The following is a 110553-nucleotide window of genomic DNA, read 5'->3' as shown; positions in this document are numbered from 1 at the left end:
TGGGACTGGGACTGGGACCAGGACTGGGTTTAGGATCGGGATTAGCACTGGGGTGCTACCCCACGTGTCACCCCAGCATCCCCAATGCCCTCAGTGTCCCCAATGTCCCCATTGTCCCCAGTGTCCCCAGTAACCCCCATGTCCCTCCAGCATGCAGGTGACCCAAGTGACCCAGGTGGCCCTGGTGGCCCTGGTGGCCCTGGCGGGCTCCGAGCCACCGGACCCAGCCGGGGTGGCCCAGCTGGTGACAGATTTTGGGCTGCGGCTGTTCCGGGCGGCGCTGGTGGCCCGAGGTGACACCAACGTCATCCTGTCACCCTACGGGGCCACCTCGGTGCTGGTGGCCCTGCAGGTGGCCACGGCCGGGAGGGGACGGCGGCAGCTGGAGGAGGCCATCGGCTTCAGCATCGACGGTGAGGGGACACGGAGGGGACACTTGGGGACATTGCCACCGTGAGGGGGGGATTTGGGGTCGTTGTCACCATTGGGGACACCTTGGGGTCATTGTCAGCATGAGGGTGTGGCTTGAGGCCATTGTCCCCATGGCGGGGGGGTGGGGTTTGATGTCATTGTCACCGTAGGGGGAGGGGTTTGAGGTCATTGTCCCCACTGGGGAAACCTCGAGGTCATTGTCCCCATGGGGGTGGCATTGATGTGTCCCCAGCCCACTGGGGACACTCTGGTGTCCCCGTCCCCATTGGGGCAGGGGGTCACCCCCATCCGTGCCTCAGTTTCCCCATTCATATTCATTCCCCCACCCGTGCCTCAGTTTCCCCACCCGTGCCTCAGTTTCCCCCGTGCCGCGTGCCCCGTCCCGCAGTTTCCCCATTTTCCCCTGAGCTCAGTTTCCCCCCGGCCTAGTTCCCTGACTCATTTCCCCGTCCGTGCCTCACTTTCCCGCTCCGTGCCTCAGTTTCCCCTTTCCCTGACTCAGTTTCCCCATTCCCTGACTCATTTCCCCGTCCGTGCCTCACTTTCCCGCTCCGTGCCTCACTTTCCCCGCTCCCTGACTCAGTTTCCCCATTCCCTCACTCATTTCCCCGCTCCCTGACTCATTTCCCCGCTCCGTGCCTCAGTTTCCCCACTCCGTGCCTCAGTTTCCCCGCTCCGTGCCTCACTTTCCCCGCTCCCTGACTCAGTTTCCCCATTCCCTCACTCATTTCCCCGCTCCCTGACTCAGTTTCCCCGCTCCGTGCCTCACTTTCCCCGCTCCCTGACTCAGTTTCCCCGCTCCGTGCCTCAGTTTCCCCGCTCCCTGACTCAGTTTCCCCGCTCCCTGACCCATTTCCCCGCTCCCTCCGCAGCCCCGGGGGTCCCGGCCGCGCTGCGGGGGCTGCGCCGGGCGCTGCGGGGTCGCGCTCACGCCCTGGCGGTGGCCCAGGGGCTCTTTGTGGCCCGGGGGGTGCCCCTGAGGGGTCCCTTTGTCACCCGCCTCGGGCGGGCGCTGGGACCCCGCGGCCTCGCCCGCCTGGAGCTCCGCGATGGGGAGGGGGCTCGGAGGGTCCTCAACGCCTGGGCCCGGGACAGGACACGCGGTGAGACCCCCGGCATTGGGGATTTGGGGGCAGTGGGACCCCCGGGATTGGGGATTTGGGGATTTGGGGAGGGGACCCCCTTTTGGGGGGGATCAGTGGGTTTGGGACCCCGGGATTGGGGATTTGGGGGCAGTGAGACCCCCGGCATTGGGGATTTGGGGACGGGGAACCCCTGGGATCCCTTTTTGGGGAGGGGTTCGGAGGGCCCTCAACGCCTGGGCCCGGGACAGGACACGCGGTGAGACCCCCGGGATGGGGGATTTGGGGAGGGAGGACCCTGGGATTTGGGGATTTGGGGGCGGTGGGATCCCTTTTTGGGGGATCAATGGGATTTTTTGGGGATCAATGGGATTTTTAAGGATCAATGGGTTTTTTTTGAATCAATGAGATTTTTTCGGGATCAATGGGATTTTTTAGGATCAATGGGATTTTTAAGGATCAATGGGATTTTCAAGGATCAATGGGATTTTTTGGGAATCAATGGGGTTTTTTTGAATCAATGAGATTTTTTCGGGATCAATGGGATTTTTAAGGATCAATGGGATTTTTTCGGGATCAATGGGATTTTTTTAGGATCAATGGGATTTTTTGGGATCAATGGGATTTTTTAGGATCAATGGGATTTTTTAGGATCAATGGGATTTTTTTGGCATCAATGAGATTTTTTTGGGGATCAATGGGATTTTTTAGGATCAATGGGATTTTTAAGGATCAATGGGGTTTTTTTGAATCAATGAGATTTTTTTGGGATCAATGGGATTTTTTCGGGATCAATGGGATTTTTCGGGATCAATGGGATTTTTAAGGATCAATGGGTTTTTTGAATCAATGAGATTTTTTCGGGATCAATGGGATTTTTTGGATCAATGGGATTTTTCGGGATCAATGGGTTTTTTTTGAATCAATGAGATTTTTTTGGGATCAATGGGATTTTTGGGATCAATGGGATTTTTTTGGGGATCAATGGGATTTTTAAGGATCAATGGTATTTTTTTAGGATCAATGGGATTTTTTCGGGATCAATGGGATTTTTTAGGATCAATGGGATTTTTTGGATCAATGGGATTTTTTTGGGGATCAATGGGATTTTTTAGGATCAATGGGATTTTTAAGGATCAATGGGATTTTTTCGGGATCAATGGGATTTTTTTGGGGATCAATGGGATTTTTAAGGATCAATGGGATTTTTTCGGGATCAATGGGATTATTTTGGGGATCAATGGGATTTTTAAGGATCAATGGGATTTTTTAGGATCAATGGGATTTTTTTGGGCTCAATGGGATTTTTTTGGGGATCAATGGGATTTTTAAGGATAAATGGGATTTTTTAGGATCAATGGGATTTTTTTGGGATCAATGGGATTTTTTTGGGGATCAATGGGATTTTTTCGGGATCAATGGGATTTTTAAGGATCAATGGGATTTTTTTGGGATCAATGGGATTTTTTGGGGATCAATGGGATTTTTTAGGATCAATGGGATTTTTTCGGGATCAATGGGATTTTTTTAGATCAATGGGTTTTTTTTTAATCAATGAGATTTTTTCGGGATCAATGGGATTTTTTGGGATCAATGGGATTTTTTGGGGATCAATGGGATTTTTTAGGATCAATGGGATTTTTTGGGATCAATGGGATTTTTTAGGATCAATGGGATTTTTAAGGATCAATGGGTTTTTTTTGAATCAATGAGATTTTTCCGGGATCAATGGGATTTTTTTGAATCAATGGGATTTTTTGGCATCATGGTTTTTGAATCAATGGGATTTTTTGGCATCAATGGGATTTTTTTGGAATCAATGGGATTTTTTGGCATCAATGGGTTTTTTTTGGCATCAATGGGATTTTTTCGGGATCAATGGGATTTTTTTGGGATCAATGGGATTTTTTTGGGGATCAATGGGATTTTTTAGGATCAATGGGATTTTTTTAGGATCAATGAGATTTTTTCGGGATCAATGGGATTTTTTTATTTTTTGGGATCAATGGGATTTTTTAGGATCAATGGGATTTTTAAGGATCAATGGGTTTTTTTTGAATCAATGAGATTTTTCCGGGATCAATGGGATTTTTGAGGATCAATGAGATTTCTTTGGGATCACTGGGATTTTTTCGGGATCAATGGGATTTTTTTGGGATCAATGGGATTTTTTAGGATCAATGGGATTTTTTGGGGATCAATGGGATTTCTTTGGGATCAATTGGGATTTTTTAGGATCAATGGGGTTTTTTTGGCATCACTGACCCCGTGCTGTCCCCCCAGGGCTGGTGTCCGGCCTGGTGCCCCCCGGGGCGCTGTCCCCCCGTGTCCGGCTGTTGGCGGCCAGCGCTGAGTTCTTCGGGGGGTCCTGGGGGGTCCCGTTCCCGCCCGGAGCCACCCGGGCCCGGCCCTTCCTGCGCCCCGACGGCTCCGAGGGCAGCGCGGACGTGATGGAGGCGACGCTGAGGCTGAGATGTGGTGAGGGTGGCACCTGTGTCACCTGTGTGTCATCTCCTGTGTGTCACCTCCTGTGTCACCTGGGTGTCACCTGTGTCACCTGTGTCACCTGTGCTACTTGTATCACCTGTGTGTCATCTGTGTGTCACCTCCTGTGTGTCCTGTGTGTCACCTGTGTCACCTGTGTGATCTGTGTTACTGTGCCCATGATGGAGGCGACGCTGAGGCTGAGATGTGGTGAGGGCGGCACCTGTGTCACCTGTGTGTCACCTCCTGTGTGTCACCTCCTGTGTGTCACCTGTGTGTCATCTCCCATGTCATCTATGCCACCTGTGTGCCATCTGTGTCATCTGTGTCACCTCTTGTGTGACCTGCATGTTACCTGTATCACCTCCTGGGTCACCTCCTGTGTGTCACCTGTGTGTCACCTGTGTCACCTGGGGGGCACCCATGTCACCTGTGTCACCTCCTGTGTGTCACCTGTGTCGCCTGTGTCACCTGTGTGTCACCCGTGTGTCACCTGGGACACCTCATGTGGCACCTGGGGTACCTCCTGTGTCACCCAGTGTCACCCTGGATGCCACCCCCAATGTCCCCCTGTCTGTCCCCATGTCCCTTCTGACCCCTCCAATGTCCCCCTGTCCGTCCCCAATGTCCCCTGTCCGTCCCCAATGTCCCCCTGTCCACGTCCCCCGTCCCCTGTCCCCCCGTGTCCCCCCCCCTGTCCGCCCAATGTCCCCTGTCACCCTGTCCTGTCCCCTGTCGCTGTCACCCCATGTCCCCTGTGTCCCCCCATGTCCCCCTGTCTGTCCCCAATGTCCCCCTGTCACCCCCAATGTCCCCCCACCCCCAGTCCCCGTCCCCCTGTCCTGTCCGCCCCAATGTCCCCCTGTCCCCCCCCATGTCCCCGTCCCCCCAATGTCTGTCCCATGTCCCTTGCCCCTCCCAATGTCCCCTGTCCAATGTCCCCCAATGTCCGTCTGTCCCTGTCGTCCCCATGTCCCCTGTCCACCCCCAATGTCCCCGTCCCCCCCAATGTCCCCTGTCCAATGTCCCCTGTCCGTCCCTGTCCCCGTCCGCCTAATGTCCCCTGTCCCCCATGTCCCTTCTGACCCCTCCAATGTCCCCTGTCCGTCCCCAATGTCCCCCTGTCCACCCCCCAATGTCCCCTGTCAGGTCCCCCCCTGTCCACCCCCAATGTCCCCTGTCCGTCCCCCTGTCCCCCTGTCCGTCCCCAATGTCCCCCTGTCTGTCCCCAATGTCCCCGTCCACCCCAATGTCCCCTGTCCACCCCCAATGTCCCCCTGTCCGTCCCCTGTCCCCTGTCCGGCCCCAATGTCCCCTGTCCGCCCCCATGTCCCCTGTCCGCTCCCCCCCTGTCTGTCCCCATGTCCTTCTGACCCCTCCAATGTCCCCCTGTCCACCCCAATGTCCCCCTGTCCGTCCCCAATGTCCCCCTGTCCGTCCCCAATGTCCCCCTGTCCACCCCCAATGTCCCCCTGTCCGTCCCCAATGTCCCCCTGTCCGTCCCCCTGTCCCCTGTCCGTCCCCAATGTCCCCTGTCCACCCCCAATGTCCCCTGTCCACCCCACTGTCCCCTGTCCGTCCCCCCAATGTCCCCCTGTCCGCCCCCTGTCCCCTGTCCGTCCCTAATGTCCCCCTGTCTGTCCCCATGTCCCTTCTGACCCCTCCAATGTCCCCCTGTCCGTCCCCAATGTCCCCTGTCCACCCCCAATGTCCCCCTGTCCGCCCCTGTCCCCTGTCCACCCCCAATGTCCCCTGTCCATCCCCCTGTCCCCTGTCCGTTCCCAATGTCCCCTGTCCACCCCCAATGTCCCCTGTCCATCCCCTGTCCCCCTGTCCGTCCCCAATGTCCCCTGTCCGTCCCCAATGTCCCCCTGTCTGTCCCCAATGTCCCCCTGTCCACCCCCAATGTCCCCCTGTCTGTCCCCAATGTCCCCCTGTCCGTCCCCAATGTCCCCCTGTCCATCCCCGTGTCCCTTCTGACCCCTCCCCCCCCTCATTGTCACCCCCCCCAGGTGACTTCGAGTCCCCCGGGGGGGTCCCGTTCGTGGTGGCCGAGGTGCCGTACGCGGGGGGGGAGGTGGCCCTGCTGCTGCTGGCGCCCCTGGAGCGCCACGTCCCCGTTGTCACCCTGGTGCCGCTGCTGGACGCCCGCAGCGTCACCGCGTGGGTGGCGCAGCTGCGGCCCGCGCCCCGCGTGCTGGCGGTGCCACGGTGAGGGCGGGGACACTGGGGACATGGGGATGTTGGGGATGTTGGGGACATTGGAGACATTGGGGGGGATTGGGTACATTTGGGGACATTGGGGGGGATTGGGTACATTTGGGGACATTGGGGACATTGGGGGGGTTGGAGACATTGGGGGGGATTGGGTACATTCGGGGACATTGGGGACATTTGGGGACGTTGGGGACATTGCGGACATTGGGGACATTGGGGGGGTTGGAGACATTTGGGGACATTGGGGACACTGGGGATGTTGGGGACATTGGAGGAGTTGGGGACATTTGGGGGGATTGAGGGAAAAATGGAGAAATTTGGGGGGAAAATTGGGAAAAATGAGATTTGGGGACATTGGGGACATTGGGGACATTTGGGAGGGTTGGGGGGATTGGGGGAATTGGGGGCATTGGGGCGACATTGGGGACGTTGGGGACATTGGGGGGAAAATGGAGAAATTTGGGATTAAAATGGGGAGAAATTGGGAAAAATGGGATTTGGGGACATTGGGGACACTGGGGACATTGGGGGGATTGGGGACATTGGGGACATTGGGGGGGATTGGGTACATTTGGGGACACTGGGGACATCATTGGGGACATTGGGGACATTGGGGACATTGGGGACACTGGGGACATTGGGGACACGGGGACATTGGGGACATTGGGGGGGATTGGGTACATTTGGGGACACTGGGGACATCATTGGGGACATTGGGGGACATTGGGGACGTTGCCACCCTCGCCCAGCTTCTCCCTGGAGACCTCCTGGGACCTCCGGGGTCCCCTCAAGGCCTTGGGGATCCTCGACCTCTTCGACCCGGAGCGCGCCGACTTCTCCCCCGTGACAGGTGACGTCCCCAAATGTCCCCAAATGTCCCCAAATGTCCCCATCACTGAAATCTCATTTTTACCAATTTTCCCCAATTTTTTTTCCCAATTTTTCCCCCAATGTCCCCAATGTCCCCAAATCTCATTTTTTCCCATTTTCCCCCAAATTTTCCCATTTTTTTCCCCAAAGTCTTTGATGTCCTTGCTGTCCCCCAATGTCCCCAAATTTCATTTTCCCAATTTCCCCTGTTTTTTCCCCAATCCCTCCAACATTCCCAATGTCCCCAATGTCCCCAAATTTCCCCATTTTCCCCAATGTCTCCAAATCTAATTTTTCCCGATTTTCCCCCAAATTTCCCCATTTGTCCCCAAATGTCCCCAGTGTCCCCAAATATAATTTTTCCCAATTTTCCCCTATTTTTTCCCCAATCCGCCCAACATTCCCAATGTCCCCAATGTCCCCAAATTTCCCCATTTTCCCCCAATGTCCCTAAATGTCCCCAATGTCCCCAATGTCCCCAAATCTCAATTTTCCCCATTTTCCCCCAAATGTCCCCAATGTCCCCAATGTCCCCAAATATAATTTTTCCCAATTTTCCCCCATTTTTTTCCCCAGTCCCCCCAACGTTCCCAGTGTCCCCAAATCTCAATTTTCCCCAATTTTCACCCAAATTTCCCCATTTTTCCCCATTTCCCCCATTTGTCCCCAATGTCCCCCACGTCCCCAAATCTCAATTTTCCCAATTTTCCCCCAAATGTCCCCAATGTCCCCTCCAGGTGAGGAGCAGCTCGTTCTGGGCCCGGTGCTGCAGAAAGTTCGGATGGAGGTGACCGAAAACGGCACCGAGGCAGCCTCGGCCTCAGGTTCGGGGCATTTTGGGGCATTTTTGGGATTTCTGGAGATTTGGGGAGATTTTGGGATTTGGGGGGTTTGGAGGATTTGGGATTTTGGGGGATTTTGGGGGAATTTGGAGGTTTGAGGGGATTTTGAGGTTTTGGGATGTTTAGGGGGATTTGGGGATTTTAGGAAGTTTGGGGTTTTGGGGGATTTGGGGGGAATTTGGGAGATTTGGGGATTTTGGGGTTTGGGAGGTGTGGGGGATTTTGGAGGTTTGGAGGATTTGGGACTTTGGGGGATTTAGGGCATTTTTGGGGATTTTGGGAGATTTTGGGGGATTTTGGAAGGTTTGGGGGATTTGGGGGAATTTTGGGGGGATTTTGGGAGGAATTTTTGGGGGGAATTTTGGGGGGAATTTTGGGGGAATTTTGGGAGGAAATTTGGGGGAATTTTGGGGGGAATTTTGGGGGAATTTAGAGGGAATTTTGGGGGGATTTTGGGGGGAATTTTGGGAGGAATTTGGGGGGGATTTTTGGGGGAATTTTGGGAGGAATTTTGGGAGAATTTGGGGGGAATTTTGGGGGGAATTTGGGGAAGTTGGGGGGGATTTTTGGGGGAATTTTGGGAGGAATTTTGGGGGCAATTTTGGGGGAATTTAAGGGGAATTTTGGGGGGAATTTTGGGGGGAATTTAGGGGGAATTTTGGGGGGAGTTTTGGGGGAATTTTGGGGGGATTTGGGGGGAATTTGGAGGGTTTAGGGGTTTTGCGGGATTTCGGGGATTTTGGGGGTCTCACTGTCCCCCCCCCATCCCGCAGCTGCCGTGGTTTATTCCCGCATGGCCCCCCCCGAAATCGTCTTGGATCGACCCTTCCTCTTCCTCATCCGCCACCGCCCCACAGGTTTGGGGGGATTTGGGGCATTTTGGGGGATTTTGGGAATTTTGGGGGATTTGGGGGGATTTTGGGATTTTGAAGGATTTTAGGGCTTTTGAAGGTTTGGAGATTTTGTGGGGGGTTTGGGGGATTCGGGAGATTTGGGGGTTTTGGGGTTTTTGGGGGGTTTGAGGAATTTTGAGGATTTTGAGGATTTGCGAGGGTTTGTGGGATTTGGGGGATTTTTGGGAGATTTGGGGGAATGGGAGGATTTTGGGGGGATTTGGGGAGTTTTGAGGATTTCGGGTGGATTTGGGCAGTTGGGGGGATTGGGGGAATTTGGGGGGTTTGTGGAGATTTAGGGGTTTTGTGGGATTTGGGGGGATTTGAGGGTTTTTGGGGGGATTTTGCAGAATTTTGGGGGTTTGGGGGCATCTCGACCCCACAGATTTGGGGCTGGGGGTGCCCCTGACCCCCCTCTCTTCCCCCACAGGCGCCGTTCTCTTTGTGGGGCAGGTGACGGAGCCCTGAGCAGCCCCAAATTGGGACACCCCAAAATTGAGGAGACCCCAAAATTGGGGAACCCTAAAATTGGGGCCGTCCCAAAACTGGGACAACCCAAAATGGGGGCATCCCAAAATTGTCGTTTGTGGAAGCGGTAATTTATTGTGAAGAGTTTAATATATTAAGTATATTGAATATAATAAATTTATTAAGTATATCAAATATATTTAATGTATTAAATCGATAAAATTTATTACATCTATTAATTTTATTGGGGATCACCCCAAACCCCGGCCGTGTGGTCGCTCCTGTCCTGGGCTTGTTTCTGTCCAACCCCAGAACCCCAAATTCTCCTTTTTCCCCCAAAATCCCCCTCCGTTACCATAGCAACACCCCCATAGCAACCGTTACCCGCCAGCTCCGCGTTGCCATGGCAACAGCCCCGCCCCCTTCTCCTTAGACCACGCCCCTTGCTCGTTACCACGGCAACACCCGCCCGCCGGCGGGAAGCGCGCCCGGGTTACCTTGGCGACAAACCCCGCCCACTCCCTGTTGCTATGGAAACCCCCGCCCAATCAGCGGTAAACCACACCCTAGACCACGCCCCTTTGGCGGTCGCCATGGCGACACGCCGCGCCCCGGGCGCATGCGCGGTGACGTCACACCCGGAAGCGGCGGGCCCGGCGCGGCGCTGCCGGAGGCGCGGAACGGCCCCGTCCGACCCCCCCCGACCCCCGGGACCCCCCCGGGACCCCCCCCGGACCCCCCCGACCCCTCCCCGAGCCCCCGGTCCCGGCCTCGGCCGCGGGCCCTCCCCCCCCGGGACCCGGCGCTATGGTGAGCAAAGGGGGAGGGGGGTGGTCACGTGGTTGGGGAGGGGCGGTCACGTGGGAGGGGGGATTGGGGGGGTGACCTCGGTGGGGTGACCTTTGACCTTTGGGCACGTGACCCTCGGGGGTTCCCACGGCGGGGTCCGAGATTTTCCCGGGGTTCGGTCCCACGTGACCTCACCCCTCCCCCAGCCCCGAATCCCCCGAAATCCCCCCAAAATCCATCCCCGGACCCCAAAATCCTCTGAAATCTCCCCAGAATCCTTCCCCGGACCCCAAAATCCTCTGAAATCCCCCCAGAATCCTTCCCCGGACCCCAAAATCCTCTGAAATCCCCCCAGAATCCTTCCCCGGACCCCAAAATCCTCTGAAATCCCCCCAGAATCCTTCCCTGGACCCCAAAATCCTCTAAAATCCCCCAAAATCCTTCCCCGGACCAAATCCACCAAAATCCCCCAAAATGCCCCTAAAATCCTCCCCAACCCCCAAAAAACCCAAAAATCTCCCCAACCCAATCCCATCCCCGGACCCCAAATCCCCCAAAACCCCCAAACCCCAAAACCCCAAAACTCCCCCAAACCCCTAAACCCTCCCAGTCCCTCCCAGTCCCTCCCAGTTTGATCCCAGTTCCATCCCAGTCCCCTCCCAGTCCATCCCAGTTCCCTCCCAGTTCCCTCCCAGTCCATCCCAGTTCGATCCCAGTTCCCTCCCAGTCCATCCCAGTCCCTCCCAGTCCATCCCAGTTCCCTCCCAGTCCATCCCAGTGCCCCCAAATCCCCTTAAAACTCCTCCAAATCCCCCCAAAACTCCCCCAAACCCCTTCCCAGTCCCTCCCAGTCCCTCCCAGTCCCTCCCAGTTCCCCCAGTGACCCCCGCCCCACACCCCAGATGCGGTTCATGCTGCTGTTCAGCCGCCAAGGGAAACTGAGGCTGCAGAAGTGGTACCTGGCCACGGCCGACAAGGACAAGAAGAAGATGGTGCGGGAGCTGATGCAGGTGGTGCTGGCCAGGAAGCCCAAAATGTGCAGCTTCCTCGAGTGGAGGGACCTCAAGGTGGTCTACAAGAGGTACAGAAAAAAACCCCCAAAAAAATGGTGGGAAGCGAGGTTTGGTCGTCAAAAAAATGAAAAAGTTGAGGGGAAATCGAAAGGAACGGGGATTCGCGGGAAAAACAAGGGATTTTCTGAGCCAGAAATGGGTGGGTTGGCCGTGGTGGGGATGACCAGGGTGGGTTGATTATGGTTGGGTTGACCACGATTGAGTTGACCATGATGGGTTGACCATGGTGGGTTGACCATGGTGGGTTGATTATGGTTGGGTTGACCTTCATGAGTTGACTGTGATGGGTTGACCATGGTCAAGTTGACCATGATGGGGTGACCATGATGGGTTGATCATGGTTGGGTTGACCATGGTCAAGTTGACCATGATGGGTTGACCATGATTGAGTTGACCATGATGGGTTGACCATGGTTGGGTTGACCATGGTCAAGTTGACCATGTTGGGTTGATCATGATGGGTTGACCGTGGTTGGGTTGACCATGGTTGGGTTGATCATGGTTGGGTTGACCTTCATGAGTTGACTGTGATGGGTTGATCATGGTTGCGTTGACCATGATGGTTTGACCATGGTCAAGTTGACCATGATGGGTTGATCATAATGGGTTGACCATGGTTGGCTTGACCATGATTGAGTTGACCATGATGGGTTGACCATGGTTGGGTCAACCTTCATGAGCTGACCATGGCTGGCTTGACCATGGTTGAGTTGACCTTGATTGGGTTGACCTTCATGAGTTGATCATGATGGGTTGACCACAATGAGTTGACCATGCTTGGATTGACCATGGTTGGGTTAACCATGATGGGTTGACCATGATTGAGTTGACCATGGTTGGCTTGACCATGGTTGAGTTGACCTTGATTGGGTTGACCATGATGGGTTGATCATGGTTGGGTTGACCTTGATTGGGTTGACTATGGTTGGCTTGACCATGATGAGTTGACCATGGTCAATTGATCGTGGTTGGGTTGACCATGATGGGTTGACCTTGATGAGTTGACCACGATGAGTTGACCACGATTGGCTTGACCACAATGGCTTGACCACCCTTGACCTGACCCTGCTGACCCCTGGAGTCTCCTCGAGGCCACATCCCTGTGCCTTGGTGGGTCCTGGTGGCCATGGGGACATCCCCACGTCCACGTTGGGTCCTGGTGGCCATGGGGACATCCCCACGTCCACGTTGGGTCCTGGTGGCCATGGGGACGTCCCCACGTCCACGTTGGGTCCTGGTGGCCATGGGGACGTCCCCACGTCCACGTTGGGTCCGGTAGGGCTGGGGACGTCCCACGTCCACGTTGGGTTCTGGTGGCCATGGGGACGTCCCCACATCCACGTTGGGTCCTGGTGGCCATGGGGACGTCCCCACGTCCACGTTGGGTCCTGGTGGCCATGGGGACGTCCCCACATCCACGTTGGGTTCTGGTGGCCATGGGGACGTCCCCACATCCACGTTGGGTTCTGGTGGCCATGGGGACGTCCCCACCTCCTGATGTCCCCCAGGTACGCCAGCCTGTACTTCTGCTGCGCCATCGAGGGCCAGGACAACGAGCTGATCACGCTGGAGCTCATCCACCGCTACGTGGAGCTGCTCGACAAGTACTTCGGCAGCGTGAGTGGGGACGCGGCCCCGGGGGGACACCACGGGGATGTCCTGGGGCCACCAGAAACACCTCGGGGACGTCAGGGACACCTCAGGGTCACCAGAAACATCTCAAGAGCATCAAGGACATCCCAGGGTCGCCAGGGACACCCCGGGGTCACCAGAAACACCTCAGGGTCACCAGAAACATCTCAGGGACATCAGGGACACCTCAGGGACCTCAGAAACATCTCAGGGTCATCAGGGACATCCCAGGGACATCAGGGACACCTCAGGGACATCCTGGGGTCACCAGAAACATCTCAGGATCATCAGGGACACCTCAGGGACATCAGAAACATCTCAGGGACATCCTGGGGTCACTAGAAACATCTCAGGGACATCAGAAACATCTCAAGAGCATCAAGGACACCCCAGGGTCACCAGGGACATCTCAGGGACACGTCAGGCGTCATCAGGGACACCTCAGGGTCATCAGAAACATCTCAGGGACATCAGGGGGACACCAGGGACACACCAGAGACATGCCGGCGTCACCAGAGATGTCCTGGGGTCATCAGGGTCACCTCAGGGACAACAGGGTCATCTCAAGGACATCCTGTGGTCACCAGAAACATCTCAGGGACATCAGGGACACCTCAGGGACATCTCAGGGTCGTCAGAAACATCTCAGGGACATCCCAAGGTCATCAGGGACATCCTGTGGTCACCAGGGACACATCAGGGTCACCAGAAACATCTCAGGGACACCAGGATCACCTCAGGATCATCAGGGACACCTCAGGGACATCCTGGGGTCACCAGAAACATCTCAAGAACATCAGGGTCACCTCAGGGTCACCGGGGACACCTCAGAGACACCTCAGGGACATCCCGAGGTCATCAGGGACATCCTGTGGTCACCTGAACATCTCAAGGACATCTCAGGGGTCACCAGGGACATCTCAGGGACATCAGGGACACCTCAGGGACATCTTGTGGTCACCAGAAACATCTCAGGGACATCAGGGACACCTCAGGATCATCAGGGACCCCTCAGGGTCATCTCAGGGTCACCTGGGCCACCCCAAGGTTCTCCAGGAGCCCCTCAAGTGCCACCAAGAGCCCCCCAATGTCCCGGGCAGGTGTGTGAGCTGGACATCATCTTCAACTTCGAGAAGGCCTACTTCATCCTGGACGAGTTCGTGATGGGCGGCGAGATCCAGGACACCTCCAAGAAAAGCGTCCTCAAGGCCATCGAGCAGGCGGACCTGCTGCAGGAGGTGGGGACACCCCGAAAATCCCCCCGAAAAATCCCAAAAAAATCCCCAAAAATCCCAAAAACTCCACGGGGAGGGGTTGGAGAACCCAAAAATCCAAAAAATTCCCCCAAAAATCCACCAGGAGGGGATGGGGACACCCCAAAATCCATGGAGGTTCTTTTAGGGTCGTGGTGAGTCCAAAAATCCACTGGGAGGGGTTGGAGAACCCAAAAAGTCCCGAAAAAATCCCCAAAAAATCCCAAAAAATCCGGTGGGTGGGGTTGGGGACGCCCCAAAATCCAGGGGGGACCTGGTGGGGTCGTGGTGGGTCCAAAATCCATGGGGAGGGGGGCGTGGACCCCCCAAACTGGGACAGAGCCCCCCAAACTGGGACTGAGCCCCCCAAACTGGGACAGAGCCCCCAAACTGGGATTAAACCCCCCTCAAACTGGGACTGAGCCCCCCCAAACTGGGATGGACCCCCAAAGTGGGACAGAGCCCCCAAACTGGGACTGAGCCCCCCCAAACTGGGATGGACCCCCAAACTGGGACAGAGCCCCCCCAAACTGGGACTGAGCCCCCCCAAACTGGTTTGGAACTTCCCAAACTGGGATGGACCCCCCAAACTGGGACAGAGCCCCCAAACTGGGACAGAGCCCCCCCAAACTGGGATGGACCCCCCAAACTGGGATGGACCCTTCCAAACTGGTTTGACCCCCCAAACTGGGAATGACCCCCCCCAAACTGGGATGGACCCCCCAAACTGGTTTGAGCCCCCCCAAACTGGTTTGAGCCCCCCCAAACTGGTTTGAGCCCCCCCAAACTGGTTTGTCCCCCTCCCCGTTTTGCTGCAGAGCTCGGGGGGGCCCCTCGGGCGCTGCAGGGAAATGAGTCACAGCTGCAGCAGTGTCACCTCCGGTGTCACCTCCCCCCGTGTGCCACCTCCCCTGTGTCACCCCCGGTGTCCCCCCCAAACGTGTGACGTCACCAGTGTCACCCCCCCCCGTGTCCCCAAGGTCCCCCCCGTGTCCGGTGTCACCTCCAGTGTCACCTCCCCCTTGTCACTCCCACTTTGTGACACCCCCCCAGTGTCACGTCCCCCCTGTGTCACCCCCCCCGGACATGTGACACCCCCCCTGTGTCCCCAGATGTGCCCCCGGTGTCCCCCCCAAACGTGTGACGTCACCAGTGTCACCTCCCCTGTGCCACCTCCCCCTTGTCACCCACCTGTGTCACCCCCCCGGACACGTGACACCCCTCGGTGTCCCCCAATGTGTTCCCAGTGTCACCCCCTGTGTCACCCCTGTGTCACCCCCCTGTGTCACCCCCTGTGTCACCTCCCCGGTGTCCCCAAGGTCCCCCCCGTGTCACCCCCTCCGAACGTGTGACGTCACCGATGTCACCTCCAGTGTCACCTCCCCCTTGTCACCCCCGTGTCACCTCCAGTGTCACCCCCCCGCACACGTGACACCCCCCCAGTGTCCCCAAATGTGCCCCCGGTGTCCCCCAAAACGTGTGACGTCACCAGTGTCACCTGCAGTGTCACCTCCCGTGTGCCACGCCCCCCAGACCCGTGACACCCCCCAGTGTCACCCCCCCCGAACGTGTGACGTCACCAATGTCACCCCCTGTGTCACCTCCCCCTTGTCACCCCCAAATTTCCCTTTCATCCTCCCCAGAAACCCCAAATTTTGGGGGGTGTCCCCCCCTTTGTACCCCCAAATTTTGGGGTTCAGTTCCCTTTTAAAAACCCCAAAGCCTCCCAAACCCAAATTTTGGGGTTGGGTCCCTTTCAACACCCCCAGGGCCCCCCAAATTTTGGGGTTCTCTCCCCCTTTGCCCCCCAATTTTTGGGTCTTTCCCCCCCCCAGATTTTCGGGTTAGTTCTCTCCTTTCCCCCCCCCCAAAATTTTGGGGTTCAGTCCCCCCAAATCCTGGAGTTGCTTCCCCCTTTATTCCCCCCTTTTCCCCCCAGATTTTGGGATCCATCCCCCACAAATTTTGGGGTCTTTCCCCCAAAATTTTAGGGTCCAAACGCCCCAAATATTGAGGTCCAACCCCTCCAAATTTTGGGGTCCAACTCCCCAAATTTTAGGGTCCAACCCCAAAAATTTTAGGGTCCAAGCCCCCCAAATTTTGCGATCCAACCCCCCCAAATTTTGGGATCTTTTCCCCCAAATTTTGAGGTCCAAACCCCCAAATTTTGGGATCCACCCCCCCAAATTTTGGGATCTTTCCCCCAAAGTTTTGGGGTCCAACCCCCCAAATTTTAGAGTCCAATCCCCCCAAATTTTGGGATCTTCCCCACCAAATTTTAGGGTCCAAACACCCCAAATATTGATGTCCAACCCCCCAAATTTTGGGGTCTTTCCCCCAAATTTTGGGATCCAAACCCCCAAATTTTGAGGTCCATCCCCCCCAGATTTTGAGGTTTTCCTCCCAAATTTTGGGGTTCTCTCCCCCCTTTCCCCCCAAATTTAACCCCTTCTTTCCCCCCCCCCCCAGGAGGACGAATCTCCCCGCAGCGTCCTGGAGGAAATGGGGCTGGCGTAGCCCCCCCTGCAAACCCCCACAAATTTTTGGGGGACCCCCCCCTCAAATATTGAGGACCCCCCCCTCAAATTTTTGGGGACCCCATGGGACCAATCCCAGCCTGGAGAAAAACGGGGGGAGGAGAAGGGGACACCCCCCTATGGCCCCCCCAAATTGTAAATATATCTATAAGGGAGGGGCCCCGAATTTTTGGGGTCCCCAAATTTTTTTTGGGGGGTCCCAATTTGGGGGTTCCCCCCCAAAATTTCCCACAAATTCCCAGCTCCTTTTTTTTGGGGTGGGGGGATTCCTTTGAAGGTTCCCCCCACCCCGAATTTTTTTGGGGATCCTGCTCGAAATTTTTTGGGGATCCCCCCCAAATTTTTAGGGACACCCCCCCCCCCTCAATTATGGGACCACGGAGCCCCCACCCCCCCAAAAAAAAGGGAAAAAAAATTTGGAATAAAATCTGTGGAGACTCGGGCTGAGCTTGGTGATTCGGGGGGGTTCAAAATGGGATTTTTGGGGTTATTTGCTCCTTTTTTGGGTTTATTTTGGCGAATTTTGGGGTTTTTTACGTTTTTGGGGGATTATTTTTACAGATTTTGGGGTTATTTTGTCCTTTTTTGGGGTCATTTTATCCTTTATTTGATTTATATTTTACCTATTTCAGGGATTTTTACCCATTTTTGGGGTTATTTCGTCTCTTTTTGGGGTTATTTTAGCCTTTTTTGGGGTTATTTCTCCTGTATTTAGTTTGTTTTTTATCTCTTTGGAGTTTTTTACCCTATTTTGGGGTTAACTCCTTTTTGGAGTTATTTTACCTCTTTTGAGTTTACTTTATCCAATTTTGGGTTTATTTTATCCCACTTTGGATTTATTTTCATTTTTTTGGGGTTATTTTCCCCCTTTTGCATTTATTTCACCCCATTTTGGGGTCATTTATTCTCTTTTTAGGGGTATTTTTCCTTTATTGGGTTAATTTCACCCCATTTGGGGGATATTTTACCCCTTTTTTGGGGGGTAATTTATTCTCTTTTTGGGTTCATTTATTCCCTTTTTGGGATCATAAATTCTCTTTTTGGGATCATTTATTCTCATTTTTCCTTTATTGGGTTCATTTTACCTCTTTTGGGGGACATTTTGCCCCATTTTGGGGCAATTTATTCTCTTTTTGGGGTAATTAATTCTCTTTTTGGGGTCATTCCCTTTTTGGGGCAATTTATTCTCTTTTTGGGGTAATTAATTCTCTTTTTGGGGTAATTTATTCCCTTTTTGGCGTCATTTATTCCCTATTTGGGTTCATTTCTTCCCTTTTTGGTGTCATAAATTCTCTTTTTGGTGTCACTAATTCTCTTTTTGGGGTCATTTTTTCCCTTTTTGGGGTTACTTTGACCCTTTTTTAGGGCTCTTTTACCCCTGGGGGGTCCGAATTTGCCCCGGGGGGGGGCAGGAGGAGCCCCCACCTCCCCCCCCCCCCCCCCAAAAACCGGGAGGAACTCGTACTAAAATAGTCGCTTTTATTCGTTAGCAAAATTAGTGATTGGGGGGTTATTTACAGGCAACCCCCCCGCGGGGAACTGGGAGGGACTGGGATGGACTGGGATGGACTGGGGAGGAACTGGGGGGAAACTGGGAGAGATTAGAGGGAACTGGGAATGGACTGGGAGGGACTGGGAGGGATTGGGGGGAATTAGGAGGGAACTGGGATCAAACTGGGATGGACTGGGAGGGAACTGGGATAGACTGGGAGGGACTGGGGGGAAACTGGGAATGGACTGGGAGGGATTGGAGGGAACTGGGAGGGACTGGGATCAAACTGGGAGGGACTGGGATGGACTGGGAGGGATTGGGGGGAAACTGGGGGGAAACTGGGAGAGATTAGAGGGAACTGGGAATGGACTGGAAGGGAACTGGGAGGGACTGGGATGGACTGGGAGGGACTGGGATGGACTGGGATGGACTGGGAGGGAACTGGGAATGGACTGGGAGGGATTGGAGGGAACTGGGATGAACTGGGATGGACTGGGAGGGAACTGGGAATGGACTGGGAGGGAACTGGGAGGGACTGGGATGGACTGGGATGGACTGGGAGGGAACTGGGAGGGGACTGGGAGGGACTGGGATGGAACTGGGGGGGACTGGGAGGGACTGGGGCCGAACGGTGACAAACCGGAACCGGGAGTGGACAGAACTGGGATTGACTGGGAGGGGGGTTGGGACAACGGGAACCGTGAGACCGGGACAGGATGGCAGTGGGGGACTCTACAGTCAGAACTGGGACAAACTGGGACAAACTGGGACAACCTGGGAGGGGACAACACACCCGAGCATGGGGAGGGGGAGGGGGGGGTTGGGGTTTTTTTTTCTGGGGGGGGGAACCCCAAAACTCAGGGATACCCCCGGGGGGGGCTCCCCAAAACCCTCTCCAGGTATTTCTCCATCTGGCGATCCCTCAGCGGGGGCGGGGGGCCCCGGGGCAGGAAAGTCCTGGCCGGGATCTGCTCCGGTGGCCGGATCCTGGATTTGGGGACACGACCCGGCAGCTTCGGCGGCGGCGTCTCCTCGTCCATGGGCGGTGCCACCGCGCCCATGGCGGCCATGGCCATGCCCGTGGCCTCCTCCTCTTTGCGTTTCTGCTCCACGTCGTGGATGATGTCCACCACGTCGTCGGCCGGGAGGTGGAGCTTGCTGGACAGCTCGATCAGTTGGTCGATGGTGCCGGGGTCCAGCTCGTCCACCTCGGCCGGGTCTTGCGGCGACGCCTCCTCGGAATCGCCGGTGGTCACCTCCGAGGATGACGATGATGATGACGCCGCCACCGCGATCCGGTTGCCCCGGTGGCCCCGCGCCGGGAGGATCTCGTTGTCCTCCAAGCCGCCGTTGCCGTCGAGGTCGTCCAAGCCTCCCCTGATCTTGAAGTTGTCACCGAGGTCATCGTTGGCCTTCAAGGCGCCCAAGTCCTCGTTGGCGCCGCCTTTGAGCTTGAAGCGCCGGTTGACCTTGAAGACCTCGTTGGCGTCGTTGGCGTCGTAGGCGCCCTTGTAGGCGTCGAGGTCGTTGATGAGGTTGAACCTGTCCTTGGATTTGTAGACGTCAAAGTCGTCGTTGAGGTCATTGCCAAAACCAAACCTGTCCTTGGTCTTGTAGGTCTGGTGGTCATCGAGGTCATCGTTGAGGTCATTGCCAAGGTTGAACCTGTCCTTGGTCTTGTAGCCACCAAGGTCATCGTTGAGGTCATTGCTGAGGCCAAACCTGTCCTTGGTCTTGTAGGTCTGGTGGTCACCAAGGTCATCGTTGAGGTCATTGCCAAGGTTGAACCTGTCCTTGCCCTTGTAGCCACCAAGGTCATCGCTGAGGTCATCACCACCGCCAAACCCATCCTTGCTCTTGTAACCACCAAACTCATCACCATCCTCCTCCTCCTCACCAAACCCATCCTTCCCATCCCCAAACCCTTCCTCCTCCTCCTCCTCCTCCTCCTCCTCCTCGGATCGTTTATCCTCGGCCACCACCCCTCCGGGCCCTCTCAGGAGGTAGCGCAGGAGCAGATCCGAGGCCAGGTCGGCCAAACGTTCCTCCTCGGCCGCCGCCTTCCGCGCCGCCTGCGCCTGACGCCGGCTCTCGGCCAACTCTTGGTAGCGCCGCTCCAGCAGCCGGTGCTCCAGGCTCTGCTGCTGCCGGAGCTGCCGGGAACTCGCCCAGCCCAACTCCCGCTCCCGCTCCCGGTCCCGCTGCCGGTCCCGCTTGGCTTCGGCGCGGAGCCGTCCCAGTTCCTCCAGTTCCTTCAGCACGTCGGACTGGTGGGGTGAGGGCGGCAGCGGGGAGCGCTTGGAGATGGAGTGGGGAGGGGCGGCGGTGCTCGGGGCGGCGGTCGGGGTGGTCCTGGGGGGCTGCGGGGTGGGCTGGGGGCGGCTCTGGACGAGGAGGGTGATGGAGAGGAGGAGGGCGGCGCTGCGGAGGGGGCGAGGCGGGGGCGTCATGGTGCCTGGAGAAACAAAAATGGGGGGAGAGGGGGGATTTTGGGGTGAGACGTGAAATTTGGGGTGGGGGGGTCCCCCAGCACCTCTCGGGGGTGTTGGGCTCACCCGTGGTGATGTCATTGACCCCCCCACCCTCAGATTTTGTACCCAACCCCTCCCCAGGTGTGTTTTTGTCACTCTGGGGTTCCCTCGGGGACCCCCAAGGGACCCCCAGGACCCCCAGGGACTCCCCCCAAGGTGTGAACACACCATGGTGTGAACACATGGAACACATGCACAGGTGTGAACACACAGATCTGAACAGGTATGGGTGTGAACACACAGCACACAGAGGTGTGAACACACAGGTGTGAACACACAGGTGTGAACACACAGAACACACGCGCAGGTGTGCACACAGCTGTGAATACACAGAACACACAGGTGTGAATACACGGAACACATGCACAGGTGTGAACGCACGGGTGTGAACAGATACGGGTGTGAACACACAGCACACGCACATAGAGAACACATGTGCAGGTGTGCACACAGCTGTGAATACACGGAACACACAGGTGTGAACAGATACACAGAGGTGTGAACACAGCACACACAGGTGTGAACACAGAACACACACAGAATACATGGGCAGGTGTGAACACACAGGTGTGAACAGATACACACGGGTGTGAATGCAGCATATGCAGAGGTGTGAACGCACAGATGTGAGCACACAGGTGTGAACACACAGAACACACACATGCAGGTGTGAGTGCACAGGTGTGAACAGACAGAACACACAGAACATGCACACAGGTGTGAACACACATGAAACACAGAGGGCACACACAGACGTGTGAACACCTGGGGAACACACACAGACACACGGCGTGACACACTCACGGTGACACTCGTGGTGACACACAGAGGGCGAGACACGCAGGGTGACACACTCACGGTGACGCATTCCCAGGTGACACACGCACACAGAACACACGCACAGGTGTGAGCACGCACAGACCCTGCAGGGTGACACACTCACGGTGACACACACGGGGTGACACACGCAGAGTGACACTCACAGGGTGACACATTCCCAGGTGACGCTCACGGGGTGACACACAGAGGGTGACACACTGGGTGACACATCCCCAGGTGACACATGCACAGGTGTGAGCACCTGGGGAACACACATACACACAGGTGACACACTCATGGTGACACACCCATGGTGACACATCCCCAGGTGACACACACACACAGAGAACACACAGGTGTGAACACCTGGGGAACACACACACACACACACACAGGTGACACACACACAGTGACACACTCATGGTGACACACACAGAGGGTGACACGCACAATCCCGGGCACTGAACACACGCAGACAGGTGTGCACACACACAGGGAGCACACACGGAACACACGCACACACACACACACAGGTGTGAACATGAATGGAACGCACAGGTGTGAACACACCTGGAACACACACGGAAAGCGCACCTGGATCGCACACACGCACATGTGGACACACCTGGTTTGCACGCACACACACACGCGCACGCACGTGTGAACACACCTGGAGCGCGCGCGCACGCGCACGTGTGACCACGCCCACTCCCGCGCGCGCGCCCCGAGCCCACGTGCCCGCGCGCCCACCCGCACGTGAGCGACCCCTCCCCTCGCCCCATCCCCCACCTTCCCGCTCCCCCGGCCGCCCCCTCCCCCACCCAAACACCCCCCCCCCCCCCCCACCCCCGGGAACCCCCCCCCCCACGGCCACACCCACGCGGACCCCGCCCTTCCCCTCCCTCCCCCCGGGATCGCACCCACGCGCGCCCATCCCCCCGCCCCTTCCCCGCGCGCCCACGCGCTCCTCGCACCCCTCCCCCCACCCCCAAAAAAAAACCCATGGGAGGGGGGACCCCACCCAATCTCCCCTCCCCCCCCCACCCCCAAATCCAAAATGGGGAGGGGGCTCCTACCGGCTCCGGGGGGGTCTCGGCCGATCCGGGGGATCCCCCCCCCCTTTTCCAGCCGGGGGGCGGAGGGGCGCTAAAAATGCGGGGGGGGTCTTGAAGAAAAGTGGGGGAGGGGGCTCCAAGCGGGGGCGGGGGGTGGTCCCGATAAGGGAGGGGGAGGGGGTGGGGGTCGCGAAAAGGGGTGGGGAGGGGGTTCAGGTGAAGGGAGGGGTCGCGGTGAGAAGGGGGGAAGATAAAACGGGGGGAGGGGTCGCGGTGGTCTCGCCGTCGTCTCGCCCTTCAGCACCGCGGACAGCGCCGGCTCCGCCCCCTTTATACGCGCGGGGGCCCCACGTGGGGGGTCTCCGATGACGTCAATGGCCCATTCATAAAATCCGGCCGGGCCCGGGAAAAAAGGGGTGGGGTCGTTGGGGGAAACTCGCGCATGCGCAGAGAGCCCCGCCGCGGAGGGGATGAATGAACGCGGGGGATGAATGGGGGGAGGAGGAGTGGGGCGGGGCTGGGGGGATGAATGGGGGGGGGGGGGTTAAATGGAGTGGGGGGATTAAATGGGGTTGGGGGTGATTAATGGGGCTGGGGTGGCATGAATGGGGTTGGGGAGAATGGGGGGTTAATGGGGCTGGGGGGGCATGAATGGGGCGGGGGGATTAAATGGGGCTGGGGGAGAATGGGGGGGGAAATTGGGCTGGGGGGGCATGAATGGGGTGGGGCTGGAGGGGGGTGGGGGGGTAAATGGGGCTGGGGGTGATTAATGGGTTTGGGGGGGTGAATTGGGGCTGGGGGTTGAATGGGGCAGGGAGATGAATGGGGCCAGAAGGGGGGAAATGGGTCTGGGGGAGAATGAATGGGGCTGGGAGAGAAAATTAATGGGGCTGGGGGTTAATTAGGGCTGGGAGAGAAAATTAATGGGACTGGGGGTTAATTAAGGCTGGGGGTTAATGGGTCTTGAAGGGGATGAATGGGGTGGGGGCATGAATGGAATGGGGAAGGGAATGAATGGGGCTGGGGGTTAATTGGGGCTGGTGGTTAATTAGGGCTGGGGGAGAAAATTAATGGGGCTGGGGGGGAAATTAATGGGGCTGGGGGCAACAATTAATGGGGCTGGGAGTTAATTACAGCTGGGAGTTCATTTGGGGCTCGAAGGGGATGAATGGGGCTGGGGGATGAATGAATGGGGCCGGCTGTGAATGGGGGTCGGGGTGAGTGAGTCTGGGGAGGATGAATGGGAGTGGGGGATGAATGAATGGGGCCGGGGGTTAATTAGGCCTGGGGGGGTGAATGGGGCTCAAAGGTGATGAATGAATGGGGTGGGGGTGAATGAGTCTGGGGGGTTAATTAGTGCTGGGGGGTTAATTAGTGCTGGGGGTTCGTTAGTTCTAGGGGGTGAATGGGGCTCGAAGGTGATGAATGAATGGGGGATGAATGGGGCAGGGCGTGAATGAGTCTGGGGGTGATCAATGGGGCCGGGGGTGATCAATGGGGCCGGGGGTGAGTTTCAGGGGTGCCATGACACACATGGAGACCCCCTACACAGCCCTATAGACCCCTATAGAGCCCTATGGGCCTACACAGGGGTGTACACCCCTACACACCTACACATCCCCTACACACACCCTACACGCCTCCTACACACCCCCACAGGCCTTACTCACACCCTACACACTCCCCCTACAGCCCTACACAGCCCCTATAGACCCCTACAGAACCCTATAGGCCCCTATAGGCCCCTACACACCCCCATAGGCCCTATAGCCCCCCCATCCCCTATAGCCCCCATAGGCCCCTATACCCCCTATAAAACCCCCTATAGCCCCCATAGCCCCTATAGACCCCCCTATAGCCCCCATAGCCCTACACACCCCCATAGGCCCTATAGCCCCTATAGAACGCCCATCCCCTATAGCCCCCATAGCCCCCATAGGCCCTATAGCCCCTATAGAACCCCCTATAGCCCCCATAGGCCCTATAGCCCCTATAAAACCCCTATAAAACCCCCTATAGCCCCCATAGCCCCCATAGACCCCTACACACCCCCATAGGCCCTATAGCCCCTATAAAACCCCCCTATCGCCCCCATAGCCCCCATAGACCCCTACACACCCCCACAGGCCCTATAGCCCCTACAGAACCCCCATCCCCTATATCCCCTATGGCCCCTATAGCCCCCATATCCCCTATAGAACCCCCCATAGCCCCCATCCCCCCCCGATGACTCAGAGCCCCCCCAGGGGTGGGGGAGGGGCGGGAGCTCCACACGGGCCCCCCCTTCCCCTCCCCCCCCTCCCTTCCCCCCCCCCAGCAGCTGCATTGGTGACTCACCCCGGCCGCAGTGCTGGGGGGCGCACCTATGGGGGCTATAGGGGACCGGGGGGGGGGCGGGGAGCCACGGGGACCTATAGGGACCTCTAGAGACCCCTAGAAACCTATAGGGACCTATGGGAACGTATAGGGACAGGCACGGGGACCTATGGATCCATTTGGACCCATGGAGAGCCATAGAAATCTATAGGGGCGGCCATAGGGGACTGGGGGGGCCCAGGGACCCATAGAGACCTATGGGAACCTATAGGAACCCATAGAGACCTATGGGAACCCATAGGGACAGGCACGGGGACCTATGGGTCCATGGGGAGAGCCATAGAGGCACCTATGGGGGCTATAGGGGGCCGGGGGGGCCACAGGGACCCATAGGGACCTCTAGAGACCCATAGAGACCTATAGAAACCTATAGGGACCTATAGGGACAGGCACGGGGACCTACGGATGCGTTGGGACCCATGGAGAGCTATAGAAATCTATAGGGGCCGCTATAGGGCACTGGGGGGGGCCCAGGGAGCCACGGGGACCTATAGAGACCTATGGGAACCTATAGAAACCTTTAGGGACAGGCACAGGGACCTCTGGATCCATTGGGACCCATGGAAAGCCAGAGAGGGACCTATGGGGGCTATGGGGGATCCTATAGGGGTTCTATTGGGGGTCCTATAGGGGGTTCTATAGGGGTTTTATAGGGGTCCTATAGGATCGGGATGGGTTCTATAGGGTCCAGGTGGGTTCTATAGGGTCCTATAAGGTTCTATAGGGTCTGATGGGTTCTATAGGGGTTCTGTGGGATCGGGATGGGTTCTAAAGGATCAGGATGGGTTCTATAGGTTCCTGTACGGTTCTATAGGGTCCTACAGGATCAGGATGGGTTCTATAGGGTCCGACGGGTCCCATAGGTTCCCATAGGGATTCTATAGGTCCGGGTGGGTCCTATAGGGTTCTATAGGATCGGGATGGGTTCTATTGGGTTCTATAGGGTCCATGGGGGTTCTATAGGGTTCTATAGGATCGGGATGGGTTCTATAGGGTCCGACGGGTCCCATAGGTTCCCATAGGGATTCTATAGGTCCGGGTGGGTCCTATAGGGTTCTATAGGATCGGGATGGGTTCTATTGGGTTCTATAGGGTCCATGGGGGTTCTATAGGGTTCTATAGGATCGGGATGGGTTCTATAGGGTCCGACGGGTCCCATAGGTTGCTATAGGGGTTCTATAGGTCCGGGTGGGTCCTATAGGGTTCTATAGGATCGGGATGGGTTCTATTGGGTTCTATAGGGTCCATGGGGGTTCTATAGGGTTCTATAGGATCGGGATGGGTTCTATTAGGGTCCATGGGGTCCTATAGGGTTCTTATAGGCGGGATGGGTTCTATAGGTCCGGGTCCCATAGGTTCCTAGTCTATAGCCGGTGGGGTCCTATAGGGTTCTATAGGATCGGGATGGGTTCTATTGGGTTCTATAGGGTCCCATGGGGGTTCTATAGGGTTCTATAGGATCGGGATGGGTTCTATTGGGTTCTATAGGGTCCCATGGGTTCTATAGGGTCCACGGGGGTTCTATAGGGTTCCAGTAGAGTTCTATAGGTTCCTATAGGGTTCCATAGGGTCCATGGGGGCCCATGGGGTCCCACGGGGGCCTCCCCTCCCCGCCCCTCCCCCCCCCCGCCGATGATTCACCCCTGCGGCATCGCCCCCGCCCCTCCCCCACCCCCAGCGTTCCCACGCGCCACTTTTTTGGGGGGGGGGGCGGCCGTGACGTCACCGCGGCGTCACGTGTGGCGTGGGGAGGGGGGGGAGGGGCGGCACGAGCCGACCCCACCCCCTCCCTCCCTCCCCCCCCCGTCCTTGGGGGTGACCCCGAGTGGGGGAGGGAAAATCGGGATTCCCCCCGCCCGCGTTGTCATGGCAACAGCGGCGCGGGAACAACATCCCCCCCATCCCCTCCCCCACCGTTGCTATGGCGACCGTTGTCGGGGGGACACCCCCCAAAATCTCCCCCAGGGTCACTCAGGACCCCCCCCTAAAATAACCAACCCCCCCCAAAATCACCAAAATCCCCCCCAAACCCCCCCAGGGTCACTCAGGACCCCCCCAAATTTCAACTTCCCCCCAAAATCACCAAATTTTCCCCCTAAATCCCTCAGGATCCCCGGGACCTCCCCCCCAAATTCCTCCCCCACCAATAGAGCCCCCCGGAGGTACCAATGGGGCCGCCCCCGCCGAACCGGCCCCGCCGGCGGCCCCGTGGCGCAGCGGCAGCGCTGCCGCCCGCGGAGCTGAGAACCGTGGGTTCGAGTCCCGCTCGGGGAAGGAAGGGACGAGAGTGTGACACGCGTGCGACATTAGTGGTGGCGCCTCAAATTGTCGCCCGCTGCCCCAGTTCCACCCCGGTTCCTCCCAGTAGCTGCTCGTCCACGCGCTGGTTTTGCTCCCAGTAACCCGTTGCCCCTCAGAGCCTTCATTCTTCCCCCATTCCCCCTCAATTCCCATCTCCCCATTATTCCCCCTTTTTGCCCCCCCAATTTCCCCTCTTGCCCCCATTCCTCCTCCATCCTATTCCCCAATTCTTCCCATTCTCCCCCTCATAATTCCCCCAATCCTCCCCTTATCCCAGCCCAAAATTCCTCCAAATCCTCCCCTGTTACCACTCCAAATCCCCCCAATATACTCCCAAATCATCCCTAAATCCTTCCCTATTCCCACTCCAAAATCCCCCCAAATACTCCCCTATTTCCACCCAAAAATCCCCCCAGTCCCCCCATATCCCACCCCAAAATCCCCCCCAAAATTCCCCCAAATCCTCCCCTATTCCCACGCCAAATCCCCCAAAAATCCGTCCCAATATTCCCTCTTTATCCCGCCCCAAAACTCCCCCCAAAATTCCCCAAAATTCTCCCCCAAAATCCCCCCTGCGCTGTCGCCCCCCGCGCATGCGCGCTGCAGGCGCGGGAAGGAGCCGGCGGCGCGAGCGGGGAAGGCGGCGCCGTGGCTTAGTTGGTTAAAGCGCCTGTCTAGTAAACAGGAGATCCTGGGTTCGAATCCCAGCGGTGCCTTTTACCCCGACACTCCTATTTTTGGGGAGGGCACCCCCAATTTCATGGTGGATGTTTCATTTGAGGGGAAAACAACGAGTTTTGGGGAAAAAAACCGGATTTCGGGGGATAAAACCCGAATTTTAGGGGTTTATTTGGTTGGTTAAAGCGCCTGGTTAAAGTAAACGGGATGGTGGATTCGAACCCCGCCGGTGCCTTTTACCGCGACACCCCTATTTTCGGAGAGACACCCGCTCATTTAACGAGGACTCTCTATTATGGGGGGAAAACCCCGGATTTGGCCGAAAACGTCAGGATTTTGGGCGAAAAATCTCGAATTTTAGGGGTTTGTTTGGTTGGTTAAAGCGCTTGGTTAAAGGGAGATCGCGGATTCGAATCCCGGCGGTGCCTTTTACCCCGGCATCCCTTTTTGGAGGGGGACACCCTCCGTTTAACGAGGGACACTCAGTTGGGGCTGTAAAGCCACGAATTTTGGGGGGAAACCCCGGATTTGGGGGAAAACCCCCGGATTTCGTGGGTTTATTTGGTTGGTTAAAAAGCCAGGTTAAAGTAAACGGGAGCTCGCCGGTTCGAATCCCGGAGGTGCCTTTTAATGGGGCAACCCCATTTTGGGGTGGACACCCCCGTTTTGGGGGGAGACACCCCCTTTTTTTGGCGGGAGACATTCCCTTTTTTGGGGGGACGCTCCTTTTTTGGAGAGGACACACCCAATTTCACGGGGGACACGCCTAAAGCATTGACCAATCAAAACTCCGCTCTCACATCCCGCCCTTTTAAGCCCCGCCTCTTGATGCTTTGCCCAATCAAAATTTAGCATCAAAGCCTCTCCTCCACAAAGCCCCGCCCAATCGTAGCGTTGTCCAATCACAATGAGTTCTCAAGCCCCGCCCCCTGGCTCCTTTCGCATGCCCCGTGAGGGCTCCAAGATGGCGGCGGCGGCGCCGGGAGGCGGCGGCTCCTGCGGGGGAGGAGCGGGGCCCGGGGGGGGGCCCGGGAGCGCCGGGAACGGCACCGGGAGCGCGGGGAATAACGGCGGCATGGAGGTGGATGGGGCAGGTAACGGGGGGAGCACCGGGAGCGGCAGCGGGAGCACCGGGAGCGGTACCGGGAACGGCACCGGGATGGGGCAAAATCGTGAGGGGAAAAAATTCAGGAGGAGCCTCAAAATTACCGGGAATGTCCTCGGGGGATGGGGCAACGGGGAGGGGGCGGTGGGGGGCACCGGGAGCGGTACCGAACCGGATGGGAGACCGAGGGAAAGGGGCGTAGCCAAAGGAGGGTGGGGGGCAGGGACGCGGGTACCGGGAACGGCACCGGGATGGGGGAGATCGTGAGGGGAAAAAACTCAGAGAACCCCCAAAAACCCGAATGGCCCCCACATTACCCGGAGCCTCAGAATTACCGGGAATGGCCCCAAAATTACCGGGAATAAGGGAGGAAATACCGGGAATGGCGATGGGATAATCGGGAATGGCTCCGGGAATAACGGGAACGGCACCGGGATGGGGGAGATCGTGAGGGGAAATAAATCAAAGGGAGCCTCGAAATTACCGGGAATGGCCCCAAAATTACCGGGAATGGCCCCAGGAGGACCAAAATTTGTCCCAAAATCCCGGGAACGGCCCAAGAGCCTGGGAATGGCACTGGGAACGATCCCAGAATTACCGGGAATGGCCCCAAAATTCCCCGGAATTCCCGAATGTTCTGGAATTTTCCGTGGCAGGGGCGCCTCAGGTGATGGCCGGAGGAGTGACCGGCAGCGTGTCCGTGGCCCTGCACCCCCTGGTCATCCTCAACATCTCGGACCACTGGATCCGCCTGCGCTCCCAGGAGGGACGCAACGGCCAAGGTGGGGGAATGGTCCCCAAAAAAATCCCAAATTCTGCCCCAAAAATAGCCCAAATTCTGCCCCAAAAATCCTACATTCTGCTCCAAAAATAGCCCCAAAAAAATCCCAAATTTTGCCCCAAAACAATCCCAAATTCTGCCCCAAAAACAGCCCAAAGTCTGCCCCAAAAATCCTACATTGTTCTCCAAAAATAGCCCAAAAAATCCCCAATTCTGCCCCAAAAAATCCCAAGTTCTGCCCCAAAAATCCTACATTCAGCTCCAAAAATAGCCCCAAAAAATCCCAAATTTTGCCCCAAAATTAGCCGAAATTCTGCCCCAAAAATAGCCCAAATTTCACCCCAAATCCAGCCCAAATTCTGCTCCAAATCCATTCCCAACTCTTCCTAAATTCAGCCCAAAAAGATCCCAAATTCCACCTCAGGTCCACCCCAAATTCTGCCTCAAATCCCCTCTCAAATCCATCCCAAATTCCACCTCAAAAAATCCTAAATTCTGCCCCCAAAAAAGCCCAAATTTCACCTCAAATCCACCCCAAAAAATCCCAAATTCCACCCCAAATCCAGCCCAAATTCCTCCCAAGTCCACTCCAAAAAAATCCCAAATTCTGCCCCAAATCCAGCCCAAAACCTCCTCAAATTCCACCCCAAATCCATCCCAAAATTCCACTTCAAATCCATCCTAAATTTTGCCCCAAATCCACCCAGAATTCCCCCCTGGGACTCCCCAAAACTCCCCAGGGACCCCCCAAGCCCGCTCGATGCCAGGCCCCGCCCCTTCCCCTTTGAAGCCCCGCCCACTCCCCACCAGCCCCTCCCCACTCACTGCCAGGCCCCGCCCCCTCCCCTTTCAAGCCCCGCCTACTCACCACCAGCCCCTCCCCACTCACTGCCAGGTCCCACCCTCTAGCCCAAGCCCCGCCCACTCCCTAACTGGCCCCGCCCCTCCCCTTTGAAGCCCTGCCCACTTGCTGCCAGACCCCGCCCTCTTCCTGTTATGGTCCCCGCTATTGACTGACAGGCCCCGCCCCTCTCATTTGAAACCCCGCCCACTCACTGCTAGACCACGCCCCCTGCGAGCCCCCGCCCATTCCCTGCCAGGTCCCGCCCCCTCCCATTTGAGGCCCTGCTCACTCACCACCAGGGGACTCCCCTGGGACCCCCAAAACCCCCCAAATCTCCCCCCAGACCTCCCCAAAACCCCTCTGGGACCCCCCAAACCCCTTGAGGACCCCCCAAACCACCCCCAAATCCTTCTGGGACCCCCCAAAATCCCCCAAACTCCCCTGTGGCAGTGATTGGGGCGCTGATCGGGCGCCAGGAGGGCCGGAACATTGAGGTGATGAATTCCTTCCAGTGCTCCTCAAACCCCCCTGAGACCCCCCAAAACCCCCAAACCTCCCCAAAACCCCCCTGGGACCCCCTAAACCCCTTGAGGACCCCTCAAAACCCCCCTGGGACCCCCTAAACCCCTTGAGGACCCCCTAAAACCTCCCCCAAACCCCTCCAGGACCCCCCAAGCCCACTCAATGCCAGGCTCTAACCCCTGTCCCAAACCCCGCCCACTCATTGCCAGGCCCCGCCCACTCCCTGCCAGGTCCCGCCCCCTCCCATTTGAGGCCCTGCTCACTCACCACCAGGGTGACTCCCCTGGGACCCCCCAAACCCCCCAAATCTCCCCCAAACCTCCCCAAAACCCCCCTGGGACCCCCCAAACCCCTTCAGGAACCCCAAAAATCCCCCAAACCCCCTGTGGCAGTGATTGGGGCGCTGATCGGGCGCCAGGAGGGCCGGAACATCGAGGTGATGAATTCCTTCCAGTGCTCCTCAAACCCCCCTGAGACCCCCCAAAACCACCCCAAAACCCCCCTGGGACCCCCCAAACCCCTTCAGGACCCCCAAACCCCCCTGTGGCAGTGATTGGGGCGCTGATCGGGCGCCAGGAGGGCCGGAACATCGAGGTGATGAATTCCTTCGAGCTGCTGGCGCACGGCTCGGGGGGAGCGCTGCTCATCGACAAGGAGTACTACTACACCAAGGAGGAGCAGTGTGAGCAGGGGATTGTTGGGGGGAAATTCTGGCGATTTCGGGGCTGCCAGAAAAAATCTGGGGGTTTGGAGGGGATTTTGGGGGTTTGGAGGGGATTTTGGGGGGGTTTAATTGGGATTTTTGAGGGGATTTTGGGGAGGTTTTGAGGGGGTTTTGGGGTGGTTTAGAGGGGGTTTAGAGGGGGTTTTGGGGGTTTTTTGGCAATTTTGGGGGGTTTGGAGGGGATTTTGGGGGGTTTTGGGGGCATTTTGAGGGATTTTGAGGGGATTTGGGGGCATTTTTGAGGGGATTTTTTGGGGGCGTTCGAGGGGATTTTGGGGGAGGTTTTGAGGGGATTTTGGGGGAGTTTTGAGGGGGTTTCGGGGGATTTGGAGGGGATTTTGGGGAGGTTTTGGGAATTTTTGGGCAATTTTGGGGGTGCCAGAGAAAATTTGGGGATTTTGAGGGGATTTTGGGGGGTTTAATTAGGATTTTTGAGGGGATTTTGTGGGATTTGGAGAGGAATTTGGGGGGTTTTGGAGGGGGATTTCTGGCATTTGAGAGGGAATTTTGGGGAGATTTTGGGAAGTTTGGGAAGTTTTGGAGTGGATTTTGGGGGATTTCATTGAGATTTTGGGGGGTTTCATTGAGATTTTGGGGGGATTCATTGAGATTTTGGGGGATTCATTGAGAGTTTTTGGGGTTTCATTGAGATTTGGGGGGTTTCATTGAGATTTTGGGGGTTTCATTGAGATTTTGGGGTTTCATTGAGATTTTGGGAGGTTTCCTTGAGATTTTGGGGGGATTTAGAGGGGATTTTTTGGGGGGTTTGGAGGGGGTTGAGAGGGAAATTTGGGGAATTTTTGGGGTTCCTGATGAAATTTTGGGGTTTTTTGGGTGGGATTTTGAGCTGGATTTGATGGAATTTTGGGGGATTTTGGGGTTCCTGAAGGAATTTTGGGGTTCGTGGAGCAGATTTTGAGCTGGATTTGAGGGAATTTTGGGGATTTTTGGGGTTCCTGATGGGATTTTTGGGGTTCCTCGATGGAATTTTGGGGTCCCTGGTTATCGGGGGGATCCCCAATTTCCCAAATTTGCCCTTTTTCCCCCCAAAAGTCAAGCAGGTGTTCAAGGACCTGGAGTTCCTGGGCTGGTACACGACGGGGGAACCCCCCGAGCCCGCCGACATCCACGTGCACAAACAGGTCTGGGCCAAATCCTGGCCCTTTTGGGCAATTTGGGGGGAATTTTGAGGATTTGGGGAAATTTGGGGGGAATTTTGGGGGGATTTTTGGGCATTTTGGGGGAATTTTGAGGGGATTTTGGGGGGAAATTGAGGGGATTTTTGGGGGGATTTTTTTGGGAATTTTGGGGGATTTTGGGGGGTTTTTGGGGAAATTTTGGGGGCATTTTGGGGGGATTTTTTGGGGAAATTTTGGGGGAAATTGAGGGGATTTGGGGGTTTTTTGGGGGGATTTTTTGGGGAATTTTGGGGGGATTTTGGGGATTTTTGGGGGAATTTTTTTGGGAATTTTGGGGAGATTTGGGGGGATTTTTTGGGGAAATTTTGGGGGAATTGAGGGGATTTTGGGGGGATTTTTTTTTTTAATTTTGGGGGGATTTTTTGGGGAATTTTGGGGGGATTTGGGGAGATTTTATGGGGAATTTTGGGGGAATTTGGGGGGATTTTTTCGGGGTCCTCCAAATTTTGGGAAAAAATCCCCAAAATTTGGAAAAAAAAAAAAAAAACCAATCCCCACTTGAATTTGGGGCCATTTTTGGGTTTTTTGGGGTTTTTTTCACCCCAAAAATGTCAAATTTCCTCCCCCAGGTGTGTGAGATCATCGAGAGCCCGCTGTTCCTGAAGCTCAACCCCATGACCAAGCACACGGACGTGAGTTTGGGGGAAAAAAACCCAATTTTGGGGAAAAAAAACCCCAAAATTTTGGGAAAAAAACTTCAAATTTTGGGGAAAAAACCCTCCAAGTTTGGGGGAAAAAAAACCCAAAAATTTGAAAAAAAATCCACCTAATTTTGGAAAAAAAAACACCCCAAATTTTGGGGAAAAAATCTCCCAATTTTTGAAAAATAAAAACACCCAAATTTTGTGGAAAAAACCCACAAAATTTTGGGAAAAAACCCCGAAATTTTTGAAAAAAACCCTCCAAATTTGGAAAAAAAACCCCAAATTTTTTGGGGGGGAAAAAGACAATTTGGGGGGGAAAAAAACCCCCAAATTTTGGGTGAAAAAACCCCGAAATTTTTGAAAAAAAACCCCAACAAATTTTGGGGAAAAAACACCCAAATTTGGAAAAAAACCCCAAATTTTTTGGGGAAAAAAACCCAACAAAGTTTGGGGAAAAAAACCTCAAATTTGGAAAAAAAACCCAAATTTTTTTGGGAAAAAAAAACAATTTTGGGGGAAAAAACTCCCAAATTTTGAGGAAAAACCCCCAAATTCAGGAAAAACCCCCAAATTGAAGGGAAATCCTCGATTTTTGGGGTTTCCCTGAATTTTGGGGACCCCAAATTTGGGTTTTTCCCCCCAGCTCCCCGTGAGCGTCTTCGAGTCCGTGATCGACATCATCAACGGCGAGGTCAGTTCGGGACATTCGGGGTTTGGGGCATTTTTGGGGAAATTTTGGGAATTTTTGGGCATTTTTGGGCCATTTTGGGGAAATTTGGGGGATTTTGAGGGGATTTTGGAAAAAAATTGGGGGAAATTTGGGGGATTTTGGGGTTTGTTTGGGGGGAAAATTTGGGGGATTTTAGGAAAAGTTGGGGAAATTTTGGGGGAATTTGGGGCATTTTTGGGGGAAATTTGGGGGATTTTGGGGGTGGTTTTGGGACAATTTTGGGGCCAATTTTGGGACATTTTTGGGACCATTTTGGGACATTTTTGGAACAATTTTGTGACAATTTCGGGGCCAATTTGGGAACAATTTTGGGGCCATTTTGTGACAGTTTTGGAATAATTTGGGAACAATTTTTGGGACAATTTTGGGAACAATTTTGGGACAATTTTAGGACAATTTTGGGATAATTTTGGGACAGTTTTGGGATAATTTTCGAATCATTTTGGGACAACTTCAGGACAATTTTGTGACAACTTTGGGACAACTTTGGGGCAATTTTGGGACAATTTTGAGACAATTTTCGAGTCATTTTGGGACAATTTCAGGACAATTTTGTGACAACTTTGGGAACAATTTGTGGGGATAATTTTGGGCCAATTTTGGGACATTTTTTTGGAACAATTTTGGGGCCATTTTAACATTTTTGGAATAATTTTGGAACAATTTTTGGGCCAATTTTGTGACTATTTTGGGGCCATTTTGGGACAATTTTGGGAATAATTTTGGGGCCAATTTTGTGATGTTTTGGGAACAATTTTGGGACAACTTTGGGATCAATTTGGGATGACTTGTGGACAATTTTGGGACAATTTTGGGGCCGGTTTGGGCAATTTTGCTCCCGTTTTTGGGCCATTTTTGAGCCTTTCCCGGCCCCGTTTCCGCCCGGGATTTTTCGGGGTGGCCCCGCGGGACCTCGGGGTGGTTTTGGGACAATTTTGGGACCGTTCTGTGCGGATTTCGGGGCGCCCAAGGCCACGATGCTGTTCGCCGAGCTGCCCTACACGCTGGCCACCGAGGAGGCCGAGAGGATCGGGGTGGATCACGTGGCCAGGATGACGGCAACGGGAGGAGGGGAGAACAGCACGGGTGAGCCCCAAAAACACCCAAATCTGCCCCAAAACCCACCCCAAAATGTGCCCTAAAAACCCCAGGATTCACCCCAAAACCTGCCCCAAAAACCCCAAGATTCACCCCAAAATCCGCCCCAAAATGTGCCACAAAAACACCCAAATCTGCCCCAAAATCCACCCAAATCTACCCCAAAATCTACCCCAAAATCTGCCCCAAAATCCACCCCAAAACCCACCCCAAAACCTGCCCCAAAAACACCCAAATCTGCCCCAAAACCCACCCCAAAACGTGCCCCAAAAACCCCGAGATTCACCCCAAAATCTGCCCCAAAATCCCCCCAAAAGCCCAAAAACCCCAAAACTGCCCAAAATCCACCAAAACCCACCCAAATCTACCCCAACATCTACCCCAAAATCTGCCCCAAAAACCTACCAAAACCACCCCAAAAAACCCCAAAACCACCCCAAATCTGCCCCAAAAACCCACCCCAAAAATGTGCCCTAAAACCACCCACATTCACCCCAAATGTGCCCCAAAAACACCCAAATCTACCCCAAAATCCACCCCAAAATGTGCCCTAAAAACCCCAGGATTCGCCCCAAAACCTGCCCCAAAATTCACCTGAAATCTGCCCCAAAAACCCTGGGATTCACCCCAATATCTGCCCCAAAACCCACCCCAAAATCCACCCTAAAACCTGCCCCAAAACCACCCAAATCCACCCCAAAACCCACCCCAAAATGTGCCCTAAAAATCCCAGGATTCGCCCCAAAATTCACTCCAAAACCCTTGAGATTCACCCCAAAACCTGCCCCAAAATGTGCCCCAAAACCACCCAAATTCACCCCAAAATCTGCCCCAAAACTCCTGGAATTCACCCCAAAATCTGCCCCAAAATCCCCGGAATTCACCCCAAAATTTTCCCCAAAAACCCCAAAATTCACCCCAAAACTCAGCCCTGAACTTCAGCACAAGAAAATCCCAAAAGTCTGTCCGGGAAAAATCCAAAATTCCGGTGGAAAATGCCCAAAAATCCACCAAAAAAAAATCAATTTTAAAAAGCCAAAAATTTCACCAAAACCCCCAAAATCCACCCCAAAAATTCCATTGGAAAAAGCCCAAAATTGCGGCAGAAAATCTGAAAATTCCACCAAAAATCAATTTTGAAAAGCCAAAAACTTCACCAAAAAACCCCAAAATTTGCCCCAAAATTCCTCAACAGGGGGACCCTTGGGGGGATTTTTGGGTGAAATTTGGGGGATTTTGGAATGGATTTTTGGGGGGGGGATTTGGGGATTTTTGGGGGGATTTTGGGTTTTTTTGGGGATGGATTTTTGGGTTTAATTTGAGGGGATTTGGGGGAGGAATTTTGGGGAGATTTGGGGTTTTTTTGGGGGGAGGAATTGGGATTTTTGGTGGAGATTTTTTTGGGGGGTTTTTGGGAATTCCTGGGGTGATTTTGGTGTTTTTGGGGAGGAATTTTGGGGTTTTTTGGGGGGATTTTAGGGAATTTTGGGGTCTTTTTGAGGAGGATTTTGGGGAGGTTTTTTGGGTTGGATTTGGGTTTTTTTAGGGTGGATCTTTGGGTATTTTTGGGGTGGATTTTGAGGTCGTTTTGAAGAGGAATTTGAGGAGTTTTTTGGGGTGGATTTGGGGTTTTTTAATGGAGATTTTTGGGGTTTTTGGGGTGGATTTTTGGGAATTTTGGGGTCCTTTTAGGGAGGATTTTGGGGTTTTTTTAGGGGTATTTTTGGGGTGGATTTTTGGGTTCTTTTGGGGTTGTTTTGAAGAGGATTTCGAGGAGTTTTTTGGGGTGGATTTGGGGTTTTTTAATGGAGATTTTTTGGGGAGGATTTTTGGGGTTGATTTGGGGTTTTTTGGTGGAGTTCTTTTGGGTGCATTTTTAGGAATTTTGGGCTCCTTTTGAGGAGGATTTTGGGCTGGATTTGGCGTTTTTTCGTCGATTTTTTGGGGGGTTTTTTGGGCTTTTTTTTTCTGCTGCGCTTTCCTCGGGCTTTTTGCCATTTCCAAACCCCCAAAAAAGCCCCAAAAACGCCTGAATTTCCCCCAAAAAGTGGCCGAGCACCTGATAGCCCAGCACAGCGCCATCAAGATGCTGCACAGCCGCGTTCGCCTCATCCTCGAGTACGTCCGGGCAGCCGAGGCCGGTGAGGATTTGGGGCCAAAAACCCAAAGTTTGGGCCTTTTCCCAAAACCCTGGGAGGGGTTGGAGCCTCTGGAAAACACCAAAATTTTTGGGGATTTTTTTCCTGAATTTTCAGGGTTTCTTAGTCAATTTTTGGGTTTTTTTAGTCAATTTTTGGGTTTTTTTTAGTCAATTTTTGGGTATTTTTTTAGTCAATTTTTGGGGTTTTTTTTTTTAGTCAATTTTTGGGGTTTTTTTCCCCCACAGATTCCAGAGATTTTCCCCAAAATTTTGCGGTTTCTTCCCAAATTTCAGAGATTTTCCCCAAATTTTGGGGTTTTCCGTGATTTTGAGGGGTTTGGAGTCTCTGGGAGGCTCAGGGGGGTCTTGGGTTGATTTGGGGTCCCTGACCCCAAATTTTGGGATTTTTTTAATATCTGAGATTCTTGCTCAATTTTGGAGGATTTTTAATGGATTTTTTTATGGTTTTGGGCTCATTTTTAGGGCCCTTTCCCCAATTTTGGGGCTCCTGATCCCAATTTTGGAAGCTCCTGGAAGTCTTGATCCATTTTAGGGCTCCCTGCCCCCAAATTTGGGGGTTTTTTGGGGGGGCTTCTTGACCCCAAATTTTCGGTTTTTTGGGGAGTCCTTTACCCTTAATTTTGGGGTTTTTTGGGGGGTCCTTGCTCCCAAATTCTGGGGTTTTTGGGGGCTCCTTGACCCCAAATTTTGGGGGAATTTCCTGGGAATCTTTGTGAGTCCTGAGAAGATTTTGGGATGTTCTGAGCAATTTTGGGGTTTTTTCTGGGGGGATTTTTGGGTTTTTTGGGTCCTTGATTAATTTTGAGGTGTCCCTGACCCCAATTTTTGGGTTTTTGCCCCCAAATTTTGGGGTTTTCAGGGGAGGTTCCGTTCAACCACGAGATCCTGCGCGAGGCCTGCGCCCTCTGCCACTGCCTGCCCGTGCTCAGCACCGACAAGTTCAAAACCGACTTCTACGACGTGAGGGGCCCCAAAATCCCCCCCCAAAATCCCCCAAATCCAACCCAAAATCAGCCCCAAAATCCGCCCCAAAATCAGCCTCAAAATCCCCCCCCAAAATCCCCCAAATCCACCCCAAAATCTGCCCCAAATTCACCCCAAAATCTGCCCCAAATTCACCCCAAAATCAGCCCCAAAATCCCCCAAATCCACCCCAAAACCTGCCCCAAATTCACCCCAAAATCTGCCCCAAATCTCACCAAAAATCCTGCCCCAAAATCCCCCAAATCCAACCCAAAACCTGCCCCAAAATCAGCCCCAAAATCCGCCCCAAAATCAGCCTCAAAATCCCCCCCCAAAATCCCCCAAATCCAACCCAAAATCTGCCCCAAATTCACCCCAAAGTCTGCCCCAAATCTCACCAAAAATCCTGCCCCAAAATCAGACCCAAATGACCCCAAATCTCACCCGAAATCAGCCTCCAAAAAACTTCGAAATCAGCCCCAAATCCACTCCAAAATCCACCCCCAAAAAACCCCAAATCCACCCCAAATCACCCCAAAATCATCCCCAGATCCCACCACAAAATCATCCCCAAATCACTCCAAAAAACGCAAAATCCACCCCAAAATCACCTCAAAATTCGCCTCAAAAAACCCTGAAATCAGCCCCAAATCCCTCCCAAAATCAGCCCCAAAAAACCCCCACATCAGCCCCAAACCCAAAACCCTCAAAATCCTCATCAAAAGGACCTCAAAATTGCCTTTTGAAATTCCCAAAAATCCACCCAGAAAACTCCAAAAATCAGCCCCAAAAAATCCCAAAAAAATTTCCATTAAAAAACCCAAAATCCACCCAAAAAAACCCCAAAAAATCCATCCCAAAAAATCCCCCAAAAATCCCCAAAAATTTCCATTAAAAAACCCCAAATCCACCCCAAAAGCCAAAAAATCTCCACCAAAAAACCCCAAAATCCACCCCAAAAAACCCCAAAAATCCATCCCAAATAAACCCCAAAATCCACCCCAAAAAACCAAAATCCACCCAAAAGAAACCCAAACATCCACCCAAAAAAACCCCAAAAATCCCCCCCAAAAAACCCCCAAAAAATCCCCCAAAAACCCCAAAAATCCCCCCAAAAATCCCTGAATTTTCCCAAAATCTGCTTTTTTCGCCCCAGCAATGCAACGACGTGGGGCTCATGGCGTACCTGGGCACCATCACCAAGACCTGCAACACCATGAACCAGTTTGTGAACAAATTCAACGTCCTCTACGACCGCCAGGGCATCGGGCGCCGCATGCGCGGCCTCTTCTTCTAGACGGACCCGAAACTGCCCCAAATCCACCCGAAAAATGCCCCGAGAACTGCTCTGAAATCGCTCCAGAAACTGCTCCAAAAACTGCTCAAAAATTACCCCAATGTCGCTCAAAAAACTGCCCCAAAACCGACTCAAATCCACTCAAAAAATGGCCCAAAAACTGCTCAAAAATTACCCCAATATTGCTCCAAAAACTGCCCCAAAATCGCCCCAAATTGATCCAAAAGCTGCCCCAAAACTGCCTCAAATCAACCCAAAAAATGCTCTAAAATTGCTCCAGAAATCGCTCCAAAAACTGCTCAAAAATTGCCCGAATATCACTCCAAAAACTGCTCCAAAACTGCCTGAAATCAACCCAAAAAATGCCACAAGAAGTGCTCTGAAATCGCTCCAAAACCTGCTCCAAAATTGCCCCAAATTGCTCAAGAAACTGCTCAAAAATTGCCTCAAAACTGCCCCAAATTGGTCCAAAAAGTGCTCAAAAATCGCTCGAAAAACTGCCCCAAATCGCCTCAAAAAACACCCTAAAAACTGCACCAAAAGTCGCCCAGAATCACCCCAAAAATGCCCCAAAAACTGTCCCAAAACACCCCCAAACCCAGCCCAAATTAGCCCAAAAACTGGACCAAAACAACTCAAAAAAGACCCAAAATGTGACCCAATTCACCCCAAAAAACACCCCAAAAACTGCACCAAAACCGCCCTGGGTCACCCCAAAAAGGCCTAAAAATGCCTCAAATCACCCCAAAAACCACTTCAAAAATCATCCCAGAATCACCCCAAAAATGCCCCAAATTCACCCCAAAAACTGCCCCAAGTTACCCCAAAAAAGGCCCAAAATGGCCCAAATTTACCCCAAAAACAGTCCCAAAAATGGCCCCAAAATGCCTCAAATTCACCCAAAATTCACCCCAAAAACGGCCCCAAAATGCCTCAAATTCACCCCAAAATGCCCCCGAAATTTGGGGATCCCTGGGGGATTTTGGGGCAATAAAATTGGGTTAGAAGAGGAATTTTTGGATTTTTTGGAGCCTTTTTTTGGTTGGGAACCCCAAAAATTGGGGAAAATTCCCGGGATTTGGGGGGGTCCCGATTTTGGGGGGTTTTGGTCAATAAAGTTGAGTTTAAGACAGAAAAATTTGAAATTTTGTGGGTTTTTTTGAGGAGAAAGAAGGGAGGGAAAGGCGCCGCAGGAACCCCAAAAATCTGGGATTTACCCCCAAAACTTTGGAGACCCCAAATTTGGAGGATTTGGGGTTGGTTTGCTCAAAGAAAAAAAAGAATTTTAAATGAAATTTTGTTTGGTTGGGTGAAAAAAGGGAATTTGGGGCTGGAATTTGGGATTTTTGGGGAAATTCGGGGTTTTTTGGGTTAAAGGCGGGATCCAGGAGGAAGGAGAACAAAGAAACAACGCAAAATTGATCAATTTGAACTTTTTTTATTGATAAAAATCCATTTCGTGCTACAAAAAAAGGCACAGAAAAAAAAAACCTGGGGGGATTTTGGGGTCCCTGCTTTGTTTTTTGGGGAAATTTTGGGGAATTTTTGCCATTTTCCCCCAAAGCTGCGGCAAAAGCAGCGGGGGGCGGCTTTACCGCAGTTTTGCGACGCTCGTGCTTTTACGTACAAGATGGCGGCGCCCATGACATCACGTGGTGCTCTACAAGATGGCGGCGCCCAGGGAGCCACGTGACGAGGGACAAAAATGGCGTCTGCCACATGAATCACGTGATTCTGGAGAAATATGGCGGCGTTCGGGGCCGGGTGGTTTTTTTCGGTTTGTGGCGGATTTTGTGCACCTCCCGCGGGTCCCCGGTGGCCGGGATGCTATTCCGGTTCGCCTGCACCCGGCCGTGTCGCGGGAAAGGGGCTCGTGGAGCGCGGGGTGGGTGTCGTGGTTTCGGGCAGGCACCTGGTAGGACGGCTATGCCCTGGGGTCCTTCCTGGGGCGCGTCAGTGTGCTGACGTCATACGGGGGAGTCGTTGTGCTTGCAGTGTGACTCCGCAGACGGCGGGGGGCGCTGTAGCTGCAGCACGCGGGGTGTGACGCCAGGGGGCGCGCTGAGTGCAGTGCGCCATTGGGAACAGCAGGGGGCGCTGTGCCTGCAGTGCGCCATTGGGAACAGCAGGGGGCGCTGTGCCTGCAGTGCGCCATTGGGAACAGCAGGGGGCGCTGTGCCTGCAGTGCGCCATTGGGAACAGCAGGGGGCGCTGTGCCTGCAGTGCGCCATTGGGAACAGCAGGGGGCGCTGAGTGCAGTGCGCCATTGGGAACAGCAGGGGGCGCTGTGCCTGCAGTGCGCCATTGGGAACAGCAGGGGGCGCTGCACTTGCAGCGTGCTGGGGCAGGCTGCAGGCAAATCGTTCGGTTTTTATTTTTTATTTATTTTTTTCTTCTACTCCCAAGGAGCCCGAAAGTTTAAACTGCTGCTTTTTAAATCTAAAGCTAGAAAGGAAAACAAAGGTAGGAGCAGAGAGAGAAGCAGAGAGAAAAGAGAGGAAAGAATTGAGAAAAATAAAGGGAGAAAAGGAGAAAAGCAGTCAAGGAGAAAAGCAGACACAGAGGAGAAAAGGAGGGTGGGAAAACTGAAGAAGGACAGGGCTTAGAGGGAACAGAAAGTGGTTAGGATTAAAGTGAAAATTTGGGGTAGAGGGAAAAAGGAAAAGACCAAGAGCAAAAAACACAAACCGAGGAAAAGGAGAACACAGAGAGAAAAAGAAGTGAGTGAGGGTGAAAGTTCTAAAGAAATAAAGCACAAAGCATAGACAAAAGAGAGGAAAACAAATACAGCCGGGCAGAAACAGGGAAATGGACAACCAGGAGAAAGGAAGCAGATGGAAACCGAGTTCCAGCAGCAGAGACACGGCGTCAGAAAGAGAGAGAAACAAACACAGGGTTAGAGACAGACGGAAATTGGGTTAGAAACACAAAAGTGAGGAGCAAGAGGAAGGAATACAGCGGAAAGAAATGACAAAACCACACCAAAACCAGACAGCAGCCGCGGGAGGAGTCGGGCAGGGAGTATCTTCATTAGAGGTGATTCAACTTTTATTTCATAAATGTTTTTATTTCCACTTCAGCACAATACACGGGAACAGCGCGTACAAATGCAAGCGCAGATACAGCCCATAAATACACCGGTAAAAGTTTAATTTCCATCTAGAACAATACAACACAAAACACACATTAACACATGAGGATAGCCCTTTTCTATTTTCATTACATGTTAATTTATTGTTACAAGAAACCCACAACAACAAAAGCACACAGAAAACAACGCTCACCTGCCGCTAACGCCCCTTCAGATCACACACAAACTCCCCATCGCTCTCATCACAACTGCTAAATTACACCCCAGCACTCGGCGGTTCGCACGAGCCTGAGGAAATCCTCAGGGAGCGCAGGAGGAAGAAGATGCTGACGGAATGATTTATTCCAAGAACCGCAAAGAGGAACGCCGAGAATCCCGCGGTCAGAAGCCTCTTCCTGTCCTCGCATTCTTTCGGGTCCTAGCGCGCCACAATGGATCCTGGCGGGGCAGAGCTGTCCGTGCAGCTCAGAACAAGACGCGAGAAGGAATCCGAGCGAGGTTTTTATACACGAACATTTCGATATTTGGTGATTTGTGATTTCATCGCCGCTCGGAGCTCCGCGCCCAGCGCCCGAAACAAAATGGCGGCCGCGCGTCACGTGACGCGCGCGGAGAAGATGGTGGGGCCCGGGGAGGGCGGGAAAGGGGCGGGGCCTTCCCGCGCGCGGGAGCGGCGGCCAATGGGAAGGCGGCGGGTGCGCAGGCGCAGTCGGCGAGGCGCCATTTCCCCCCCCCCGGGGACCATAGAGAGCAGCGCGGGCGGAGCGGCCCCCGCGACCATAGAGAAGAGCGCGGCGCCGGCGGCCCCACCGGCTCCCGGGAACGCCCCGAGCTCCTCCTGCGGCCCCGGCGCTTCCCGCGCACCGGAGCAGCCCCGGGTGAGGCTCCGGCGGGCGCGGGGCAGCCCCAGAGGCGGCTCGGTCCTCCCCCCGCCGCTCCTCCCCCTCTTTCCGCCGGCGCCGTTTCGGCGGCGGCCGCGCCGCGCTACGTCACTTCCGGCGGAAGCGGCGCGGGCCGGAAGCGAGCGGGAGGCGAGCGGTGCGCGCGGGGCCGGGAGCGCGCGGGCAGGTCCGGGGGTCTCCGCGTGACGTCACGGAGGGGGGACAGTGACGTCATAGAGGGGGCGCGATGGGGGGGGGATCCCCGGGGTCGGGGGGTGTTTGGGGGAGGCCGCAAAGCATCACGGGATGGGGGCTGGGAGGGGGCCCGGGGGTCGTGAGGGGGAACCGGGGGGCCCGGGGGTTCATGGGAGGGGAACTGGGGGGTCCTGGGGGGTCTGGGGGCGTCATGAGAGGGGACTGGGGGGCCTGGGGTCACTGGGGGGGTCAGGGGGGGCCGGGTGGTCACTGTGGGGTCTCAGTGCCCTGGGGGTCACTGTGCGGTCACTGTGCGGTCACTGCGTGCGGTCACTGTGCGGTCACTGTGCGGTCACTCTGCGGTCACTGTGCGGTCACTGTGCGGTCACTGTGCGGTCACTGTGCGGTCACTCTGCGGTCACTCTGCGGTCACTGTGTGGTCACTCTGCGGTCACTGTGCGGTCACTGTGCGGTCACTCTGCGGTCACTCTGCGGTCACTCTGCGGTCACTGTGTGGTCACTCTGCGGTCACTCTGCGGTCACTGTGTGGTCACTGTGCGGTCACTGTGCGGTCACTGTGCGGTCACTGTGCGGTCACTGTGCGGTCACTGTGTGGTCACTGTGCAGTCACTCTGCGGTCACTCTGCGGTCACTCTGCGGTCACTGTGTGGTCACTGTGCAGTCACTGTGCGGTCACTGTGCGGTCACTCTGCGGTCACTCTGCGGTCACTGTGTGGTCACTGTGTGGTCACTGTGCGGTCACTCTGCGGTCACTCTGCGGTCACTCTGGTGCCCCCGTGTCCCCCCCAGGCCGCCATGGGTGACAGTGACGACGAGTACGACCGGCGGCGCAGGGACAAGTTCCGGCGGGAGCGCAGCGACTACGAACGGTCCCGGGAGAGGGAGGAGAGGAGGAGGGACGACTGGAGCGACCGGTACTGGGGGGACTGGGGGAACTGGGAGGGACTGGGAGCACTGGGAGGTCTCTGATTCCCATTTTGGGGGCCACTGGGGGGGTCCCTGGTTCCTGGCGACGTTTGGATACTGGGGGGTCCCTGGTTCCCAGTTGCCCCAGTTTGGATACTGGGGGGACCCTGGGCCCAGTTTGCGCCAGTTTGGATACTGGGAGGTCTCTGATTCCCATTTTGGGGGCCAGTGGGGGGGTCCCTGGTTCCCAGTTTGCCCCAGTTTGGATACTGGGGGGTCCCTGGTTCCCAGTTTGCCCCAGTTTGGATACTGGGGGGGTCCCTGGTTCCCAGTTTGCCCCAGTTTGGATACTGGGGGGGTCCCTGGTTCCCAGTTTGCCCCAGTTTGCCCTGGTTTGCCCCGGCAGGGACTGGGAGCGGGGCCGGGAGCGCCGCAGCCGCGATTACCGGGACTACGACCGCACGCGGCGGGAGCGATTCTCGCCGCCCCGGCACGAGCTGAGCCCGCCCCAGAAACGGCTGAGACGCGACTGGTGAGAGAGCCCAAAACTGCCCCAAAATTAACCCAAAACTGCCCCAAAATTAACCCAAAATTAACCCAAAACTGCCCCAAAATTAACCCAAAACTAACCCAAAACTGCCCCAAAATTAACCCAAAATTAACCCAAAACTGCCCCAAAAACGGCTGAGACGGGACTGGTGAGATTAGACCCCAAAACTGCCCCAAAATTAACCCAAAACTGCCCCAAAAACGGCTGAGACGCGACTGGTGAGAGAGCCCAAAACTGCCCCAAAATTAACCCAAAACTGCCCCAAAATTAACCCAAAATTAACCCAAAATTAACCCAAAATTAACCCAAAACTGCCCCAGAAACGGCTGAGACCGGCTGGTGAGAGACCCCAAAACTGCCCAAAGTCACCCCAAAATTACCCTCAGTGATCTCTGAGTGACCAGTGTGCCCTCTCTGGCCGCAGGGATGACCACAGCACTGACCCTGTGTGACCCCTGTGTGACCCCTGACCCCTGTGTGACCCCTGTGTGACCCCTGTCCCCTGTGTGACCCCTGTGTGACCCCTGTCCCCGCAGGGATGACCACAGCGCTGACCCGTACCACGGCGGGTACGAGCTGCCCTACGGGGGGGGCGGCGCCGGCCCCACCTACGGCCCCCCCCAGGCGCCCTGGGGCCCCCACGAGATGCAGCAGCAGCTCCTGCAGCACCAGCTGCTGCCCATCCAGGCCAGGTGAGCCCCGAAAAACCCCGAATTCACCCCAGAAACGGGCCGGATCCCCTAAAACCCCCCTGAAAAATCCCGGAATTCCTGGCCCCAAAACGGCCCCAGACGGCCCCAAAACGGCCCCAAAACCGTGCGGGATCGGCAGCAGCTCCTGCAGCACCAGCTGCTGCCCATCCAGGCCAGGTGAGCCCCGAAAAACCCCGAATTCACCCCAGAAACGGGGCCGGGATCCCCTAAAACCTCCCCAAAAAATCCCAAAACTCTCAGAGGTTCCAGAACAACCCCAAATTCACCTGTAATTGCCCTAAACTGGCCTGTCATTAGTGCAAACCCCGATATCGACCCCAAACCCCCGATATCGACCCCAAACCCCCGATATCGATCCCAAACCCCCGATAGTGACCCCAAACCCCCGATATCGCCCCCAAACCCCCGATAGTGACCCCAAACCCCCGATAGTGACCCCAAACCCCCAATAGTGACCCCAAACCCCCGATATCGACCCCAAACCCCCGATATCCCAAACCCCGATATCGATCCCAAACCCCCGATAGTGACCCCAAACCCCCGATATTGACCCCAAACCCCCGATATCGATCCCAAACCCCCGATATCGATCCCAAACCCCCGATATCGATCCCAAACCCCCCGATATCGACCCCAAACCCCGATATCGATCCCAAACCCCTGATATCCCCGATTCCCCAAACCCCCCGATATAAGCCCCAAACCCCGGATATCGATCCCAAACCCCTGATATCCCCGATATGCCCCCAAACCCCCCGATATCGACCCCAAACCCCCGATATCCTCCGATAGTGACCCCAAACCCCCGATATCGATCCCCAAACCCCCGATATCGATCCCAAACCCCGATATCCCCCGATATCGCCCCCAAACCCCCGCTGTCCCCCCAGGCTGGGCACCATCGCGGAGGTGGACCTGGGCATGGCGCCCGCGGTGATGAAGAGCTTCAAGGAGTTCCTGCTGTCCCTGGACGACGCCGTGGACGAGACGGAGGCCGTGAAGCGCTACAACGACTACAAGCTGGACTTCCGGCGGCAGCAGCTGCAGGAGTTCTTCCTGGCCCACAAGGACGAGGAGTGGTACGTGCCGCGGGGGCTTCTGGAATGTTCTGTGCCCCAAAAGTGTCCTGGAGACCCCAAAATGTCATGGGAGCCCCAAAAATGCTGGCCCGCAAGGACGAGGAGTGGTACGTGCCACGGAGGGGTTCTGGAACGTTCCGTGCCCCAAAAGTGTCCTGGAGACCCCAAAAATCCAGTTCTGCACCCCAGAAATGTTCTGGAGACCCCAAAAATGTCCTGGACACCCCAAAAATCCAGTTCTGCACCCCAAAAATGTTCTGGAGACCCCAAAAATGCTGGCCTGCAAGGACGAGGAGTGGTACGTGCTGCGGGGGGTTCTGGAACCTTCCGTGCCCCAAAAGTGTCCTGGAGACCCCAAAAATGTCCTGGAGACCCCAAAAATCCAGTTCTGCACCCCAAAAATGTGCTGGGAACCCCAAAATGTCCTGGAGACCCCAAAAATCTAATTCTGCACCCCAAAAGTGTCCTGGAGACCCCAAAAATGTCCTGGAGACCCTAAAAATCCAGTTCTGCACCCCAAAAGTGTCCCAGAGACCCCAAAAATCCTGGCCCACAAGGACGAGGAGTGGTACATGCTGCGGGGGGGTTCTGGAACCTTTCGTGCCCCAAAAGTGTCCTGGAGACCCCAAAAATCCAGTTCTGCACCCCAGAAATGTTCTGGAGACGCCAAAAATGTCCTGGAGACCCCAAAAATGTCCTGGAGACCCCAAAAATCTAATTCTGCACCCCAAAAATGTGCTGGGAACCCCAAAATGTCCTGAAGACCCCAAAAAATCCAATTCTGCACCCACAAAAAACACCCTGGACCCCCAAAATTCTGCCTCGGGGCAGTTTTGGGGTGAATTTGGGGCAGTTTTGGGGTGTGAATTTGGGGTGGTTTTAGGGTGGATTTTTGGGGGTCTCTGCAGGTTTAATGCTTCCCTTCTCTCAGCACTCTCAGGGCTGGGTTTGGGGCAGTTTTGGGGTGGATTTTGGGGCGGATTTTTGGGATCTCCCAAGTTTAACACTTCCCTTCTCCCCCAGTGCTCTCAGGACCATTTTGGGGTGAATTTGGGGTAGATTTTGGGGTTTTTCCAGGTTTAACGCTTCCCTTATTCTAGCAGTCTCAGGGCAGTTTTGGGGTGGATTTGGGGCAGTTTTGGGGCGGTTTTGGGGTGGATTTTGGGGTGGATTTTTGGGGTCTCTGCAGGTTTAACACTTCCCTTCTCCGCCAACACCCTCAGGAGCTGCAGAGCTGCCAGGCAGGGCAGGCAGAGAGGGCAGATTGGGGCTGGATTTGGGGCAGTTTTGTGGCTGGATTTGGGCTGGATTTGAGGCAGTTTTGGGGCAGTTTTGGGGCTGGATTTGTGGCAGTTTTGGGGCTGGATTTGGGGCAGATTTGGGGCTGGATTTGGGGCAGATTTGGGCTGGATTTGGGGCAGTTTTGTGGCAGTTTTGGGGCTGGATTTGGGGCAGTTTTGGGGCTGGATTTGGGGCAGTTTTGGGGCTGGATTTGGGGCAGTTTTGTGGCAGTTTTGGGCTGGATTTGAGGCAGTTTTGGGCTGGATTTGGGGCAGTTTTGGGGCTGGATTTGGGGCAGTTTTGGGGCTGGATTTGGGGCAGTTTTGGGGCTGGATTTGGGGCAGTTTTGGGCTGAATTTGAGGCAGTTTTGGGGCTGGATTTGGGGCAGTTTTGTGGCAGTTTTGGGGCTGGATTTGGGGCAGTTTTGGGGCTGGATTTGGGGCTGTATTTTGGCAGTTCTGGGGCTGGATTTGGGCAGTTTTGTGGCAGTTTTGGGGCTGGATTTGAGGCAGTTTTGAGGCAGTTTTGGGGCTGGATTTGGGCAGTTTTGGGGCTGGATTTGGGGCAGTTTTGTGGCAGTTTTGGGGCAGTTTTGGGGCTGGATTTGTGGCAGTTTTGTGGCAGTTTTGGGGCTGGATTTGGGCAGTTTTGTGGCAGTTTTGGGCTGGATTTGAGGCAGTTTTGTGGCAGTTTTGGGGCTGGATTTGAGGCAGTTTTGGGGCTGGATTTGGGGCAGTATTTTGGCAGTTTTGGGGCTGGATTTGGGCAGTTTTGTGGCAGTTTTGGGGCTGGATTTGAGGCAGTTTTGTGGCAGTTTTGGGCTGGATTTGAGGCAGTTTTGGGGCTGGATTTGGGGCAGTTTTGGGGCAGTTTTGGGGCGGATTTGGGGCAGTTTTGGGGCTGGATTTGAGGCAGTTTTGGGGCTGGATTTGAGGCAGTTTTGGGGCAGTTTTGGGGCAGTTTTGGGGCAGTTTTGGGCTGGATTTGGGGCAGTTTTGGGGTACGCTTTGGGGCGGATCTTGGGGTGGATTTTGGGGATTTTTAACGCTTCCCTTCTCCCCCAGCACCCCGAGGAGCCGCGGAGCCGCCGGGCGGGGCAGGCAGAGAGGGCGGGGCCGCGCACAATGCGGCGAGGTCTCAGTGCAGGACGTAGCCAGGGACTTTTGTTATTTTATTTTTTTGGTGGGGTTTTGCCCGAAAACAAACAAACAAACAAAACAAAACAAAACAAAAAAAACCGCGGCCGATTTTCGGGGTTTTTAAAAGCGCCGCAGTTTTCGGGGCCCGGCGGACGGCGACGCTCGCGGCGAGTGTAGGTATGAGCATCCCCCCCGACCCCCCCACGGGACACCTGACAACACCTGGAACACACCTGGAAACGCCCTCAGAGAGCCATCCCAAACAAGCCCAGAAATGCCCAAAAGTGCCCTGGAAACGCCATCCCAAAATATCCTAAAACAGCCCAGAAATGCCCCAAAAACACCCTGGAAACGCCCTCAAAATATTCCTCAAAACGTCCTAGAAATGCCCCAAAAGTGCCCTGGAAATGCTCTCAAAATATTCCTCAAATCAGCCCAGAACCCGCCAAAAATGAGACTGAAAGTTCACACGAACTGCATCGAAATTGTGCGTAAACACTTTGAAAAGAACTCGAAATGTGATAAAAACTGTGTAAAACAACCCAAAAATGTACATGAAAACACCCAGGAACCTGCATTCGATGCATGTTTAAAAACACCCCCAAAATTCAAAAAACAGGCCTAAGAGTATTCCTGAAAGTGTTTCAAAACACCCCTAAAAACGTAAAATCTCCCTTAAAAACGTCCCTGAAAATGTCTCAATTTCAGACCCAAATTCTCCCAATTTCAGACCCAAATTCAGACCCAAATTCTCCCAATTTCAGACCCAATTTCGGACCCAAATTCTCCCAATTTCAGATCCAATTTCAGACCCAAATTCTCCCAATTTCAGATCTAATTTCAGACCCAAATTCTCCCAATTTAAGACCCAATTTCGGACCCAAATTCTCCCAATTTCAGATCCAATTTCAGACCCAAATTCTTTCGATTTCACTCCCAATTTCAGACCCAAATTCTCCCCAAATTCAGACCCCAATTCTCTCAATTTAAGACCCAATTTCATACCCAAATTCTTTCGATTTCACTCCCAATTTCAGACCCAAATTCTCTCCAAATTCAGACCCAAATTCTCCCAATTTCAGAGCCAAGTTCTCCCCAGTTTCACACCTAAATTCTCCCAATGTCACACCCAAGTTCTCCCCAATTTCAGACCCAAATTCTCCCAGTTTCACACCCAAATTCAGACCCAAATTCTCCCCAATTTCAGACCCAAATTCAGACCCAAATTCTCCCCAATTTCAGACCCAAATTCTGCCAATTTCACACCCAAATTCGAGCCCCCCCACCCCTCCCCTCTCCCCATTCCCCAAACTCCCCCTCCCCAAACCCCCCCAATTTTGGGGGCTCCCCTCCATCACCGTGCGGGCCGGGGGGGGTTCCCTGCAGCCCCCTGAGCCCCATTTTCGCCGTTTCTCACCCCAATTCCCAGGTTTCGCTCCAAGTACCACCCGGACGAGGCCGGGAAGCGGCAGCAGGAGGCCCAGGCCGCCCTCAGGAACCGCCTGGGCGTTTTCCTGTATCTGTGGGAGCACGGCTGGTTCGACAATCTGCTGCTGGACATCGACCGCGCCCCGCAGATCATCAAAACGCTCGATGCAGGTACCCCCGCGGCACCCCCAGACCCAAAATCTCATTTTGGGTCCCCCCAGAGACGCCCGCTGGGGGTGGTGGCTGAAAATAGCTGGAGAAGTTTGCGGCAATGTGCACCAAACGGGTCCTGAGGGCTGCCAAGGGCTTTTGTGGCGCACCAAAAATATCCTTGATGGCCCAAAAATAGCCCTGATGTCCCAAAAATATCCTTGATGTCCAAAAAAATCCCTCTCTGACACCCCAAAAGTTCCTCTGTGGCACTCCAGGAAAATCCTTCCCTGATATCCCAAAATTCCTCCCTGGCACTGCAGAAAAAATCCCTTAAAATCTCCTTAAAATCACTCCCTAAAATCTTCCTGATGCCCCAGAAACATTTCAGACCCACACTTTAGGGTTTTGGACCAGTATTGGGGGTGGTTTTGCTCCATTTCTGAGGTTTTTGAGCTATTTTTGGCTGTTTCTGCCCCATTTCTGAGTTTATTGACCCATTTTTGGGTGTTTCTAAGAGATTTGCAAGAGTTTCGAACTTACTTTTTGAATAGTTTTAGTCCATTCTGGAGAGTACTTGAAAACAGAAGCTGTGAGGGGAGAAAAAGGCGGGAAAACGTGAGGGGAGAAAAAGGCGGGAAAACGTGAGGGGAGAAAAAGGCGGGAAAACGTGAGGGGAGAAAAAGACAAAGTGTGAGAAGAGAAAAATGAAGTGCAAGGGGAGAAAAAGGGAGGAAATGTGAGGGGGGGAGAAGGAAATATGAGGGGAGAAAAAGGAGGGAAATTGTGAGGGGAAAAAAAGGTGGGGAAACGGAAGGGGACGAAGAGGGAGGAAGTGTGAGGGGGGGAAAAAGGGAGGAAAACGTGAGGGGAGAAAAAGGAGGGAAATTGTGAGGGGAGAAATTGGCAAAAATGGTGAGGGGAGAAAAATGAAATGTGAGGGGAGAAGAAAAGCAGGCAAATGTGAGGGGAGAAAAAAGTCGGGAAAACGTGAGGGGAGGAAAAAGGCAGGAAACTGAGGGGAGAAAAAGACAAGAAAGTGTGTAGGGGAGAAAAAGGCAAAAAAGATGAGGGGAGGAAAAGGAAAAGGGAGGAAATGTGGGGAGAAAAAGACAAAGTGTGAGGGGAAAAAAATGAAATGTGAGGGGAGGAAAAAAGGGAGGAAAACGTGAGGGGAGAAATAGGTGGGAAAGTGTGAGGGGAGAAAAAGGGGGGAGATCCCTCTCTCAATTTCTAATCCTATTTCCAGGAATTTCTGCCTCATTTTTAGCTCCGTTTACCCAATTTTTGAGTGTTTCTAACCCAGATTTTAGTGTTTTTTCTCCACTCTTCCACATTTTCTAGCAGTGATTAGGCTGGAGGGGGGAACAGATTTCCAGGAATTTCTGCCCCATTTTTTTACCTGCATTTACCCCATTTTTGGCTGTTTTGAGCCCATTTTTTGGCATTTTTCCCCCATTTTCCCAGCGGTGATTAAGATGGAGGGGGAACGGATTTCCAGGAATTCCTGCCCCATTTTTAGCTGCATTTACCCCATTTCTGACTGTTTCTAACCCAGATTTTTGGCAGTTTTTTCTCAGTCTTTATGTTTCTTTTCATTTTTAACAATGATCAGGATGGAGGGGGGAAACGGATGCATGCGTGTCTCAATTTCCGATCCTAATTCCACCAATTTCTGCCTCATTTTTAGCGGTGTTTACCCCATTTTTTTAGCTGCTTTAACCCCATTTTTGGCTGTTTCTAACCCATTTTTTTGCCGTTTTTCCCCGGTTTTCCCAGCGGTGATTAAGATGGAGGGGGGCACGGAGCACGACCTGCGGATCCTGGAGCAGGAGGAGGAGGAGGAGCGGGCTGAGAAGGCCGAAGGCCCCAAGAAGGAGGAGCCGAGGCCCCCGGAGCCCCCCGGGAAGGGCCCGGCCGAGCGCCCCGACGGCGACGACGGCACCAAGGTCGCGGGATTTTGGGGGTCCCTGGGGGTTTCTGGGGTCCCCTTGGTCCTTGGGGTCTTCCTTGGGGTTCCCTGGGGGGTGTTTTAAGGTTCCTTTGATTCTCAGGGGTCTTTGGGGGCTCTTTTGGGGTCACCACAGTCTCATTTGGGCTCTCTGGGGTTATTTTGGGGTCCCTTTTGCCCCTGGGGTGTTTTTGGGGTATTTTGGGGTCCCTTTTGCCCCTGGGGTGTTTTTTTGGGTCCCTTTTGCCCCTGGGGTGTTTTTTGGGGTATTTTGGGGTCCCTTTTGCCCCTGGGGTGTTTTTTGGGGGCTGTTTTTGGGTCTCTTGTTCTTTTGGGGTCCCCTTTGAACCCCCCCCCCGCTCTCTCCCCACAGGCTGAAGGGGCGGAGCCAGGGGCGGAGCCTGCTGCAGGGGCGGGGCCAGAGGAGGAAGAGGCGGGGCCAGACAAGGGGCCCAAGGCTGAGGAAGGTGACAAGGAGGGCGGGGCCAAGGTCAGTGACCACGCCCCCACATGACCACACCCTTTTTCTGTTAGCCTCACCTGTTTCTATCAAACCTCATCCCTTTTGTAACAAACCTCACCCCTTTTGTAACAAACCACACCCCTTTCATTAGCTACACTCGTTTTCTAACAAGGGGTGTGGCTTTCAGCCAAGCCCCACCTCCCCAATAGCCCCTCCCCATGGCAAGCCCCGCCTCTCTACATAAGCCACACCCCTCTAAGTACTCCTCCCCTTATCGGTCCCTCTCGCCCTCATTAAATCCCTTCACCCCCCCATGCAAGCCCCGCCCCTTTATTGAAGCCCCGCCCCCTCTGGCGCCCCCTGCAGGCGCGGCCGCGTCAGCGCAGCCGGGACAGCGAGGACGGGGACAGCGACAGCGGGGACAGCGAGGGGACACGGAGAGAGCCTGGGAAAGGTGAGGGGACACTGGGGACACGGAGAGAGCCCGGGAAAGGTGAGGGGACACTGGGGACACTGGGGACACGGAGAGAGCCCGGGAAAGGTGAGGGGACACTGGGGACACTGGGGAGAGCGGGAAGAAGGTGAGGGGGACACTGGGGACACTGGGGGGAGAGGGCGAAAAAGGGTGGGGGTCCCCTGAGGGAACATTCAGGGGGTTTGGGGTCCCTGGGGGGGTTTGGGGTCCCTGGGGGGGTTTGGGGTTTGGGGGTGGGGTTTGGGGTATTTGGGGTGGGGTTTGGGGTCCCTGGGTGGGGTTCTCTGGGGTGGGGTTTGGGGTTCTGGGGTGGGGTTTGGGGTATTTGGGGTGGGGTTTGGGGTCCCTGGGTGGGGTTTGGGGTCCCTGGGTGGGGTTTGGGGTATTTGGGGTGGGGTTTGGGGTCTCTGGGGTGGGGTTTGGGGTCCCTGGGTGGGGTTTGGGGTCTCTGGGGTGGGGTTTGGGGTATTTGGGGTGGGGTTTGGGGTACCTGGGGTGGGGTTTGGGGTCTCTGGGTGGGGGTTTGGGGTCTTTGGGGTGGGGTTTGGGGTCCCTGGGTGGGGTTTGGGGTCTCTGGGTGGGGTTTGGGGTATTTGGGGTGGGGTTTGGGGTCCCTGGGTGGGGTTTGGGGTATTTGGGGTGGGGTTTGGGGTCCCTGGGTGGGGTTTGGGGTCTCTGGGGTGGGGGGTTTGGGGTCTCTGGGTGGGGTTTGGGGTCCCTGGGTGGGGTTTGGGGTCCCTGGGGGGGTTTGGGGTCCCTGGGTGGGGTTTGGGGTATTTGGGGTGGGGTTTGGGGTCTCTGGGGTGGGGTTTGGGGTCTCTGGGGTGGGGGTTTGGGGTCTCTGGGTGGGGTTTGGGGTCTCTGGGGTGGGGGTTTGGGGTCCCTGGGTGGGGGTTTGGGGTCTTTGGGGTGGGGGTTTGGGGTCTCTGGGTGGGGTTTGGGGTCCCTGGGTGGGGTTTGGGGTCTCTGGGGTGGGGGTTTGGGGTCTTTGGGGTGGGGTTTGGGGTCCCTGGGTGGGGTTTGGGGTCTCTGGGTGGGGTTTGGGGTCCCTGGGTGGGGGTTTGGGGTCTCTGGGTGGGGTTTGGGGTATTTGGGGTGGGGTTTGGGGTCTCTGGGGTCTCTGCTGCCCCGATGATTTGGGGGGGGGCTCCGTGCTGCATTTCTGGGGTGTCCCCGTGACCCCCGTGTGCCCCCCCAGAGGAGCCCAAGGAGGACAAAGCCCCCCCCGAGGACGCGGCCGGGACCCCTCCCCCCGCGGGCAGCGCCCCCTCCCCTCCCCCCAAGGCCAAGGAGGGGCCGGGGGGGGCCCCGGGGGGGGGTCCCGAGGCCAGGCCGAGACCCCTGCACAAAACGTGCTCGCTGTTCATGAGGAACATCGCGCCCAACATCGCCCAGGCCGAGATCGTGGCGGTGAGAAATCAGCCCTGGGACCCCCAGAAACCCCCAAAACCACCCCAAAAACCCCCCAAACCACCCCAAAATCCCCCCAAACCACCCCAAAAACCCCCAAACCACCCCAAAAACCCCCCCCAAACCCCCCCAAAACGCGGCCGCTCAAAAGGCTGTTCATGAGGAACATCGCGCCCAACATCGCCCAGGCCGAGATCGTGGCGGTGAGAGGGGAAAAAATCCCCAAAAATATCCCAAAAATACCCCAAATCCCCAAAAATATCCAAAAATACCCCAAATCCCCAAAAATACCCGAAAATATTCAAAAATATCCAAAAATACCCAAAATCCCCAAAAATACCCGAAAATATTCAAAAATATCCAAAAATATCCAAAAATACCCAAAATCCCCAAAAATATCCCAAAAATACCCCAAATCCCCAAAAATATCCAAAAATACCCTAAAATACCCCAAATTATCAAAAAATATACAAAAATATTTAAAAATACCCAAAAATACCCGAAATTATCAAGAAATATCCAGAAATATCCAAAAATACCCGAAATTATCAAAAAATATCCAAAAATACCCCAAAATACCCCGAAATACACAAAATTATCAAGAAATATGCAAAAATACCCAAAAATATCCAAAAATACCCAAAAACCAGCCCTTGGACCCCTAAAAAACCCCCGAAACCAGAGATCGTGGTGGTGCGGGGGGAGTCCCGTGAGGCTGGGACCCCCAAAAACCCCAAAGAGTTCCCCAAAATCCCCTGAATCCTCCAAAATTCCCTCAAAAACCCCAAAGAGTTCCCCAAAATCCCCCAAAATTCCCCCAAAATCCCCCTGAATCCCCCAAAATCCCCCTGAATCCCCCAAAATTCCCTCAAAACCCAAAAACCCCAAAAAGTTCCCCAAAAATTCCCCCAAAATCCCCCTGAATCCCCCAAAATCCCCCTGAATCCCCCAAAATTGCCCCAAAATCCCCCAAAATTCCCCCAAAACCCCCCAAAATCTCTGTGCCCCCCCAGCTGTGCAAGCGCTACCCCGGGTTCATGCGCGTGGCGCTGTCGGAGCCGCAGCCCGAGAGGAGGTGAGCGGAATTTGGGGCAAATTCGGGGGAATTTGGGGTTTTGGGGGGGTTCAGGAGGGGCTGGGTGGGTTTCGGGTGGAATTTTGGGTGGGTTTTGGGTGGATTTTGGGGGATTGGGGATTTTGGGTGGGTAATTTTGGGGGCATTTTTGGGGGTTTTGGGTGGAATTTTGGGGGCATTTTTGGGGATTTTGGGGGGTTTTGGGTGGAATTTTGGGGGCATTTTTGGGGGATTTTGGGTGGGTTTTGGGTGGAATTTTGGGGGCATTTTTGGGGATTTTGGGTGGGTTTTGGGTGGAATTTTGGGGTCACAGAAAGCTCGGGTTGTTCAGGAGGGGCCGGGCAGATTTTGGGTGGGTTTTGGGTGGAATTTTGGGGTCACTGTGGGATTTTTCTCCTCTCACTTTCTTCGGGAGGGGCTGGATGGGTTTTGGGTGGAATTTTGGGGTTTTTGGGCTCACAGAGAGAGTTTTTTCTCCTCTCAGGTTTTTCAGGAGGGGCTGGGTGGATTTTGGGTGGAATTTTGGGGTTTTTGGGGCTCACAAAAGAGTTTTTCCTCTTAGGTTTTTCAGGAGGGGCTGGGTGGATTTTGGGCGAATTTTGGGTGGAATTTTGGGGTTTTTGAGGCTCACTGTGGGGTTTTTCTCCTCTCAGGTTCTTCAGGAGGGGCTGGGTGGGTTTTGGGCGAATTTTGGGTGGAATTTTGGGGTTTTTGGGCTCACAAAGGGAGTTTTTTCTCCTCTCAGGTTCTTCAGGAGGGGCTGGGTGACCTTCGACCGCAGCGTGAACATCAAGGAGATCTGCTGGAGCCTGCAGAACATCCGGGTGTGTTTTGGGGCAAAACGGGCACATTTCGTGGGCTTGGGGGGGTTTGATGGACTTTGAGGGAATTCTCATGGATTTTGGGGTGATTCTCATGGATTTTTGTGTTTCCCAGCTCCGTGAGCCCCGGTGTGAACCAGGCTGGGTTTGATGGTTTTTTGGGAAGTCTTGATGGTTTTTGGGGGTGATTCTGATGGATTTTGGGGTGATTCTGATGGATTTTGGGGTGATTCTCATGGATTTTTGTGATTTTCAGCTCCGTGAGCGCGAGCTGAGCCCTGGCGTGACCCAGGCTGGGTTTGATGGATGTTTGGGATATTTTGATGGATTTTGGGGTGATTCTGATGGATTTTGGGGATTCGAATGGATTCTGGGGTGATTCTGATGATTGGGGGATTCTCATGATTGGATTTTCAGTCTGTATTTGATGAGTGGGATTGTGGTGGGGTGATTCTGATGGATTTTGGGGTGATTCTCATGGATTCTGGGGTGATTCTGATGGATTTTGGGGTGATTCTCATGGATTTTTGTGATTTTCAGCTCCGTGAGCGCGAGCTGAGCCCCGGCGTGAGCCGGGACCTGACGCGGCGCGTGCGCAACGTCTCGGGGCCGGGTTTTGATGGATTTTGGGGCTGTTGTGATGGGTTTTTGGGGTGATTTTGCTGTGTTTCAGCTCCGTGAGTGCGAGCTGAGCCCCGGCGTGAACCGGGACCTGACGCGGCGCGTGCGCAACGTCTCGGGGCTCACGCAGCACCGCCCCATCGTGCGCCACGACATCAAGCTGGCCGCGCGCCTGGTGCAGGCCCTGGACGCCCGGCGTCTCTGGAGCCCCCGGGCGCCGCCGCGGGGACAGCGCCGCGGGACAGCCGGGGGGGACAGCGCCGGGGGGGACAGCGAGCCCCCGCCCGCCGCCGAGCCCGGGGTGAGACACCGGGGGCACAGTGTCACCGCAGGGGTCACCGCGGGGTCACCGCAGGGGTCACCAGGATCCTTTGGCGTGACCCTAGTGGTGTCACCGGGGCATCTCCAGCGTCCCCAGTGTCACCAGTGATGTCACCAGGGGATCCCCGGTGTCCCCAGTGGTGTCCCCAATGTCCTCATTAATGTCCCCAGTGTCCCCAAAGGAGGGCCAGAACCCGGTGCTGCGGCACATCCCTGACAATGTCCTCATTGTCCCCACTGATGTTCCCAATGTCCCCAAGCGCGCTCAGAACCCGGTGCTGCGGCACATCGCGGGTGATGTCCCCAGTGTCCCCAATGTCCCCAATGTCCCCATTGCTGTCCCCAATGTGCCCATTGTCCCCAAGCAGGCGCAGAACCCGGTGCTGCGGCACATCACGGATTACCTGATCGAGGAGGTGAGCGCCGAGGAGGAGGAGCTGCTGGGGCAGGGCCAGGCCCAGGCCCAGGGCCAGGCCCAGGGCGCGGCCCCGGCCGAGGACGCCGCGCGCGAGACCAACCCGGCCGAGGTCACCGTGGAGCGCGACGAGAAGCTGCTCAAGGTGCGGCCCCACAGCCCTCAAAGTGTCCCCAAGGTGTCCCCAAAGTGTCCCCAAAGTGTCCTCAAAGCGTCCCCAAAGAGTCCCCAAAGTGTCCTCAAAGTGTCCCCAAAGTGTCCTCAAAGTGTCTTCAAGAGCGTCCCCAATGTCCCCTCAGTGTCCCCCCAATGCCCCCAATGTCCCCAATGTCCCCAATGTCCCCCAATGTCCCCAATGTCCCCAATGCCCCCAATGTCCCCCAATGTCCCCAGTGTCCCCAATGTCCCCTCAGTGTCCCCCCAATGCCCCCAATGTCCCCAATGTCCCCAATGTCCCCCCAATGTCCCCAATGTCCCCAATGCCCCCAATGTCCCCCCCAATGCCCCCAATGTCCCCAATGCCCCCCAATGCCCCCAATGTCCCCATGTCCCCAATGCCCCCAATGCCCCCAATGTCCCCCAATGTCCCCCAATGTCCCCAATGTCCCCAATGCCCCCAATGCCCCCAATGTCCCCAATGTCCCCCAGTCCCCCCAGTGCCCCCAATGTCCCCCCGATGTCCCCAGGTGCTGGACCGCCTCCTGCTGTACCTGCGCATCGTGCACTCGGTCGATTACTACAACACCTCCGAGTACCCCAACGAGGACGAGATGCCCAACAGGTGCGGGATCATCCACGTGCGGGGCCCGCTGCCGCCCAACCGCGTGTCCCACGGCGAAGGTGAGCCAAAAAACCCCGAATTCACCCCAAAATTCCACCCCAAACCCAACCGCGTGTCCCACGGCCAAGGTGAGCCAAAAACCCGAATTGACCCCAAAAATCACCCCAAACCAACCCGATCCCACCCAAGGTACCAAAAACAATTGCCAAATCCACCCCAAACCCAACCGCGTGTCCCACGGCGAAGGTGAGCCAAAAAACCCCGAATTGACCCCAAAAATCCACCCCAAACCCAACCGCGTGTCCCACGGCCAAGGTGAGCCAAAAAACCCCGAATTCACCCCAAAAATCCACCCCAAACCCAACCGCGTGTCCCACGGCCAAGGTGAGCCCAAAAAACCCCAAATTCACCCCAAAATAACCCCGAAAATCCAAGTGTCCAAGTGGCAGCATGGCTTTGAGGCGCGGCTCACCCCGATCCCAGTGACCCCAAAATCCCATTTTTACCCCATTTTTACCCCCTTTTTCTCAGTTTTATGGGGGTTTTTTTGCAGTTTTTCGGAGTTTTTTGGGATTCCCAGTGTCCCCAGTGTCCCCAATGTCCCCAGTGTCCCCAGTGTCCGAGTGGCAGCGCGGCTTCGAGGCGCGCCTGGCCGGCTCCGTGCCCGAGGAGGAGGCGCAGTTTTACCGGGATTTTTGGGGTTTTTTCGGGGTTTTTTGGTGTTTTTGGATATTTTACCCATTCCCGGTCACACCAATGTCCCCGATGTCCCCAGTGTCCGAGTGGCAGCGCGGCTTCGAGGCGCGCCTGGCCCCGCTGCTGGCCGGCCCCGGCTCCGTGCCCGAGGAGGAGGCGCAGCGCCTCGGCCGCAAGGACCCCGAGCAGGAGCTGGAGAAGTTCGTGAGCGCCAACACGCAGGAGCTGGGCAAGGACAAGTGGCTGTGTCCCCTCAGCGGGAAGAAATTCAAGGTGGGGACAGCCTTGGGGACATTGGGGACACTGTCAGGGTCATTGGGGAGACCTTGGGGACAGCCTGGGACAGACAGGAACAATTGGGGACACACAGGGGACACGCAGGAGCTGGGCAAGGACAAGTGGCTGTGTCCCCTCAGCGGCAAGAAATTCAAGGTGGGGACATTGGGGACACCTTGGGGACAGCCTGAGACAGACAGGAACCATTGGGGACAGACAGGGATCATTGGGGACACGCAGGAGCTGGGCAAGGACAAGTGGCTGTGTCCCCTCAGCGGGAAAAAGTTCAAGGTGGGGACATTGGGGACACCTTGGGGACAGCTTGGGACAGACAGGAACCATTGGGGACACACAGGAGCTGGGCAAGGACAAGTGGCTGTGTCCCCTCAGCGGCAAGAAATTCAAGGTGGGGGCACCCTGGGGACATTGGGGAGTCGATGTCCCCAATCCCGTCAGTGTCCCCAATGTCACGGATGTCCCCAAATGTCCCCAGGGCCCCGAGCTGGTGCGCAAGCACATCTTCAACAAGCACGGGGACAGGATGGGGCTGTGTCACCCCAGTGTCCCCGAATGTCCCCATGCCATGGGTGTCCCTGGATGTCCCCAATGTCCCCAGTGTCCCCAATGTCCCGGATGTCCCCAATGTCCCCAGTGTCCCCAATGTCCCCGAATGTCCCCCATGCCATGGGTGTCCCTGGATGTCCCCAATGTCCCCAGTGTCCCCAAATGTCCCGGATGTCCCCAGGGCCCCGAGTTCGTGCGCAAGCACATCTTCAACAAGCACGGCGACAAGATGGGCGCCGTGCGCAAGGAGGTTTTGTTCTTCAACAATTTCCTCATGGACCCCAAGCGCCCGGCGCTGCCCGAGGGGGGCAAGGGCGGCCCCGGAGCGGGACCCAACGCAGGTCAGTGCCACCGGGGCCACCTGGGGGTCACCTGGGGGTCACCTGGGTTGTGTCACCTGGTGTGTCACACCCGTGTCACCTGTGTGTGTCACCAGGGTCACCTGGGGGGTCACCTGGGTGTCACCTGTGTCATCCCTGTGTCACCTGGGTGTGTCACCTGGGTGCGTCACCTGAGTGTCACCTGTGTGTCTCACCCCCTGTGTCACCTGTGTGTCACCTGTGTCACCCCCTGTGTCACCTGTGGGTGTCACCTGGGTCACCTGGGTGTCACCTGTGTGTCATCTGTGTCACCCCCTGTGTCACCTGTGGGTGTCACCTGTGTCATCCCTGTGTCACCTGTCACCTGTCACCTGTGTGTCACCTGTGTCACCTGTGTGTCACCTGTGTCACCCCCTGTGTCACCTGTGGGTGTCACCTGTGTCACCTGTGACCCCACGGTGACCCCTGTGTGACCCCGCTTTGACCTGTGACCCCAGGTTTGACCCCGGGGGGGCTCCCGTACCCCCCGCAGTCCCCCCAGGGGTTGATGCCCTACGGGAGCCCCCGGCCGCCCATGCTGGGCTACGGAGGTACCGGAGCGGGGATCGGGGCAAAATCGGGGAAATCGGGGAAAATCGGGAGAAAATCGGGGAAGTCGGGGCAAAATCAGGGGAAATCGGGGGAAATCGGGGAAATCGGGCAAAATCGGGAAATCGGGGAAATCGGGGCAAAATCGGGGAAATCGGGGGAAATCGGGGCAAAATCAGGGGAAATCGGGGAAATCGGGAAATCGGGCAAATCGGGAAATCGGGCAAAATCAGGGAAATCGGGGAAATCGGGAAATCGGGCAAAATCAGGGAAATCGGGAAATCGGGCAAAATCGGGGAAAATCGGGAAATCGGGCAAATCGGGAAATCGGGGCAAAATCGGGGAATTCGGGGGAAATCGGGCATTTGGGGAAATCGGGAAATCGGGGCAAAATCAGGGAAATCAGGGGAAATCGGGGCAAAATCGGGCATTTGGGGAAATCGGGAAATCGGGCAAAATCGGGCATTTGGGGAAATCGGGAAAATCGGGAAATCGGGCAAAATCGGGAAATCGGGGAAATCGGGCAAAATTGGGGAAATCGGGAAAACGGGAAATCGGGCAAAATCGGGGAAAATCGGGAAATGGGGCAAAATCGGGGAAATGGGGCAAAATCGGGGAAATCGGGGCAAAATCGGGGAAATCGGGGCAAAATCGGGGAAAATCGGGGAAATCGGGGCAAAATCGGGGAAATCGGGAAATCGGGGCAAAATCGGGGCATTTGGGGGAAATCGGGGAAATCGGGGCAAAATCGGGGAAATCGGGGAAATTGGGGCATTTGGGGGAAATCGGGGAAATTGGGGCAATTGGGGGAAATCGGGGAAATTGGGGAAAATCGGCAAAATTGGCAAAATCAGGGAAATCAGGGAAAATCGGGGCATTTGGGGGAAATCGGGGCATTTGGGGGGAAACTGGGGGATTTGGGGGGTTTGGGGAGGGTCTGGGGGTGGTTTGGGGGAAATTGGGGGGGTTTGGGTGGATTTTGGGGGGTTTTTTGGGAATATTTTTGGGATATTTTGGGGGGTATTTTGGCTGGTTTTTGGGGGGACATTTTTGGGATAATTTTGGGTGTTTTTAACCCCTTGTTTCCCGCAGGATCCCACCCGTACCCCCGGCCCTACGGGGGTTTGGGGTTTTTTAGGGATTTTTGGGGGTTTTGGGGGATTTTTGGGGGTTTTTGGGGGATTTTTGGGGGATTTTTTGGGGATTTTTTGGGGATATTTTGGATGGGGATTTTTTTTCGCTATTTTGGCCGATTTGGGGTGTTTTTAACCCGTTTTTGCCCGCAGGATCCCACCCGTACCCCCCCGGGCCCTACGGGGGCCGCGGCAGCTACGAAACCTTCCGGGGGCAGGGCGGGGCCGGGGGGGGGTACCTGAACAAACCCCGCAGCAGGTGAGGCACCCCGAAAACGGGATCGGGAACCCCGGAAACGGGAATGGGGACCCCGAAAACGGGATTGGGGACCCCGGAAACGGGATTGGGGACCCCGGAAACGGGATTGGGACCCCGGAAACGGGATCGGGGACCCCGAAAATGGGATTGGGGACCTCAAAAATGGGAATGGGGACCCCAAAATGGGATTGGGGACCTCAAAAATGGGAATGGGGACCCCAAAAACGGGAATGGGGACCCCGAAAATGGGATTGGGGACCCCGAAAATGGGATTGGGGACCTCAAAATTGGGATTGGGGACCCCGAAAATGGGATCGGGGACCCCGAAAATGGGATCGGGGACCCTGAAAATGGGATTGGGACCCCGAAAATGGGATCGGGGACCCCGAAAATGGGATTGGGGACCCCGAAAATGGGATTGGGACCCCAAAATGGGAATGGGACCCCGAAAATGGGAATGGGGACCCCAAAAACGGGAATGGGGACCCCAAAAATGGGAATGGGGACCCCAAAAACGGGAATGGGGACCCCGAAAATGGGATTGGGGACCCCGAAAATCGGATTGGGACCCCAAAAATCGGATTGGGACCCCGAAAATGGGATTGGGGACCCCGGAAATGGGATTGGGGACCCCGAAAATGGGATTGGGGACCCCGAAAATGGGATTGGGACCCCAAAAATGGGAATGGGACCCCGAAAATGGGAATGGGGACCCCAAAAACGGGAATGGGGACCCCAAAAATGGGAATGGGAACTCCAAAAATGGGATCTGGGACCCCGAAAATGGACATGGGGACCCCGAAAATGGACATGGGGACCCCAAAAACGGGGGATGGGAATTGTGGGGTGTGTTTTTGGGGTGGAATTGGGGTGGTTTTGGGTGGGTTTGGGGCTGCATTTCGGGCTGGATTTGGGGTGATTTCGGGCTGGTTTGGGGCTGTATTTCGGGCTGTATTCGGGGTGGTTTTGAGCTGCATTTTGGGTGGTTTTGGGCTGGGTTTGGGGCTGGGTTTGGGGTGACTTTGGGTGATTTTGGGCTGGATTTTGGGTGATTTTGGGCTGGATTTTGGGCTGGTTTGGGGCTGTATTTTGGGCTGGTTTGGGGCTGTATTTTGGGCTGTATTCGGGGTAGTTTTGGGCTGGTTTGGGGTGATTTTGGGCTGGATTTTGGGCTGGATTGGGGTTGTATCTCAGGCTGTATTTTGGGTGATATGGAGCTGCATTTTGGGGTGACTTTGGGCTGGATTTGGGGTGATTTTGGGCTGGATTTGGGGTGATTTGGAGCTGCATTTTGGGGTGTATTTGGGCTGTATTTTGAGCTGCATTTTGGGGTGACTTTGGGCTGGATTTGGGGTGACTTTGGGTGGTCTTTGAGCTGCATTTTGGGGTGACTTTGGGCTGGATTTGGGGTGATTTGGGGTAGTTTGGAGCTGTATTTCGGGCTGTATTTTGAGCTGCATTTTGGGGTGACTTTTGCCCGTTTCCGCCCTCTCTGCCCCCAGGATGGTGCGGGGCGACCCCCGGGCCATCGTCGAGTACCGGGACCTGGACGCCCCCGAGGACGTGGATTTCTTCTGACCCTCCCCCACCCGGGCCCCCCTTTTGATACGGCCCCGCCCCTCCCCCCTTTGTACGGCCCCGCCCCCAACCCCCCCCGGGAAAAACCCCAAATTGCCCCAATAAAGCGGCCCCGCCCACCCGGACACGGCGCCTTCTTGGGGGGATTTGGGGCAATTTGGGCTGAATTTCAGGGTTTTGGGGGAAATTTTGGGGCAGTTGTGGGGGTGATGTTTGGGCATTTTGGGTGAATTTTTGGTTAATTTTGGGGATTCTGGGCAAAATTTGGGGGTTTTGGAGCACTTTTGGGGGGGATTTTGGCTGAAATTTGGGGTTTGAGGTTTTGGGTTCATTTTGGGTGGGTTTGGGGGCAATTGTGGGGCAGTTTTTGGAATGATTTTGGGTGAATTCTTGGGGTTTTGGGTAAATTTCGGGGATTTTTGAGCTCAGTGAAGGCGTGGCCACCCCGAGGCCCCGCCCCATGACGCAACGCACCCGTGACTAAACTCGATCGTTTATTGGTTCGCAAATCCGGCACCGCGTCCAATCAGCGGCGAGACTCTGACCCTCAGCCAATCAGGAGCTGAAGGGCGGGGAAAGACAGCGCGCCATTGGCTGTCGCCCAGCAACAGCTGTGACGTCACCAGGAGTGCATCACCGCGACCAATCAGCGGCGAGGACGCGGCAGGGAGCGCTCCCATTGGGCGGCAGCTGCACCAATGGGAAGCGGGGGGAGGAGCTTCGGCTCTTAAAGGGGCAGCGCTCAAAGGGGAGCGGTGACCTCCCGGTGACCTCGATGGCCACTTCCGGTCACTCCCGGTGACCCCAGCGGCCACTTCCGGTCACTCCCGGTGACCCCAGGCCCCTTAAAAACCCCAAAATTCCCTTAAAAACCCCAAATCGCCCCAATTCACCCCAAAATCCCCTCGGCCGCCCCAGCCCCTCCCCCGATGAGTTCTGGGGGTCCCCCCGCAGTTTTGGGGGGATTTCCCTGATTTCGGAGCTCCTCCTGGTGATATTCCAGTGACTTTGATGATTTTGGGGTAATTTTGATGATTTTGGGGTAACTTTGATGATTTTTGGGTAATTTTGATGATTTTTGGGTAATTTTGATGATTTTTGGGTATTTTCAATGATTTTTCAGGCTCCTCTGTCAGTTTTTGGGTGATTTTGTTGGATTTGGGGTTTTTTCAATGGTTTTTTGGGGTGATTTTGATGATTTTTGGGCATTTTTAACGATTCATTGGGCTCCCCTGGCGGTTTTCATCTGGATTTTCCGGATTTTGTCCCTTTTTGATCATTTCCGGCCACTTTTGATGATTTCTCGTTGGTTTTTGATGATTTCCATCTGGTTTTGCCAGGTTTTGGCCATTTTTGGGTCATTTCTGGCAGCTTTTGATTTTCCAGCTGGTTTGGATGATTTTCTCTCTGGTTTTGCCAGGTTTCCTCCAGTTTTGCCATTTTTTCTCCGTTTTTGCTGTTTTTCTCCGTTTCTTGTTATTTTTTCTCTGTTTTTGCCGTTTTTTGCTCATTTTTGCCCATTTTTCCCGTTTCTGTGTCCGTAGAGGGCCCCGGCGGCCCAGCCCAGGATGAGCAGGGTCCATTTTCAGGCAATTTTTGATAATTTTTGTCCGTTTTTGATGATTTTTGTCCATTTTTGCTGGGTTTTTCTCCATTTTTGCTGGTTTTTTTGCGTTTTTTCCCATTTCCATGCGGTTTTTTTCCCATTTCCATGCAGTTTTTGCCCGTTTGGGGCTCTCACAGGGCCATGGCTGCCCAGCCCAGGATGAGCAGGGTCCGTTTTCAGGCAATTTTTGATGATTTTTGTCCATTTTTACTGGGTTTTTTTCAGGTTTTGCTGTGTTTTTTTCCATTTTTTCCCATTTCCATGCAGTTTTTTCCCACTTCCATGCAGTTTTTTCCCATTTCCAGGCGGTTTTTTCCCATTTCCAGGCGGTTTTTTCCCATTTCCATGCAGTTTTTTCCCACTTCCATGCAGTTTTTTCCCATTTCAGGGCGCTTTTTCCCATTTGCCAGTTTTCTTTTCCATTTCCATGCAGTTTTTCCCACTTCCATGCAGTTTTTTCCCATTTCCAGCGTTTTTCCCGTTTCCCGGTAGGCGGTTTTTCCCATTTCCATGCGGGTTTTCCCATTTCCAGCCGCGTTTTCCCATTTCAGCAGGTTTTCCGTTTCCGGGGGTTTTTGCCCGGGGTTTCGGGGGCCGTTGGGGTTTTGCCAGGATTGAGCAGGGTCCCCCAGCGGCGCGCGTGGGGAGTTTGGGGGTCCCTGGGAGGTTGTGGGGAGTGTAGAAGCAGCGCCAGCCCCGGCGCAGCAGCGAACCCCTGGGATTGGGGGGACCTGGGGGGAGTTTTGGGGGGATTTGGGGGTTTGGGGGGAGTTTTGGAGAAATTCGGGGAATTTGGGGGAGTTGGGGGGAGTTTGGGGACATTTGGGGTTTTGGGGAGTTTAGGGGGAATTTGGGGGAAAATTGGGGGAATTTCAGGGAAATTCTGGGATTTGAGGGGATTTGGGGGAGTTTAGGGGGGAATTTGGGGGGGATTTGGGGAAATTTGGGGGTAATTCTGGGATTTGGGGGGATTTGGGGAAATTTGGGAGAGTTTATGGGGGGAATTTGGGGTTTTGGGGGAGTTTGGGGGAAATTTGGAGAATTTCCGGGATTTGAGGGGAATTTGGGGTTTTGGGGGAATTCATGGGATCTGGGGGAGTTTTGGGGGGATTTGGGGCGGTTTGGGAGGGGATTTGGAAGCGATTTGGGGATTTTTGGGGCATCTGGGTGGGGTTTATGGGGATTTGGGGGAAATTTGGGAGGTTTGGGGAGAGTTTGGGGAGATTTAGGGGAGTTTGGGGGAGAATTGGGTGGATTTAGGGTGCAATTTAGGAGAATTCAGGGAGGTTTGGGGGGTTTGGGGGGAATTTGGTGGATTTGGGGGATTCAAGGGGGGTTTGGGGGAAGATTCAGAGATTTTGGGAGTTTTGGGGGATTTAGGGGGAGTTTGGGGACAACCGGGGGAGAATTCCGGGATTTGGAGGGGTTTGGAGGGGATTTGGGGGCATTTTTGGGGCATTTTTGGGGCATTTTTGGGGTGATTCGGGGACGGCGGGGTTGGCAGAAGGGGGGTGGATTTTGGGGTGAATTCAGCACATTTTGGGGTGGATTTTGGGGGGATTTTGGGGGCTCTCAGCAGGTGCGGGTGGCGGCAGTGGGGGTGAATTTTGGGGTGAATTTTTGGGGTGAATTTCGCACATTTTTGGGGCATTTCGGGGGCTCTCACCAGGTGCGGGCGGCGGCAGTGCGGGGTCGCCAGCAGGGCCAGGCTGTGCAGGAGGTGGAAGCGATTGGCGGTCTCGTAGAGCTGGGGGGCCATTTGGGGTTTTTTGGGGGTTATTTTTAGTGTTTTTAAAATCTTTTTCGGGTTTTTTGGGATTTTTTGGTGGTTTTTCCGCCCTCCTCACTCACCTCTTTCTGATACTCGTCCCGGTCACTGCGGCGCATTCCTGAGGGGGGAAATGAGGGTCAAGGACCCCAAAATCCCCCAAATCCCCCCCAAATCCTCCCCAGGACCCCCGGCTCCCCCCGGCTCCCCCCGGACCCCGCTCCGCCCCCGCCCCACCGTGGGCCCCGTAGGCCGCGCCCGCCATGGCGGCGGCTCCGCTGAGGGCCCCGAGCCTGCCCCAGGCCGCCGCCATCGCTGCCCGCGCTCCGCTTCCGCTTCCGCTTCCGCCCTCGCGCGCTTCCGCTTCCGCCCCGCACCGCCCATTGGGCGAGCCGTACGTCAATCAAAGGGGGAGTCTGACCAATGGGAGCGCGCGGGGCGGGTCCCGCCTCCCGGCGGGGGCAGAGCGCCCCCTGGCGGAGCCGGGAGGGGTTGGGGGGTCCGGGGGGGTCCGGGGGGGTTTGGGGGAATTTTGGGGAATTTTGGGGAATTTGGGGAAATTTTGGGTGTCCTGGGGGCTTTGAGGAGGATTTGGGGGGTTCTGGGGGGAGGTTTGGGAGAATTTGGGGGAATTTGGGGGCATTTGGGGGTCCTGAGGGGAATTTTGAGGGGCCCTGGAGGGGGTTGGGGGATTTGGGGGAATTTTGGGGGGATTTAGGGGAACTGGGGGGTCCGGGGGGAATTTGGGGGGATTTTGGGGGGTCCTGGATGTTTCCTGGGGGGTCCTGAGTTGGTTTTGGGCAGTTTTGGGGCAGTTTTTGGGGTTTTTGGGGTTTTTGGGGGTTTTTGGGGTTTTGGGGTTTTTGGGGTTTTTGGGGTTTTTTGGGGGTTTCTGGGCGGCTCCCCAGATGTCCGGGGCGGGTCGGGTGAGGATGAGGACGGTGAAGATGAGAATGATGATGATGATGATGATGATGATGATGATGAAGAGGAAGGCCTCGGGGCGGCCCTGGCATGGGGATGATGACGCTGAGGATGAAGATGACGATGATGATGATGATGAGGAGGACGATGAAGATGATGGTGATGATGAAGATGATGAAGATGATGAAGATGATGAAGATGAAGGAGCCGTCCTTGGCACAGGGATGATGCTGAGGATGATGAAGATGGTGCTGACAATGGTGAAGAAGATGATGATGATGATGATGAAGAGGAAGAGGAAGGCTGGGGACGCTGATGCTGAGGATGAAGATGATACTGAAGATGACGATGAGGATGATGAAGGTGATGAAGATGATGAGGAAGGCTGGGGATGCTGATGCTGAGAATGAGAACGATGAAGATGAGGATGAGGATGATGACGATGATGATGAGGAGGGCTGGGCACGATGATGCCGAAGATGATGATGATGATGATGAAGGCCGGGGATGAGGATGATGCCGATGATGCTGAGGATGATGAAGGCCAGGGGGGCAGGGACGATGCTGAGGATGATGAAGATGATGATGCTGATGATGAAGATGAGGATGATGAAGGCTGGGGATGAGGATGGTGCTGAGGATGAGGATGGTGCTGAGGATGAAGGCCGGAGGTGCTGCCGGGGATGCTGAGGATGAGGATGAGGATGATGAAGATGAAGGGGACCAGGGATGAGGATGCAGAGGATGCTGGGGATGCTGAGGATGATGATGATGAAGATGAAGGGCCCGTCCCTGGCACAGCGATGGTGCTGAGGCTGTGAGGATGATGAGGATGACACCGATGAAGGCCGGGGATGAGGATGATGCTGAGGATGATGAAGATGAAGGGGACCAGGGATGAGGATGCTGAGGATGCTGAGGATGATGAAGATGATGAAGATGATGAGGATGCTGAGGATGCTGAGGATGATGAAGATGATGAGGATGCTGAGGATGATGAAGATGGATGATGAGGATGCTGAGGATGATGAGGATGCTGAGGATGATGAGGATGATGAGGATGCTGAGGATGATGAAGATGCTGAGGATGCTGAGGATGATGATGATGAAGGCCGGGGATGAGGATGGTGCTGAGGATGAGGATGGTGCCGACGAAGGCCGGAGGTGCTGCCGGCGATGACGGTGACGATGATGATGATGATGAAGATGAAGGGGCCGTCCCGTTGGCGGCGCGGCCCCCCGGAGGCGGCTCCCGGCGGGAGGGACCCGCGGCCGCTCCCGGTTCGGCTCCGTCGGCCCCGCCATGGCCCCCCGGCCCCCCCCGCCCGCGGCGCCCCGGTGAGCGCGACCCCCCGCCCCCTCCCCCCCCCGGGACCCCCGGGACCCCCAGGGCGGGGGAGGGGGAGGGAGAGCCCCGGGCCCACCATTGGGGGAGGGAGGGGCGGGATGGGCCCCCCGGATGGGGTGGGGGGGGAGAGGGGGACGGGGGGGCGAGACCCCGAATTGGGGAGGGGGGAGGGGCCGGGATTGGGGGGAGGGGCCGGGATTTGGGGGGGGAGCGCTAAGTGGGGCAGGGCCCGGAGGGGGGGGAGGGGCGGGAGGGGGTCCCCATCCCCCAGCGCCCCCCGGACCCCCGCCCCCCCGGGATGCTCCGGAACTCCTCCGGTTGCCAGGGCGACGCTCCGGGCTCCGTTCCCATGGCAACGGGGGGGGGGGGCGCGCATCCCTTCAACCCCCCCGGCCGGGCCTGGGGGAGGTTTTGGGGGATTTTCTGGGAATTTGAGGAGTTTTGGGGGCGGTTTGGGGGAATTTTGGGATTTTTTGGGTTTTTTTGGGTTTTTTTGGGGGGGGGTTTGGGGCTGGGGGGGTTTCGGGGGTCGCGGGGGAGGGCAGGACCCCCCGCTGATTGGTTTGTTCCGCTTGTTCTTCTCTCCCCCCCCCCCCCCGCGCTCGCCCCTCCCCCATTTCCCATCGTCCCTTTGGGCATCGCCCCCCGGCCGCCCCTCCCCCCATCCCTGACCTGGGACCCCCCCGGGACCCTCAATGGCCCCTCCCCCCCCGTGTCCCGACCCCCCCCATGGCCCAAAAAATCCCCAAAATCCCCAAAATCCCCAAATCCACAAATCCCAAAATTCCAAAATCCCCAAATCCACAAATCCCAAAAATCCCAAAAATCCCAAATCCCAAAATTCCATATTCTGAAATCCCAAAATTCCAAAACCCCCAAAATCCAAAATCCCAAAAATCCCAAAATCCCCAAAATCCCAAAATCCCAAAATCCAAATCCCCAAAATCCCAAAAATCCCAAAATTTCACATCCCAAAATCCCAAAATTTCCATTTCTGCCCCCAAATTTCTCCCCCCAATTCCTTCCCAAAATTCCCCCCATTTACCCCAAATTCTCCTATTTCTCCCCAATTTCTCCTCAAAATTTCCCCTCCAACTCCCAAATTTCCTTCCCCAATTTCCCCCAAATTTTCTCCCCCGTTTTCCCCCCAAATTTCCCCAATCCCCCCCAATTTTCTTGCTGCATTTTCCCCCCATTTCTCCCCCATTTCCCGTCAAATTTTTTCCCCAATTTTCCCCAAAATTTCTTCCCTCATTTCTCCCCAATTTCCCCCCAAAATTTCCCAATTTCCCCCCAAATTCCCTCCCCCATTTTCCCTGATTCCCCACAAATTTCTTCCCCCGTTTCTCTCAAATTTTCCCCGATTGCCTCCAAATTTCCTCCTCAATTTCCCCCAATTTCTTCCCCCATTTTCCCCCAATTTCCCCCAAAATTATCCCCCTGCTTTTCCCCCTCAATTTCTCCCACATTTCCCCAAAATTCCCTCCAAATTTCCTCCCCATTTTCCCTGATTTCTCCCAATTTTCTTTCCGTATTTCTCCCTAATTTCCTCAATTTCTCCCCAAATTTTCTCTCCCACTTTTTCCCCAATTCCCCCCCCAAATTTCCCCTCCCATTTTTCCCATTCCCCCCAAATTTCCTCCCCCAAATTCCCCCATTTCCCCCCCAAATTTCCCCAATTCCCCCCAAATTTTCTCCCACTTTTTCCCCATTTTCCCCCCAAATTTCCTCTCCCATTTCCCCCCAAATCTCCCCAATTCCCCCCAAATTTCCGCTCCCACTTTTTCCCCATTTCCCCCCAAATTTCCCCAATTCCCCCAAATTTCCTCCCCCATTTTTCTCCCCATTGTTCCCCATTTCCCCCCAAATTCCCCCCCACCCCCCACCCCACAGCCCCCCCACCACCACCACCCTCCCCCCCCCCTCCCCATAACCCCCCCGCCCCTCCCCCTCCCCCCCCCCCTCCCCCCCCCCACCATGCCCGCCCCTCCCCCCTCGCCCTGGCCTTGGCCTTGGCCCTTTGGGCGGCCCCGCCCCCGAGCCCGGCCGCGCCCTCGGCCCCGCCCCCGGCCCCGCCCCCGGCCCCGCCCGGACCCGCCCCCCGACCCGCGCTTCCCGGTGGTGCCCACGCAGTACGGGCGGCTGCGGGGCGCGCGCCGCGACCTCAGCAACGAGCTGCTGGGCCCGGTGCAGGCGTTCCTGGGCGTGCCCTACGCGGCCCCGCCCTCGGCCCGCGCCGCGGGCGGCCCCGAGGCCCCCGCGGCCTGGGGCGGGGTCCGCGACGCCACCGCGTTCGCGCCCGCGTGCCCGCAGAACCTGCGCGCCGGGCCCCCGCCGCTGATGCTGCCGCTGTGGCTCAGCGACAACCTGGAGGCGGCCGGCGCCTACGTGGCGGCGCAGAGCGAGGACTGCCTCTACCTGAACCTCTACGTGCCCACCGAGGACGGTAATGTGCACCTGAGACAGGTGTGACACACCTGGGGCACACCTGGGACACACCTGAGACACACCTGGGGTACATGGGGTACAGCTGGGTGTGAGTGCGGGGCAGTGCAGAGCGAGCACTGCCTCTACCTGAACTTCTACGTGCCCACCGAGGACGGTAATGTACCTGGGACACACCTGTGACACACCTGAGATACACCTGAGACACACCTGGGGTACATGGGGTACACCTGGGGTACACCTGGGGCACACCTGGGGCACACCTGGGGCACACCTGAGATACACCTGGGGTACATGGGGTACAGCTGGGTGTGAGTGCGGGGCAGTGCAGAGCGAGGACCGCCTCTACCTGAACCTCTACGTGCCCACCGAGGACGGTAATGTGCACCTGAGACAGGTGTGACACACCTGTGACACACCTGTGACACACCTGTGACACACCTGTGACACACCTGGGGTACACCTGAGATATGTGTGATACACCTGGGGTACATGGGGTACACCTGGAGATGGATGGGATACACCTGGGGCACACCTGGGGCACACCTGGGGTACAGCTGGGTGTGAGTGCGGGGTGATACAGGGCGAGCACTGCCTCTACCTGGACCTCTACGTGCCCACCAAGGATGGTAATGTACCTGGGACACACCTGTGACACACCTGGGACACACCTGGGGTACATGGGGTACACCTGGAGATGGATGGGACACACCTGGGGCACACCTGGGCACACCTGGGGACACCTGGGGACACCTGGGGCTGTGTGGGGTAGAGCTGGGGACACCTGGGGACAGGTGAGGGGCAGGGACACACCTGGGGACAGGTGAGGGAGGGCGGGGAATGTCAGGAGTGGGCGTGGCTATGGAAATGAGGCGTGGCCAGGTGAGGTGGGCGTGGCCAGGTGAGATGGGCGTGGCCGGGTGAGAGGGGCGTGGCCAGGTTAGGGGAGGGGCTCTACCGCAGCGCTGCACCCCATTGGAGGAACAGACAGGTGGGCGTGGCCAGGTTTGATGGGCGTGGTCAACGTGGGAGGGGCGTGGCCAGCCCCGCCCAGGTGAGGGCAGGAATGGGGCAAGAAATGAGAAAATTGGAGCAAAATGGGGAAATTGAGGGAAAAAATGGCAGAAATTGAGGGAAAGGGGGCGGGGCCAAGGGAGGGGGAGGGGCGGCTCCGCCCCCAAGTGTCGGTCCCTGAAATGGAGAGAAAAAAAAGAAATTTGGGGAAATTTAAGGGCAAATTTGGGCTGAAAATGGAGAAATCGGGAAATGGGGCAAAATCCAGGGAAATTGGGCAAAAAAGGGCGGGAAAATGGGGGAGGGGCGTGGCCTGGTCTGGCCACGCCCCCAACTGGGGGAAAAGGGCGGGAAAAGGGAAAATCCGGGCGGGAAAATTGTGAAATTGGGGTTTGGGGAGAAAATGGCAGATTTGGGCAAAAAGGGGGCGGGGCAGCCCCTCCCCAGCCCCGCCCACATCCCATGACCCCGCCCCCTGCTTGGGGTCCACTCAGTGTCCACTCATTGTCCACTCATTGTCCACTCAGTGTCCATCCCAATGTCCACTCAATGTCCACTCAATGTCCACTCATTGTCCACTCAGTGTCCACTCAGTGTCCATCCCAGTGTCCATCCTCTGTCCATCCCAATGTCCATCCCAGTGTCCACTCATTGTCCATCCCAATGTCCACTCAATGTCCGTCCCTATGTCCACTCATTGTCCACTCATTGTCCATCCCAATGTCCACCCAGTGTCCATCCCCCCCCCCCCCCCCCCCCCCCCAGCCCCATTTTTGGGCCATTTTCTCCATTTTTGGGCCCTTTTCCCCATTTTTCCCATTTTCCCCCATTTCCCATTTTCCCCAATTTTGGGATTTTTCCCCCCATTTCCGATTTTTCCCATTTTCCCCAATTTTGGGCTTTTTCCCCCCATTTTCCCCTCCCCTCATTTTTCTGGGGGGGTTTCTGGAACGTTCCAACTCCTCTTTTCTTGGGGGGGGGTGGAAATTTTTCCCCTCCTCCCCCCCAATTTTTTTTTAAATTTTTTAATTTTACATTTTTTTGTTCTTCCCCCCCCCGCCCCTGCCCCCATTTTCGCTCCTTTTTGCCCCAAATTTTTTTTCCTTTTCTCTCCCCCCGGTCCAGGTTTGCTCGGCAAAAAGCGCGAGGACGGCGCGGCCGGCGGCCCCCCCCCGGACTCAGGTATTTTCTGCATGTTTTGGGGCAAATTCTGCCGTTTTTGGGTCTTTTGCATTATTTTTCTGCTTCTTTCTCCCCCCACCTTTGCTCTTTTTTTTTTTTTTTTTGCTTTTTTTGGGTTTTTTGGGTGTTTTTGGGTGTTTTTTCTTCCCTTCCCCCCCCCCTTTCCCCTCCCCCACCCCCCAAATTCTCTCCCGTGGGGGGGGGGAATTTTTAAAATTTTTCTTTTTTTTTTGTGCCTTTTTTTGGTTCTTTGTGGATTTTTTCTGGGGGGGGTTTTGGTTCTTTTCTTTTTTTTTTTTTTTTCTTTTTTTGTTTTATTGTGGTTTTTTTGTTCTTTTTCTTTTTTTTCTCTTTTTTTGTGGTTTTTTTTGTTTTTTTGGCTTCTTCGCGGGGGGGGGTTTGGGGCAGATTTTTGGTTTTTTGGTTTTTTTGTTGTTGGTTTTTTTTTTGGTGTTTTGGTGGTTTTTGGGGTTTTGTGGTTTTTTGGATGCCCCTCCCCCCCTCCCCTCCCCCCCCTTTGCTCATTGTCCCCAAGGGGGGGGACGTTGCCATGGAAACCGCCCCAAAAAAGGGGAAAATCCCCAAAATTACCCAAAATTACCCTAAAGTGATCCCAAAATGTTCCAAAAATGACCCAAAATGACCCCAAAATGACCCAAAGTGTCCCCAAAGTGACCCAAAATGACCCCAAAGTGACCGCAAAGGGACCTAAAGTGACCCAAAATGTCCCCAAAGTGACCCCTGACCCCAAATCGACCCCAAATTGACTCCAAATTAACCCCAACTTGACCCAAAATGACCCCAAGTGACCCCAAAGGGACCCAAACCCCAAAGTGACCCCAAATGGCCCAAAATTACCCCAAAGTGACCCCGAAATGACCCTAAACGACCCACGATGACCCCAAATTGACCCAAAGTGACCCAAAGTGTCCCCAAAGTGACCCCAAAATGACCCCAAGTGACCCTAAAGGGACCCGAACCCCAAAGTGACCCCAAATGGCCCAAAATAACCCCAAAGTGACCCCGAAATGACCCTAAACGACCCACGATGACCCCAAATTGACCCAAAGCGACCCCAAATGACCCAAAGTGTCCCCAGCTGACCCCAAAATCACCCAAAATTACCCCAAAGTGGCCCCAAGTGACCCCAGGGTGTCCCCAGGGTGTCCCTGCCCTGTCCCCTCAATGTCCCCAATGCCCCCGATGTCCCCGATGTCCCCAATGTCCCCTCAGTGTCCCTGATGTCCCGGATGTCCCGATGTCCCCAATGTCCCCTCAGTGTCCCTGATGTCCCCGATGTCCCCAATGTCCCCAGTGTCCCCTCAGTGTCCCCAATGTCCCTTGGTGTCCCCAGACATCCGTGACAGCGGCAAGAAGCCGGTGATGCTGTTCCTGCACGGCTGCTCCTACATGGAGGGCACGGGCAACATGTTCGACGGCAGCGTGCTGGCGGCGTACGGCAACGTCATCGTTGTCACCATGAACTACCGGCTGGGCGTGCTGGGTGAGGGACATTGGGGACATTGGGGACAGTGGGGACATTGGGGACAGTGGGGACACTGGGGACATTGGGGGGATTGGGGACATTGGGGACACTGGGGACATTGGGGACACTGGGGACACTGGGGACATTGGGGGGATTGGGGACATTGGGGGGATTGGGGACATTGGGGACACGGCAACGTCATCGTTGTCACCATGAACTACCGGCTGGGCGTGCTGGGTGAGGGACATTGGGGACATTGGGGGGATTGGGGACATTGGGGACATTGGTGACAGTGGGGACATTGGGGACATTGGGGACATTGGGGGGATTGGGGACATTGGGGACATTGGGGACATTGGGGACACTGGGGACACTGGGGACACTGGGGACATTGGGGACATTGGGGACATTGGGGACATTGGGGACATTGGGGGGATTGGGGGATTGGGGACATTGGGGACATTGGGGACAGTGGGGACATTGGGGACAGTGGGGACATTGGGGACATTGGGGGGGACTGGGGACAGTGGGGACATTGGAGGGACATTGTGTGTCCTGGCCATGTCCCTGCCATGTCCTGGCCGTGTCCCCAACGTCCCCCCAGTGTCCTGGCTGTGTCCCCAATATCCTTGTGGTGTCCTGGCCCTGTCCCCGGTGTCCCCGCTGTGTCCTGGCCGTGTCCCCACGTTTCCCTGGCGGTGTCCCCAGTGTCCCCTCGGTGTCCTCAATGTCTCAGCGGTGTCCCCAACATCCCTGGTGGTGTCCCCATGATGTCCCCATGATGTCTCCATGGTGTCCCCAACATCCCTGGTGGTGTCCCCATGATGTCCCCATGATGTCTCCATGGTGTCCCCAACATCCCTGGTGGTGTCCCCAGTGTCCCTGGCAATGCCCCCAGTGCCCCTGGTGATGTCCCCACGATGTCCCCATGATGTCCCCAATGTCCCCAGTGTCCCCACAATGTCCCCAACGTCCCTGGTGATGTCCCCATGGTGTCCCCACACTGTCCCCACACTGTCCCCACACTGTCCCCACAATGTCCCCACGATGTCCCCACGATGTCCCCACACTGTCCCCACGATGTCCCCACGATGTCCCCACGATGTCCCCACGATGTCTCCATGATGTCCCCACGATGTCCCCACAATGTCCCCATGATGTCCCCACACTGTCCGCACACTGTCCCCACGATGTCCCTACGATGTCCCCACGATGTCCCCACGATGTCCCCACGATGTCCCCAATGTCCCCCCGGTGTCCCCAGGGTTCCTGAGCACGGGGGACCAGGCGGCCAAGGGCAATTACGGGCTCCTGGACCAGATCCAGGCGCTGCGGTGGCTCCACGAGAACGTCGGGCACTTTGGGGGCGACCCCCAGCGCATCACCATCTTCGGCTCCGGCGCCGGCGCCGCCTGCGTCAGCCTCCTCATCCTCTCTCACCACTCGGAAGGTACCGAAACTGAGGGAAATTGCCCCAAAAATCACCCCGGGGCTTCCTCCTCGTCCTCTCTCACCACTCGGAAGGAACCGAAAGTGCCGGAAATGGCCCCAAAATTCATATCGGGGACACATCAAGGACAAATCCAATCCCTGCGACCCCAGTGACCCCAAACCCTGGTGGAACCCCGTCCCCACATCCCTGATGACTCCAAATCCTGGTGGAACCCCATCCCAATGACCCCAAACCCTGGTGTAGACCATCCCAAACACGTCCCATGACCCCAAACCCTGGTGGAACTCCATGCCCACGTCCCAAATGACCCCAGTCCTGAATCCCCACATCCATCATGACCCCAAACCCTGGTGAGACCCCACTGACCGTGTCCCCCCTTGGCCTCGCCTGTTCCAGAAGGCCCAACCACAATGACCCCAAACCCTGGTGAGACCATCCCAAACATGACCATGACTCCAATCCCCACATCCCAATGACCCCAAACCCTGGTGGAACCCCACCCCACGGCCCCACTGACCCCACTGACCGTGTCCCCCCTCGGCCAGGCCTGTTCCAGAAGGCCATCGCGCAGAGCGGCACGGCCATCGCCAGCTGGTCGGTGAACTACCAGCCCCTCAAGTACACGCGCCTGCTGGCGGCCAAGGTGGGCTGCGAGCGCGCCGACACCGGCGCCGCCGTCGAGTGCCTGCGCCGGCAGCCTTTCCGCGCCCTGGTGGACCAGGACGTGCAGCCCGCCCGCTACCACGTGGCCTTCGGGCCGGTGGTGGACGGCGACGTGGTGCCCGACGACCCCGAGATCCTGATGCAGCAGGGCGAGTTCCTCAACTACGACATCCTCATCGGCGTCAACCAGGGCGAGGGCTTGAAGTTCGTGGAGGACTCGCTGGAGAGCGAGGACGGCATCTCGGCCTCCTACTTCGACTTCACGGTGTCCAACTTCGTGGACAACCTGTACGGGTACCCCGAGGGCAAGGACATCCTGAGGGAGACCATCAAGTTCATGTACACGGACTGGGCGGACCGCGACAACGGCGAGATGAGGAGGAAGACGCTGCTGGCGCTCTTCACCGACCACCAGTGGGTGGCGCCGGCGGTGGCCACGGCCAAGCTGCACGCCGAGTACCAGTCGCCCGTGTACTTCTACACCTTCTACCACCACTGCCAGACGGACGCGCGGCCCGAGTGGGCGGACGCGGCGCACGTCGACGAGATCCCCTACGTGTTCGGGGTGCCCATGGTGGGCGCCACCGACCTCTTCCCGTGCAACTTCTCCAAGAACGACGTCATGCTCAGCGCCGTGGTGATGACCTACTGGACCAACTTCGCCAAGACGGGGTGGGTGGGGGTGGGGGTGGGGGGGAGGGGTGGGGCAAGGGTTGGGTCAACCGTTGGTCAGTGGTTGGGTCATTGGTTGGTCAAGGGTTGGGTCAATGGCTGGTCAAGGGTTGGGTCATTGGCTGGTCAGTGGTTGGGTCATTGGTTGGTCAGGGGTTGGGTCATTGGCTGGTCAGGGGTTGGGTCAATGGCTGGTCAAGGGTTGGGTCAATGGCTGGTCAGGGGTTGGGTCATTGGCTGGTCAAGGGTTGGGTCATTGGCTGGTCAAGGGTTGGGTCATTGGCTGGTCAAGGGTTGGGTCAGTCGGGCGGTTGAATGGTTGGTTGGGTGAGTGGTCAGTTGGATGAAGAGTTGGGTGGTTAAGTGGTCGGTTGGGTGATTGGTCAGTTTTTGGTTGGTCAGTTGGTCAGTCATTGGTCAGTTGTTCAGTTGGGTGGTCAGTTGGGTGGCTGATCAACCGGTCACTCATTGACCAATTGGTCACTCATTGATCAATCGGTCACTCATCGCTCCCTCGGTCACTCATCGATCAGTCGGTCACTCACTGCCCAATCGGTCACTCACTGGCCGCTGCCGCGGTCACTCATTGATCAATTGGTCACTCATCGATCAGTCGGTCACTCATGGATCAGTCGGTCACTCATTGATCAATTTCACCATTATAATGTCACATAATACCATATATCACCTGTATCGCACTCATTATCAATTTCACTCATTGATCAATTGGTCACTCATTGATCAATCGGTCACTCATTGATCAATTGGTCACTCATTGATCAATTGGTCACTCATTGATCAATCGGTCACTCATTGATCAATTGGTCACTCATCGATCAGTCGGTCACACATGGATCAGTCGGTCACTCATGATCAGTCGGTCACTGACCGCTCCCTCGGTCACTCATTGATCAATCGGTCACTCATCGATCAATCGGTCACTCATTGATCAGTCGGTCACTCATCAATCAGTCGGTCACTCATTGATCAATCGGTCACCATCGCTCCCTTGGTCACTCACTGGCCGCTGCCGCGATCACTCATTGATCAATTGTCACTTCCGTCCATCCGTCACCTCTCACCTCTTCGGTCACTCACCGTCACTCACCGCTCGGTCCCCGCCCCCGTCCTCCATGTCCCCCTCGTCCTCATCATCTGTCACCATATCAATGTCACTCATTGTCTCGGTCACTCATTTCGTGTCACCGCCTCTCGCACTCAGCGTCTCATATCATGTCTTCGTCCTCATCGTCGTCGGTCACTCATCGATCAGTCGGTCACTGACCGCTCCCTCGGTCACTCATCGATCGTCGTCACTCATTGATCATCGACCTTATCAACGGCCACGTCCCCGTCACACATCAGTCGTCCTCATCGTGTCACCGCTCCCGTCACTATTGATCAATCGTCACTCGCCCCTCGTCACTCATCGATCAGTCGGTCACTGACCGTTCCCTCGGTCACTCATCGATCAGTCGGTCACTGACGCTCCCTCGGTCACTCATCGATCAGTCGGTCACACGCTATATCTCACTCCGCTGCCCCGTCACCACCCCGCGTCCTCTGCCCGCAGCGACCCGAACCAGCCGGTGCCGCAGGACACCAAGTTCATCCACACCAAGCCCAACCGCTTCGAGGAGGTCGTGTGGACGCGCTTCGACGGCAAGGACAAGCGCTACCTGCACATCGGCCTCAAGCCGCGCGTGCGCGACCACTACCGCGCCAACAAGGTGGCCTTCTGGCTGGAGCTGGTGCCGCACCTGCACAACCTGCACGCGCTGCCGCCCTCCTCCACCACCACGCGCGGGCGCTGACGCCCGCCGCGCGCCGCCGCCGCCCACGCCGCCCGGCGCCCACCGCGCCCGTGCGCCGGCGGCTTCGGCGGCGACGACGAGGACGAGGACGACGGCGACGGCGACGGCGACGGGCGGCGCCGCTTCGCGCCCTTCCCCGGGGACTCGCGGGACTACTCCACGGAGCTGAGCGTCACCGTGGCCGTGGGCGCGTCCCTCCTCTTCCTCAACATCCTGGCCTTCGCCGCGCTCTACTACAAGCGGGACAAGCGCCCCGGCGTGGCGGGGGGGGAGGGGCTGCGGGGGGCGGGGCTGGGGGTGGGGCCTCGGCGGCTGAGCCCGCCCACGGCGGCCGCGCCCTCCTCGGGCCGCGTGGTGGCGACCAATGACCTGCTGGGGGCGGGGCACCACGGGGGCGGGGCCGAGGAGGAGCTGGTGCAGCTGCAGCTGAAGCTGCCGGCCGTGGGGGGAGGGGTGGGCATGATGATGGGGGTGGGGCTGGGGAGCCCCCCGAGGTGCCCCCCTCGGGCCCCCCCGATTACACGCTGGCGCTGCGCAGGGCGCCCGAGGACGTGCCCCTCCCCCACCCCGCCCATCCCCCCGCCTCCTCCTCGTCCGGCAGCGCCGCCGCCCCTCCCCCCTCGCTGCTGCCCCCTCCCCCCACCACCATCACCCTGGTGCCGGGGGGGCTCCCGGCCCTGCCCCCCTTCGGGGCGCCCTTCCCCCCGCCCGGCCACAACAGCGCGCTGCCCCACCCCCACTCCACCACGCGCGTATAGGGGGGGAGGGGCGAGGCAGCCCCGCCCCCCGCTCCCGCCCCGCCCCCAACGCTCCTGAGCCCCGCCTGGAATGGACTGAAAACAAGGAGGGGGGGTAAAACCCCTCCCCCACCCGCCCATCCCCCACCCCGAAAAAATAGAGAGGGGAAACCACCCCAAAAATGGGGGAGCCCTTCCCCCACCCCGGAAAGGACCGGTCGGCGCCCCTCCCCCATCCGCCCCGCCCCCCACCCACCCATCAAAACATGGGGGGGAAAAAAAAACCCGAAAATGGGGGAGCCCCTCCCCCCACCCACCCCCCGTTCCCGCCCCTCCCCCCACCCCGTGGGGGGGCTGAGCCGCATGGGGACCCCTCCCCCACCCTGGGGACACCCCCCCTCCCCCACCCTGGGGACCCCTCCCCAACCCCCCAAAAATAAAAGAACCCGCATGGGAATCCGCCCCTCCCCCACCCCAGCCGGAATTACGGGGGGGGGGTTCGGCCCCTCCCCCATCCCCTGCCCCTCCCCCCCCCCCAAAAAAACCGCGGGGAGCCCCAAAAATGGGGTGGGGGAGGGGCCGGCCCATGGTGGGGGGAGGGGATTTGGAGCCCCCCCCCCCCCAAAAAAAGCTGCATGATCCTGATTGGCTGAGCCAGAACGAGGCCAAACCCCGGGGGGGGGGTCCCAGCCCCGCCCCTCCCCCACCCCCCGATTTTTTTCCCTATTTTTTTATTTTTTGGGTTTTTTTGGTTTTTTTGCCGCTTTCTTGGACGGAGAAATTTGTGCCAAACGTGGGGGGAGGGGCGGCCCGGCCCCTCCCCCCCTCCCCTCCCCCACCCCGGGGTCCCCCCACCCCAACCGCTGCCCCTCCCCCACCCCGGGGACCTCCCCTCCCCCACTCCCCCCCCCATAAAAATGGCCGTGACCTTTGACCCCTGAGCGACGCCATGGAGATGGGGGAGGGGTGTTGATGACGTCATCATGTGGCGCTGAGTCTCCGCCCCCTGTGACATCACTGCTTGTTGTGGTGATGTCGCCGCTATGACGTCATTGGTGACCTTACGACATCGCTGGTTTCCATGGTGACTCAATCCTATGACGTCACTGGTTGCCGTGGTGATGTCCTCTTGTGATGTCACCGGTTGCCATGGCGATGTAGTCCCATGTGACGTCACTGATGACCCTATGATGTCATCAATCAACATGATGGCATCGCCCTGTGACGTCACTGCTCACAACTGCGGTGTCATTACTGTGACGTCATTTGTTTTCCTGTGATGTCACGAGTTGCCATGGCAACATTGCCCCATGATGTCACTGCTTCCCATGGTGATGTCATCTGGTGATGTCACTCGTTGCCATGGTTGCGTAATGACTGTGACGTCATCGGTAGCCCTGTGACGTCGCATATCCACTTGGTGACGTCACCTGATGACGTCACCGGTTGCCATGGCAGCCTCGCCCTATGACGTCATCTGTTGGCACTGTGACATCATTGGTGACCCTGTGACGTCACTGCTTGCCACGGTAACGTCAGTGCCGTGACGTCACCAGTTACCGTGGCGGCATCACCGTATGATGTCACAAATCATGACAGCGGTGTCACCGCTGTGACGTCATCGGTGCCCCCATGACATCACCGGTTGTCATAGCGGCAGCGCCGTGTGACATCGCCGATTGCCGCGGTGACGTCATCCCTGTGACGTCACCGGTTGCCATGGACACCGCCCCCCCCGTTGCCGCGGCGCCGTCACTGTGACCCCTCCCCCGTTGCCATGGAGACGCCCCTCCCCCCTCCCCGCCCAGCTGCCCCCGCCCCTCCCCCACCCCAGAGCTTCTATTTTTATTCCCGGGGGGGCCGCGGGGGGAGGGGCGGGGTGGGGGAGGGGCGGAAGGGAACCCCCCCCAGCGTGGGGGGAAGGGGCGGGGTTGGGGGCGGGGCGGGGGAAGGGGCGGCCCCGCGGGCGTTTTTAATTAAAAAAAAAAAAAAAAAATCCGGAAAAAAAAATCGGAACCCGGAAGTGACGGAGAGTGAACTGCGCGTGCGCGGGGGGGCGGGGCTGGGAACGGAGAGATCCCATTGGCTGAGAGGGCAGGGGGGGGGACTGGGATAAACTGGGAGGGACTGGGAGGAGATTGGGATGGACTGGGAGTGCTGGGATTGAACTGGGATGGACTGGGAGCGAACTGGGAGGGACTGGGACGGACTGGGATAAACTGGGACAAATTGGGAGGAGCTCGGATCAAACTGGGATGGAACTGGGATGGACTGGTCCATACTGGGATGCTCAGATCCAGACTCTGGACTGGTTTGAACTGGTCTGAACTGGTTTGTGCTTATCCCCACTGGTCCATACTGGTTTATAATGCTCCATACTGGTCCATACTGGTTTATCCTGGTCCATACTGGTTTATACTGGTCCATACTGGTTTATCCTGGTCCATACTGGTCCATACCGGTCCATACTGGTCCATACTGGTCCATACTGGTCCATACTGGTCCATACTGGTCCATACCGGTCCGTTCTGGTTTTACGCGCTCGGTTCCGTGCGGGGGTGGGGAGGGGCGCTCGGGGACGTGCGTGGGAACCCCGCGCGGGGGGCGGGGCCTCGCCCACGCCCCTCCCCCGCCCCCTCAGGGCGCCTGCGCGCCGCCCCCTCCGCGCCTGCGCAGAGCCCTCCCCCGTCCGCCCCCTCCCTCCCCCTCCCTCCCACGCCCCTCCCCCCGCCCCGGCTTTTCCCACGCCCCTCCCCCCACGCGCCCCCCTCGGCGGGACCGCGGCGGCCGCGCGCCCCCGCCCCTCCCCCACCGCCGCCAACGGGACCCCCGGAGCGGGACCGGGACCGAACCGCCCTCCCCCCACCCCGGCCGGACGCGACCCCTCCCCCCCATCCATCCCCATCACCCCTCCCCACCCCCGCGCGCGCCGATCGGGAACCCCCCCACCCCCCCCCACCCCCAAACCTCGGCCGCCCCTCCCCCCCGCGCGGACCCCTCCCCCCCCCGCGGGGCCGATCGGGGGCGGGGGGCGCCCTCCCCCACCCAGGAACCGCGCGGGGCGCGACCCTTTCCCCACCCCCCTCACCCTCCCCCACCCGCGGGCGGCGTGAGTCACGTGATCCGCGAGCGACCCCCCCCCCGCGCCCCTCCCCCACCGGGAGACCCCTCCCCAAAATCGCCCCAAATTCCTCCGGGCCCCGCCCCCAAAGCGCCTGGGACCGCCCCCCAAAATTCCCAAATTCCCCAAATTTTCCCTCAAATTCCCCCAAAACTTCCCCCACATTTTTCCTCAATTTTCCCTCAAATTTTCTTTAAAATTTCCCAAATTTTTCCCCCAAAATTTCCTCAATTTTTCCTTAATTTTAATTTTCCTCAATTTTTCCCCAAATTTTCCTCAAATCCTCCCCAACTCCCCCAAATCCTCTCGAAAGCCATTGAAATTCTGCCCAAAATTCGATTTTAAACCCCAAAACCCAAAATTCCCTTTCTAAACCCCAAAACTCTCCCCCACAATCCCAGAATCTCCCCAAACTCCCCAAAACTCCTCAAATTCCTTCAAATTCCCCCAAAATTCCCCCTGAACCCGATTCAAAACTCTTTTTTCCAGAAAACTTCTTTTAAACTCCCCCAAAAATCCCAAAACCCCCAAAAAACCTCCCCGAAAAACCCAAAACTCCACCGAAAACCCCAAAACCCCCGAATCCCCCTCAAAGCCCCCAAACTCCTCCAAACCCCCTCAAAAAAATCCCAAAAAACCGCAAAAGCCCCAAATTCGCCCCAAAGCCCCCAAATTACTACAAAACCCCCACAAACCTCCTAATAAACCCCCCCAAAAAACCCTCAAATCCTACAACCCCTCTGAAACGCCCCAAAAACCCCAAAAGATCCTAAACCCCCCCCAAAAAACCCCCAAAAAAACCGAAAAAATCCCTGAATCCCCCAAACTCTCCCCTAAACTCCCCAAACCCCCAAAAAACCCTAAAAAACCCAAATTTCCCCCAAAACTCCCTCAAGAAACCTCCAAAAACCCCGAAAAGACCCCAAAAAGCCCCAACCCTCCCAAAAACCCCAAAACTCCCCCCAAAAATCCCAAATTACCCCAATTCCCTCCTCAAAGCCCCACCGAAGAAAAACCCCAAAAAACCCCATAAAACCCCTAAAAAATCCCCAAAATTCCCTAAAAACTCCCCCAAAACTCCCCCCAAAAAACCCCAAAACCCCCAAAAAATCCCACATTACCCCAAACTGCCCCAAATTTCCCCAAATTGCCCCAAAACCCCAATCGCCCCCTCAGAGCCCCACTGAAAAAAAGCCCAAAAAACCCCCAAAAAATCCCCTAAAAATCCCAAAAATTCCCTAAACCCCCCCAAAACTCCTCAAACTCACCCCCCAAAAACCCCAAAAATCCCCATAAAACCGCCAAAACCCCCCCTAAAAAAGCCTAAAAATCCCAAAAATTCTCTAAAAACTCCCCCAACCCCCCCCCAAACTCCCTCAAACTCCCCCCCAAAAAACCTTCTAAAAAACCCCTAAAAATCCAAAAAAATCCCTAAACCCCCCCAACCCCCCCCAAAACTCCTCCCAAAAAAACCCAAAAAAACCCCTAAAAATCCCAAAAATTCCCTAAAAACTCCCTCAAAACTCCCCCAAAAACCCCCATAAAACCGCCCAAAAATCCCCTAAAAATCCCAAAAATTCCTAAAAACCCGCCCAAAACTCCCTCAAACTCCTCCCAAAAACCCCCAAAAAACCTAAAAATCCCAAAACTCCCAAAACTCCCCAAAACTCCCCCAAAAACCCCTTAAAACCGCCCAAAAAACCCCTAAAAATCCCAAAAATTCCCTAAAACCCCCCCAAACCGCCCCCCAAAACTCCTCCCAAAAAACCCCAAAAAACCCCAAAAAAATCCCAAAAACTCCCCCAAAAAACCCCATAAAACCACAAAAAAAACCCCCTAAAAATCCCAAAAAATCCCCCAAAAACTCCCCAAAAATCCCAAATTTCCCCCAAATTTCCCCAAATTTCCCCAAATTTGCCCCAAATTTCCCCAAATTTCCCCAAATTTCCCCAAATTTCCCCAAATTTCCCCCAAATTTCCCGAACCCCCCAGCCCCGCGTTGGCGCCGTTGCCATGGCAGCGCTGGCCAGCTCCCTGATCCGCCAGCGCCGGGGCGGGAAGGACGCGCCCCCCGCGCGCCCCCCGGCCCCGCGCGCGCCCCCGGCGCCCCCCCCCCCCTCGCTGTGCCAGCAGCAGCTGCGCGGCCTCGTGGCCAAGGTCAGGGGCTGCGGGAGGAGGAGGAGACCCCGCGAGAAACCCCCCGGTAATGGGGAGGGGGCTCGGGAAAAATACGGGGGGGGGGGGAATTTGGGGCATTTTTTGGGGATTTTTTGGGGATTTTTTGGGATTTTTGGGATTTTTTGGGAATTTTTTGGGAATTTTTGGGGATTTTTTGGGATTTTTTGGGGATTTTTTGGGAATTTTTTGGGGATTTTTTGGGATTTTTGGGGATTTTTGGGATTTTTGGGGATTTTTGGGATTTTTGGGGATTTTTGGGATTTTTTGGGATTTTTTGGGGATTTTTTGGGGATTTTTGGGATTTTTGGGGATTTTTTGGGATTTTTTGGGGATTTTTTTGTGATTTTTTGGGGATTTTGGGGTGATTTTTTTTTGGTGATTTTTGGGTGATTTTTTTGGTGATTTTTGGGTGATTTTGGGGGTTATTAAAGCGATTTTTTGGTGATTTTTTTTTGGTGATTTTTGGGGTTTTTGAAGTGATTTTTGTCGGGTTTTTTGGTGATTTTTGGGGGTTATTAAAGTGATTTTTGGGGTTTTTGAAGTGATGTTTTGTGGGTTCTTTTGGTGATTTTTGGGTTTCTTTAGTGATTTTTAAGGGGTTTTGGGCGGGGGGTTGAGGAGGTTTTGGGGGGCTCGTGGCCAAGGTCAGGGGCTGCGGGAGGAGGAGGAGACCCCGCGAGAAACCCCCCGGTAATGGGGAGGGGGCTCGGGAAAAATACGGCGGGGGGTGGGGAATTTGGGGCATTTTTTTGGGAATTTTTTGGGGATTTTTTTGGGATTTTTTGGGATTTTTTGGGATTTTTTTGGGATTTTTTGGGGATTTTTGGGTGATTTTTGGGGTTTTTAAAGCGATTTTTTTGGTGATTTTTTTGGTGATTTTTGGGGTTTTTGAAGTGATTTTTGTGTGGATTTTTTTGTGATTTTGGGGGTTATTAAAGTGATTTTTTGGGGTTTTTTTTGGCCTGATTTTGGGGCTGATTTTGGGCCGATTTTGTGCTGATTTTGTGCTGATTTTTGGATGATTTTTTGCTGATTTTTGGGTGATTTAGTGCTGATTTTCGGGCTGATTTTGGGGATTTTTGGGCCGATTTTGGGCTGATTTGGGGGCTGATTTTTTGCTGATTTTGGGGCTGATTTTGGGCTGATTTTTGGGTGATTTGGGATGATTTTTGGGTGATTTTGGGGCTATTTTTTGGGTGATTTTGGGCTGATTGTGGGCTGAATTTTGCGCTGATTTTGGGGCTGATTTTGTGCTGATTTTTTGCCGATTTTGTGCTGATTCGGGCCGATTTTGGGGTGATTTTGTGCTGATTCGGGCCGATTTTGGGGTGATTTTGGGCTGATTGTGGGTGAATTGTTTTTGGGGCTGTTTGTGCGGATTTTTGCCGATTTGTGCTGATTCGGGCCGATTTGGGGTGATTTTGGGTACTTTCGTGTACATGGCGGAACGGACGGGCGGCTGGACGGCACCTCTTGCGACGCGGGGGCCGGCGTGAGTGGGCGGGGCCTGCGACGGGGCGGGGCCTGGCAGTGAGTGGGCGGGGCCTGGGACAGGGGGCGGGGCCTGGCAGTGAGTGGGCGGGGCCTGGGAGAGGAGGCGGGGCCTGGCAGTGAGTGGGCGGGGCCTCAAATGGGAGGGGCGGGAGCTGGCTATGAGTGGGCGGGGCTTGGTTATGGGTTTACACTGGTTTATGCCGGTCCGTACTGGTTTTTACTGGTTTTGACTGGTTTTGGCTGTTTTTTCCCCAATTTCCAGCCCTGTTTGACCTGATCCACATTGTCGCCATTGGGGGTTACTGGGATGGACTGAGATGAACTGGGATGAACTGGTTATGGGTTTATACCGGTCCATACTGGTTTATACTGGTTTCTACTGGTTTTGACTATTTTTGACTGTTTTCTCCCCAATTTCCAGCCCTGTTTGACCTGATCCCGGTCGGGCTCCGCGTTGTCGCCATTGGGGGTTACTGGGATGAACTGGGATGGACTGGGATGGACTGGGGGTTGCTGTCAATGCTTTACTGGTTTATACTGGTTTATAGTGGTTTTTTTCTTGTTTTGACTGTTTTTTCCTGCTTTTCCCCCAATTTCCAGCGCTCTTTAACCTGATCCCGGTCGGGCTCCGCGTCGTCGCCATCCAGGGCACCCGCGCCGGGCGCTACGTGGCCATGAACGGCGCCGGCGTCGTCTACGCCTCTGTGAGTGACCCAAAACACCCGAAATACGCCCCAAAAAACCTAAAACCCAAAAAACTCAAGATCCACCCCAATAATGCACCCCAAAAACCCAAAATGCACCCCAAAAAACCCTAAATCTGCTCCCAAAATCCCCAAATCCACCCCTAAAGCCCCAAAACCTCCCAAAATCCACCCCCATATCCCCAAAATCCCCCAAAACACAAAAAATCCAAAATCCACCCCAAACTCTCCCAAATCCACCCCAAAATCCCCAAATTCCCCCCTAAAAATGCCAAAATCCACCCCAAAATCCACCCCGGAACCCCCTAAAATCCCAAAAAACCCACAAATCCACCCCAAAATCCACAAAATCCACTGCCAAAAAAATCCCAAGTCTTCCCCGAAATGCATCCTGGGATCCCCCAAAATGCCCAGGTGCCCCCAGGTGTGCCCCAGGTAACTCCAGGTGTAACCCAGGTCTATCCAGGTGTATCCCAGGTGTATCTCAGGTGTACCCAGGTGTGCCCCAGGTAACTCCAGGTGTACCCAGGTGTACCCAGGTGTATGTCAGGTGTACCCAGGTGTATCCCAGTTGTACCCAGGTGTACCCAGGTGTATCCCAGGTGTATCTCAGGTAACCCCAGGTGTATTTCCAGGTGCATTTCACACCCGAGTGCCGGTTCAAGGAGTGCCCTGGGTGTATCCAGGTTTATCCAGGTGCCCCCAGGTGCCCCCAGGTGTATCCCAGGTGTATCTCAGGTAACCCCAGGTGTGTTCCAGGTGCATTTCACGCCCGAGTGCCGCTTCAAGGAGTGCCCTGGGTGTATCCAGGTTTATCCAGGTGTATCCCAGTTGTACCCAGGTAACCCCAGGTGTGTTCCCAGGTGTACCCAGGTGTATCCAGGTAACTCCAGGTGTATCTCAGGTAACCCCAGGTGTGTTCCAGGTGCATTTCACACCCGAGTGCCGGTTCAAGGAGTGCCCTGGGTGTATCCAGGTTTATCCAGGTGCCCCCAGGTGTATCCCAGGTGCGCCCAGGTGCGCCCAGGTAACCCCAGGTGTGTCCCAGGTGTATCTCAGGTGTATCCCAGTTGTACCCAGGTTTATCCAGGTGTATCCCAGGTGTATCCAGGTGTATCCCAGTTGTACCCAGGTAACCCCAGGTGTGTTCCCAGGTGTGCCCAGGTGTATCCCAGGTGTGCCCAGGTACCACCAGGTGTGTCCCAGGTGTATCCCAGTTGTACCCAGGTCTATCCCAGGTGTATCCCAGTTGTACCCAGGTACCCCCAGGTGTATCTCAGGTGTCCCCAGGTGTATCCCAGTTGTACCCAGGTTTATCCAGGTGTGCCCAGGTGTGCCCAGGTGACTCCCAGGTGTGTTCCAGGTGCATTTCACGCCCGAGTGCCGCTTCAAGGAGTGCCCTGGGTGTATCCCAGGTGTATGTCAGGTGTGCCCAGGTGTATCCAGGTGCCCCCAGGTAACCCCAGGTGTGTTCCCAGGTGCCCCCAGGTGTATCCCAGTTGTACCCAGGTAACCCCAGGTGTGTTCCAGGTGCATTTCACACCCGAGTGCCGCTTCAAGGAGTGCCCTGGGTGTATCCCAGTTGTACCCAGGTGTATCCCAGGTGTATCCCAGTTGTACCCAGGTTTATCCAGGTGTGCCCAGGTGTGCCCAGGTGCTCCCAGGTAACCCCAGGTGTATCCCAGGTGTATGTCAGGTGTGCCCAGGTGTATCCCAGGTGTTCCAGGTGCTCCCAGGTAACCCCAGGTGTGTTCCCAGGTGTCCCCAGGTGTATCTCAGGTATATCCAGGTACCCCCAGGTGTATCCCAGGTGCCCCCAGGTGTATCCCAGGTGTGCCCAGGTGACTCCCAGGTGTGTTCCAGGTGCATTTCACACCCGAGTGCCGCTTCAAGGAGTGCCCTGGGTGTATCCCAGTTGTACCCAGGTGTATCCCAGGTGTATCCCAGTTGTACCCAGGTGTATCCCAGTTGTACCCAGGTGTATCCCAGGTGTATCCCAGTTGTACCCAGGTTTATCCAGGTGTGTCCAGGTGTGCCCAGGTGCTCCCAGGTAACCCCATGTGTTCCTCATTTCACCTGCCGCTTCAAGGAGTGTGTCAAACTACCCCGAAGCCCGGACCGCGCCCGCGGGCCGCGCCTGGTACCTGGGGCTGGACCGGCACGGCCGCCCCATGGCCGGGCCCCGCGTGCGGAAGGACAAGGCGGCCGCGCATTTCCTGCCCCAGCTGCTCGAGGGTGAGTCAAACACCCAAAAATCCCGGGTTTTAACCCAAAATTTGGGGATTTGAAATGAAAAAATAGGATATTTTAACCCAAAAATTGGGATTTATGACCCAAAAATTGGGATTTATGACCCAAAAATCGCCCTGGGAGTGACCCCATGGTCGGCAAGGACAAGGCGGCCGCTCAGTTCCTGCCCCAGCTGCTTGAGGTTCAGGGGAAATGTCCAAATTTGGGGTTTTAGACCCAAAAAATTAGGGATTTGAAGTGAAAAAATGGGATATTTTAACCCAAAAATTGGGGATTTGAAATGAAAAAATGGGATATTTTAACCCAAAAATTGGGATTTATGACCCAAAAATCCCTCTGGGAGTGACCCCACAGCCGGACCCAGTGGAAGGTCAGGGTGAGGCGCCAAAATTTGGCATTTAGACGCCAAAATTTGGGGGAAATTTGGATGAATTTTGTGTGAAATGTGAGTGAAATTTGGGTGAAATTTGTGCAAAAACTTGGATGGAATGTGAGTGCAACGTGTGCAAGACTTGAGTGAAATTTTAATGAAATTTGGTTGAAGTTGGAGTAAAATTTGTACAAAAATCGTCCAAAATTCGAGTGAAACTTGTGTAAAATTTGGGTAAATTTGGAGTGAAATTTGGGTAAAACTTGAGTGAAACTTGAGCGGAATTTGAGTGAAATTTGGATGAATTTTGCCCGAATTTTTTGGGTGACATTTTCGGCGCAATTTGTGTGAATTCTGTCGGAATTTTTGGTGAAATTTGGGTGAAATTTGTGCGAATTTTGGTGAAATTGCTGCAGAATTTGGGGGTCCCTGGGGGGACCAGCGGGTGGGGGAGGGGTGGCGGTGACCCCGCGGTGACCCCGCGGTGACCCCGCGGTGACCCCGCCCCTCCCCCAGTGGCGCTGTACCGGGAGCCGTCGCTGCACGAGGTGGAGGAGCCGCCGGGGACCCCGCCCCCTCCGGAGACCCCGCCCCCTCCGGAGACCCCGCCCCCTCCACCCGGGACCCCGCCCCCGCCGCCCGGTGACCTCTGACCTCTGGGAGCTGCGACCTCTGTGACCTCTGTGACCTCTGACCTGCACTGAGACCCCCGGGGGGACCGAAAATAGCAAAAAAAAAAAAGGAAAAAAACCCCAAAATCCCGAAAATTGACAAAGAAAACGCCAAAAATCCACGGAAAAAATGGAAAAAATCCCGATGGAAAAAAAACCCAAGAATCCAAGAAGAAAATCCCAAAAATCCGTGGAAAAAAACCCAAAAATCCACGGGAAAAAAAAGAAAAAATTCCTCTTGAAATAAACCGAAAATCCACGGGAAAAAAAAAAAACAAAAATCCATGGAAAAAACCCAAAAATCCACGGGAAAAATGAAGAAATTCCTCTTGAAAAACACCAAGAATCCAAGAAGAAAACCCCAAAAATCCACGAGGAAAACCCCCAAAAATCTCTGAAGAAAAACCCCTGAAAATCCCTGGAAATAAACAGCCAAAAATCTCTCCTGAAAAAAACCAAAAGTTGCTGAAAGAAACCCAAAAATCCCTCCTGAAAAACCCCCCCAAAAAAACCCCAAAATCCACGAAGGAAACCCCAGAAACTCCCAGGAGAAAATCCCCAAAAAATCACGAAGAAAACCCCAAAATCCACGAAGAAAACCCCGAATATTCCTCCTGAGAAACTCAAAGCGTTCCTCCCAAAACTGCCCCAAAAAATCCTCAAAAATCCCCAAAAATCCCTCGTGAAAACCTCAAAAATCCCTCCTGAAAACCTCAAAAATCCCTCGTGAAAACCTCAAAAATCCCTCGTGAAAACCCCCCAAAAATCCCAGAAATCGCCCCAAAAATCCCCCCCAGACCCCTGCACTGAGCCCCCCGGGGGACCCCCAAAATCTCCCCCAAATTTCCCCCAAATTTTTCCCAAAATCCCCAAAATTTCCCCCAAAATTCCCCCAACCCCCCGGCTCCGTGGGGACCCGAGCCCCCCCACAAGCCACGCCCCTTTCCCTGACCACGCCCCCTCCCTTAAAGCCACGCCCCTTTTCTACGACCCCACACTGTGCGAGCCCCGCCCCCTCAGAGCAATAAAGCCCCGCCCCCTGGCGAGGCCACGCCCCTTTCCTCTGCATGATTGACACCTCCGCGGCCCCGCCCCCTCAATAAAAACCAGTTTGTACCAGTTCGGAGCAGTCTGGGGCTGGGGGAGGGGAAATTTGGGGATTTGGGGGAAAATTTGGGAATTTTGGGGGAAAATTTGGGAATTTTTGGGGTTTTTTGGGGGGTTTTTTCCGGGTTAAATTTTGGGTCAGTTTGCGTCAATTTGGGGGTTTTGGGTCAATTTTGGGTCTGGGGGAGGCAAAATTTAGGGGGGGGGGGGGAAGGAATTTGGGGATTTTGGGGTTTTTGTGGGGGGTTAAATTTTGGGTCAATTTCAGCCAATTTTGGGTCAATTTGGGTCAATTTTTGGGGTTTGGGGTCAATTTTGGGTCTGGAGGGCAAAATTGGGGGGTTTGGGGTCAAAATTTGGGGATTTGGGGGGAAAATTTGGGGATTTTGGGTCAATTTTGGAGGAGTCTTGGGGTTTTGTTTGGTTTTTTTTTTTTTTCCCAGTCAAATTTTGGGTCAATTTGGGTCAATTTTGGGTCTGGGGGGCAAATTTGGGGCGGTGGGGGCAAATTTGGGGCGGTGGGGGCAAATTTGGGGCGGTGGGGGCAGACATTTTGGGGGGTGGGGACAAATTTTGGGTCATTTGAGGTCAGTTTTGGGATCGGGGTCAATTTGGGGTCAATTTTGGGTCTCGGGGGGCAAATTTGGGGGGGGGGTCAAAATTCAATTTTGGGTCAATTTTGACCAATTTTGGGGGGTCCGAAATTCAATTTTGGGAGTTTTGGGGTCAATTTTGGGTCAATTTTGGCCAATTTTGGGTCTGGGGGTGGGGCAAATTTGGGGGGGTCCGAAATTCAATTTTGGGTCAATTTTGGATGTCCCGGGGTCAATTTTGGGTCAGGTTTGGGGGGGTCCGAAATTCAATTTTGGGGCTCTCGAGGTCAAGTTGGGGTCAATTTGGGGTCAGTTTGGGGTCAGTTTGGGGTCAATTTGGGGTCAATTTGGGGTCAATTTGGGGTCCGTTCGGGGGTGGGGGGGATGGGCGGCCCTTCCCCTCCCCTCCCCCCCCACATCCGGAGCAGCTGCGGCCGCCCCTCCCCCCCCCGCCCCTCCCCCACTCCCGCCATGGCCGCGCCGCCGCTCGGAGCCCCCCTGACCTTCATCATCATCCTCATCCTCATCATCAGCGTCCTCCCGGAGCCCGGTACCCCCGAGCGACCCCGAACCGCCCGAAATCCCCCCAAAAACCCCCCCTAAAACCCCAAAAATTCCCCAAAAACCCCAAAAATTCCCCCACCCCAAATCACCCCAAAAATTCCCCCCAAATTCACCCCAAATTCCCAAATTCCCCAAATTCACCCCAAAAACCCCCCGGGACCTTCCCCTAAAAAACCCCAAAAATTCCCCCCAAATTCACCCCAAAAACCCCCCGGGACCTTTCCCTAAAATACCCCAAATTCCCCCCAAAAAACTCCAAAATTCCCCCCCAAATTCCCCCCAAATTCCCCCAAATTCACCCGAAAACCCCCGGGACATTTCCCTAAAATACCACAAAAATTCCCCCCAAAAAACTCCAAAATTCCCCCGAATTCACCCCAAATTCACCCCAAATTCCTCCCAAATTCCCCCAAATTCACCCCAAAAACCCCCGGGACCTTTCCTAAAAAACCCCAAAATTCCCCCAAAAACTCCAAAATTCCCCCAAATTCCCCCAAATTCACCCCAAAAACCCCAAAAATCCCCCCAAAATCCTCGGAATTCGCCCCAAAACCCCCCCGGGACCCCTCCCCCAAAATCCCCCTCGGGACCCCCAGAACCTCCGGAATTCGCCCCAAAAACCCCAAAATCCCCAAATTCACCCCAAAACTCCCCCGGGACCTTTCCCCCAAAAACCCCAAAATTCCCCCCCGGGACCCCAAAATCCCCGAATTTCACCCCAAAACTTCCCTGCGACCCCTCCCCAAAAATTCCCCTGCAGGGACCCCCAAACTTGGCAGAATTGACCCCAAAAATTCCCCCAAATTCTGCCAGCGAACCCCCGAAATCATTTATTTATTTATTAATCATGAATGATTAATTAATGAGTAATTAATTAGCCTCAGGCGATGGTTCCCTGTGCCAGACCCTGCTGGGGGTCCCGGGGATGGGGAAATTTTCACTTTTATTTAATTCATTTCTATTTATTTTATGGATTAATTAATTTAATTAACTAATTAATGACTAATTAACGCTCTTTAGGCCACGCCTCTCTCTCAGTTGCTGCTGGGCTGGTACCGGGCCGGGGTCTGGTTGGAGGGGGGGAAATTGAAATTTAAATTTTAAATTTTAATTTTAATTTTAATATTTTAATTTGTATTTATTATTAATTATGAATTAATTAATGACTAATTAACGATTTCCAGGCCACGCCTCTCTCTCTCAGACCCTGCTGGGCCGGTACCGGGCCGGGGTGCGGCCGGGGTGGGGGGGGTTTTAATTTAAATTTCAATTTTAATTTTACTATTTTAATTCGTATTTATTATTAATTATGAATGAATTAATGACTAATTAACGATCATTAGGCGACGGTTCCCTGTCCCACTCGCTGCTGGGCCGGTACCGGGCCGGGGTCTGGTTGGAGGGGAGGAATTGAAATTTTAATTTAAATTTTAATTTTAATATTTAAATTGTATTTATTATTAATGATGAATGAATGAATGACTAATTAACGCCATTAGGTTCGTCTGTCCCAGTCCCTGTGGGCGGACCGGCCAGGGTGCGTCGGGCTGGGGGGTTTTAATTTAAATTTAAATTTTAATTTTAATATTTAAATTTTAATTTATTAATAATTCATGAATAATGAATGGCTAATTAACGCTTTCCAGGCCACCCTTTGTGCGTTGGGCGGTACCGGCGGGGGTCTGGTTGGAGGGGGGGAATTTAAATTTAAATTTAAATGTTAATATTTTAATTTGTATTTATTATTAATGATGAATGAATGAATGGCTAATTAACGCCATTAGGCCACGCCTCTGGCGTCGCGGGCGGTGGGGGCAGCGGGGCGCGGGGCGCGGGGGGTGGGGGTCCGTGGGGCTGGAGCCGGGCGCGTTTGGGGGGCTGGTGAGGAACCGGAATTTTGGGGCATTTGGGGGGCATTTGGGGCATTTGGGGGGATTTGGGGGATTTGGGGGATTTGGGGGATTTGGGGCATTTGGGGCATTTGGGGCATTTGGGGGCATTTGGGGCATTTGGGGGCATTTGGGGCATTTGGGGGCATTTGGGGATTTGGGGCATTTGGGGGCATTTGGGGATTTTGGGGCATTTGGGGCATTTGGGGGATTTGGGGGATTTGGGGATTTTGGGGGATTTGGGGCATTTGGGGATTTTGGGGCATTTGGGGGGGCATTTGGGGCATTTGGGGGATTTGGGGGATTTGGGGCATTTGGGGATTTTGGGGCATTTGGGGCATTTGGGGATTTGGGGGATTTGGGGATTTTGGGGATTTTGGGGATTTGGGGGATTTGGGGATTTTGGGGCATTTGGGGGGGGGTTTTGGGGGGATTTTGGGGCATTTGGGGGATTTGGGGCATTTGGGGGGGGATTTGGGGGGATTTGGGGGATTTTGGGGCATTTTGGGGCATTTGGGGCATTTGGGGCATTTGGGGCATTTGGGGGATTTGGGGGATTTGGGGGATTTGGGGCATTTGGGGCATTTGGGGGGCATTTGGGGATTTTGGGGATTTTGGGGATTTTGGGGATTTTGGGGATTTTGGGGCATTTTGGGGGATTTTGGGGGCATTTTTGGGGGATTTGGGGGATTTGGGGTTATGGGGATTTTGGGGGTTTTTTTGGGGGATTTTTTTGGGATTTTTTGGGGATTTTTTGGGGGATTTTTTTGGGATTTTTTTAGGAATTTTTTGGGAATTTTTAAGGCATTTTTTTGGATTTTTTGGGGATTTTTTTGGGATTTTTAGGGATTTTTTGGGGATTTTTTGGGGATTTTTTTGCGATTTTTTTGGGATTTTTTAGGGATTTTTTTAGGAATTTTTTCGATTTTTTGGGAATTTTCTAGGAATTTTTGGGGAATTTTGGGGGGATTCATTTTAGATTTTTGTGGGATTTTTTGGGATTTTTCTGGGATTTTTGGGGGGATTTTTTGGGGATTCATTTGAGAATTTTTTAGGAATTTTTTTTGATTTTTTGGGAATTTTTTGGGGATTTTTTGGGAATTTTTTAGGAATTTTTTAGGAATTTTTTGGGAATGTTTTAGGAATTTTTTGGGGGGATTCATTTTAGATTTTTGTGGGATTTTTTGGGATTTTTTGGGGATTTTTGGGGGATTTTTTGGGGATTCATTTGAGAATTTTTTAGGGATTTTTGGGGCATTTTTTGGGGAATTTTTTTGGATTTTTTGGGATTTTTAAAGGAATTTTTTGGGAATTTTTAAGGCATTTTTTTGGATTTTTGGGGGATTTTTTGGGGATTTTTGGGATTTTTTGGGGGATTTTTGGGGATTTTTGGGGATTTTTAGGTTTTGGGGATTTTTTTTGGATTTTTGGGGATTTTTAGGGATTTTTTGGGAATTTTGGGGGGATTCATTTTAGATTTTTGTGGGATTTTTTGGGATGTTTTTGGGATTTTTTGGGGGAATTTTTGGGGGATTCATTTGAGAATTTCTTAGGGATTTTTTGGGATTTTTTAGGGATTTTTTGGGGATTTTTTGGGATTTTTGGGGATTTTTTGGGATTTTGGGGGATTTTTTAGGGATTTTTTGGGGGATTTTTTGGGGATTCATTTGAGAATTTTTAGGGATTTTTTTGGGGGGGATTTTTTTTAATTTTTTTAGGGATTTTTTGGGGATTTTTAGGGAATTTTTTAGGAATTTTTGGGGAATTTTGGGGGGATTCATTTTAGATTTTTGTGGGATTTTTTGGGATTTTTTGGGATTTTTTGGGGGATTTTTTGGGGATTCATTTGAGAATTTTTTAGGATTTTTTGGGATTTTTTGGGGATTTTTTGGGATTTTTAGGCATTTTTTTTAGGGATTTTTTGGGGATTTTTAGGGAATTTTTTAGGAATTTTTTGGGAATTTTGGGGGATTCATTTTAGATTTTTGGGATTTTTTGGGAAATTTTTTTGGATTTTTTGGGGGATTTTTTGGGGATTCATTTGAGAATTTTTTAGGGATTTTTTAGGGATTTTTTTGGAATTTTTGGGGTGATTTTTTGGGATTTTTTTAGGAATTTTTTTGGATTTTTTGGGAATTTTTTAGGAATTTTTGGGAATTTTGGGGGAATTCATTTTAGATTTTTGTGGGATTTTTTGGGATTTTTTCTAGGGAATTTTTTTTTGGGATTTTTTGGGGATTTTGGGGGGATTTTTTTTTTATTTTTGGGGGATTTTTGGGGATTTTTTGGGGGATTCATTTTGGATTTTTTGGGATTTTTTGTAGGGAATTTTTTTAGGGATTTTTGGGGGATTTTTGGGGGATTTTTTAGGGATTCTTTTTGGATTTTTTGGGAATTTTTGGGAATTTTTGGGGGGATTCATTTTAGATTTTTGTGGGATTTTTTGGGATTTCTTTAGGGTTTTTTTAAGGGGTATTTTCAGAATTTTGGGGGGATTTTTTAGGATTTTTATGGCATTTTGGGGGGATTTGTAGGGGATTTGGGGGATTTTTGGGGGAGTTTTGAGGGAGTTTGGGGCAATTTGGGGGCAATTTTGGGGGGATTTGGGGAATTTGGGGGCAATTTTGGGGGATTTGAAAGGGAATTTCAAGGGAATTCAGAGGGATTTTTGGGTGGATTTTGGGTTTCAGAGGCATTTCGGGGGAAATTTGGGGCATTTTAGGGGAATTTGGGAGATTTGGGGTTCCCGGGGAAGTTTTGGGGGAGAATTTGGGGCTTTAGGGGCAAATTTGGTTCAGGTTTTGGGTGGAACTCGGGGGGTTTGGGGTTTTTTGGGGTTTCTTTGGGGTTTTGGGGGGATTTGGGGTGGGGGGGCTCCCAAAAACCCCAAAATTCGGATTTTTCCCCCAGGATGAGAAGAACGAGGAGATGACGACGAAAGTTTACCTGAACCTGGTGGGGTTTGGGGCAAAATCGGCGGAATTTGGGAAAATTTGGGGGAAATTTGGGAAAATTGGGGGGGATTTGGTGAATCCTGGGTTGGTTTTGAGGGGATTTTCAGGAATTTTGGGGTGGATTTGGGGAATTTTGGGGTTTTTCGGGGTGGATTTTCTGGAATTGGGGGGGTTTGGTGTGAATTTTCAGGAATTTGGGTTTTTTGGGGGTGGATTTTTGGGAATTTGAGGGTTTTGGGATGGACTTTGGGGTTTTTTGGAGCGGATTTTGTGAAATTTGGGGGAATTTGGGGGAATTTGGGGGAATTTGGGGTTTCTGTGAGAGGATTTTGTGGACTTTGGGGCGGATGTTGGGGATATTGGGGCAGATTCTGTGGAATTTGGGGTTTTTTGGTGTGAATTTTCAGGAATTTGGTATTTTGGGGTGGATTTGGGGGGTTTTACGCGACTTTTCAGGAATTTTGATTTTTTTGGGGCGGATTTTGGGCGGATTTGGGTTTTTCGGCGGATTTTGTGGTTTTCCTGGGGGTTTTTTTGGGGGTGGATTTGGGGTTTTTTTGCTGTGAATTTTGTCAAGTTTGATGCTTTTGGGGTGGAATTTGGGTTTTTTGGGGCAGATTTTGTGGAACTCGGGTGGTTTTGGGGAGGATTTTGGGTTTTTTGGGGTGGATTTGTGGTTTTTTTTCCGTGAATTTTGTAGAATTTGATGCTTTTGGGGTGGATTTTGGGGTTTTTGGGGCAGATTTTGGGTGGATTTGGGTTTTTCTTTTCGAGGAGGATTTTGTGGATTTCGTGAGGGTTTTTTGGGGTGGATTTGGGTTTTGGTTTTTTTTGCTGTGAATTTCCAGGAATTTTATTTTTTTGGATTATTTAATCATTTTAATTTTGGAATTTCGGGTTTTTTTGATGGTTTAACAATCGGAATTTGGGTGATTTTGGGGCAGAATCTCGGGAATTTGGGTGATTTTTGGTCCAGGAATTTTGTTTATTTTGGTCCGATTGAATTTGGGTGATTTTGGAGAATCTCGGATTTGGGTTTTTGGGGAGAATCGGAATTTGGGTGATTTTGGGGCAGAATCTCTGGATTTTGGGTGATTTTGGGTCCGAATCTCTGGAATTTGGGTGATTTTGGGGCAGAATCTCTGGATTTTGGGTGATTTTGGGGCAGAATCTCTGGATTTTGGGTGATTTTGGGGCAGAATCTCCAATTTGGGTGATTTTGGGGCAGAATCTCTGGATTTTGGGTGATTTTGCGTTTCCCCCCAGAGCTGGCGCGACCCCCGGCTGGTGTGGGACCCCCGGGCGCACGGGGGGGCGGCGGCGCTGCGGCTGCCGGCCCAGCACATCTGGCTGCCAGATGTGGGGCTGGACAACAAGTGCGGCAATCGGGGCGATTCGGGGGATTTCGGGAAAATTTGGGGGATTTTTGGGGATTTTTTGGGAATTTTTTGGTGATTTTTGGGCGATTTTCAGGGATTTTTGGGTGATTTTTTTTTATTTTTGGGGGATTTTGGGGCACATCTGGCTGCCAGATGTGGGGCTGGACAACAAGTGCAGGAATCGGGGGCATTCGGGAAATTTCGGGGATTTTGGGGGATTTTTATGGAATTTTTGGGATTTTGGGGGATTTTTGGTTTTTTTGGGTGGATTTTTTTTTGATTTGGGGTATTTTGGGGTTTTTGGGGGGATTTTGGTGGTTTTGGGCTGGTTAGTTTTGGATTTTGGGTATTTTCGGGGTGGATTTTTGGGTTTTGTGGGGTGTTTATTTGGGGGATTTTTGGTTTTGGGGGTGGTTTTTTGGGGTGGATTTTGGGTGGTTTTGGGGTGGTTTTTTTTGATTTTGGGTCTTTTTGGGGTGAATTTTGGGTTTTTGGGTATTTTGGGGGGATTTTTGGTTTTTTTGGGGTGGTTTGTTTTGGATTTTGGGTATTTTCGGGGTGGATTTTGGGGATTTTTGGGGTGGTTTTTTGGGGGATTTTGGGTATTTTTGGGGTGTTTTTTGGGGGGATTTTTGGTTTTTTGGGGTGGATTTTGGGTATTTTTGGGGTGGTTTTTTTGGGTTTTTGGGTATTTTTGGGGTGGTTTTTTGGGGTGGTTTTGGGGGATTTTTGGGTATTTTGGGGTGTTTTTTTGGGTATTTTTGGGCTGGTTTTTTTGGGGTCGATTTTGGGTATCTTTGGGGTGTTTTTTTTGGGGTATTTTTGGGCATTTTTGGGGTGGTTTTTGGGGGATTTTTGGGTATTTTTGGGGTGGATTTTGGGTATCTTTGGGGTGGGTTTTTTTGGGTGATTTTTGGGCATTTTTGGGGTGTTTATTTTGGGGGATTTTGGGTGGTTTTTTTTGATTTTGGGCATTTTTGGGGTGTTTTTTGGGTTTTGAGGGTTCGCGGATTTTGGGGTTTGGGGTGTTTTTTGGGGATTTTGGGTATTTTGGGTGTTTTTGGGGATTTTTGGGTATTTTGGGGTTTTTTGGGGGATTTGGGTTTTGGGGTATTTTTGGGTTTTTGGGGTGGTTTTTTGGGTATTTTTGGGTGGTTTTGGGGTGGTTTTTGGGGATTTTTGGGTATTTTGGGGTGTTTATTTTGGGTATTTTTAGGGTGTTTATTTTGGGTATTTTTGGGGTGGTTTTTTTGGGGTCGATTTTGGGTATCTTTGGAGTGTTTATTTTGGGGTATTTTTGGGCATTTTTGGGGTGGTTTTTGGGGGATTTTTGGGCATTTTTGGGGTGTTTATTTTGGGGGATTTTGGGTGTTTTTTTTTTTGATTTTGGGCATTTTTGGGGTGTTTTTTTTGGGATTTTGGGTATTTTTGGGGGATTTTTGGGATTTTGGGTATTTTAGGAAATTTTGGGTACTCTCGGGGATTCCGAATCCAGCAATGACGGAAAGTTGGGTGTCCCTGGGGGTCCCCAGGAAAGCCCCCCCATTGGGAAATTGGGACCCCCGAAATTCCGGGAAATTGGGAAATCGGGACAATTGGGAAATTCGGGAAATTGGAAATTCGAAATTGAAAATTTGAAAATTGGGAAATTCGGGAAATTGGGAAATTCGGGGAAATTTGGGGAAATTCGGGGAAATTCGGGAAATTCGGGGAAATTTGGGGAAATTCAGGAAAATTCGGGGAAATTCGGGGAAAATTCGGGAAAATTCGGGGAAATTCGGGGAAATTCGGGAAAATTGGAAAATTCGGGAAATTCGGGAAAATTGGGAAAAATCTGGAAAATTGGGAAATTCGGAACGGGAAAATTGGGAAAATTGGGAAAAGTGGGAAATTGGGAAAATTGGGAAATTGGAAATGGGAAATTGGAAAATTCAGGGAAAATTGGGAAATTCGGGGAAAATTCGGGAAATTCGGGGAAATTTGGGGAAATTCGGGAAAATTGGGAAATTGGGAAATTGGGAAATTGGGAAATTGAAATTGGGAAAATTAGGGAAAATTCGGGAAATTGGGAAATTCAGGGAAATTGGGAAATTGGGGAAATTGGGAAATTGGGGAAATTGGAAATTGGGGAAATTCGGGGGAAATTCGGGGAAATTCGGGGAAATTTGGGGGAAATTGGGAAATTCGGGGGAAATTCGGGGAAATTCGGGGGAAAATGTTGAGAGATTTTGGGGTTTTAAAGGGATTTTTGGGGCTTTTTGGGAGGCGTGTTTTGGGGTTTTTTTTTTTAATTAGGGATTTGGGGAAATTTGGGGGATTTTGGCGGGGAAATTTGGGAGGTTTCGGGAAAGTTTGGGGAATTTTGTGAAAACTGGGGGAGTTTGGGGGGAATTTTGGGGAAAATTGGGGGTAGTTGGGGAAATTTGGGGGGATTTGGGGGAATTTAAAGAATTTGGGGAAATTTGGGGGATTTAGGGAAATTTAGGGAAATGTGGGGGGATTTGGAGGATTTTAGGGGGGAATTGAGGGGATTTTTCTGGTTTTTTAAAGGGATTTTTTTTGTTGTTTTTAAAGGGATTTTGGGGTTTCTTTAAAGTGATTTTGAAGAGATTTTGGGGCGATTTTGAAGGGATTTCGGGTATTTTCTAAGAGATTTTTCAGAGTTTTTTTTCAGGGATTATTTTGGGGTTTTTTGGGCGTTTTGGGCTCTGGGAACCCGGGATTTTTGGGGGTCAGTTTTGGGGTGAATTCTGGCAATTTTGGGGTTCTGGGATGGATTTCGGGGTGAATTCCGGGGATTTTTTGGGCCGTTTCCTGGGGATTTTCAGGGGGGATTTTTTGTTTTATTTCAGGGATTTTTGGGGTTTTTCGGGCGCTTTGGGCTCTGGCAAGCCGGGGTTTTTGGGGCTGGGTTTTGCGCGGGGCTCCGGTGAATGTTTGGGCTGAATTTGGGCGGTTTTGGGCGCGCAGGTGTCGCATTTCCCCTTCGACTGGCAGAACTGCTCGCTGAATTTCCGCTCGGGCTCCTACGGCCCCGCCGAGCTGCGGCTGCGGCCGGGGGGAGCGGCCGGGCAATGGGGGGCGCAGGTGGCGCTGCCCCCCGACTTCCAGGGTGAGCTCGGGGCGAAATCACGGCAGTTTGGGACATTTGGGATTTGGGGAGTTTTGGGGATTTTTGGGGGGTTTTTTGGGATTTTTGTGGGATTTTTTGGGGATTTTTTAGCTATTTTGGGGGGATTTTTGGGGGATTTTTGGGGGGATTTTTTAGGAATTTTTTGGGAGTCATTTTGGATTGTTTTTAGATTTTTGTGGGATTTTTTTTTTTTAGGGATATTTTTTGGGGATTTTTTTTTTTATTTTTAGGGATTTTTTTACCAATTTTTTGGGATTTTGTTTGGGATTTTTTGAAGATTTTTTGGATTTTTTTGGATTTTTTTTTTGATTCATTTTAGATTTTTTTTTTTTTGGCCCAGAGAACGGCCAATGGACCCTGGTTCACCACTCGGGGGTACCTGGGGCTCACCTGGGGTATTTTCAGGGGATTTTTTGGGTGGTTTTTTGGTTTTTGGGGGATTTTTGGGGGATTTTTGGGTTTTTTTTGGTTTTGGGGGATTTTTTGGGTTTTTTTGGGGTTCCCAGGTAACTCACCTGTGCCCCCCCCCAGAGAACGGCCAGTGGACGCTCGTTCACCGCTCGGGGGGCACCTGGGGCCCCCCGGGCTCACCTGTGGGCGTCTCCTTCCACCTGGTGCTGCGCCGCAAGCCGCTCTTCTACCTGGCCACCGTGCTGGTGCCGTGCGTGCTGATCACGCTGCTGGCCGTGGGCGTGTTCCACCTGCCCCCCGACGCAGGTGAGACACACCTGGGCACAGGTACACACACCTGGGTATAGCTGGGTACAGGTGAGACACACCTGGGCACAGGTACACACACCTGGGTATAGCTGGGTACAGGTGAGACACACCTGAGTTACACCTGGGCACAGCTGGGCACAGCTGGGCACACCTGGGCACACCTGTCCATTACCTGTCCCTGTGTCTCACCTGTGTCTCACCTGTCCGTTACCTGCCCAGGTGAGAAGATGTCGCTGTCCCTGTTCGCCCTGCTCACCCTGACCGTGTCCCTGCTCCTGTCACACCTGTCTGTGTCTCACCTGTCCCATCACCTGCCCAGGTGTCTGTTACCTGTCTGTTACCTGTCCGTTACCTGTCCAGGTGAGAAGATGTCCCTCTCTCTCTTCGCGCTGCTCACCCTGACCGTGTTCCTGCTGCTGTCAGTGTCACACCTGTCCAGATGTTCTCACCTGTCCATTACCTGTGTCTCACCTGTGTCACACCTGTCCAGGTGAGAAGATGTCGCTGTCCCTGTTCGCGCTGCTCACCCTGACCGTGTTCCTGCTGCTCTTGGCCGACAAGGTCCCGGCCACGTCGCTCCAGGTGCCGCTGATCGGCCGCTACCTGACGGGGACGCTGGTGCTGCTCACCTTGGTGGTGGCGCTGAGCGTGGGCGTGCTCAACCTGCACCACCGCTCGCCTGGCACGCATGGGCTGCCCACCTGGGCACGGCAGGTGAGGGGCACCTGGGGAAACCAAAACCGCAAAAATCCCGGGGAAAAAACTCCAAAAAATGGGAAAAATCCAGCCCAAAACTCACCTGGGCACAGCTGAACCTGCAGCGCCGCTCGCCTGGCACGCACGGGGTGCCCACCTGGGCACGGCAGGTGAGGGCGCACCTGGGACAGGTAAAAATGTGAAAATTTTGGGGAAAAAAGGACAAAAAAACTGGGCAAAAAAGGGTCAAAAATGGCAAAAAAGGGTCAAAAATAGCAAAAAATCCTCAAAAACATGGACAAAAAAATGCCAAAACATCCTCAAAAAAATCCCCCCAAAAATAAAAAAAATCCCAAAAAATAATAATAAAATAATGCCTAAAAAATCCCAAATATCACCTAAAAATCTCCCAAAAATTCCAAAATTTTTGGGGGGGTTTTCAGGTGAATTTTTGGGTTTTTTTCATTTGAATTTTGGGTTTTTTCGGGTGAATTTGGGGGTTTTTTGGTGAATTTGGGGGTTTTTTGAGTGAATTTTTGGGTTATTTCAGGCGAATTCTGTTTTCTCACCTGGCCCCTCCCCCCCCAGGTGTTCCTCCAGCGCCTCCCGCCCCTGCTCGGCCTCCGCCCCTCCCCCGCTCTTGGCCCCGCCCCCTCCGGCCCCTCCCCCCTCTTGGCCCCGCCCCCTCGCGCCTCCGACGCCTATTTCCTGCGCCGCCCCTCCCCCCCCGGCCCCTCCCCCCTCGGCGCGGCCCCGAAATCGGCGGAATTCGCCCCAAAATTGGCGCCGGAGCTGCGCGAGGCCGCGGCCGCCGCTGCCGCCATCGCGGGGAACCTGCGGGAGAGGGAGAGGAGGAGACAGGTGAGGGAGCGCCTGAGATACACCTGAGTTACACCGGGGATACACCTGAGTTACACCTGAGTTACACCTGAGATACACCGGGGATACACCTGAGTTACACCTGGGTACACCTGAGATACACCTGAGATACACCTGAGATACACCTGAGATACACCTGAGTTACACCTGAGTTACACCTGGGATACACCTGAGATACACCTGAGATACACCTGGGATACACCTGAGATACACCTGAGATACACCTGAGTTACACCTGAGTTACACCTGAGATACACCTGAGATACACCGGGGATACACCTGAGTTACACCTGAGATACACCTGAGATACACCGGGGATACACCTGGGATACACCTGAGATACACCTGAGATACACCTGAGATACACCTGAGTTACACCTGGGTACACCTGAGATACACCTGAGATACACCTGAGATACACCTGAGTTACACCTGAGATACACCTGGGATACACCTGAGATACACCTGGGATACACCTGGGATACACCTGGGTTACACCTGGGATACACCTGAGATACACCTGAGATACACCTGAGATACACCTGAGATACACCTGAGATACACCTGAGTTACACCTGGGATACACCTGAGATACACCTGAGATACACCTGGGATACACCTGGGATACACCTGAGATACACCTGGGATACACCTGGGATACACCTGAGATACACCTGGGATACACCTGGGATACACCTGAGATACACCTGGGATACACCTGAGTACACCTGGGATACACCTGGGATAAACCTGAGTTACACCTGAGACACCTGAGTTACACCTGAGTTACACCTGGGATACACCTGAGATACACCTGGGTTACACCTGGACACACCTGGAGGGAACTGGGAACATTTGCCCCCCATTTTTTCCCGTTTTTCACCCGATTTTCCCCATTTTGTTTGAATTTCCCTCCCTTTGTTTCCGATTTCCCATTTTCCCCATTTTCCCTTGGTTTTCCCCATTTCTCCTCAATTTCTTCCATTTCCTCCCCATTTTATCCCAAATTTGCTCACATTTCCCCGTTTTCCACCTGATTTTCCCCATTTTTTAAAAATTTTCCCCAATTTCCCCCCATTTTTCTCCAATTTCGCATTTCCCCATTTCCCCCCCGATTTTTCCCGTCTTTTTGCGTTTTTCCCCATTTCCCCCCATTTTATCCCATTTTCCACCTGATTTTTCCCATTTCCCACAATTTCTCTCCCCATTTTTCCTCCAATTTTCTCCTCTTTTTGTTTTTCTCAATTTTTCCCAATTTCCCCCGGTTTTCCCAATTTATCCCATTTTTCCTATTTTATTCCCTTTTATTTTCCATTTCCCCCCCTTTTCCCCAATTTTCCCCATTTTCCACCCGATTTTCTCCGTTTTTTTGGATTTTCTCCATTTTTTTCCATTTTCCCCAATTTCTCCCTTTTCCCCCATTTTATCCCATTTATTTCCCATTTTCCATTTTCACCCAATTTTCCCCATTTTTCCCCCATTTTTTACCCGATTTTCTCCTTTTTTTTTTTTTTTTCCGTTTTTTCCCAATTTCTCGGTTTTTTCGCCCCATTTCAGGCGCAGGACGAGTGGCGGCTGCTGCCCATGGCCGTGCACAGGCTCTGCCCTTTTTCCTCATTTTTCCCCCATTTTTCCCCATTTTTTACCCGATTTTCTCCATTTTTTTTTTGTTTTTCTCCGTTTTTTCCCAATTTCTCGGTTTTTCGCCCCGTTTCAGGCGCAGGACGAGTGGCGGCTGCTGGCCATGGCCGTGGACAGGCTCTGCCTGTGGGCGCTGCTGGCGCTCACCGGGGGCTGCGCGCTGGGCACGGGGCTGGACGCGGCGCTGCACCGGCCCCCCGACACGCCCTTCCCGTGACCCAAAATCCCCCAAAAGAACCCCAAAAATGTCCCCAAAATATCCCAAAAATATCCCAAAAATATCCCCAAAAATGTCCCCAAAATATCCCCAAAATATCCCAAAATATCCCCAATTTTGGGGTGGAGACCGCCCCCCACACGCCTTCCCGTGACCCAAAATCCCCCAAAAGAACCCCAAAAATGTCCCCAAAATAACCCGAAAATATCCAGAAAATATCCCCAAAAATATCCTCTAATTATCCGGAAAATATTCCCAAAAATGTCCCCAAAAATATTTCCAAATTATCCTGAAAATATCCCCAAAAATATCCTGAAATTATCCCAGAAATATCCCCCAAAAAAACCCCAAAATATCCCGAAATTATCCCAAAAATATCCGCAAAAACTCAGCCCCAATTTCCCCCAATTCCCACCCCCCAAATCCCCCCCCGGGATCCCCAAAATTTCCCCAAAATCTTTTTGGGATCTCCCCAAAAATCCCAAATAAATCCGGAACCCCAAAAGAGTCACGTGGTTTATTGGGGGGATAAATCCCGTGAGCCTCTGCGAGTTTAGGGGGAATAAATCCCACAAACCTTCGCGTATTTTTGGGGGGATAAATCCCATGAGCCTTCGCGAATTTTGGGGGATAAATCCCAGAATCCTCCCCGAAATTTGGGGGCATAAATCCCATGAAGCTCTGCGCCAAGAAGAGGGGATAAATCCCAGAATGCTCCGTGTGTATGGGGGAATAATTCCCAGAATGCTTCGCGCGTTGTGAGGGGAATAAATCCCATGGTCTCCCGAGCCTTAAAGGGGAATTTATCCCGGGATTTGCGGCGCGGTAAAATGCAGAGAAACCCAAGAATTTCCTTCGTGGGGAATTGCGGACAAACCCCAGAGTTTTAATTCGTGGTAAATTCGGGAATTTCCGGCGCCGAATTCGGTAAAAATCCGAAAATTTTCCGCGGTAAAATGGCGGCTCTATCCCATGATGCCGCGCGGCCGCGTCGCCTCCATGGCTACCACGCATGCGCAAAGCGCAAAAAACCAAATATAGAGGGGGCGTGGCTCCAGTGGGGGTGTGTCCAAATTGTATAATGGCGATTGGGCGGAGGAGGCTCCGCCTCCTGGCGCTGCTCGATGACGTCATCGCCCAGCGCCGGCGGGGAGCGAGGCCGGCCCGGGGTGAGCGCGGAGCCCAAACCCCCAAAAAATCCCAAAACTGCCCCAAAACTGGCCCGAAATGCCCCAAAAATGCCCCAAGGGGGAGGGGGCGGGGGTGGGGGAGGGGCGCAGGGGAGTGAGGGGGGAGGGGAGGGGACGGGAGAAAGGGGGGGGGGGGGAAATTGGGGATTTTGGAGGCAATTTTGGGGAATTTTAAAATTTTATTGGGGATTTTGGGGTTTTATTGAGAACATTTGGGGAATTTGGGGGCAATTTTGGATTTGTTGGAGGAATTTATTGGGAATTTGGGGGGAATTTCAAAGAAAATTTGGGGGATTGTGGTGGAATTTTGGGTTTAATGTGGATTATTTGGGGGAATTCTTGAGAATTTGGGGGAATTTGGGGAAATATTGGAGGAATTTGGGGGGATTTTGGGGGTTTCATTGGGAATTTTGGGGGGATTTTGGGAGATTTCGGTTTTATTGAAAATTTAACGGGAAATTTGGGGATTTATTGGGATTTTTGGGTAAAATTTGGGAGAATTTTGGTTTTATTGAGAATTCCGTGGGAAAGTTTGGGCGGTTTTTGTTCTCACTGAAAAGTTTGAGGGGCAATTCTTGGAATTTTCGGTTGCCTGGAGGCAATTTGTGGAATTTGAG

The 110553-nt window shown here is 54.2% G+C and overlaps 6 protein-coding genes, 1 long non-coding RNA gene and 1 other non-coding gene across 9 annotated transcripts; all 8 read left to right on the top strand.

Annotated features, from left to right (window-relative positions):
* Positions 1–259: 259 nt before the first annotated feature.
* Positions 260–9288, top strand: SERPINE1 (serpin family E member 1; the record flags this gene model as incomplete). The annotated part of the gene is made up of 8 exons (XM_030970040.1): positions 260–413; positions 1305–1535; positions 3798–3992; positions 6011–6209; positions 6965–7065; positions 7823–7909; positions 8701–8784; positions 9251–9288. Coding segments are annotated over 8 exons (1089 nt in total), but the record flags the coding sequence as incomplete, so codon positions are not given.
* Positions 9289–9927: 639 nt separating this feature from the next.
* Positions 9928–16753, top strand: AP1S1 (adaptor related protein complex 1 subunit sigma 1). Its single transcript, XM_030970061.1, has 5 exons — positions 9928–10098; positions 10980–11158; positions 12659–12767; positions 13883–14020; positions 16505–16753. Exons 1-5 carry the CDS (start codon positions 10096–10098, stop codon positions 16550–16552), a joined length of 477 nt encoding a protein of 158 aa, XP_030825921.1. The 5' UTR covers positions 9928–10095; the 3' UTR covers positions 16553–16753.
* Positions 16754–27788: 11035 nt separating this feature from the next.
* TRNAT-AGU lies at positions 27789–27862 on the top strand. The gene has a single exon. It is a non-coding gene; the product is annotated as a tRNA-Thr (tRNA).
* A 915-nt stretch (positions 27863–28777) lies between these two features.
* On the top strand, positions 28778–40443 carry COPS6 (COP9 signalosome subunit 6). 2 transcript variants are annotated; one of them, XM_030970051.1, is made up of 10 exons: positions 28778–28918; positions 29586–29711; positions 31603–31758; positions 32854–32942; positions 33569–33631; positions 34287–34334; positions 35345–35459; positions 37520–37612; positions 38492–38592; positions 39752–40443. In XM_030970051.1, exons 1-10 carry the CDS (start codon positions 28789–28791, stop codon positions 39890–39892), a joined length of 1062 nt encoding a protein of 353 aa, XP_030825911.1. In that variant the 5' UTR covers positions 28778–28788; the 3' UTR covers positions 39893–40443. The 2 variants fall into 2 exon arrangements, with proteins under 2 accessions (XP_030825911.1, XP_030825913.1); XM_030970053.1 differs by having other exon boundaries at positions 31627–31758; positions 39752–40442.
* Positions 40444–43705: 3262 nt separating this feature from the next.
* Positions 43706–65192, top strand: SRRT (serrate, RNA effector molecule). Its single transcript, XM_030970071.1, has 20 exons — positions 43706–43861; positions 44870–44994; positions 45393–45518; positions 46073–46228; positions 47140–47328; positions 51179–51348; positions 53107–53276; positions 53652–53768; positions 54108–54234; positions 55415–55626; positions 56640–56701; positions 57447–57525; positions 58196–58387; positions 58833–59024; positions 59566–59719; positions 60436–60629; positions 61378–61537; positions 62014–62106; positions 63391–63496; positions 64999–65192. Exons 2-20 carry the CDS (start codon positions 44876–44878, stop codon positions 65072–65074), a joined length of 2694 nt encoding a protein of 897 aa, XP_030825931.1. The 5' UTR covers positions 43706–43861; positions 44870–44875; the 3' UTR covers positions 65075–65192.
* Positions 65193–72799: 7607 nt separating this feature from the next.
* On the top strand, positions 72800–81932 carry LOC115916369 (neuroligin-2-like). Its single transcript, XM_030970072.1, is given in 7 exon segments — positions 72800–73166; positions 75305–75361; positions 76716–76865; positions 78112–78297; positions 78846–79635; positions 81209–81438; positions 81441–81932. Coding segments are annotated over 7 exon segments (1896 nt in total). The 5' UTR covers positions 72800–73060; the 3' UTR covers positions 81818–81932.
* A 7142-nt stretch (positions 81933–89074) lies between these two features.
* On the top strand, positions 89075–90493 carry LOC115916365. The gene is made up of 3 exons (XR_004061596.1): positions 89075–89095; positions 89580–89683; positions 90443–90493. It is a non-coding gene; the product is annotated as an uncharacterized LOC115916365 (long non-coding RNA).
* Positions 90494–95145: 4652 nt separating this feature from the next.
* On the top strand, positions 95146–108809 carry LOC115916339 (acetylcholine receptor subunit beta-like). Its single transcript, XM_030970039.1, has 9 exons — positions 95146–95247; positions 100038–100082; positions 101348–101462; positions 104313–104347; positions 104431–104572; positions 105125–105310; positions 105804–106116; positions 106699–106870; positions 108606–108809. The coding sequence occupies exons 1-9, from the start codon at positions 95146–95148 to the stop codon at positions 108744–108746; spliced, it is 1251 nt and encodes a 416-aa protein (XP_030825899.1). The 3' UTR covers positions 108747–108809.
* The last annotated feature ends 1744 nt before the right edge of the window (positions 108810–110553 follow it).

The sequence above is a fragment of the Camarhynchus parvulus genome, unplaced genomic scaffold (assembly GCF_901933205.1).
Source record: "Camarhynchus parvulus unplaced genomic scaffold, STF_HiC, whole genome shotgun sequence".
Lineage (NCBI taxonomy): Eukaryota > Metazoa > Chordata > Aves > Passeriformes > Thraupidae > Camarhynchus > Camarhynchus parvulus.
The sequence above is the reverse complement of the archived record's forward strand: the minus strand, read 5'-3'. Positions and strand labels throughout refer to the sequence as shown.

Excerpts from the sequence above, each read along its gene's own strand:
- SRRT (XM_030970071.1), top strand. The coding sequence starts at position 44,876 with ATGGGTGACAGTGACGACGAGTACGACCGGCGGCGCAGGGACAAGTTC. Across the intron at positions 53,769-54,107 it reads ACAAGGAGGGCGGGGCCAAG|GCGCGGCCGCGTCAGCGCAG; the intron begins GTCAGTGACCAC and ends CGCCCCCTGCAG. Across the intron at positions 60,630-61,377 it reads TCAGCGGGAAGAAATTCAAG|GGCCCCGAGTTCGTGCGCAA; the intron begins GTGGGGACAGCC and ends GGATGTCCCCAG.
- COPS6 (XM_030970051.1), top strand. The coding sequence starts at position 28,789 with ATGGCGGCGGCGGCGCCGGGAGGCGGCGGCTCCTGCGGGGGAGGAGCG. Across the intron at positions 29,712-31,602 it reads GGAGGGACGCAACGGCCAAG|GACCCCCAAACCCCCCTGTG; the intron begins GTGGGGGAATGG and ends AAACCCCTTCAG. Across the intron at positions 35,460-37,519 it reads AGGAGGGGAGAACAGCACGG|TGGCCGAGCACCTGATAGCC; the intron begins GTGAGCCCCAAA and ends TCCCCCAAAAAG.
- AP1S1 (XM_030970061.1), top strand. Across the intron at positions 11,159-12,658 it reads CTCAAGGTGGTCTACAAGAG|GTACGCCAGCCTGTACTTCT; the intron begins GTACAGAAAAAA and ends GATGTCCCCCAG. Across the intron at positions 12,768-13,882 it reads TCGACAAGTACTTCGGCAGC|GTGTGTGAGCTGGACATCAT; the intron begins GTGAGTGGGGAC and ends TGTCCCGGGCAG.
- LOC115916339 (XM_030970039.1), top strand. The coding sequence starts at position 95,146 with ATGGCCGCGCCGCCGCTCGGAGCCCCCCTGACCTTCATCATCATCCTC. Across the intron at positions 105,311-105,803 it reads CCACCTGCCCCCCGACGCAG|GTGAGAAGATGTCGCTGTCC; the intron begins GTGAGACACACC and ends ACACCTGTCCAG. Across the intron at positions 106,871-108,605 it reads AGAGGGAGAGGAGGAGACAG|GCGCAGGACGAGTGGCGGCT; the intron begins GTGAGGGAGCGC and ends GCCCCGTTTCAG.